A 108,100-nucleotide genomic window follows, 5' to 3' on the forward strand; every position below is an offset into this window, starting at 1 on the left:
CCAGAGAAACCGGTGGTCATCTCTAGAGGGTGCCGTTACCCTCGCATGAAAGGGGTTCTTGCTAGAAGATATATAACACCAGATAATAAATATTAATTGTCTTTAATGCAATTTAGAACCACTTGTTATTTTTTTTTTATATTCTTTGTATTTAATGTTTTCACGTAAAATCATAATATGTATTGCAATGTTATCTATGTACTGTAAGCAAGAATTAAAAGGCTTTTTTATTTTATTTTATTTTAAATGAATTTTACATCGTGAACCTTAGTTGGAACATATAGTAGGTTACTGTAACGCTGAGGGCAAACTTAGTGCAATATCATGGATGTTTAACTACTATCATCATTTATGTCAAATCAGTGATACGTAAAATTTGTATTTATTATTGTAGAGTATCAATATCCCTTGAAATGCCCACTAAGGTATCAAACGAACCGTTTAATGCGTGCTACATTTCACGCATCAAAGTTACTGCGATTTGTTTATTTATACCTAGGTGTTTCTCTGATTTTCTCTTTAACAATAACAACAAACCTACGCACTGTGTATGGATACTTATAACTAAGTATAGCTGATACGCCTCCGTTTTGATCGATAACGATTTTAGGTAAACTAAAATCTGCTAGACTTTTCATGTTATAAAGAGTGCACCTTAATAGTGGCGGCCAAAGAATAAAATATAGGTCTCTCGTACCTACACCGATTTGAAAATACCCCATATATGTTCCACTTTACTTATAATTCAGGAGTTATAATTAAAAATACCTTTTTCCCGCGGTCTTTGTCTGTCGATTGGTTGCTTAGTTAGGTTAGAACAAAGGACAAACAAACAATAAAATAAAAAACGGACAAACACACTTTCACATTTATAATATTAGTAAAGATTAAAAGTGCCGGTTTCGCAGTGGATAAATAATAAATAAATATACTATGACAATACACACATCGCTATCTAGTCCCCAAAGTAAGTGTAGCTTGTGTTATGGGTACTAAGATAACTGATGAATATTTTTTTTTATGAATAATATACATAAATACTTATAATACACATATAAATAGCCAGACACTGAAAAACATTCATGTTCATCACAAAAACATTTTCCAGTTGTGGGAATCGAACCCACGGCCTTGACTCAGAAAGCAGGGTCACTGCCGACTGCGCTGATCGGCCGTCAGTTAGGATGCTTGGTAACATGTTGGAATTTTGCTACACTTTCTTAGATCAAAATTTAAAGATATAAAATAAACAAGAACCATTCCTCTCACCTGTAGCTAATAAGTTGAGTGTTTAGAGAGTGCTTAAGTTCTATATTTTTTTCTATAATCCGTTCGAATAAGATTTTACATCCACTTTCATAACGTTATAGTGACCACACATGTCCATAGCGTGACCACAAAAAGGTAGGTACCTATCTAACCATCTTTTCACATATTAGTCACAGTCATGTACAACGCAAGTGAACAATCACTTCGGTTACGTATTCGTTCAGAATCTTGAGGAAACCACAAAGAATTTTAGAGATTTGAATTTCACTCGTTTGAAGCGGTGATAGCCTAGCGGCATTGGCGTGCACTGGGTTTCTTACCAGGGTATGCATACACCAGGAAAATTGCATAAAACGGCAAAAATTCTCATCCTATACGAGTTATATACCAAAGTTAGGGTGTGCATGTATGGAGTGCACGCCACTGCCTAGCGATTAGGTCTCACATCCGGGGGCCGAGTTTGAATTCCAGTAGGTACGCGCTACTAACTATTCCAAGTTCACTTGCTTCAACGGTGAAGGAAAATATCGTGAGGAAACCAGCCTGCTTTCATAGGCGTGAGAAGTCCACCAATCCGCACTGGGCCAGCGTGTTGGACTAAGGCCTTAACACTTGCCTTGTTGGGTTGGGTCGGCAAATGGTGGATGTGATTATTATGGAAGTTATTATAATGATGAATTTTACTCGAATGAAACAAAAATTTTGTCATGTTTGGTTGATTGTCGTGGATGATTGTTAATCAATCGCATGCTTCCATGAACGGCTGAATGAATTTAACTTAAAGTAAATGGTTTTAACAGACAACCCGTCACCTACCATGATCGAATTACAAAATGCTAAAACTCAACAGTTACCTTTTTTTGTTTTAACGACCTCCCGGGCGCAAAGGTGACTGCTGTGGTGGAAATTTCAAATCTCTGAATTTTCTCTGGTTTGGTCTGGTGGGAGGCTTCATCCGTGGCTAGTTACCACCCTCAGACTAAGACGTGCCGCTAAGCGATTAAGCGTTCCGGTCCGATGACGTGTAGAAACCGATTCCCCTGTATGGGTTTAATATAACTACCATACCCCTAACAGTTTAGATCATTACCATCTTAGACTGCATCATCACTTACGTTGTAGTAAAATAAAAAAATAAAAAAAATATACTGATGGAATACAAAGCGAATACAAAGCGAATATGTTTCATTTTCTACAAAAACCTTCTTGTAGAAAATGAAGTAAATTAATAAGAAAGAATAAAGAGGTATACTATAAAGAAATTCATTATAAAATTAAAAGCCGGTTACCTCTTTGCAACGATAGAAAGCCGACAGCTATAGCTTTTTAATGGTATTTTGTTCATTCAATGAAAATTAAGCTTGCTTTGCTAAACTCCACGAAAAGCAGGTAAGTAATTTATAATTTCGTCAAACTTTATACTCCACACCAAACAGATCTTCGGCAATGTACTCTCTACATACGTCGCACTCCGCCACCGGAGCATATTGTTAACAATTATGCATTGTAAAGTTAAGTCTACAGATTCAACTGCTTTTTGCAGAGTATAATTGAATATAATTGTACATCATGTAATTCCGCTAAGCAACGCCTGCTTCTATCCAATAAATGTTTATTATTGAGACTATTTGAAACCTAATTGGAGGGAGAGCTGTAACTCGGCCGGGTGAGGTGACCTAGTGGTATGGCGGGTGCGTTGAAAGCGAGATCGTCGCATAATGACAGTGGCAGGGAAGGTGGTTCCGCCGGCGCAGGCAAACCGTACAGTGCGCGCGCACCTCGCCATGCGAACACGCTCACCACATGGCGCGTCGCCTGGCGCTGCTTGCGCTATTGGCTTGCGCGGCGGTCGCACTCCGCCCGCCTTCACGCCCTACCGATACCTCCGACTCGGACTCCTCGGACCCCTCGGACCCCTTCGCGTTCTGGGACGAGTACGTCGAGTCCTATGAGAAAACAACTCCGCCGCGATTAGCTACAGTTAAACCTAATACCAAAGTGTTACTCCGGAGTAAAGTTCCCAAATCGAATGTTACAAAGAAAAGTACTAAGAGTGACGAGAAGGTTATTAAAACCACAATCAACATTTCCAGTCATACGAACATTTATGTGACAAAAATACCGCCGATTATTGAATCGTTCACCAGCTCCTTTACAAGGATTCCACAAGGAATGTATGTAAATTATAATGAACAGCCGCCTTGGGTGAATGGTGTGAGTCAAATTTCGAGGTTCAGCACAAAAAAGCCGGCAAAGTCCCGACCGTCGACTACAAGACGTCCGCCCACAACTCCGAGACCTCGAACTACGACCAGGCGGCAACGTACGACCACGACACGGCGTCCTACGCGTACTGTTCGCCAAAAAACAAAAACAACCAAAGTGCCAAAACAAAAAGTGTCGTGCTCACAAAAAAAACCAGGATGGATCTCGAGCTTCTTTCAAGATAACAAAATAAAGAAATCATCTAAAAAGCAGGAGAAATCAGGTTGGTTTGTAGGTAGGTTATTTTAAGAGGAAAAGACGCGATTTTTTTTACAATAATTTATGCGTACAATGTAATAATCTAAAAAAATTTAAGTAATCTCAAAATCAAATAAGCCTTTTTGAAACCCAGACGAAAAGCCAGAAATGTGAATTAAAAAAATTTGATTGCTAGGATCAAATAATTTTAAAGTTATTTCTGGTTTTATTATAGGTACACTAATATTTTCGACGAACTCCCTGGCGCAACAGTGAGCGCTACAAAATTAATTAAGAGGTCCCGGGTTCGATTCCCGGCAGGGGCTTTGGCCGTGGCTAGTTACCACCCTACAGACGAAGACGTGCCGCTAAGCGATTTAGTGGTCCGGTGCAATGTCGCTTGGAAAACAATTAGGGGTATGACTACCATACTGTCTAACAGGATAGCCCGCTACGATCTTAGACTGCATCATCACTTACCAACAGGTGTGATTGCAGTCAAGGGAGTCAGTCTAACTTGTAGTGGAATTATAAAAAAAACTGTTAAAGGACACCTTTTTGACAACCTCGCGCAATGGTGAGCATTGTGGTATTATAATTGGAGGGACCGATCTCGATCATCGGCGGGGAACGCCTCTTCAAAGCTGGGGTATACTTACTGTAGCTCTGCAATATAAATATAATAATACAAGCGGACCCCAGCGCCATCTGTCGGGCTGATTTGTGAATCTAAACCATCCAGGGTGCCACCCAAAGGCATACCAAAAAATTCATTCAAATCCGTCCAGCCGTTTAGGAGGAGTTCAGTGACATACACACGCACACAATTATATATATAATAAAGATTATATCGTCATCATCATCATCATCAACAGTCCACTGCTGGACTAAAGGCTCCTAAGGGCCTCAAAGGTCTAAAGGATTTGCCCATAATCACTACGCTGTATTCTGATCTGCCGTTACCACACGGCACCTCTTTTATCACACTTATTTTAATTTCTAGTATTTGTAAACAAAATATTCGTCTCTATAAACAAATAGTGTATACAAACAATCGACCTACAAGTTATATGTCTTCTTTCTCGAGTTTAAGTTAGTTACATCTGCATATCGTCTGCGAAAGGTACAGAAGTCATTCCTGGGATTTTGTAGGTACCTATACGATTTTATAATATGCTTCCTTCGGTAATTTTCGACCAATGCATAAATTTAAAGAATTTGATAAAAAAAACATATTACAGCGAGGTTACTACAATTGATTAATTTCTCAACGACAAATTTGCGGGAATCGGTCATGAAATTGATTAACCGGAACATTTTATTTTTATAAGGTTCAAAATTGCTAAATATTAACTACTTCTTTTTTAATTTTGTTACTTCACTATTTAGGGAAATGCGTATATCCAGACTACCTATCATCATTCTGTAATGGCTTCCTAAATGTTTGTATCTCTATGATATGTATGTGTATGTATCTCTATGATAGTGTAATTTAAATAGAACTTCAGTCTACAATAAATTATTAAAAAAAAGAATGCAAGAAAAATCGCGACACAAACCTTTATCCTTATGAAAACCTTAACTCTCTACGAAAAAATGTTCAATTCGCATAATTCTAATTTGACTTTTGATAACGGAATTCTTTCGCGACTTTTTATTAGTATATTTGAACAATTGCTTAGTGTAATTGTCAGAATTATATTATGATTTGGATAAATAACTATTGTAAATGAGTATTTGCTGCTCATATAAAAGTTTCATCTCGGTAGAATCTACTTTCCGAACCGGTGGTAGAGTCACTACAAACAGACAGACTTGACGTTTCAAAAGTACTTATAAGCCTACGTGAAATAAATGATTTTGAAATAGAATTTCTGAATTTCATAGGTTATTTGGACACACAGTTTTCATTTTGTGCAAGCCCCATATAACCACTCCGGTTCTCTGTATAAAAAAAAAAATCTCTATTATCACACTTAATATAGTTTAATCTATTTTTTATTTCTTTTTCTATATAAGACTGCCAGCGATGCTCGATCGCACAGATACTAAGCATTTAAATACTCGTAGTTAGTAGGTACTAACTATATAATTACTTTCATAATAAGAGTTCTCTGTATATGTGGCTAGTTATCTTTCCAAGATTCCTTTCGTGTAGATAAATTTCTAATTACAAGGTAACCATCTTATTATTATTTACTTGCGATTTATAATAACTATCGTTAATTACGGTAACGTACTTACTTTCGTGACAGAAAACCATAGAAACCCATTAAGGTTTTCCTAAAAGTCCCGGCTGAAGTCCTAAACACTAAGCTTATTATTTAGTTATCGATATGGTATTTTTTGAGATGACTGCGTTCTAAAATAATCATTTAAATAAGTTTAGTAGGTACATTGCGGATTGCCTTCGAACGTACCTGCTTTTTTCATTTTAAATAGACAATAGACCAACTGGTGAATTGTTTCGTATTTGAACCAAAAGTTCTAACACTAAAAGCTGTTGAAGTTTCAAAAATATGCCTGTAAAATAGGCTTCTTGTAAAAAAAACTTCATTATTCCTAAAAGTCCTGATTTCAGAGCCCGAACAGTCATACTTTTAAAGGTAACAAACTTGAGTTTACAATTTCGTCGCAGAAAATCTCTAGATCTAGATTCGAGAGATTCGTCGAGATTTTCTAAATACCTACGTTTATTTATTCGATCGGGAGAAAGTAGATTTATATGGCATTGAAAGAGCGCCCTGTAGATAGAATATTTGGAAACAGTAATGTCATTAGATGGAGCTCTTTCTATACCATATAAATCTCAGTTATCTTTCACGCGATCGAATAAGTAAATGTAGATAGAAAATCTCACAGTCTTTATGGAGTTCATATATCTTTGCGTTTGGTCCTTCAATCAAAATGACAGATTGACGCTAACGTGACTTTGAAGTTAGTCTATATAAAACTTACACTAAAACTAGATTTCGTTGAAATCGGCATTTTATTCCAAAACTCACGCCATTATTTATTCATCAGTATTTACAATATAACTACGTACTCTTACACACTCAAAAGGTTTATGTTAATTAAATGCATAAAATTAGCATAAAAAAATAACGAAAAGTATTTTAAAGATAGTACTCAACATAATACTTAGCCACTTATTTTAATAAGCCTACAATCTTAGCTCATTAAAATAAATAGATGCAGCTTACCTAAGAAAAAAAACTGTGGTGCAGGTTCAATTTATAGTCGAGATATTAAGTTAAAAAAAACTGTTATCTAGTTATAACTTTGTTTTTTAACTTAATGTTTAATTTCAGATGGCTGAGTAATTTGTTTCTATAATTTTGGACTGTAGAGATTCATTATTGCTTTCCCTAATAATTAAAAAAGTAATCTTATGTTTGAGATCGCTACTTGCTTAGTATAGATAAGTAATTTTTTTTAGATAAGTAATTTTTTTTGTATTCTACTGCTTAATTCAAAGTTTTCGGTATTCCATTTGTAAACTGTATATTCATCATCATATCAACCCATTCCCGGCCACTACAGGGCACGGGACACCTACAATGAAAGGGTAAACTACAGTTGCGGCCATATAATTAAGAACGATTTGAAGTTCAAGATTTTTTTTATCTAGAAATCATGTCATGTGTAGTTATGTGTTCTTTCTAAGAAGTAACTAGTTATGTTAGGAAATGGCCACCTAAATTGAGCAAACGGAATTAGGAATCTAGAATAACTTCGCTATTTTTTTACAAAATTGTATTTAATCTGTATAAGTACCAAATTCAAATAGTAAAGAAAGTGGACAAATAATTAAGAACGATTTATTAAGATACTTGACAGTTGTTTTATAAGAAACAAAGAATAAAAAAAATCACATTAATGTAAAGTGCTTAAAAAAAAGAAGCATATCTTCAGCTATTTTTTGAGTATATTTTTGTAATGAAATTGATTCAAATTTTCTTCCATTAGCTTAACAGGTCCAACAACATTTCCAGCAAATAACCACATTATAACAACTACCCACCCTGCTTTAATGTCACTTTTTTGAACTTCGGGTCGATTGCTCTACTCGGAGAGTGTCGTACATCACGTTTTCCATCAGAACATAACCTGTTAATCTTTGTCTAGTCAGAAAAAAAAAATCCAGTGTCTAACTATCCAGTTTTCATACCTTCTCAAAAGTCAGGCAAAAGTCGGGGTTGCCTATGACATCATTTCAACATAGGTACCTTACCTACCTAGTAACTTTACTACCTTACCTACGTTTCTTTTTTTCTACCTAACTACCTAAGAATAGTGCGTGCTGAAATTGTTGAAAGGACGTTTTCACCAAAATATATTTTTCATTTTAATTAGACCCTTTAAAAGGATTTTGTTGATGTAAACGCACAATATTTCGATCATCTCGACGAGAACACTTTCTCTGTTTAGGTACACGCGCAAGAAGTTTGATACGTGGCAAAAGGCTTCACAGCGTGGAAAACCATCGTTTTGAGAGTTGCAGATGGATTGAGAAGTTTTATTATTACTTCTCGTGTAGATCTATCACAACTTTTATTTTTCCTCATGGTTTCCATATGAAGCAATCACCTATTATGACTTTTACAGCACTAAATTGCGCCAAAATTATACGAATCACAGAGTGTTCTCTATTTAAATTTTCTGTACTACAAAAACCACGAGCGCGTTCTTTATTATGTGACCTTTGCGACACTTAGAGAAATACATAAAGAATAAATGCAATTAGTTATACTCGTTACTTTAAAAAAGTCTTCCTTTTAAATAAGCGTTCTTAATTACCAGCAACCACCACATACATACATTATATTATTATGTATAACTACCGACTCAACGAAAATGATTAAAAACTACTTTATGAATTAATTGTTAGTGAGGGTAGGTATGAGATCCCTTATCGCTCGTGCTGAATATGCTAGTCTAGAATTTTTAAATGTGGCCAATGCCTAACCCGCATACGTACGATAAATAATTGTTACTTTCTTTATAAGACATTTCAATCTTGTTATTTAATTAGTTAGTTCCTGGAGAAGAACTGGTGGCAATGAACAGTCGTCGGTAAAAGTAATTAGTACTTACATACCAATACTTAGATTTTCCCAGAAGATATTTTCTAAAGTGCAATTTATAACAGATAGCTCCAGTCTGAGGTTATAATACCTTCAGCAATGACAGATTTGCCTTACTATCTTTATTTACACGTTATCCATGCTGGTATAAAAAACGCGAAAATGTGTCTTTATTGAGTCTTTGTTCGTGAATTCTATCGTTTGTATGTCTCCTACCATTGATTTAATATGTTACTATAAGCTCAATTTTTACTATATTTTATTAAACCGATGGACCGATCTTCAAATACAAAATTAATATTTATAAAAAATCGCTTGTTTGGTTCGTGCCAAAAAAGGTGGAGCGAATATAAAGCGTACCAAAATACTTAGCGTAAGAAAATACCTTGCATCTTGGGTACGGATACAATACAATATTTTATATATTACAAAAATCCTACAGACCCATTCTTTGCTAAATATTGACAATATTATTTTATTTCGATTTTGGTCATTTAAAACTTGTAATAAACAAGCTGTATTATAATATCACTCTCCTATCCTTATTATTAATAAATGTGTAGTGTAGTAATGGGGGTGTGTGTGTACCTATATATATTTAAAAAAGCAAACGAACATTTCCTGAGAGTGCCTAGGTATATATCTCTTATTTCAAATCGGTAAAGATGTACCTAAGTACTAACCTACTTCTACTTGAATGGATTAACGAATGAATACGCTTTTATTGTAGGTACCATACCACAGTTAATAGAAAATATAAGTAACAGAAAACAAGAATAAATAGAGCAAGTGAGACAAGGGTAGGTATAATCTGACCACTTCATCGCTACATACCGTTAATTTGACAGCCTTGTCAAATTAACCAAATCGGTAAACTGACCAACTTTGCCAACGAGTTCAGTATACCTAGATATCAACTTTGAACTTTTTACATTATTACATTTTAAACTTTGCATTTTCCTGTACTTCTGCACCAAAAGGAAAACCATAAGCTTGTAAGCAATTTGTCTGTTTTGGAGTTCCCCAACCGGCTCTCGTTCAAACGGGGCCAAGTTTATGTTCCACTGACTCATAAAATTTCACCATTTTTCTCACCTAAATCTAAAGAAAGAAGGGTGATTTTTTTTAGGTACGCTGCAGCCTTAAGGAGCTGATATATTTTACTATTATACTTGTGTTATTATATTTACATCCTTTGTAACAATGCATATATGCTCATACAATTTTTCTTAAAATTCCAAAAAAAAATAACCTATCCTACATTTACCCCTCCAACCTGCCTGCGTGTTAAGTCTGAGCGGTTAATCCTTCTCTTCCTGAGAGGATGAATGATAGGAAAGAGAATGATCTCTAAGAATGATCCTTAATTTATTTACTTATCCGTAAAGGAATTCTCTTTGATTTTGTACTTTTTCCTCTACCACACCCCAGCAGGAAAATTATCAACGTTTACGCAAGTTGTCAGTCTTCGTTCTGAAACCGGCTCTCGTTCAAACGAGTGCTGGTTTATATTCCATTGACTTATAAAGTTTCACCTTTTTATAGTATAACCATGTAATTATATTGGCATCATGAATAACGCATGTATATTCTCTTATAAAGAGCGTCTCATTTTCCTAAGATTCAATAGTAAATATGTCATTCCTTCGGCACTTCCCTGTTTGGCCTAGCCATTTGGAAAGTCTTTATCCAGGAGGATAAAAACCATGGAGATGGTCCCATTCAATTTTGGTAAAGATTTAGTTGACGGATCTTGGAGAATTCGAGGGAATTCTTAAAATATTATACAGACACCTTTAGCGATTTGAGTATTTTTAAAGTAACTTGAGCATTTGCTTTCAAAAAGCTTACGGTCAAGTAAAACTGATGATGAAGACACCGGAACTATACAATATTATTACACGGGTTGAACTTCGATTAGGGTATATGACTTCTAAGCAATTTATGCTCGTCACAATAAAAAAGCTGATGGTAAAGTGCTGGAAGAACTCCTAAACCATTAACAGGACGCTAATGACCTCGGGAAAAGCAATGTCTTGTAAAGGGTCATGAGCAGTTGACATTGGGCTATATATAACTTAGAAAATTGCAAAGCTACCCACAAGATTGCAAGATTTATGACAAAAGAAAACCGCTTGCGCGCTCGCGCTCACAAGCGTCCTGAAATAGTGCACTGTTTTATATTCATAGGTGTCGTATTCCTCTTGGGAAAGTTTTTCAAATTACCACGCAAGCAAAGCCGCGGGTAAAAGCTAGTATCTATACATAAAGAGGTATATATCTCGTCCAGTACGGCTAACATGCGCGCTCTATAAAAACACAAGTCTAGTCGCGCATGTTCGGGGTAGAACCTGGTCCTGGTAGAAGTCACTATATTTGCGGGGACTCCTGTGTCTATGTCACACCACCACCAGCACACTAAGCTCGGTCCCGGTTATTATCACCAGCCATGTGATAATAATCATTATAGCCCGCCAAACCACATTGGAGCAGCGTGTTGGGTGTTTACTCGAATGCCTACTCTCTTATGAAGGAGCGGGCTTCTCGTGTTATGATGATGATGATGATATTGACAATAAAAAAAACCATATTAAGGTAGTAGCAGAAGCCTGCAAATGAGTCCTCTTCAATTAATTTATTTTATAATAAATATCTTTACACCGGAATAAAAGTATCCGCTCCTTTGCGGTTGATAGCAACTAAACAGTAGGTAATTATCTCTTGTTTTTAGAATTTATATTATTAATATTAATAATTATTTATTTAACCTTAATATTATAGGTTTCCTCTCCAGAATATATAACTGGTTAGTTGGGTCGAAGAGCTCGTGGTTCAGTAGCGAGTGGTTTGAAGAAGAAAGAGAACAAATACGAACAAAGACTACCACCCCAATTCCTCCGACGACGTCTACGGAGAACTGGTTCCAATCGTTTATTGAATCCGAAGATATTGACGAAACAAACATGGCAAGCGAAACCAGTATGTTATCATCTAATGATTTTTTTTGTTAAATATTTTGTAAATGTTTTCTTAAAAGTTTTTATGCAAAAACTTCTTTAAAATAGTTAAACAGGTACATAGCACGATATTATTTTGGGATTAGTGGATATTTCGGCCTATTAACATGGATCGTGGTCATGACGGTGCTGCAGAGTTGCCAGACGTCAAGCTGGATGTAACGTGCATGATCTAACTAAGTACCCGCAATATACGAAAGCATTGTGAAATACTAAACTAAAAGAACACGAAAGCGGGTAGTTAGATTGTGCCCGTGACATCAAGCTTGACGTCACGCGTAGTCCCGTCGGGACAACGATGCATGTAACTGGTTCTAAATATTGACAAATCTTAAAATTAAATCGTGGTAGGTAACCGTTCAAAAAATGTTGATTAACCTCAAAAATCTTAGTTTAAAAATGTTTTGTAAAAAAAGCTTCTACATACATGGTATCTTCTTTTACAGTAAAAAAGTCTGCAAAGAAATCGCTTAAGAAAAACTACAAAGGATATCAACTCATACGAGCATATCCAGATGTGCTGTGGAAAGTGCATTCTTTATTAGATCTGCAGGAAGATGCAGAAGGCTCTGGTTTAATGTGGTGGACAGCACCATCTCTCAACAGTTCCACGGACCTTCTTGTGCCACCGGATTTATTGGTGGATGTAAAGGATCACTTAAAATCGTACAAAATCGATTTTGATGTTATTATTTGGGATTTGCAGGTATTTAATTTACTATTCATTTAAATATGTAAGTTTTTATATACCTAATCATATTTTGTCGTTTTGACTGACCAAGTTATTCCAAGACCAAACCCACCATCGCCTATAAACAAGGTAACACTTCGCAGGGCATGTAAGGAACACGCTTACTATACTTAAAATCGATGCCGCCCCGTGGCCATCAACAACCAAAGGCGTTGGGGCTAAGCCTCGTATAAGCAGAGCGATACTTCTTCCCCAGACAAAATTGTTTTATAGTGTTCTTTTTTCAGAAAGCAATTGCCTATGAAAATCCTAAATTATCTAAGAAGCAGAGATTAGAACTAGAACAACTGCATGGTCATCCATTGACGTGGAGACGCTATCATCGTTATGCAGACATATTGAGGTATCTAGAATACCTGCAGCATTCGTATGCTGATATTGTTGAACTTGTGCCTCTGGGTCGTACTTCTGAAGGACTTCCTTTAGTGGCAGTTAAGGTAGGTAATAAAGAAGATATTATAACACAATCCAATTTTTGTATTTATAATTTCTGTGTTACCTCTAGTCTGGTCTGGTGGGAGTTACACGGTGGCTAGTTACACCCTACCGAAAAAACCTTGCAGTCTCGCTTTGTAGCGTTCCGGCAAAATACCGCATAGAAACCACTGGGTTATAGTTGTCCTTTTCTTTAAGGAGCTAAAAAACAGGTCTACATCAAAAAATTCATCGTTTTATAGTCTTATAGCACGAGAAACGTAACAGTTGCATGTGTATTTTTTATGGAAAACAAGTTTAGTTTACGATTGGGGCGAATAGGGAGTTTTAATCGGCCTGAAAAATTTAACTTCTATGTTCTATTTATTTATGATTGTTCAATAGTTGCCATTTTTGAATCGATTTTAATATATTTTTTTCTAAATAGGTATCAATTCCATCGAATGAAACTCAATCCAGCAGATCTGTTAGCAAAGGACAAAAGAAAAAATGGAAGCTCAGATCCAACTTAAAGCCAGCTGTTTGGTTGGATGGAGGAGCTCATGCTCAAGAGTGGATAGCTCCAGCAGTCACCACATGGATTTTACATAATTTAGTCGAAGGAGATAAGGGTTTAGGTATGTACTATTTTTACTTTAACATCATTCTTATGATGATATGCTAATTATTAAAGTGTACAAATAAATTATTCTTTGGCTGTCAGATGTAATATGCTCGCACGTCGCTTTGCGAAATGTTTTAGTTAAGGTGACATTGTTTAGAGCATACTGTTTATGTTTCTATACATGTCAACTTTGGATAAAGTCCACCAGACGCGCTGTCAACAATAATGCTTTTCGTATCTTGATGAAGTTGCCAAGCTACTGCAGCGCGTCGGACATGTTCGCTAGGGCCAGAGTACCGGATTTCTTTGCGATCATGAGATCGCGAATCGCATCATTTTGGAGTCGTTTGCGAGCCTCCGATAATGAAATCCTAAGCACGTTGGCAGAGGGTCTGGACTGCTCGATTTTCAAGCACTGGCTTTCGGTGCACCATGAGGCGAATAGAATATGAACTGCAATGATTTTGTAAAGGTTAGGTATAAGATAACCCATAAACTATGACGAACTATGTAATTATTATGACGGACGTGAGTTCGTAATATTTTTATATTGCAATACTGTTACTTATTATTATTATTTCGTTATTTAATTTATCTTTTTATATTCTAATAACTGAAAAAAAAGGTTTATACCTTTCAATAAAGATTATTATTATATATTCACTCAGATTCATATGAAATAGGTGTTACAAGAATATGACGATCTTAACTGCACCACGCAAATTTTACATGCATGCATGCATGTTAAATTAATTGGAAACGATAGTAACATATTGAATCCATGGTAGGAGCTAAAAGGTCTTGGTATATGTTGTAAATATTTATGGAAAATTACGAACGGTGGGCAGCAGCATCCTCCGCACTTCTACCATTTCCTGCGATCACCAACGCTCAGTGTGGTCATTATGGTCTTGCAGTGGCTACTGATTCTCTAGGAGGCTATTGATTCTTATGATGATGATGATGATAGAAATAATTGAGGTAGTGATCCTACCATTGTCTTAAATATAAACATTTATATTAAATCATTTTAATGAAACCAAACCACAAACTGGAGTTTAATGATTATCAAAAGTAATTTCTAAGCGCTTTTTCACTACATAGCTCATTGTCTCCTGTAACACAGTTTTAACTACCGCAGGAGACAGGGCTTCACACTCATGAAATATATACGTTTATTTTGATAAAATAAAGATATTATTATTATTATTATTACATACAACTATCTGTTCATATTTAAAGAACTAACAAATTGGTTCAGGTTGCTCTGATAAAGGGCATATTTTATCTCAGACGAAGGAGCTACTATTACATCTTAATACTTATTAAATTCTTGTTTCATGTAAGTGACGTGTGATTTATGGAAATAAATATCTTTAAGCCTACATTCAGAGAGGTTTTTTAGATTAACCGAAACTGTATTTGCCCTTTTGTTTGATTTGATCGCTTGCTGATCTAAGTACGTTTTTCTCAGTTATTTATTCTTATTCTTATAAATAAATGAGATAAACGTAATTGTTATATTGGGATAAAACAAAAAAATAAGATATAAAGATAAACTTAAACTATTTTTAGGTGCTGACCGCGAAGTTCTTAATGAGGCTGATTTCTACATAATGCCAGTGCTGAATCCAGATGGTTACGAGCATTCGCACACTCATGACAGGCTCTGGAGGAAGACCCGTTCACGTAGCCCCGACCACTCAGATGATTACTACGTCGGCTGGTTAGTATACAGTGGCACTGGTTTTATAACGAATTTAAATATGTCTAATACGTATAGACAATCAATTCTTGTATATATATAATCTAAATGCCGGAAAGGGCTCCAACGATTTTCATAAAATATAGTATGCAGGGGCGGTAAATCGATCTAGCTAGGGCTCATTTTTAAAAAACGATTCAACACATTTTATACCGGCTACAATATAATTAGATTATGAATGTAACTTTCTACAAGATTTTAATAGGTTAGGTGGGAAATCCGGCGGTCCCCAAAACAGAAGACCCCGGTTCGAGTCCGTATGATTATTTTTTCCTTTTTTTGTTCGGTGTTTTTGATGATTTACCAAATAAAGGACCGATCATCAAAGCAGGTATTTGTTATTAGTTGTTCTTGAACTACTATTTGCAACTTTATTTTTGTCTTGGAGAAAATATTAGTATAAATTTGTAATAAAAAAAAACCAAAATCTTAGTAATTTGAGATTTTTTTTTTATTTTTTTGTTCATCCTAATAAAAGACTTACGTTTATCTCATTTATTTACAAGAATATGAATAAATAACTGGGATTAACGTTCTTAAATTTTCGTAATAGGTTATGGAGAAAATTGTACCTACTAAATCGTGTGAAGCGGAAAACCATTTGGTCAGAAATATGGTCAAGAATAGCATTTGTTGTAGCCCAAATGTAAATAATTATAGGTCAAACATAAAAAAAGAATAAAGGCAAACAGTTTTAGCCGGAAGAAGCTTTTGCTTATCATCGTATTTAACTAAGATAGTGCAACAACGCTGGTTTCCTGTGAAAGCAATGATGGTGTTGTTTGAATAGTCCGATTTCACCGTATATTTATATTTTTGTACCTAATAAGATAAACCGAGGTCGCTCTAATTACAAGCCCGCAAACATTTAAGTTAATCGCCGGCTAACGGAGCCTCACTCGCCGTATTTTTCACATACAGAAAATGTGAGTGACGGCAGCAGCACGTCGATCGCGTCAGACCCGTGGTTGAAATATGAATGATCTGTCACTCATTAGGTAGTACAGCAAAACAAAAAACAATCAAACGCAAAAACGGCATTTTGTTTTTAGGTCTGTTACCTCAGAACTCCGTCATTTATAAATGATTTGAATATTAGATTGTTAAACGAAAAGGGAATTGGGATGACCCCATTCTCATCCGAAACAGCTAGCCTCACTAGGCACAAAATTAAAAAAAAAATTGTTTAGGATTTTGAGCGCAGCGAGAGCGTACTGACCTGAACATAGTTTCAGAGTGAGAATGGGTGAATTTTCCCAGTTGAACATACTTTTTTCATATTGATTATCAAAAAATAGAATAAGACAAAAAAGACGATAACGATTACAGAAACTAGTCTGAGTTCGTTGACTATCTCTCAATAATCGGGTAGATTGGTTTCTATGCTCAAAGAGACTTCGAACACTTTGTTTGAAGAGTTTGTTGTGGGCTCTTCTTAGACCACTCGCACTCAGGACACAGGGCGCGTTTGGAGCCCTCCTAGCTTTAGTTTTTATCTAACGAATGCAGTTATCACCAGCACTAACATTAGTGTAACATGTTAAATGTATGAGCGCTTCATAAGTGCCTGTAATAAGGTCTACATGAATAAAACATTTTAAAATTTGAATTTTGAATTTAAGAAAAGTTGGTACCTAATGTTTTATGCTCGGTCCACACTCTCCCGAAGTCATGGCAAACCTTATAAACATCACAATGTTACTAGACCACTCGCTGGTATAAATATGGTCGATAATCGGATTGCCTGAGTGAAGAAGCGTGTGGATGTAGCATAAGAATATATCTGCAAATTCACAATAGCCATTAGCAATACCTGAACGCTAAATAAAATAATAATTCCAATACTCCCAAGGTTTCCCTGGAACTGGGGTCGCACGGAATGTGTGGGAGTGGATACGGACCGCAACTGGGATTACCATTGGAGCGAGAAGGGTTCGTCGTCCGACCCCTGTGCCGACAACTATGCAGGCCCGCATCCCTTCAGCGAGCCAGAGACACGGGCTGTCTCCGAATTCTTGTCAGAACATCGGGGACTAATAAAGGTACTACTCAATACGTGATAGTTTTAAAGCGCAATTCAGGTTTTTTCAGGGATAAAATCTTGGCACTCTCTAGCCTGTAAGCAATTGCTTTTCTTCGCAAAAAAGAGGTTTTTTTTGAAGCAGTAATTAAATCAATCAAATGGTGGAATATTTTTACTTAATATTTTTTCATTTTCAAGACCTTAATTCAGTTATTTTCGGATCACTAAGCACTTTATACTCATAGAAAAATAATGAAACATACATCTACTCGAAACAGTGTTTATAGTATTAAAAATTATGATTCACTAAATTACCTTTTAGAAAATTATAATTAGCGCTTCATTTTAAATAAATCAGGATTTAAGTTGATGAACTAATTAATACTAAACTAAGTATGCTTTACGTGATTAAGCTAGGTCTTATTTATTTATGTTTGAATATTTTAATATAAGAAGGTACACTAAGAAATCGCTGCGAGACCGTCATACAAACCAAAAAAGAGACATACAGGTATGCGGTATAATACTTCCTTTTTGGAATATCCGCTAATTTAAAGCCATGATGACCAGAAAAAAAGACTCGTCTGCTTTTACTTTCTTAAAACTTTCTTTTATTGAAAATTAAAGTTAAAACTCATGTCATTATTCTTTCACACTATCTAGATAGAAATCTCAGTTCAATATAATAAAAAAGGAGCACCTATTAAATAAATAAATAAATATAATACGACAATACACACATTGCCATCTAGCACCAAAGTAAGCGTAGCTAGTGTTATGGGTACTAAGATCACTGATGAATATTTTTTAATGAATAATATATTCATAAATACTTATAATATACATATAAACACCCAGACACTGAAAAACAGTCATGTTCATCAGACAAACATTTTGCTGTTGTGGGAATTGAAACCACGGCCTTGGACTCAGAACGCAGGGTCGCTGCCCACTGCGCCAATCAGCCGTCAGGCCTATTGGAACCTGGAAGAGGTAACTACTGAGCATTTGAGCAATATACTGAAGGATTTCTATTCGATGTTAAACTTTTCTGTGAAACAAAATTTACAATAATAACACTATCTTCTATTCTTTTCATCTTCTACATTTACGTCATTAGACTCCTACGTCTAACTGTTGCCCGCGACTTCGTCCGCGTTTGTTTTTGTTTTAAATGCATTCAGTGGGAACAGTTTGTGAGTTGTGTGGCAGTAGCAGCAGCTCAAAAGTTGATTGCGCTGGGTAAGCAATGTGTAGTTTGTAGGTTTGAAGAAGAATTAAGAGTACCTAGCTACATCGGCTTCAGTTCCTATCACTAACAACGACTACTCTTAGTTGACTGAAATAAAGATATTAAACTACGTATTCACAATTATTGTCAAAATTTTGCTACTTTGGGTTACATTAAAGCAATTTATTCTAAACTTAACTTAACTTCCCTAATTCCTGATAATTTAGCTTTAATTAGGTGAAGAAATGGTTAAAATCGGACCAGTACTTTCGGAGCCTATTCGGTAAGAAAAAACATAAATTTTAGTACATAGAAATTTTAACAATCTTTTAATGTTTCGCGTCATAATAAAACGGTCCATACTTTAGTGCGGTTATCTTTCACATCAGATTTAAAGATGAGTTTTTAATGCGTACCTATATTTTATCGTTTAACTTTCTTGGAACGCTACAGTTATTTAATAACAGTAGGTTTGTGATTAAAGTAAAGATCAAACCAAATTAGTATATCAGTCTTCATTCGAATTTATAATTTCTCTGCTAGGCGATTAAGCAGGTATCTGAGTCTAACTGAACATTGCGTAAGTAATACATACGCAGTTAGCGAAGTATGGATCTTACCCTGATCAAGCCAAGATCCACCAGGCGTAGAAATCTAAAATGTTTTGATATTAGTTGACGCCTTGCGCTTTGACTGCTACGTAAGTTCCTACTCACTTTCCCTCTCACAGAGTAGCATCAGTGCTGTAGAAAGAAATTTTTCCTTAGTGCCTATTTTATGATCTAACAACAAAAGACAAACTTTGTAAAAATCTAATCCATACTAAGTAGTACCTACCTACCGAGTTATCTCATAGCAAGTCTTAAAAGACAATTCATTATTTATGTCTTCTGGTCGTGTTGACGTTGTACACGCGATTACTTGCAGTTGACGTAATTGCCCACTTAATGTGTGCAACGTTTGGTGCAAAAGAGTTCTTACTACTTTGTTCCACTCCGATTTAAGAATGTGAAATATGACTGCTTCTTTCAATATTAAGGCAGCCATTTTTGGCAGCCCGTTTAACTTACAATTTATAAGTACATAAGAACAAATATCTGTGTGAATCGTAGTCTGTGATTTCAATCAAGTGATCTTTGGTCTTTTACATTCACATAAAGAATTATAGTAGATGTAGTGATATCATGTCATGAGAATGATTTTATATATTGATGAGGATTTATTTGTACTTATTTCATTTTATAAATATAATTAATATCATATAATAATAATTATTTCGTTGTTATACTTATATATTTTGTGTAGGACTCATTACACAACTCCTACCTTGTATCTATAGCTATTAGCTAGGTATGTTCTTTTAAGCCTTTAGTTGCCTGGAAGAGAGTGCCTATGTAACGAACGATAAGGCCGTCAAATTGTACCCTCTATCTTACTTGTTCTAAGTATTATTTTCTGTGGTTTAAAATACTAAATTAAAGCGTTAATTAATTAATTATAAGAATATTGTACAACGTAGACAAATTCGCGGGCATCTATTGTAGGTAATTGCAATAAGTTTGATTGCCTTTATGATCGAAAGTTATAGTGCGTAGAGAAAATTACAAGGGTATCTATGAAGAGCACTGGCAAGACAATTTATCACTCGCTCGAAACCGAGGTAGACCGCACATTGCTCGGGAAATTGTGACAGAATACGGTATATGCCCACATCGTTACTCGCAAAGATTTTCTACTAAACTTTCGACAACTACTTTAAAGTAGCTTTAGAATTCATTGATATCGTAAATATTTATTGTTATTGCGAGGGTCTCCTTTTCTTACATGTTTTATGATATAATGGTAGAGATGGTAAGAATGCAGAAAGTACTCATGTCATTTCACCTCAACGAAAACGACAGTTCCACATGTTTAAGGATGTATTTTAGTATAAGCCTAAAAATGCAAGCAAATTAAAAATAACAGTCGGCTAATAGGTAGTAATTTATGCAACTGTTGTATGATAAAACAAGAGTAAAAATATCCAACAAAAATGGAATCTAATCGCAGAATGTTTGAAACCATCTTTTTGTTACGGCGCTTGGCATTCAGACGGACACGCGCGTGAATGACTATGTCTTTTTTTTTAAATTGTTTTATGTGTGAAACCATTTGCGCAAAAAAAAAAAACAAAGGAGTGTTATAATGAAATTCAGTACAAAATTATCATCATATAATAATAATAATAATAATAATCATTTATTCAGGCTTTCAATGATGGATATAATAATTACATGAATGCCCTAACCTCTGCGGAAGGAAAACCTGTGTTACAGAGGCTAGGTCCTTCCTGATGTTACAAAGGGCGCTTGATTATTTGAAACCTATGTTTAACCTATGTATAAAAATTAAACTATAAGTAAAGAATAAATTTTGTAGGTCTGTGTGGGGTATTCTGGGTGAGTGTGTGTGAAAGTGTGTGTGTGAAAGTGTGTGTGTGTAAGTGTGCGTGTGTGTGTGTGTGTGTGTGAGTGTGTGTGTGTTTGTGTGTGTGTGTGTGTGTGTGTTTGTGCGTGACCGTATGTGCGTGAGTGCGTACGTGAATGTGCAAGTGGATGCTTGTGTGCGTGCGTGAACAACATTTAAGACATTCAAAAACAGTGCACTAACATGAAGGAATGTTGTACAAATGTGTGAAATGTAAATTGTGTAAATGTTTACCTCATAATCTTAAGTATATCTTCAGTGTCGTTATAGCTAAGACCTGATAGCCAGCCTTTTACTGATTTTGCAAGGTCATATTTACTGGCATTGATTAGGTTTTTGTTTACCTTTATTAATGTATTGTATACATGTGCCGATCTAAATTCAAATTGTGCTTGTGCAAAGCGAGTGCTACTCCTCGGTACTGGAAATTTGGTAACCCTAGTAATACTAACTTTAGCAACATTACCAGCCGTATGAGGGTGGTGGCGTAGGATTACTCCCAAAAGGTAATGCTGCCGAACATTAAAAAGGTTACTGAGTTCATTATATAATTTTACCGTAGGGTATCTGTACGGTTTGCTAAAGATCGTTTTAAGCAGTATTCTGTGCGCGCGCTCTAGTTGCAGCATGAATGTTTTACCGGCACATCCCCATGCACTGATGCAGTAGGTCATGATAGGAAGACATAGGGATTTGTACACCAACAACGTGGTCTCATTTGGAGCAACATCTGTCAGGATTCTGAATAGGGGAATAAGCCTTTTTATTTTGTTCGTGGTATTTTGAATATGGGTCGACCAGTTAATGTGCTCATCAATTGTAAAACCGAGGTATTTTATAGTTTTTTATATCAGCCGTTTGGATGTTATAATAGTCTCAGTCACATACTATAAATTATATTTTACTTATTAGTGAGCCTAAAGTAAGATTTAAAAATAACTAATTGTAACATAAACAATTTTTTCATCAAATTTAATGAAAATTTTTATATACTTATTATATTTGTTTTTTACTTATTTTAACTTTATACTTTAATTTATTTCAATGACATTTAAGGGTTATGAAAAGATTGTTAACATAGGCATGCTACATAAAATGGAGTACCTATACAAGTTCGTCCGCTCAAATAGTTTACAATACACTCACACAATACTTATGAAGATAAATAAATTTGTGCATTATTATCTATCATCTCATTTATTTTAAGTCGACGTAATTAAATAAAACGACGGAAAATCAAAGGTACTAAGCATTAGGCGTCTGAATTATCTGAATAAACGCACTAAAGTAGATGCACTGCGTAAATACAGTATGTGCCGAGGCCCGAGTCTTCGAAGTAGCCGACGCCCCCCTTTCGCCATGAGCCGGCGGCCACTTTCTAATCTATTTTAGGTAGGCATTTAGGTATATAATGTAATCATGCAATAGTATACAATAATTGACAACATATTGTATGTATTAGATTAAAATCATGTAGTTATAAATAAAACATGTCTATATCTATGATCAAGCTGCGTAATGGGCGAGTGATAGTTGTAAAAAACCATCTAAGGTTTATGACTGTATGAAACTTTCCACTTACTTTTACTTACTTTTTTTTGTCGTTAAGTCATGAGGCAAAGAATTACCTGTGACATTTATTTTATACAAGACAATAATGGTAGGTATGTAATTTGGTGGGAACTTTGTCTAGTAGCTGTAAATTATTTTTTGCCCTAGATTTATATATAAAGAACCTTAACTGAATATATTTTGTTCCTTAAAAGAGAGAGAAACCTTTGACTAACTTTGTCAACTTGGAGACATCGCTTGGCAAGGTAAATAAAACAAATGTCCTTTCCTTCTTACCATAATTAAATTATAGCCAACAGATTAGGCCGCTACCATATTAGACTGCATCATCGCTTATCACTAATAGTGTTAGCATACGAGCCGTGAGATAATTATATGATATATCTACCCGTTACTCGTATTTTTTCTATAGCGATAGGTGAGATAATAGGTAGACAATTTTCTCGCTGTACGCATTCTAGCCCTATAAAGTAAAGGTCTGTCTTATATTGGGATAAAAGGTTCTTCGCCTCGTGTGTATGTTTATTTATTTGTTACCTGTTTGGCTTAGCCGATAAACCTGGAGATGGACAGAGAATAATATTTATCCCGAAATTAAAATGGGAAGTGGAAATGGAAATCGTTTACCAGCGGCTTGCTGGTAAAAGATTCCCACAGGGTTTAGAAAAATAGTATTCGTTACTCTTTTTTTTTTATAGAATAGTTGAGCCCTCCTTAGGATGGCCATAGAATACATTGCTTCATCATCATATAAACCCATTAGCGGCCCGCTATAGGGCAGGGCACCTAAATCCTTCTCACAATGCCACCACGCCGCACTGGCCCAGATTGGTGGACACCAAACGCTTTTGAGAACATTCAGGCATGCAGGTTTCCTCAGGATGTTTGTGTTTTTCTTCGTCTTGTGTGCTTCTTGTATTGTTTCAATGTATGTGCAATAAAGTTTTCCAAATGAATCAATAAAATGTTGTCCTTTACTGATGAAGCAAGTAATATTTTAATAACAAACGATACAATAATTTCGTTTCGGTTCGTTTTTTATTCTTCTTATGTTAAGTACATACTTGAAACAGGCGGTGATAGTCTAGTGGTTACAGTTTCGACCTCCTTTTCAGGGGGACCGATTTGGTTTCCCGGCTCGAACTTTAACGAGTTATGGGCGTTTTTAATTTAAGCAATTAAAAATTGTTTCTGCAAATCGAGTTAGTGCAATACTTTTCTTTACTTACCTTTCCAAATGACCTTGTATATTTATATGGATAGTGGATACTTTTATTTTGTTACAGGTTTATATATCCATGCATGCGTACTCACAAGCGTGGCTCTTGCCGAGTACTCATTCGCACGCGTCCTTTGCGGATGACGGTGTGTTGATGGAGATGGGCAAACTAGCCACGGCCGCTCTCGCAGACATGTACGGAACAAAGTACCAGGTAATGATCAAAATACAAATTGTACAAACTATAAGTATGACGTTAGTATTTGAAGGAAAAGTTATTTTTAATAACTAAACGCCAAGATTATTCAATTCAATTATTATAATAATTATCTCGACCAAAGCGTCGCGGGAACTAGGCGTACAGAACACGAGATAGTCTATTTTAATAGCATTTACGAGAACATAAAAAGGTAGTAGGTAACGGTAACACAAATCTGATAGCCAAGAATAGAAAAGAGTGAATACGTTTTACACGTAGGTATAGTACTTACATCGTGAGAATAGAACGTTTTGGTTCTATCAGAGTTTTACGTTGACCCCTATTAATACCTTTGTCTATGGATCCTTTGCCTTGCAATTATGGAGGGTAGAGGTAAGGAGAGTCATCTGTGTATATGAAAAAGTGTCGTCAAAATGTATTAAATTAGGATGGCGCCACATTTGCATCAGGGTAACTCTTAAAAGAAGCGCCAAATATAAATATTGTTAGAGTAGGCTTGAAAAATAAACAAGGAAGTATGGAAATACAAGGATAAGGTTATATTTACCACAATATTTTGTACAACGTAAGTTGTTGAAATTCTCAATAATTAACTACTTTAGTCGATAATGACATTAAATTTTTTAACTCGGCATACTTCAATTCATCTACGATTGCTACATTCATACCATACCCTGTGCATCCACCAGCGCCATTGTGGAGGATTTTTGAACTGTTATTTAGCGCAACAACTGGACACTTTATCAACTTTTCTCCCATATAAGATGACTCTCCTTACCTCTACTCTCCATACTTGCAATACAAAGGTGGTCCGACTGTGGTGGACAAAAATTATATCCCCCGATTATATCCCCTGACAAGGGATATAATTAACGTGTCCACCTGCAAAAGCACGGGAATATGGAAAATTCTCCTAGAATTTTACTCCCGTGTATTATTACACATATATTATTAGGATATTATTTTCACTTGTGTGTCAGTGCTCTGAGACTTGATAAAGCTGTGGGAGAAGATAATTTTTTATCCTTTCTCCGGGGATATTATTGTCTCCTGCCCATGCTAGCTGTGCTGAGGTTTTATTTATTTACACAGCACGTATTTTGTTTTTATAGGTAGGAACGGCTGCAGAAATAAGACAACCAGCTTCAGGAATGTCTCATGATTGGGCGAAAGCGCGCGCTGGAATCAAGTTCTCCTATCACGTTGATCTGCGGGACTCGTTTGGCCCCTATGGCTACCTACTGCCAGGATCGCAAATAGTATCCACGGCTCGTGAAACCTGGCAAGCAGTTAGAGCTATTGTAGATAATTTATCACCTGGATTTAAATAAAGTTTTGTTTTAAATTATAAGTAAAACACCTTGGTTGTATTTTAGTGAGTTAGCACCTAGAAATTGAATAGGTTTAATATATCAATTAATAGTTGTTTAAAAGTAGGCATATGAATGTAAATATTTTAGTTTAGATGTTCCTAATAGAATTTAGTAGAAATTCTGTAATTTTTTTTTCATAAGAACGCGCCTGCTTCGCTGCGGTTCTTTCTGATAATAAATCCCATTCCAATGGGAACGTAGGGATAAAAAGTAGGTATATCATAACAATACTCTTGTAATGTAAACATGTAACATCGCTGTTTAAAAAATTCAAATCAATCCAATGTCAACTTCTCGAGTTTTGCGATACCTACCTACCTACTGTTCGCAAAAGTTGTTAAGCTAAATTTTTATTTGCTCAGATAATTGCATTTATTTGATTATTGTTAATTGAGTAGTAAGTCTAATGATAAGTTGATGTTTAATTAAATACTGTAAAACTGAATCGTGTTTTGAATTGAAAGTAAAACCAATATTAACTATAAAATGGGTCTAATACCCGTTTTTACAAAAAACCTAGACATCGCCTGATTTGAGTGCCTAATGATTCAGGCGATGTCTATGGAAAAAAAACGTTCCACCAACTCGTAGGTGAAACTGTTGGTGAAAGGTAGATGTATGCCTAGGAGTCTGCTTAGATAAGGCGTTACTTATTTAGGCATTACCTTGTTCGTCGTTAGTGACAACGGTATAAGACATGCTACTTGATATATCAATAAAGTTGGTTTTAAACTTTTGGAATTCATGAAAGTATTTTTGATGTGAAACATTTAATGCGGCAGTTCAGATTAGCAATGGCGTGGCATAATGTGCGTTATTTCGAGCATTTCTTTAAAGCATTTAAAACGATTTAACTTTATAATAGTTAGTAAAGCTGCAACCTATTTAAACCCATTTAACAGGGTGTGCGTAATTGATGCAACTGTTTAAGCTTTAATCGCTTATTATTTAAAATCTTCAATCAAGGAGTAAACATTGACAATCACAAATTAACGTTCCGGAGACATGCTACATTGTTACTATTAATAATATAAAGATACACTAGCATTAATACCATAAATTCCACACATTACTTAGTTGGGTAAGCAACGTTGAATCAAGCCAATAAATAGAAGAAGAAGAAAAAAACTTTATTGCACGTAAGTATAACATACAGGAAAAGAAACAGTAAGGAGTATACAGTACACAATCTAGACATGCAAAGGCGGCCTTATTGCTGCAAGCAATCTCTTACAGGCAACCTTTGTAGATAGGACTTACAGCAAGAGAACGGGATAGTGCCAAGAGTGTTGATAGATATACATAAATACTAAAATGTAAAGATACAAATACATATATAATTTAAATAAATATACGTAATATACAAAATATATCTAATATATATAAATATATAACAAACATAATATAAATACGAGATTTTAACATACAATTTAAAAGAAAGAACTATAAAGAATCTGCTTCAAATTTCATCACTCAAAGAGAGTTAGTAGTCCTTCAGACGACTCTTAAATATCGGAAGGAAACTACTTCCACGGATTTCAGCAGGCAGATTGTTCCAGAGTATAATTGCCTTAAAGGTGAAAGAATTACTGAAGAACTTCATTTTACAAAATGGGTGTACCAGACGGTTACCAAGGCGGGATCGAAGGTTGGAATGAGAAGAAGAAATAAAGCGAAAACGATCCCTTAAATAAGAGGAAGATAAATGCTATTAAGAATAGAATAAAAGAAGGAAAGTAGATGAAGTTCACGGCGTAAACGGATAGGCAACCACATTAGTATAAATTGATATTTATTTGCTTTAAGTAAGTACCTACTTACCAAAGCAAGTTGCATTTCATTTCAAGTCGCATTGTAGTCCGTTCAGTCTTTTTTGCATTATGAAGAGACAATTACACGGACAGACAACGACAAGACTACCTTTTTGGATCGATACTGTAACTTTTGTTGAGTAATAAAAATTTATACAGATTATATTATGCCTTACCTATGTAAATTTCCAGCCACACCAGCATTTCATGACAGAGTAAATTAATTTGCAACTCATTTTGAGCAGTCATTAAAAGGTAAACTTACCACATATTATGACAAATACTCGTATTTAATTTAAAAATTTAGATTTTGAAAGAAGTATTTCAAGTAAAGCGGTATTTACGCTGTTAAGATATAATTAAATTATGTCCAAGATCTTAAAAAAATTATGTTGTTATAATGTACTTTTTTAAAGTGGTACGTCTTTTATGTTTGAAACATAAGTTAAGTCACTACACCTTAGAACCCCAACTTACAACATTCATATTTCGCAGCCATGATGGTTTTAATGAAGAATCAGATGGAAACCTGTAACAAACGTTGCTTTAATATTTTGTAATTTGATAAGTCTTAACAGAAATATTGTCGATGAGTACTATCGACAATGTACTCATTGCCTTTTCCCTATGGAGATTTTTTTTTACATGTAAACAGACAATCGCAGAGCGACATGGCTGTACGTTGATATACCTCTGCCTTCTGGAAAGTATAAAGAAAAGAAAAAGACAGTGACAAGACAGACAGTAATTTCTTGTAAACAAACAGAAAAGTAAACAAACCAGAGCAACAAGCAAACGGATCAAAGAACCAATAAAACCTACACCATGAATGGCATGGACTATGAACAAGATTTAATTAACAAATTACCAACGAAAAACCTTATTGACCCCAACGGCTTCGATGTGTCTATGAGCGCAGTTCTAATTGGTCTAGGCGCAGAAAAGTACACCAATATATTTAGGTTAGAAATATTTATTTCATTTTCATTTTAGTAATATATGAATATTACTGTGTAATAACAGCAGTACATTTGTTCCTTCAGAGATCACAATATTGGTCAATGCACACTCATTGAATTAACGGACGAAGACTTGGTAAAATTGGGTGTTGATGATCCAAAAATCCGAGTTAAGCTCATAGAAGAAGTGAAGAATCTACCTATTTATGAGGAAACAGACCATACGTAAGTAATCAATTATAAGTAATTAAAAAAAAGGTTTAGACCACCAGTCCCATTATTGACCATGCATGTGGGGCCTTCATCATCATGGGTCATAAGGCACAAAACAGTATCAAATACAATAATGCAGTCTGTTATCAAAATTGCTTGAGCTGTCCCAAAAAATCTATAGATGTACGTCTTAAAATAGTTAATGCAACAAAACAGAAGACAGTAATGGAAGAAAATAAACATCCTAAATTTTTTTAATTCCTCAAATTCTCAAGTGTATTTTTTATGTTGTATACTCTAAAGTATACCTAATATAATTAATGCTACTTCAGTGTTTTGGTAGGAATACAGACAAACTGAAGAAACAGTGATAGTGCAGTGGTTAGGACTTTGGGGCGAGTTTGAATCCCAGCATACACCCCTTACTTTTCTATGTTATGTGTGTTTTTTAAGCAATTAAAATATTACTTGCTTCAACGGTGAAGGAAAACATTTGAGTAAACCTGCATGCCTGTCAGTTCTACATAATGTTCTCAAAGATGGCCAGCATGGTGGACTACAGCTTTAACCCCTTCACATAGTCAGAGGAGTCCCGTACCCTGTAGTGGGCCAGTAATGAGTTGATATGATGGTGATGACCGACAAACTGGTAGCTTCAAATCCATGCATGCAACATTATTTGATGCATGCATTCAAACATCATTATTTTTACGTTTTAAAACCTATTTATTTGGTTATAAATACAAATTTTTTCAACTTCTACAGAGCAATAAGCCCTAATTTAGACGTTATGGATATAGTAGATATTTTGGAAGAGAGTTCACAGCATATGTACAGGATAAACATAAGTATGATGACTAATACATTAGTGTTAAAAAAGAAAAAAGTTCCTGATTGTTTGATTTACAAGGACAAGTATGCATCACACATTGCTATTAACACTTTGAGTCATATGACAAATGTATTAAACTCAATGGAAACCTCCCTCCACAGTCAAATTCGGGTAAGTTGATACAGCAACAACTCCATTAGATTCTTTACAGATTAAAAGCAAAATTAATTAAATCTTGAAGGTCTAAATTACCTCTATTTCAATGTGGGGAATTTCTCATGTACATTTTCAGAAAAGAACGCCAGACGTTCTGTTTTTTCTACAGGCCACAGCAAATCACTACCAAACGGTACAAAAGTCTTTGATGGTAATCATAGAATATAAAAAGATAAAGAAAAATAAAAAAAATTTAGAGATGTACCCAATAAGATGATTTTTTTCGCATTTGGCTCAAGCTATGTGCTATCATTAAATAGGTCTCTGTAGTAAAAGTGTTTATTAACTTCATAATTGATTTGTTTAATTTTGTAATTTGTTCGTTTGTTTATTAATATAAATATTATACAAAAATTGCTAAGTTTTTTTTGTATTTTAGATACTATCAAAGGATTCAAGGAACAGGAGAACAAAAAAACTATTAGTTGGGACACTTGGCAGTGCAGTTGTTGCTGTGATAGCAATTTTCTTTGTTCGCTCATTAAAGCATTTGTGAATATCCTAAATTCCTTTATCCATAAAAGTTTGTGCTTGTGAAAAGGTCTGCATTTTATTTGTTTAAAAAAATAACCTGCGGTAGCCATTAATTTTCCCAGCAAAAGTCTGTCTCCAGAATCAACGTTTGATAACATAGAGATATGCAATATTTTACCGACAAAACGGTTTTAACTGTGAAGCCGTACTTTCGTAACGTCTGGGTGCTTTTGCTGGAGAAAAGTATCGTTTGTACATCACTACATGTCTACATGCTGCATGTCTTGATTATCTTGTTACCTATAGTGAGAACAAATAAACAAACAAACAAAAACAAAACGACCATCCTAGTGCTCAGAACAGATATACTGTTTTCAATACGGTTAATTGCATTATTTACTTATAACTTGAGTTTGTAGGTATTTCACTACTTATGCACGCAACTCCACTTCCGTATTTTTTTTCGACTGACTAAAAATTAAAGTTTAAAAAAAAAAAATTTGAAAAAGACAAAATGCTATCTTCTCCAACAGTTTTATTAACTCTCCGAGCTTAGGCGCAGGTGAAAATAAATAATATACGAGGGTATCCTTCTCCTCACAGAATTAGGAACATACAGAAGCCGTGAATGCTGAACACGACTATTATTAAAGCATCCAAAACCACTCTACTATATTAGTGGTTCTCGAACGGGCGGATGGTCACTTCATTCCATTTCGCAGTTGACAGTATTATTATTTTACCACTAATATTCTAAACGTTAACCGTAAAATCGGGAAAATGGGAATAGTTTGGAAGCTACATTCCGTGGGTGTGTAGTGAGATGTGCGCGGTGTGTTTTCACCGTTTTTGGAAACAATGCACTGCGTGTAATAATGGCTGAATGAGGTTTCTGTATTTTCTTAATTCTGTGCTCCTCCTATTCTCTCCTACCGTTCTCTGGCAGATGGATACGTAATTTTTCTTCCCTCGTAAGGCGCTAAAATCGGGAGATATAATTATAAAATAAGTATATATTAAAAAATAAGTGGACTGTAACAATTTTAATATTTGAACTAGGCTGCTAATTCATTTAAGAGTAACTGTATATCATTTTATAACAAATTACCAGATGAAATCCTTATGATGTCTTTCAATACGTTTAATGTTTATATGAAACGAAAGCTTATAGAAAAATCCTATTATAATATTAAGGATTACATGTATGATTCAAAAACTTGGTTACGAATTGGTCTTACTTCATAGCTAAACATTAACTCGACTGTGAGATGGTGATAACAAAAAATAACCTGGCTATGTTTTTTATGGGCTCTTCTTAGACCAGGGCGCAGAGCGGGCGCGGGCGACCTCCTAGCTCCTCTTTTAAACTGCAGCTTAAATATATTGGTAGTTGACTATTGTATTTTTAATAACAAGTACCTACCTACTTCTTAAACAGACGCTCAATAATTATCGCTGTATGTCACTCTGAACATAGATATTGTCATTATTATTTGAAGTACCTATATTATAATAGTTAAGTTTGGGTTGCAAGGAATAATAGTTGGTTGAGTAGAGAAAATCCTTAACTTAAATAGACGTGATTCCGGGTAATATCCTGGATATACACGAGATACGATACTATTTGACGAGTATTAGTAGGACTTACGTACTTACGTAAGTAATCATTTTTAAAAAGGATATCATCATTCATCATCACCATCAACCCATGACGGCAACAACATGCAAAAATGAGGCCGTAGTCCACCACGATGGTCAAGAGCGGATTGGTAGACTTCACACGCCCTTGTGAAAAATAATGTAGAACTCATAGTTATGCAGGTTTCCTCACAATGTCTTACAAGAAAGTCATTTTTAATTGCTTAAATTAAAAATGCTAAGAACGTTAGAGAAAAGTTAGTTGCTTGCCTAGGATCGAACTCGGCAGCGCCGTGCACTTCATACATGCACAAAAGCACTACCTACCTATATTTTACCATTTTATACCATCTTTCTGCTTTATGCCTACCCCAGTCAAAAGTTCTATTCACGCCACTGACATTCGGTGTCCTCGAAAGCCTAAGCCATACCCAAAAGGCTTTCACCGATTCAGGATATGCCACTGCATCTCTGGATAGTAGATTCGGAGATTAGATAAGTAGATATAGATGACTTAAATAAGCAAAAGCCATAAGTAAATCCAACTGAAAACTGTAGTGACCCAATTTTTTCGACCTCACCAATTAAAAACTAAAGGTAAACGATGAGGCAGGCGGGCAGTGTTTGAGCGGCGGCGGAGCGGCGGGCGGGTGTGACGTCACGAGGCCGGGCGCTCCGGAAGCGGAGTCCTGCGCTCCCTGGACCGACGACATCGTTTATTGCTACCAAACGCTCCAATTGAACCGCGTGTCCGCCGCTCGCCTACACGACTCACGAGCAATGCTCGCACCGAATCGCGACAATTTCGACTTCCAATAATAATATTATGTGCAATTTTGCGCGCCGCAATCTAAGTCATATAGGATACAATTGTTTTAGTTTTAGCACCGTGTGAAAATGTATAGTGTACTTTTGTTTACGGTCGCGGTTGTGTTACTTAAAGGTTTCAATGCACAGGATATTTTAACAGGTAATTTGTGTTTATATTATTTATTTATTTTGAGTATGTACCTAAATAACCTGTTTATTTATTAAGAAACCTATGTACTTGGTAGAATATCTGCCTAAAAACTAATTAAATACCTATGACAGGAGTCTGTTTATCAGGCCTCGGAATAGGTGTGTAACAGTGTAAGTAGATATTATTTTAACTGATTAAAATATCGATAAACTCATATTATATTTACTAAATTAAAAAAAATACACAAATTCTGTATATCGAGAATATTGTTATCCTGTTTTGGATAATTAGGATAACATCAGTAGAGAGCGGATATTCGGATGTGGATGTAATTTAAACTCTAAATAAATTCTTAGCTATTAGGTACTTTATGAATGCGGATTCTTATATTATGTTCTTGGAATCAACTTCAAATTCAAAATTCATGTCACGCCATGCCATTTCAAGTAGGCCTAGTTTAAAAGCAATTGAAAAGTCAAGTCAGTCTGTTTGTAGTGATTCTACCACTGGTTCGGAGAGCAGATTCTACTGGGAAAAGCTTACAGTTTCACAATCTTTAGAGTTTTCTATCTTGTGAGAGATAGAGGTGGGGTGGCCTCCTTCACAGCAGCCTTGTCGTTAATAAATTCATCAATCGTGTAGAGATCACTAAATTGTGTCCGTTTCTAGTTAGTCGATTGTTTATATCCACTTTTTGTTTATGATGACTAATGCTTTGTCTTAAAAATATATTGCAAAGTTTCTGTAAGTATACCTATTTCTTATATTTGGCACGAAGGGATTCGCGCAAAACCACGGGATGCCATGGATCAATAACTAATGGCGTGCCATACGATGATGCCATAGTATGATAGCAACTTAAAATACTTCTATCATTAAATAACTAAGGGCCAATTTCACCGTACAAAATAAACGGCAAGCTAAAGTCTACAGTCTACTCGTTCTAATGGATTCAGTGCTGCAGTTTGAATATTTGAACATTTGTCAAAACGTGGTTTTAGTAAACTTTGTTTCCAAAAAGAACGGTTGAACAGCCTTAGTACCTAACTAATGGATCAGCAGAGAACTTCATTCCAGAAACACAGGTTTTTTATAGTTAAATTATTTTAAGAAGACGCCATGCATCTAATTAGCCGCTACGTTTACGGTTTTCCTAACAGGCCGGGATTTAAAAAAAGAATAGGTATCTTAAGAGGCTGCTTCAATAATTACCGAGCATAGTTACTTTAAATGTTATAAAGGATCCGAATATTCGATCTAAAATATCAAGATTATGATATAATTGATAATGATAAAAAACAACCGTTAACTTAAAAATACCTGCATTTTAGAAAAATAATAAAACATACAAGAAAATTAATAATGGTTCAATGTTTTTGTCTAGATAATAGAAAAAATGAGTCAAGTGGAACAGAAGTCTTGGATAACAATATTCTGTATTCTAGCTATAGTAATATGACCAACACAGTATTTATTCAACCGCAAGATTCAATGCCTTTCGACGCAATATTGACAGCTATAAACTCGTTTTTGCTTGCGGGTTCGTATGCATAGTTTTATTTGAGATTGTCTATTGTTGCAATACCAATAATGTAACAAACCACTTTTACGTGTTTGTGGTCGCAATCCCACAGCTACGAAACGACTTGATCGATTATTTTCAGATTTGGTATCAGAATATTTTATCAGATATAATTTGGTCGTCAAGTATATTTCATACCGCTAGGTGTAATTGATCAGGGTGTCCCTATCCAGAGAAACGTTTCGATTTTTCTTTTTTGGTGTTGGCATCAAAAAATATAACTAATACTTAGATCTAAATTTAGAGTAAAAACTGTTCAGTTTTAAGGGGTGCAATTATATAATAATCTGTAGAAAAGTCGTTTTTCTGGGCGTGGTTGCCGGTGTAATTACAGGCGACTAAGGCTTAATCACATAGTGCGGAAACCTGTTCTCAACGGTGTTTAAAGTCTACCAATCCGCACGTAGCCAGGGTAGCGTAGGGTAGACTATGGCCTAAACCCTTCTCATGCTGAGTGGAGACCCGAGCCCTATAATGGAGCGAATGTTGATGATGATGACGAAGGCTTAATAACACCTGTAGCTCAGCTTGATGGAGACAGTGCGGCACTTTGTTAGACGTCTAAGGTACACGCGTGGTCTGGGAAGTGTTGCTCTGTTTATAGGTGTTGAGCTCGCAGTGGCGTGCACTTCATACATGCACAAAAGCAGGCAGTTATAGGGTTTCTAAAGTAGGACAACGCAAATCGGCCATCATATTATGCATGTTAATGTTGTTAAAATTGATAGGAACTTTATATTGTTTTTCCCATGTTATCGTATTTAATTAAACATCTGACTGAGAAATAGTTAGAGTAATCTGCGTCCACAGCTGACGCAAAGTGTTTTTTTTATAAATGTTATGTACCAGTTCGCGTCCACCTTATATAAAGCTGTCAGTAGAAAAATATAAGCACAAACATCGTTATTCCTATAGTGTGGTTCACAATTAAGGTCTAGGGATAACAAAGTATTCTAAATTTCACATAAACACCTTTAATACTTACCGTGAAAAGTACAGTTGCTCACTATTTTTTTTACAACACATTCGCGCGTCAGCACTTGTTGGTTGCACATGCAAGATTAGTTTATTTTTCATTAAATTTGGCTTGCACGCACAGATCTTTTGTTTGTGTGTGAGTACCTGTCATAGGTCCGAACATCAATAGAAGCGCTCTTGTTTAGATTGGTGTGTCGGTATTGTTATTTTTCACTGTTGTAAAACAGTGTACCGTCGTTTGGACGCCAATTGGGCGTCGGACGCGAAAAGGCGAAAAGACCCTACGTCTTGCCTGCCTATCCTTAATTTTTTGTATAACTCATAAATGGGAAGGATTTTTCCATTTTATGCCTTCTCTATGGACAACCTGGTCAAAAACCCTGTGCATTCCACTGTGGGCTTGCTTAGGTGGGCCATCATCATCATCACACCAACCCATTACCGGCCCATTACAGAGCACGGGTCTCCCCCTAGAATGAGAAGGGGTAAGGCCGTAGTTCACCACGCTGGCCAAGTGCGGAATTGTGGACTCCACACACCTATGAGAACATTATGAAGAATGTAGGCGTGCAGGTTTCCTCACGATGTTTACCTTCACCGTTGAAGCAATTAATATTTTAATTACTTATAACGCACATAACTTAGAAATGTAACATAACTTAGAGGTGCGCGCTGGGATTCGAACTCAGCTCCCCGAAAGTGAAGTCGTCTCCTACCCAATGCGCTATCACCGCTTCGCAGGTGGGCCCATAAGTTTAGTCAATATCAATGACTATGGAAAAAAGACCTATGTCCAACAATGGATAATAAAAATCCATCAGTACATCGAAATAATGATGCATGTTAAAGATTCACACTTTTTACTCAAAATTTCATGTTTCTCTGTTGCGGACTTTCAGTCGAAGCAGTTTTAGGAAATAGTGTCGAGTTACCATGCAACGTGACGGCGGAGAACCCAGGTGACAGACTCAACATCCTGGCCTGGTACAGAAACGGATCCACGACCGCCTTTTATAGGTGATTATTTATAAATTTAAAAATTATCATCCTAATATAGCATAAATCATAAGTCGTTCCCGCTGTTTATAGGTAATTACACGTGGATCTTTGAAACCAAGCAACGGATTATAATTAAGTTTTCAGCAATTTTACGACCTCTCTGTCGCAACGGTGAGCGCTGTGAATTTAAGTAGGAGGTCCCGGGTTCGATACCCGGCATGGGAATTTGGGAATTAATAATATCCTAATTTTCTCTGGTCCGGTCTGGTGGGAAGTTTTGGCCGTGGCTAGTTAACACCCTACCGACAAAGGCGTGCCGCTAAGCAATTTAGTGTTCCGCTGCGATATCGCGTAGAAACCAATTAAGGGTATAACTACCATACTCCCTAACGGGTTAGCCCGCTATCTTAGACTGCATCATCACTTACCACCAGGTGAGATTGCAGTCTAGGGCTAACTTGTAGTGGAGTAAAAAATACATAGATTGATTCAAGAAGAAGGTGTACTTATATATAAAACATGGATACACAAAGATGTTTAGTAAACATATAAGTATATTATTTAATATAGTAAACATGTACATAATATGTAGTAAACATGTATATTATATAAGAGAAAGGCAAGTCAATTCAAGGATTTGTAATGTGACAAACATTTCTTTGTGCGATTGCATTGCAAACGCTGGCACAACCTTAATTAATGTCAGAAGGTAGGCATTCTATTTGTACCTACTCTAAACTGCCCCAAATTATAATCTACGTTACACCCGTGTGAAGCCGGGGCGTGATCGTTAGTCTTTTCATAAAATTAGAATAAATCATGCATTAAAGGCTGAACCACACTGGAAAGAAAAGCACTGCAGCGTAACTGCGAGACTAATACCGTTCTCCGAAGGGCACTGTCTCACGTAACGCCTCAGGCACGGCTTGCATAAGGAGGAAATAAAAATTATATCCCCTGCAGCACGCCTAGCATGGGCTCCTGCCCAACAATTATATCCCCTAGAAAAGATATAAATTTATCTTCTGCCACAGCTTTATCAACTCTCATAGCACTAGCACACAAGTGGAAATAATATCCCAATAATATATGTGTATTATACATATATATATAAACGGGGGTAAACTTCTCCTATTCCATGTTCCAGTGATTTAGCAGGTGGGCACGTTAGTTATATCCATTGTCAGAGGATATAATCGGGGGATATAATTTTTATCTCCCGCCCGTGCTAGCCCTGCAGAGCTACCCCCGTGTATTAATACACATATTTTTTATGGATATTATTTCCACTTGTGCGCCAGTGCTCTGAGAGTTGATAAATCTGTGGGGAAGATAAATTTATCTTATCCAGGGGATATAAATGTCTCCTGCCCATGCTAGCCGTGCTGACGGGGAATAAAATTTACTGTTCCACCTGCCGAAGCATGGTAACTAAAATAACCCCCTTCTACTATTAGGTACCTACACGTATATTAATTGATTATACTTTCTACGTGGGGGCAGATAAAATTTTGTCTTTCCTCGGGGAGAAAAATGTCCCCTATGCTAGATGCTAGCCGTGCAGATACGGAGAATTGGAATTACGTTCGGTAGGTCGTTAGTAAACATGCTTTGTATTCATAAGTATAATCATATCAACCCATTACACGGGCACAAGTCTCGTCCCACCAAGGGAACGGTTTAGACCGTAGTCTACCACGCTGGCCTTGTGCGGATTGGTGGACTACACACGCCTTTTAAAACATTACGAAAAATTCTAAGGCATGCAGGTTTCCCACGATGTCTCCTTCACCGTTTAAGCAAGTGATATAAATGCTTCAAACGCACATAACTTAAAAAACTTAGTGGTGCGTGCTGGGATGCTGGAACTCGGCCCCCCACAGTGATGCCGATTTACTAAAGTATACCTAATACTTGGTTATTGAGTGAAGGGGTAGTAATTGGATAATGATCACAAATCCATCATAAACATGAGTAATGCAAGTGTTGATAAGTGATTCAACTGACTTCCTTAATAAATTTAATTCTGTAATAAACAAATACTTTGTTCATTATTCAGAAACTACCAGTTTGGTAGTTGAACTCACTCCTAATACCTTTTAAATACAAGGTGATTTGAAAAGGGGGTAGGTACTTAACCTGTCCTTGTACTATAATATAGTGTCCTAGTAGGTTGCCTATATAGTATAATAAGATAAAGTTTCATGAAGTTATAATAATTTCTCTTAACGGCTCACAATATTATATATCACCACCATACCATATTATATTTAATTCTGTTAGGTGAACGATAAAGTGTATTTTCATTTTTCATTTCATTTTCTTTTTAATTTCATAACATTTCACAATACCTAGATGAAAACAGAAATAATACTTCACAGGCTTTAGAATTATAGGCACATTATGTCTTTGATACTAATCTGTGAAACCGAAAACCTAATAGCTTTTGAGTAAACCACTGCCGTAGTTTTTACGGAAAGAATCAGATACAGCCCTAACATCACATGCAAACTTAATATCATGAGTCTCCTGTCAGTTTATTAAGCACGCGTCGGGTAGTTTAGGTACTATGCGCGTGTCGGTCTTTTATCTTCAATAGGGTTGTCACGTAAACACTTAAAATGTTTTAGGTGGTCGTGGTGGTGGCGGAGTGGTCGTTTGTATAGAAAAATATGCTTCTTTTAATTATTATTTTATAGGGTGATTCCTTTTGCAACCTACAATAAAATATCTTAATTCTGTTACACGTTGTAGAAGCTTACATAAGTGTCTATTTTTTTCCAAAGGCGAATAGCTTAGATCTATAATTAATAACAAACTGTTTTTAATTTCAAAAATACCTCCCTAACCACCATGTCTGTTTAATATTTGAAGCGCAGTAGGGACCTACGTAGCATCGTTTATTTAGTTATGAATCGTAACTGTTTAATTGATAAATGATTTGTGACCTTAAACGTATGGCGGACCCTACCTACAAACCTACTTATTCTATTTGTCTATAGACATAATTTGTATATGCATCAGGTCAAAGAGTAAGCGAGGTCCAATAAGTGCTGAGGATGGCCAAAACTTTATCTCTCCCTCAGAAGGTTGTTCGGGTATCTTTTGAGATGTTCTCTTCGCTGCCAAAAAAGATCATTGTGTTCACACTTGATTGATTTCAAGCGAAAGCAACTGAATCACTCACAAGCAAATAAATGATAAATCTAAAAGCCCTAAAGTCATTGTTATTTTTTAATATTTTATATTAAATAGATAGGTTAGGTCATATAAACACTCGTCGCGACGAAGCAATGATATTATTTGTATGAAAATGTAGGTATAATGCGGAAGCAAATGCGTGATCAATGGTTCCGAACACACTTCCGTGTCTTGAAAACGTGACTAATCTCAACAAAAAGACTACAGAAATACGGGTCACAGTCACATGGGACTTAACACGGCTTGTATCCCATAGTGTAACTGTTATGCTGAAATTTGCATTTGTAGCTCTGCCTAATTTGAACACTTTATTTTTATATTGATAATTATGATATTATGCCGTAGATTTTTTAATTCAGTCTGTAGTCTATGAAAAATAGTAGGAATAAATGGAAGCATTTTTAAAACAAAATATTTTTACAATAAATTGCTGCCATTTGAACAGAAAATAATTTTATAACTATAGAACTCTGTGGATCTATAAGATTCGACAAACTGTGAAATAATAAAAATAAATAATAAAATATCACTTGCTTTAACGACTAAGGAAAACATCTTAAGGAACCCTGCATGCCTGAGACTTTCCATAGCAACTCCGCACTGGGCGGAGACTAAGACCTAAGACCTTCTCATTCTTTGAGGAGATCCGTTCCCTGTAATTGCCGGTAATGATGATGATAACTGTGTAGCCCGTAAATATTTATGTTTGCACCAGCAGTCGAGACCTTCGCGGTGCGGGCGGAGTGATGTCTTCGGGCGAACGATACCGCCTTGTGGCCTCGGAGGGCGAAGGTGTGGACAAACTACAGATCCTGAAAGTTCGACCTGCGGACGCTGGCTTCTATCGATGCCATGCAGATTTCGCGTCGAGTCCCACACGCAAGACCTACTTACAGCTGAACGTTATCGGCAAGTATCTATTCAAAGTCAAATTCTAAAATTCTTTATTCATGTAGGCCATAGAAACCTTGTCGTCGCGAACGAGACTCAGAGCACTCGAATTTTATCAAGATATTTATGACAGTTAGGGACTTTATTATAATTTTTAAACTATCACGCCGTTGTGTTTTCTATAGATACTTAAAGTAGTTAAGAGCATTTCTAGTGTCTTGTTATTAAGTTTTATGGATATATATGGGCACTTATGAGGACTTCATATAGGTATATTGTGAATATGTTTCCATTATTGTGGTGATGATGATAACTTAGTATTTTCGGTAACTTAAACCTAAGAGCCCACAATAAACTTAGCCAATTATTTTTCTGTTATCACAATCAATCAATATTTTGCTATGAAGTTAAAGCATTTTATCTCCAAGTTTTTTTACCGTTTGTTTCTGTAATATAATTTTTCTATAAGCTTACGTTTTATACAAAGTTTGAACTTATTGAAAGACATCTCAAAGGTTTCATTCGGTAATTTGTTATAAAATAAAATATATTATTACCCTTGAATGAATTACTAATTTTATTTAGGCTAGTAAACTGCACGACATCTTTATTTTTACTTCTAATATAATAAATAATAAAATATTGAGTTTATAATAGGGATATCAGACTAATCGACTCAGACGGCATTATCACTTAGAAACAGTAACCAGTTTATAAGAAGGGTTAATTGTAGAGGAATCACAAAAAATTACACTCATATTTAAATACGTTTAGTTTTTTTTTATATTTTTGACGGTTAATGTGAAGTTAAATTGCATTTATTTGATATTTTGTTAAAAAACACATTTTTTCGTAAGAATATTTTACTTAGTAAACTTTCTCCTGTAAAATTAGTTTTTTATTTTTTATGTACGCTAAGTCAGCCGGCGGTAATGATATCGAACCATCGCTTAAAAACTTTCTTACTTCGTGGAACTAAAATAATATTGTCTCACAGCACGGTAAACTGATAACAAAGGAGGGCTCAAAAATAATTATTTGGCGACCTCCCTGGTGGAGTGTTGAGCGCTGTGGTGTTGTGGGAAGTCCCGGGTTTAATCCCCGGTACAGGCAATTTGGGAATTATAAAAAAATCTTATTTCTTATTTATTTCTCTGGTCTATTCTGAAGGGTTCGGCTGTGGCTAGTTCATCATCATCGTCATCATCATCACATAAACCGATGGACATCCACTGCTGGGCATAGGTCTTACTGAAAAGTTGCATACAAAAAAAAACCTTTGATAAATTAAAATTTAAGAAAAAGCAAAGTGGTTTAATTGCCTCTTCATTACCAGCCTACCCCTCTACATAGCCTCTACCTTAGTGCAAATATTTACACTTTGTTATCTTTATTTAAAAGCAATGGCCGGTGGAAAGTTGGATTGTAAATGTTTACCTTTCTAGAGAAATAGCGCGCTCGGAATAATTGGTCCGCGGCTTAATGAGGAAGCTGACAGCGCCGGAACAATTCACTCAATTTACAAACAAGTGATGTAAATATTACGTCATTATCATATACTTTAAATAGCCCATTCGGGTTACTCGAAATAAACTTTAAGTTGCATTTATTCATTGTCGCCAGTCAAATTTTTGCTTTAACAATTGGGGGATCATACATATACCTACTATGTTTATTCAAAATGTTGTCCAAATTTCACGATTGCTTTGATCAAGATCGGTTTCTACCTGACGGTAATAAATCGCTTAGCGGCACGTATGTGTTGGTAGGGAGGTAACTAACCGAAACCTCCCATTAGACCAGAACAGAGTGTTGAGTTGAGTTTGTGGCTCTCTGCTACAGCTCTGATATTCAGGTGACCTCCCTTGACATCCCGGATCGGCCCGGATTTCTCAGCTCGATTGTTTCTCGATACATCGGTAGTATATTATAACCAAACATGTGGCAATTAAATATGTCGCTGACGTCATACAAAATATGTTAAGATATCTCCATTGTGAATTTTAGAATAGATAATATTATGATCCCATTGAAATGTTTTACAGAGCCTCCGCAAAAGCTTTGGGTGATATATGAAAACGGAACGTGCGTTACTACGGCGAGCATGGGATCCAACGCGAGTGGCAACATTGGCCCTTTTTACGTCGGTGATACAATTTACCTATTCTGCGTCGCTTTCGAAGGTAAATCTATTATACTTCACCAAATTTACCTGATACGTCTGATTGCGCGAGGTACCCAAGGGTGGATCCAGCTTTGGCGCCAGGGGGGGGGGGGGGGCAGATAGTCGTGGTCAAGTCGAGAACTTATAATTTAATTTTGATGACAATAGATAGAAGTAAAAAGTAGGTATTTTATTAATGTACCTAAGTTACTGTACTTACATTTTTTTATTCTTTATTGTACACGTACATAATGCCATCTTCTCTTGAAGACATCCAGAGAAATATTATTACTCACGGAATGAGGCAGCCATGTATAAACGAGTATAAACTAAGAATTTATAACTTAGTATAAACGGTATATACTCGTAGCATAAAATATTAACAAAACAACAACATAATTTTTAAGTAGGTTTAGTATACTCGTATAAGTTCAATTGCCAAACAATAAGAAATAAAATAATTCAGAGAACTAACAAAAACATTTAAGTTAGAACACACGCAATGAAATAATAAATAAGTGACTACTTACCATTTCTTGTAATAAGTGAATTTGCAGCAATAAGTTTTAAAAATACTTATAAAGGTACACTTATAAACACATTAAAGGTAGAAAGAGATTTAAGTTTTTTAACTTAGAACTATGTTATGATATGTTGAAGTTTAGTCGTTCCGATTTCGATTGAGGTTAGGTGTAGCTAGACGTTACGTAGTCGAGATAATTCGTTGCGTTCATTCCCAAACTTTGCCACCATACAAAGTTATTATATTAAGTATATGGAATTAATAAAGTATTGTAGGTTTGTAGTTACATAAAATCTGTGTGGTGACGAAATATATAAATAAAATCATTATGTTCAATTAGAGGTCCACCTGAGTCCTGGAACCAGCTACTACATGCAGAACAAAGTCGGTTTTTTTTGTAAAAATATTGTCACTTTCTATTGTAAAGTATATTTTTAAATTGTGAAGAAAATAATATATTGTATACTATCTTCTGTCCGCGTGGACTTCAGAATAGGGTGTAGGTATAGCTTCGCTCATTAATAAATTTTAATCTTAATGTGTGGATCGGTATAGAAAATACATGTCCTTTCCTATACCGATCAGTCAGGCCGCGGCTTACCTCGTAAACAATATTTAATTTTACCTCGGGAACTAAAGGAATCGGAATATAAGATAGTCTATGTTCTTTTCCAAGTAAAGGGCTACATGCATGCCAAATTTCATCCAAATCCGTTCAGCCGTTTTTGCGTGATTGAGTAAGAAATCTCCACACTTTCAGGATAGGAGGATATGTAAACACACTTACCCAAAGTAAATCCATTTTTATTTATTTTTTATTATTTTTAAAAAATACGTTACATTTAAAAGTAATGAAAAGATTGTACTTATACATGATAAGACAAGTTCCACCAATCCGCACTAGGCCAGCGTGGTGAACTGCGCCCTAAACTCTACACCATTCTCATTGCGGGAGATCCATGTGGTGGGCCGGTAAAGGGTTTTTATGATGATGATGACAAGACAATTTAGAAAAAATTAAGTGTAGTTACTAACTGTAAGTGTTTTCTTTTGCTAAGGCAATCCCACACCTTCGTTGTCCTGGTGGACGGGTCAGCGGCTTCTGAAGGACACAGCGACACCGCTCTCTAAGCAACGCGTTCGCAGCGACCTCAGGTACGGTCCGCTGCTACGAGAGGACCACGGCCGAGTGTTCACCTGCTTCGCGAAAAACAACGAAAATACACCGCCACTTTCAATCGACGTTGCCATTGATATGTACTGTAAGTGGATGAGTATATTGTAACTAGTAAAGTTTTTTCCAACTTAAGATTTTTGCCTGACTTACTCTATCTACTAATTAAAAATGCAAAAGTGTGTTTTTTGTTTGTCCTTACTTTAGGCCCCAAAAAAGCAACCAATCGACTTGTTTTTTATTTTTGATTTTATTTCTTTTCCTTCACATAATTTTTTTTCAGTACCTAAACAATTTACAAAAAATATTTATTAAGTACATAAAATCGATACAGTAGATAATCTTCACTTATAATAATGTTATGTTACATAAAAAGTAATAAAACAGGACGAATGAGTTAGGACTATTATGTGTAACATATTACATGAATAAATTTATCAAATTTAAATCAATAAATTGAATTACAATTTAACTATAATTTATTCAAACACATCATATAACCTGTAATCGATTCTCTTTACAACCTTAAGAGTTGAATCAATAATAAATATAGAAAACTAGATAGTAATTATTAGTTTTTTTGGGAGAGACTAAGTATTATATTTGTATCTTCAATACTCAAAAATAAATAGTACAAAGTAGGTACTTATATAAATAATTCTGCTATGTATTCTCTTTGCAACCTGGCAAATTAAATGAAAAACTACATTGATAACAAGACTCCAACAGAAGTAAAAAAAATACTAACGTACATCACGACGGGAATTCTCTTTAGATTGTAAATTGAGTAAGTTATATTATGAACTACAAACATGTACAATTCTTTTTTGGATAACACTTAAAGGGGAAGGATTTTTCAAGTTCAGGCCAACTTCCTTCTTTAGGAAAACCAGGCACACACAGCACAGGGTTTTTGACCAGTCAAAAACCCTGTGCACGCAACTGTTCCCCGAGGGTGAAAATGTCTCCTGCCCATGCTAGCCGTGCTGGTGCGATTGCAGTCTAGGGCTAACTAACATGACATGTAACGAAAAGTTTCCAATTTTTTTTACACAGTACCACCCCAGCTAGTCTCAGTGCGGGTGGCGGGCAGTAAAGCCGACTCGGTCTCTGTGGGTCGAGTGCGAGCCGATGAGCCGCTTGCGCTTCAATGCAGAGTCCTCGGCGCAAGGCCGCTGCCTTCTGTCGTCTGGAGGCTGGATGACGCTCAGCTGGTCAATTTGGAGCAAAATACGACGGTGAGCAAGAATTTTAAATTTTGACGTATACGTCACCCTTCCCATGATAGAGACAGCTATGATTTATATACCCTAATGCCCTTCTCATTTTGTGAGGTGCCTGCCGTGCCTGTAGTTGGCCCGGAAATGGGTTGATTTAACGATGACGATGATGACCATTACGTAACGTAATTAGAAATGAGGAGATCCGTAGAATGACTTTTTTATACCTACCTAATAATTAAGCCAGCGGTGCCCCGGTGGTTGACTTGGGCTTCGTTTTCAGGGGCCGAGTTCGAATCCTAGCACGCACCTCAACTTTTCTAAGTTATGTGCATTTTAAGCAATTGAATATCACCTTCAACGGTGAAGGAAACCATCGTAAAACCTGCATGCCTGAGAGTTCTCCATAATGTTCTCAAAGGCGTGTGGAGTCCACCAATCCGCACTAGGCCAGCGTGGTGGATTACGGCCTGAACCCTTCTCATTGCCCAATCCGCACAAGACCGTGGCATTTGGAACTCCCTACAAAATACCTATGTCGAGCAGTGGACTACATTGGTTGACGTTTTGGTGATGATGATAACCACAAATGTTGACACCGCGTATTTTGTATTAAAACTCTGTAGGAACTTACAGTATCCATTTTTCTAGTAATATTGATGAATAAACTAGACTTTTATAATAAACCAACAGATAGAATCGTCCCAACGCCTGGTCGTAAGCGAAGTCCAGCTCAGCATCACACATGAGTACGACGAGTCGCAGGTGACTTGCTGTGCCCCAGCGTACAAACGCGACACCGAGGAGTTCATCTGCGCCTCCGCTCTGCCGCTCACTGTGCTGTGTAAGTTTTTTCCGCTAACTGTGCTGTTGTTTGTAAGTGGAGAGACCACAAAAATAATCACGTCAACACGAAGATTTACTACAGTAAAAATGCTAGTTCAAAAGCCGTGGGCAAGGCAAGCTGTTTCAAAGAACTGGTTCTCAAATTATACCAAATTATACTTCCTTTTGGTCGAATTTGAGAACCAGTTTATTAACACGGGCTTAATTCTGCAGAGGGCGTACACCTATAATTTTCTGGCGTATAGCCGTGGTTGCAAGTCCCGTAACACTTTAAACAGAGGAAAGAGAAGGAAGATAGAAGGAGATAAAGTCGATAAAAATAGCGGTGATTGTTATTATCTTACAATCAGTTCTGGATAAGCCCAGTTAATTAGTGATTTCATAGGGAAAAAATAAGTTGCATGAATTTTGAATAGTGTTGCCAAGATGTAAATATTATAATGTAGATACTGTATTATAAAATACTCAAATAACAGATACACACGGACGATGACATAATTAAAAAAAAATCTCATCGAGGTATCAATTTCAGATCCACCAGTTTTACAAATCGTCGTGGAGGAAGCCTTGGAGAACTACACATTGGCAGTCGTTAAAGGTTCTAACGTATCATTGAATTGCAGTTATCAGGCAAATCCGTCCGTTCATCAACTAATTTGGTTTCATAAGGTGAGTTGAACGTAGCCTGCATATCAAATCCATTCACCGTTTATCACATTGGGAAATATTTCTTAGCGCCCATTGCGCCCTAACACATAGATATGCCATATAACAAATAGCAACTAATAAAGCAACCTTTTTTTTTTAAAGCGCATCTCACTAATATCCAATATCCCATATAATGGGGGTGCACACAAAATTGAAAATTGTTAACGCCATTGGATTCGAATGTCACTAAGAATTTTCAATGTCATTGGCATCCAATATTTATATAAAAATTCCAAACCAAATTTTCATGCAAAATATCAGCTTAATCAATTGGGGATGACTGGTTTCAGTCACATTTGACCCACACATACTAAATAATATGGCAATTTATTAAAAAAAACTTGCATAGTTTAATCAATCTGCATACACAGTACCAGACAGATTTCTAAAAATACGCTATCTACTTACGCACATTTCACTGCGACGTGTGATTCCCTCTGTGGTTGACTTCAAACGCAATAAAACCAAATTTGTGGCTTCTTCTATTCTATTTAAAAAGTTTATATAACCGTCTCTTACAGGAAGATATAATTACCCAAAACTTACAAAATACTGAGACGGCAATCGCGCCCGCACTGACCTTGACTTCCGTAAGTGAAAAAGACTCTGGCGATTATGTGTGTGCTGCTACAAATGACGTCGGGTCCAGCTACAGTGAGCCTATTATCATCGATGTCACGTGTAAGATTTCTATAAATAATTGAAAACGCTTCTCTGAGTTTGCCCCCTATCGGTAGTCTATATTCATTATTTTTTTTTCTATATTCAAAATTAAAAGAAAACTAAACCGACCATCATTGTATACAAGGTACTTAATATTTGATCATAATCATATCAACCGATAGAAGTCCACAGCTGAACATGGTCTTCTGTAGATAGATCCAAATTCCTGGGTTTTGTGCCGCTTGTGTGGACACACGACGAGGGGGACAGACGACATCGTCTGTCTCGTCGTTGTCGATGTCGTCTGTCACCCTCTTTGGGGGTCGACCAACGTTGTGCTTTCCAGTCGAGGAGGCGAGGTCGCCATTCCAGAACCTTGGGTCCCCAATACAGCCATCCGTTCTCCGAGCGGTGTAATGCCAATTTTCACTACAGCGGCAGTGTGACTCATTGAGCTACATCGATTTTTATATACCATTTTCCATAGACAGCTGCGTAGAGATTCTAAGAGCTATCTCTCCATAGACAGCTGAGTGACTTCTTCAGTTCCGCATACAATTTAATAGAATACATTTTTTTAGACCCACCATTTTGTGAGGACGAAACCGTAGTTGAATATGGTGTCGGAGACAACGAATGCCTGAACTTAACTTGTAAAGTGAAAGGCAATCCGGAACCCTCATCGTACCAATGGCTGCTGATAAGCGAAGTCAATGGCAGCAAACTACGAAGCAACCACTCAATTGCACTAGAAACAAAAGACTCATTCTTGTCATACGAAAGGCCTAATGGAACAAACGGTAAGTTTTCTTATTTCTAAAATAGGAATCTAGTTGGAATATCTTTTGCTTCCAAATTAAGAATCTAAAAGGTCTACAGCTTTACTATTTGATTTAACTATTTGAAAAAAAAATTAAGGGTTAATTTTATACTTAGCTCTAATATATTGCTGGGGGTTGAACGGGATCATAAACAACGAGCTTCAGCCGAAGAGGTGTACGTTTATGATCACGGATGAAACGGCTCCGCGATCGCCGACGAACTGCGAGGCGGTCAAAAATGAACTGAAGGAAATCACTGTCATGTGTGAAGAGGGCCACGATGGAGGAATACAACAGGTTAGTTAGTGAAGAAGATTGTGCTGGTGAATATCCTTTAAAGTACACCCAGTTTTCGGTTGGTCCATTCAAAAGATCTGTTTTACCCAGATATCATTGATATGTGTAATATTAAATTTTTCCATTAAATGTTTAAAAGAAATACTTTTAGAGTAGGTATAAGAAGTGAAATTCTTTACGCATGCTAGAGAATGCTTATGGTAATAATGAAAAGGAAAATCCTAACCTTGAAATAATTTCAATATCATAAACCAATACTATAAATTGATGATTTACTTTATTTGGATGATTAATTTTAGTACTACTTTCGCGTTTGCAACACATGCGAGTAACTATTTTCTCTTTTCAGAAGTTTAAATTTATAGTGTATTCTTTGGACTCAGATGAACAACTCGTTTCTATTATAAATCAGGAGCCGAAGTTTATGATTCAAGAACCTAAACAAGCTAACTACAAGTTCGTTATCATTGCATTTAACGAGAAAGGTGACAGCGAAAGTGTTGAAATTGAAAAGGCCAATATCATTGATGAAAATAATGGTAAATATAATTTGAACCTAGCTGGTTGTAGGTTTTAACTGTTGAAATATCTCGATAAGATGGCTCTAGCCGATTCTTTACATGTAGGTATCTTAATCCTACTAACAAATAAAACAAAACTCTCAAGTTCTGGAGAAGTTTGAATTTGCATACAAGTAGCAAGCATCTAAGCTTCTAAGTTTTGAAATGAAACATTTTTTATCCTTGTCCTAGCTGGTTGTAGGTTTTAACTGTTGAAATATCTCGATAAGATGGCTCTAGCCGATTCTTTACATGTAGGTATCTTAATCCTACTAACAAATAAAACAAAACTCTCAAGTTCTGGAGAAGTTTGAATTTGCATACAAGTAGCAAGCATCTAAGCTTCTAAGCTTTGAAATGAAACATTTTTTATCCTTGTCTTGGCCCGAAGGTTGAAAGGAAAGAACTTCATCTCCTTTTTGTAAATCTTTCCCTCAGACAAGAGTTGCCTGCATAATATAATATGTTTTTCACAAGATTTCGGAGTGTGTTCCAGAACTATTCGATTCAGTTCTATCTTTCCCCCATCGAACCCCAAAGCATCGAAAGGTACGAAGAGATTTGGCTCAAGCACTGCCCGCACGCAGATCTACCCACTGTGCTATCACCGCTTCCAAATAGTACTACTATTATTACTACAGATAATATACTAGCATCTTTCGTACTTTAGGCGGAGCGGAGACTATAAGCGCAGTGACCAATATAACCACGCTTGCGCTATCCCTCTGCGGTGGAGTTGCCTTGTTGGCGTTGGCGGCTTGCGGTCTTGTGTTGTGCGCACACGAACGCGGATCCCGCCCAGACATCCCGCGTGCGTTACAAGATCCACCTCTCTGCGCTTTTAATACTGATGGTGAGTGTGAGCATCAAATTATATTTAGTTAATGACATATTATTATATTGATAACCGCAAAAATAATTTCAACGGTACGACCACACACTACGTTGTGGCGCATCCGAAACCACAGCTAGTAATCAATAATTTAACTTAAGTAATTTCTCTATTTCATAGAGACATGTGAAACCTATAACGACAGCGATGATGGCAGCGAATTTAATGTTAGACGAACAGAATCCTTCAGACGGGCCATGGCGAAGTACCCCCCTAAGAATTACGACGTAAGGAGAACCAGTTCGTTCCACTCGGCACGTTACATGCACGACAAGCAAGAACACGACGCACCGAAAATTAACGACTTGTCGAGACACAACGCAAGCTGCCGGGTGCATTCGTTACAGAATATCAGTAGGAAAAGAGAGATGGATATGCTTTGTGACCATTTAGTGATGCATCTGCCGCCTGAAACCAGCTACAATGTACCCAAACCGGTAAGAAAATAACTATTTCAATAATCTTTTTTTCGTTAGATCGACGAATAGACGCTGGTGGTTTACTATGGACCTACCTAGACCTCTACACGATCTATCAGAAATGTAAAAGAACAAGACTTAGCGACAAAGCTCAACGAGTTGCGAAGCTGAAGTGGCAATGGGCGGGGCAGACAGCTCGAAGAACCGTGGATTTTGGAACTCCCTACAAAATAGCTATCCAGCAGTGGTCGACATTCGGTTGAAATTAATGCGATGATATTGAGATGATGATAAATAATGAATGAGACTTTTATTATAAATTCCACTAGTAGTAGTCGAAAAGAGATAAGCTTATTCACGCTTGTTTCGTTTGAACCACAATAAAGAATTTATTAATGTGTTTTTAAGATATTATATTTATGTGTACAAAATTGGGTGTCCTCCCACAGTTAGAAGGGTTTAGGCCGTAGTCCACCACACTGGCCCAGTGACTTTGTGGATTGGTGGACCCAGTGCGGATTGGAGGACTTATACTACCTTAAACAATTTTAATTTTCAGATGAACACGTTTTACACAATGCCAAGGAAAATGCGTCACAAAGCCGCTAAAGAAATAAGCGACGAAACATCTGAACTCACCCAAAACTCCGACGGTTTTTCACTGCCGCCACCGCCAGACGAATTCGGCACCTATCGAGCGGCGACAAGAATTAGGGATATGCCTTCAAAATCAACACCCACTTACACCGCAATAGCAAGGCATAATTCCACAAACAAAGAACCAACAAAGTATAATAATGTCATAATTTCCCCAATGAACACTGTGGGCCTGCCAAGTATTAGTGGAACGCAGAACAGTGTGTATACTTATCCGGACGATCATCATCAGGTAACCACAAATCCTTTCGATGATTCCCCATAGTGCAATTTCTAGATAGTGTTAATAACTCCTTTATTTTTCCAAGGACTTGCAAACTTGTGGATTGTTCCAAAGTAAATATACGTATATTTAATATTTTTATATTGTAAAAGTTTCTAGTTGTATACTCACTTGGTAAAAACGCATTGATTTAAATAAAAATCAACGTAGGCACAATGTTATTTTATTTACAAAAATAGAATCACAACAGATTCCGACTAGCGGAATCGCTTCATATTTATTTATCACATGCACATAATTAAATTTAAGTTACTAATACAGCATTGTTTCGAATGTATATAGCACTTAAAATAGGAAGAAGAAATTAATGAAGAATGATTAATTTATCAGTCACTGCCACATATTACATAGTAATTTTACAAATTGTTTTAAGTTTAAGTAAAAAAAAATAACTTTTGTAATTGTACTGGAATAGATATAATAAATAATATGTCAACGTTGCCTTTATTAAAATGAACCTGACTTCGTCTTAACAAATTTGTTTTATTACGAACTGAATACATTATATGGAATTAACACATGATCTTATGAGCATTTCTGGCTTCCGTAAAAACATAATGACTTGAAATGAAAGTTATAGAAACTTCAATTTATATTTTTTAATACAATTACTCTTATAATGCTACTTCATTTAGCTGTATATCGTGCGGAAAGTTGATTTTAACACACTAGTGCTTTTTACTTTAGGGTAAAAGTTTTTTTAAAGTAGGCTGAGTATTTGGAATACCCTTGGTTAAATGTGTAGGTATTGCGTGACCGCCAGCTAAAAGAGCACTATAGTCGGAAAAAAGTAATAGGCCCGTTTTGACATTTGTCATCGCGACGTAACTAGTTATGGAACCATAAGACTCGGGACTCGATACTCACGATAAATCAATTCATGTTTGTATCAGTACTTGATTGATATTATTATGTATTGTAAAGTGTTCGTTCGTTCAAAGTATTCCTTTAACTTCACAACCAATTCGCGTGACTGGCTGTTGATTATACTTCCATTTTTCAACATGTTGAAACAGAGTTAGTACTATATAAAAACAAACACAAAAATCGAGTCAAATCACTATGTTTAAATTAATGTCCTAAATAGAAGAGCCATAGTTAACGTAATAGTAAACAAGATATATCAAACTTAAACGAGCGCACAGTCAACTTTACAAGATGAGGAACGAAAAACTGCGCAGTGCGCGCGGGGACGCTTCAGTCATGTGCCGCTTGGTCAGATACATCAACTCAGACTCATTATTTAGGACCCATTTTGAGAACCAAGCTCATTCTTTGCAGTAAAGATTACAACACAATATTTAATTTCGATATTCAGTAAAAAAATGGTTACAGCTCTAGTATAAAAAAAAAAAAGACTGAGAACGTAACTGTTTTCGGAACGTTTCGCAACAATTATAAATTGCTTGCTACTATAAAGTAAGCGCAAAAAGAATACTCGCGATATATTCTTTCATATTATTTAACGTCCCAAAAAAATTTACGTATTTTTTAAAACACCGTATGTAATTGATTTTTATTTTATTGTTTCTTTCAGTTTCGTTCCAAGTTACATTCTATGGTCTTGCACAAATGTCAACGGGGCTATTACATTTTTACGACTATAGGAGACCGTATGATTGTAATAAATCAAGCGGTCTCCCTTGATATTCTTTCGCAAATGTATTAAAAAACAAGTTTTAATACACGTGCGTGTCATACTTTCAGCACTTACATCAGTATCTAGTATACCTTAACTGTCTCAATTCAAAAAATCTTTTCATCATAAAAATACGAAAGTAGCAAAACTCAGTGGGTTCTCTTCAGAATACATAAATGATTTTACTTGGCGCTAGATTTCATTTGACCTGATATATTAACGTCCTGCGCAGTGATTTGATCAATCCAAACGGTCTAGATGTGCTTGCGCTACGGTCAACTTATCAATAAGTTGTTGGGTATTAGGTCGGCTCTGAAAAGATATTTTTTTAAATGTTATTATTATGTGAATGTATCTTAGTACTATGGTCCAGACGAATACAATTTTTTCATAAGTTCATAATATAAAGTACTACTGACGACGTGTTGAGATGTAAATATTCATATTGTCTACTTACCTAAATAATTTAAATTAATTTACTAATTCTAATTAATTTTAATTTACTAAGCAAATAAAACATATTTTTAAATAAAAACCCCACTAAAAACGTCGCCACGATTATAGGGGCTATGTAACACAATGACAACTATTATATTATTAAGTATAGATGCAAGCATGTTATGGTGTTTAATCATGACTAAAATTAAAACATTGGAATCTGAGCTTTGTATCACGTGAGATAAAGTTTTGTTCGCCCAACGTGTTGATGGACAAATTAGCATACCAAAACTCGCGCCACATTGGTAGTTTTAGCGAGGCAGATCGGCGGAGTTGATCGGTCACGACCGCGGCGTCGTAAGTGCGATCAGCACTTCCAAGCATCCCGACATTTACCTACTATTTCTGGTCTCCCCGGTGTCGCCAAGCCGATAAAACAAGATAGCAACCATTTGTGAATGTTGGTATACGAAACCATATCACCAGCGCACGTATATTGCATACTGCATAGTGCATAGCGGCTCATATTTCAATGCTTTAATTTGAGTCGATAGTGTGCGAAGTTCATAAAGGTGTTTATCGATCTCGATCTTTAGCTCACCTGTAGCGCGGACAGTGTGGCCTCGTGCAGGTCCTTGCAGCGAGTGAGCGCACGGCGTCGCGGTGTGGGCGGTAGGGGTGATAGCTCCGCACGCGCCGCGTCCAATAGCATCGTCGCTGCGGCGCACACGTGCGACTCGTCGCCGCACCCCAGCCAAACACGCTCGTTCACGCTCACCAATCTACCAATCATTCATAACTCACTCGTATATTAAGAAGTCAAATTTTCGTGAATAACTTCGTTCAAAGGCATGATTTCAATAACGAAGATCGCTAAAATATTGCATTTATCTAATGATATATGTATTGACTTTCGACGGTTTCGACACGATTTCAAAATAATGACGTCACGTCTTTCTAAACATAATTTGAACCCTTGAACTTCGAAAATCTCTGCGTATAACGAATATTTTGTTATTTGAAACTGTGTTGCTCAGTTCTTGTTGTTATCAATACCAAAATAAATATTTTTTAGCTATAGGACAAGGATTTACTATACTTTGTCTAATTTATCATTCTCTATCATCATTCTCATAAACTATTTCGGATATCGAAAATAAAATCAGACCTCCTTCGCTTTAAAGCAATAATTAATTATTTATTATCAGTAAATAACAATTTACTCACTTGATATAGATATCCAATACTTGCTCCAAAGAAACGCCTATATTTAATATTGTTTTAAACACCATGCTCTTCTCAGCTTGTAACTTACAACTCATTATTTCTAATTGGCGAACAATAAAATCTGAAATAAATAACATAATAACATTGTTTTATATGTTTATTAAGAAAATTTGAGCAACCGACATAAACAAATACGAGAAGACGAAGAAAGAAAATAAAAACATTATAATTTGTGTTTTGTCGGCTACAATAAGTCGACGGTAATGGCTCAAATAATTTGCATAAGTTTTAAAGTTGAAACGTAAAGCATTTAAATCGCTAATAATATAACTATATATATATATATATGTACAAAAATAATGTGAAAGAGTGTTTTTTCGTATGCACATCTTTAAGGCAGCAACAGAGCAAGGTCGTGAAGTGATATTTTGCCCAGAGTGCAATAGTCAACTTATCATACCGACCAAATGCAAGGTTTTCCAAGGATTGTATTGTGTATTTCATTATTAATTTCTAATTTTATTTTATTTTTTATTTTCTTATATATTTTAATAAAAAAATATTAATATATACAAAAAAATTAAGGGGGCAATGCTGCCAGCATCTTATGAACTGTGCCTCGCTGCGGTGGTTTCGAGGATATTTTAGATTTTATTTAGTTTTAAATAGTTTATTTTAGGTTATATTTATAAAATAATTATTTTATGAGAGTTAATTTAAAAAATTTAGTTTTTTTCCCCTAAATTACTAAAATACCTAACCTAATCTATGTCTTCCGCGGATAAATTTGGCGCACTTTAGAATTAAATATAAACTTACACAACGGAAAACAGTGTCCGGTATTAACGTATTCTCGGCCCATAGTGGTTAGTTTGCTGAGAACAGAGCCTAGCCTCTCATCGGGAGTGGGCAATACCCTTGCAGCCACCTCAGCCTCGGCTAGGATATTACTCCATATGTTCTCTACTAAAAGCGCGTCGTTGTGCCCGGAACACTGAACTATGGCGAGCTTGCATTCCCATAGGTTGTAGCGGTCCGCGTATTCCTCGTACAGCTGCAAGTGTTCAGTAAAATTCAAAATTAGGAATATGGATTTAATAAAACTGCCATACAACTAGCAGGTAACCCCATTTCATCTTAGATTGCAACACCACTTAATACTTACCAACAGATGATATTGCAGTAAACAGCGGAATACAGAACAGAATCTACGCAATACGATAACTTATATTTCGACGCCCGATTGGCGCAGTGGGCAGCGACCGTGCTTTCTGCGTGCAAGGCCGTGGGTTCGATTCCCACAACTGGAAAATGTTTGTGTGATGAACACATATTGTTCAGTCGCCGTTGTATAAAATATTGAACAGTCGCCTTATTACCAATAAAAGAAGCTACGCTTACATTTGGACTAGATGGTGATCATAGTAATTGAGTGAGTGAGGTGAGTTCATAGTAATTCTTGTATAACACATATACGTATAAATATGATATATCGAGGATCTCGGAAACGGATCTAAAAATTGGACCGAGATTTGTATACGATAAGTTTTAAAAGCGCTTATCTGTCGTCTAGAAATCTGTAGAGTTAAATCAGTATTAGTCCGGAGTTATTAAATTCGTATTGTGCACCCCATTTCCCGGCGATCATTTAACTTGCGTTCCTTGGTATTATCGTTAAGATATAATGTAATCGATAAAACCCACCTAAGCTCTTATGTGTGTCTAAGCTCTTATAACCCTTTTTATAGTAATAATTGGCAGACCGAGCAGATCGCCCACATGATAGTATTTAGAAAGCCATCTCATATAAAAAGTGCAACAGTTCACAGGGCATGCAACGAAAACCTCCTACTAAGGGCCGCTCTGTGCTCATCAATCTGAGGCGTAGGTTTTAAGCCTCAAGTGCCTGTAATTACTACGACAACCACGCCACGGCAAGAACAATGCTGCCTCGCGGCAGAAATAAGAAGGTTGTAGTACCCAAAAGCCCAATGACCGGCCCACTACAGGGCAAGGGTCCGTAGCCGTAGTCCACCATGCTGACCCAGTGCGGATATGTGGACCAATTGAACACTATAAAATATATTCAAACAATTCATACACTTCAAACACCGCGTCGCCTGCCAAATAACTTTCTAATTTGCTTTAAATTATTATTCTGCAAAAGAACAATATGAATGCCAACGTGCCAACCTGCGTGATTTCAAGTAGCTCGTCATCCAGTCGTTGTAGCAAGTGGTGCGGTGGTGGCACGGGTGCGGCACGTAGCGCGGCACGGACTGCGGCCTGTACGCGCGCAACTTCCACGGCCTCCTCAAGACGTCGGAGAAGTTCTGCGCCGCCCGCCGCCCGCGCCCCCGCCCCTCGCACGCACACCACCCCCGCCGACACCCACGACATACGCTGGGCTAATGTTGCGCCGGTGCTGCAACATTTAAAAAAAAAAACATAATATAACAGGCCTTCAACTTCAGAGTAGGTTGTATTTCATTTTATTTTTATCAACCCCCGACGCAAAAACTATGGGTTTTATTAGTTCGACATGTCTGTGTGTGCGTATGACTGATATTGATTTTCAAACAAAAACTTTTCACCTTTAAAAAAAAATGTATGAAAAACTTTACTAAAGGAACTCAAACAGTTGGATCACAATACACATTAAGGATATTTTACACTGTGTTTCTCATCGGAGTGACAAACCACATACAGGAGTATGGCAGAAAATTTGTGAAAAACCTTAAATAATTAAGTAAATGGCTGCACTATAAGTCTGAATGGTTTATAATGAAAAGTAATGGTTCATTTTTGATTCATTATATCCAGAGAACACTCGATTCCTGCGCGATGTAATCAAGTATCCTTTGGAAGAAAGCAAATACAGATATTGCATACAAATCAACTTGGGAAAAAAACCTTGCCACTGGATATATCAGGACTTAAAATTTTATCTCAGTTCCAACTGAGAAAAGCCAATAAGACACTTACAAGATCTTATCAAAACTGACAAAGGCCTTGACAGGTAAGAATAGAAAAAACCTCACCCAGGCTTGGTTGCGAGTCCTTCAAGCACATGTGCAGCGGCCAAGGAGTCTCCCGCTTTTTCCAGCACCTTCCACAGCAGGTCCAGCAAGTGCAATGATGCTGGAGCCGGCGCTTGTCGAGCCGCCGCTGACAGGTACGTACGCAGAGTCGCAGGGGGAGCACCACTCAATGACAATAACTCTACAGAATTAGATACAAAAGCTAAGTTTATTATCATGCAAAAGACTGAATGATGAATTTTCATTTCAATCTAATTTAACTAAATGGTGAAATCTTGTAAAAATATAACTTAACGTATAATAGGTATTAATACGATGCGATAGACTAAGAATGAAGGGTGTAGGCCATATTTCACCACACTGGCCAAATGCGAATTGTTAGACTTCACACGTATTTTAGATCATTACGGAAAATTCTCAGGCATAAAGGTTTCCTCACGATGTTTTCTTACGCCGTAAAAGCAGGTGATATTTAATTTCTTAAAAAGCGCATAGGTAGGTAGCTCCGAAACGTTAAAGGTGCCGGGGATCGTACACGGTTCCCCCGAAAGCGAGTCTGAAGTCTTAACCACTAGTGTCACTGTCTTTTAGTCATAGAATCAAACTAAGTTATTTACACTACGCCTTTGATAATAAGTATGAACAGCGAAAGTTTAAATTTTACTCGGAAAAAGCAACTAGTAAAATCAATTCAAAATGCCAATATTTCTTACCTGAGCCTAAATTTTTGGAAACGAGCCACTCATAAACTGCCACATGTAGGAGCTCATCATCCCGACACAAGCAGTCCCAAACCAACTGTCTACCCTGCAACAAGCACAGAGAAATAAGTTTAAACAAAGACAATGCACACGATGCTTTGTTTTTGATTGTCCGTTCGTTTGTTGAAGTCAATGTCATGACCATTTCCAAACTGATTTTGAATGTTCGGGTTTAACTTGTTTAGCAACAGCTTCCATTGGGATTTCCAGTGAAACGCATAGCTACGAAATTGACTTAAATTTTGACTTAGCTTATACGCTTTGGCTAGCTGTAAGTATACTGAGGATAAAAATAAGTGCAGTGAATGTAGGAAGCTTGTTCTGGAGCGCAATCTAGGTCGAGCCGATTTTCGGTTGAACAGTGGATGACGTCTTTACTGTATCTGCTTTGAATCTTCTACAGAGCTTGAAACCGACCCTCGTACCTCCGGTCAAAACACTGAATTTGTAAAGCCTAAAAGTGTAATAGTTATAAATTAATAATAAAAAATACCTGATAGTTAGAATCAGCCGACGTCAGTGTATGGTTCGCGTCAGACTGCGTCGTAGATGTGTTCGCGTCGCTACTACGTTCATATAGCCGTTCTAAGGCCACGCATACTTCTCGATAGATCTCCATTCTACAACAATGTGTTCAGCATAAATATATACATTAGGATAGCGAATTGTTATTACCGACGTCACCATGAGTATACTATTTTCATGTGTTTAATGTTATCTCATCATCATCACCAAGCCATTACTGGCCCACTACAGGGCACGGGTCTCCTCCCAGAAGGTTTAGGCTACAGTACACCACGCTTGCAAAGTGCGAATTGGTCTTCACACGTCTTGGATAACATAATGGAGAAATCTCAGGCATGCAGGTTTCTTTATGACTTTTTTTTCCATTTTGTTTTTGTTTTTCTTTTGTTTAGCGACTAAATATCACCAAATAGGGTTGTACACAAAGAGTGTCTTCTGTGTTATGCATGCTGAGTTAGCCTTTAAGTGGAGTTACAACATTAAAAAAACTTATGTTAAATGTGTCCATATATTTAGATATGTTGTATACACGTTGGTTTCCTAATAAATAAATAAATAAAATGAAATGTTGTTTTCCTTAACGGTTAAAGTAAGTGATATTTAGAAAAGTTACATGTACGTGCCGGAATTCAAACTAGTATCCTGAAATTGTAGCCTATGTTCCAACCACTAGGCTCTAATCGCTTGTCACTTTTGAAACATATAACCTAAATTCTTGAATAAAATAATATACAGGGCGGCACTTTAAATATTTGCTAAATCCAGCTTTTAGTACAAAACTTAGAATGTTAAATTGAAATTAAGTCGATTTAAAGACACAATCTGTGCAAACCGCCTATGGCGCAGCAAAATTATACTCATATTATATTATCTATTGATAACCATGTTCCTATTGTGAATATCCCGAAAATATACAGAAGAAATATTATCCGCTGTCGTTCGTTGTAAAGATTTTCGTAGTAGTATATACAAATCGGGTTTAAGTTTTCATGTTTTATATTATATTATGAAGAGGTAAAGTTTGTGAGGTTGTCAAGGATAATCTCTGGATCAACTGAACCAATTTTGAAAATTCTTTCAGCAATGTAAAGCTACATTAATTATCAGTTTTTAAAAACTGAAAAGACATTTACGTTATAGTCTGATTTCTCAAATTAAATCGGAGTCATGTTTATTGGTCATATTTTCAAAAATTATGAATTCTTATCAAAATATATAAGTCCATTTACTGCATATAATTTGGATGAATGGCAAGAAATAACAAGACAAAGGTATGGAACCGCGACCCATGTCCAAATTTATTAAATGATATTAATTCTGTGAGACTGTTTTTTTATATGTTTAACATGTCAATATATTTAGAAATAATTTATGTTGGCTTATATCGAGTTCACTCCTGAAGGACAGTATAATATTTTGGTACTAAATAATAACATTACATCTAATCTTAATATATAAAAACGAAAACCACTGACTCAGTCAATCCCGCACAGCCTTGAAATTTAAAATGTTGGTTCGATTTAGGACGTACGTGTCAGTTTGGAAGGGTTAAGCCATTTATAAAAGAAAATATTACCTTCTGTAGTACATCAAATGTCCCTCCCTATCTTGCGACGGTTGATCGCTCTTGTAATAGTAGACAGCTTTATCCTGAGGGTCCAATTTACTAGCACACGCTACGCATAGCTCCACAACTCCAGTGTAGAAGCCAGCTGACACGAGTTTTGAACAAACCAGCGGAAGGTTAACATTTGGAGCTACATCCTAAAATGATAACATGAAATTAGAAAAGAAAGAATTCTCGTTTTTAATATTCTATTAATAAAGATTTATATCACACATTACAATTTGCAACACCTTATCTGCTCATTAGGAGAGACATTCGGTGACACATTCGGTGACAAAACGCTTCTATTACATTAATAGCAGTAGCGGCAGGGTTACGTGACACAAACTAGTAAAAGGCTCCAGCTCAGTATTGTGCTACATGCCCTGCCAGGCGTAAAATAATGCAGCGCTGATTTTCTGAAACCCTAGTCCAGGTAAGGGGTAAAATAGATGAACTACCTAGGATTTTTTGACAGCCGATTGGCGCAGCGGGCAGCGACCCTGCTTTCTGAGTCCAAGGCCGTGGATTCGATTCCCACAACTAGAAAATGTTTGTGTGATGAACATGAATGTTTTCAGTGGCTGGGTGTTTATATGGAAATTATAAGTATTTATGTATATCTATATATATAAAAATGTTATGTTGGTTTGTGTACGCTTCAAAAACTCAAAAAGTTTTGCAACGATCGAGCTTAAATTTTAGCATGATAATAATACGCATCAAGGATTGTTTTTATCTATTTATTTTTACCATTCAATCACAATGTGCCAAAGCGACGCGTGGCAGGGTACAGCTGATTATTCATAAAAATAAACAGTCATCTTAGTACCCATAACACAAGCTACGCTTACTTTGGGGCTAGATGGCGATGTGTCTATTGTCGTAGTATATCTTTTTTTTTTATAGTAATAAATGACGGACCAAAGAAATGGCCGGCCTGATAGGAAGCTTAAAACCATCAGCTTTAAACAGAGGAATACTTCGCAAAGCATGCAAGGAACACGTTTTTCATAGGGCCGTTCTGTGTACATCAACATCAGGCGTAGATCTTAAGCCCCGGATGCCTGAAATGAGGCCACCAACCACGCCTTTCAGACTCGAACACAGCAATGCTGTTTGGCGGCAGAATTAAGCATGGCTGTAGCACTTTCCCGGGCAAAATCGGTCACACAAAACTCTACTACTATCTGGACTAAATATACACTCGAAGTATATTTCAATTTTGTATAAACAAGTAATTCTTATAAAACTGATTTATTATCTTGTATTTCAAAACTTTGTAATTCGACATACGAAATAAACGTGTAACAGCTACAAAATATTTGTGTATTTCGTATCGTGAGTAGGTAATTTTGACAACTTTGGTATTTTAGACCAGACTTCAAATATGGCGTGCGATACAAACTATGGAGTGGTGGGTTTTGACCAGGGTAGGCATGAAGCAGGAAGGTGCCATAAAATTAACATAATCTTCCACTTATACGAGCTATATAACATTTTTAGGGTAGGCAGTGCTTTTGTCAATATTTGATATACACGCCACTGGGTATAAGACGGTAAAGTAGGACAAAATTTATAAATAACTCAGTTCCAATTACCTTACAAAGCTTCAAAGCTTGTTGAAGCATCTCTTCACGTTCGGCTGTATTCTTCTGTTGCTTTGCAAATATCAATAGTTCATTTGCCTAGAAGAGAGAAATTGTATTATAATCGTTTATCGTAGTATCACTCTTAAATTATTCTGATTAGGTATTTTAAGCGGCTCACTACAGATTACGGGTATACTTCCAGTATTAGACGAGTTTTGGCTGCAGTCCACCACGCTGGCCCAGTGCCGATTGGTGGACTTCACACGCCTTTCAAAACATCATGGAAAACTCTCGCGTATGTAAGTAAACACAACTTACAAAAGTTAAGAGGTGCGTGCCGGTAATCAAAATCGGCTCCCCCGAAGTTGAGCACATCTCCTAACCTTTAACCTATCGGCTCTAAGGAATTTTCAGTGTGATAAGATAATTTAAATAAACACTTACTTTGGAACAAGTAGCATCTTCTTGTCTATATAACGTTGGACAGAGTTGTCTTAATTTTTGTGAGATCCCATCAACAGAAGCGTTATCTCTCAAATAACCAGCAACGAGTGACCCGAGTAGGAGGGACGCGACTTCTTGGCCGCCTACTAACAGTTCTCTAAAACTAGCCGCCTGCAATGCACTTTGTTGTTCCGGAGGGAGACTAGCAGCTATCACGTGAAATTGGTGCTCGCAAAGAACTTTCCATAGATTCAACATTTCTATAGCCATTGCTGTAAAAAAATGGTGTATCTTATTTCTTATAATGTAAAAACCCAGAATGTAGAAACTTAGAGTAAGTCTAAATGTATCTTCCGTTGGTTGTCCTCAATAATAAAAATTAATTAATTAATTAATATTATAACCCCCTTACTAATAAACATTGTATAACAGTTGTACAGATTTGCAATGTTGTGTCTTCTTCCTTCGAATGTCAAATTACTGATGGCAGAAGAGAGATTGTATCACTAACGTTTATTAGTAAGGTGCAAGTTTATTTTGTTATGTACCTTAACGCCACAACGACTGTTTTGTCAGAAATCAAAACAGTCGTTGTGTCGCAATTTTAAAATTAACAAAAGTGGGCTACATATTATCTAAAAAAAAAAAATTAAGCAACTAAAATACAAATGGTGCTTTATATTAAAAATAAAACTTACTAATAAAGAGTTTCAAGGCGTGTAACGAAGCTTGTTCTTCTGAATGCGGAGGGGCCATTAGCCGCTGTACGAACGCGGCCACCCTTTGCAGTTTCTTTACGATGTAGGCGCAATCTTCGCCCGTCACTTTACTTGACATCTAACGAAATAATAAAATTATAGTGACAATAAGTGTGTACTTCAATAGAACTATATTCATTATCAATAGCCAGCGCCGTATTAACCACATAGCATGAGTAGCAATTGCTACGGGCCCCGCGCGAAAGAGGCCCCGCATATTTAATACCACTCATCTCTGCCTGACTGAGTGTCAGACACGCACACGCACACGTACACGCACTCGCACAGGTACACGCACACCGACATCGTCTATAGTAATTTACTACACTATTAATTACCCACAAAATTGTAACCTATATATAGATAGAAAATACGTATTGTAATTAAGATACGTTTATACGTATTTAAGATACGTATTGAGTATTGAATTGTATTTTTACCACTTTATACTTAAGAACCCATAGCAGATCAAGGCCTATTTTTAAGAATTTGCTACGGGCCCCGCGCTATTATTTTAATTATCGCAATCACGCCTTTCGGGTTGGCTTATGTAGTATGTGTCACCGGGGTGCGTGGGGAAGTTTACGTCTATAAGTAAGATATGCTATATAATGTTACATTTCGTTACAGATAGGTGAAACGGCGTCATTTATATTTGATTGAATGATGATTATATTCAATGGAAAAATATAGCTTGACTCATACCTTGACGCTGGCCAGTAGGAAGCATGCCATTTAGGTTTATAAATATGTTAAATTAGGAAATACTTTTATCCAAAGTAAAATATTGTAGTTAATTAAAATAATACTTACAAATTCTTTATTATCTGGCGTCATTGATTTTGTGACGCACTTTAAGTTCCATATTGGGCATAAAATTCTTCCAACGTAAATGTACAAGCCGTTGTGTTTAGCGCTGTACTCCGCTTGGATCGGAAAATTGTCTCTTGTCTGTTGAGTGGCATTGCCCATAAATGAAGACTGACTGAAAGGTGTAGGACTCATGTTCTGTTGGAAGGTTTGTGGCATGAACGACTGGCTCTGCATACCCATGGACTGGTTCATATGAGCTTGGTAAGATTGATTCATTTGACCGTGTCTCAGTTGATCCTGTGGCCGGACAGACATGGGCGTTGATACTTGACGCGGTAGAAATTTTGGGGAACCTGAAATTATATCTAAACTATATAAAAGTTGATATACACATTTTCCCCCATACTCATATAAATTGAGTTTGCAATGTAATTGTTACGACATGACATTACAAATATTTGTATTTCGTGGCTTTTATCTCATCTTAATATATATAAATCTCCTGTCACGATGTTTGTCCGCGATGGACTCCTAAACAACTTAACCGATTTTAAATTAAATTGACACACCGTGAGCAGTCTGGTCCAACTTAAGAGATAGGATAGCTTAGATCTTTAATTATAGTCGCAATTTTATTTTATTGCAAATTATTTGTCTATAATTAATTGACAGTCACATGTTATATATATACTACTATACTCATTTAAGGCTTAGCGATACTGAATACTTTAAAAACAATATCAAACGCAGACGAAGTGGCGGGCAACAGCTAGTATAATATATATGTATATTACATATAAACATCACTCGATCTTTTGCTGAAAACTGTATTAAATTCCGTTGCGTAGTTTATTCAACTACGACAATACACACATCGCCATCAAGGCCTAAAGTAAGCGTAGCTTGTGTTATGGGTTCTAAGATGACTGTTGAACATATTAATGAATAAGATACATAAATACTTATAATATGCATATAAACACCCAGACACTGAATAACATTCATGTTCATCACACAAACCATTTCCAGTTTATGGAATCCAACCAACGGCCTTGGTCTCAGAAAGCATGGTCGCTGCCCACTGCGCCAATCGGCCATCTAAACACTGGGAGAGACTACAGTATTTTTTTGTATTTGTATTTGTTAAGTTCCTGTAGAATGGATCGGACAAAGAGGCTGTCAATAATTGTTCCACGGTCAAATCACAGTGTTTAACAGATGTATTTACCCACAGACGAAGGCATTTGAGAATGAGAATTCTGTTGGAAGAGTGGTGCGGGTGCTGGCTGATTGCCGTACAGCAGGAAAGCTCGCGCCGCCCACTCGCTGATGGACATGTCCCCGCTTGTGTCCTCACACGCCAAGTACAGGGCGCATGCGCACGCCTGATCAACTCCGTGAAGCTATGGCAAATAACACATGATTTTAACATTGCGTGTGTGACATGATAGCAGTAACGTAGAATCACTAAAACATTGTATTTATCTAATGAAATATGATTCATGTAGTATGGAAAACGTATTTTTATTTTTATTCTCAGTGAGATTGGTATTTATTTTAAATAAATAAAACAGCATAATCTAAGATCCGCCATGACAGATGAAACGCTGAATGACGTCACGTCTATAAAAACAATTTTGTTTCGTTTAAACTTCGAAAATCTCTGTACTGCACAGCACGGCTAGCATGGGCAGGAGACAATTATCTCACCGGGAAAAGGATAAAAATGTATCTTCTCCCACAGCTTTATCAACTAAACTAAACGGCGGTAAACTTCTTCTATTCCATGTTCCCGTGCTTTAGCAGGTGGACACGTTAATTATATAGATATAATCGGGGCATATAATTGTCTCCTTTGCTAGCCCTGGTGCAAATAAATGATTATAAAATTCATCATATACTGGATGTCAACTGGTGGAGGTGGAGGTGGATGTTTTCCGGTGAAGGGTCGCTACTCCAGCTTAGTACCCTTGTACCCAATCTTCCTTGGGAGTCAGTCAAACAAAATGCTTGGTTGTCTTTCCCCCATTACGCCCAAACTGAAAAACCAATCACCTCAATTTTTCAAACACGGTTCCCACGGGATTTATAAAAACCGTCATAAACGCGAAGAACGCGGGCAACAGCTAGTGGGTTGACAATGACGAATTCCACTTGTATCATAGCTAGAATAGACAAATGTTGTTCCTGTAAATGTGCTAATTGAAGGCAAAGTAGTCCTGTGAAAAAGTTACCTGGAACATGTCCTTGACAGGTTGCGCTTCAGGGCCGCGACAGTCCCGCAACAACGCACGCAGAAGGTCCGGCGCCGCGCCCGCTGACATTAGCGCCGCGCCCCAAGCACTTACTACTGCCCAACGGGATGACGCCCACACCTCTGTTGAAAAGAAACCTCATTTTTACCCATCCCAAATATCTTTTGTTTCATTTATTATAAAAAGTTAAATAAAATACAGTCATTTGTATTAAGTAATAAAAATGTTGTCAAGAATAAAAATTAACAAATACTATGCATATAGAAAATACGTACGCAGAGCTTGGAAGACTTAAAAAAAATATATATTAAATTAATACAAATTTAATTGAAAATATAAAAATTACAATTAATTACTTATACTCTAACTAATCTTGTGTTCTTTCCGAAGTTAGGAAAAGAATTGACAATATGCTAATTTAACTTAAAAGGAAATATTGTCATGACCTTAATTCCTGCTCGGCTGCATTGGTGAGGCCGTGCTACATCTGCAATCTTCCTAGGGCTACAATATGTACATCCTTGTCCCATTTACATCCTTATCAATAAAAAGCGTTCTCTACCAAGCAACCTAGCAAATTATAATCTAACCTGTTTTTGTTGCCCTGAAATACTTAAAATTAGTTGCTGGTTTCCGTTTGCCTTTCTATCTTCTTTTGATATCATAACTCAAAGGTTTTTATTTTTTTTTATTTGATACTTACTTCATAACATCTACTTAGTGTTTTACAGAAATTTGCTAATTGCGACTGCGATTTAATACCATAAATGAAGTTTTGCACAAGTACTACTAGAAACTAGTGTATGTACGTAAGCACTAAGAAAGTTATTTGATTAGGTACATTACTGCTGTTTTATTGAACGAACTGTTATTTGTAGAAATAGATAAATGTAATTTAAAAACTAATTACATATAGTGTTTGCAACTTTGTGGACAATATAATATAATTCCTGCTACACCCTCTTTCTCATTGGTAGTATACATAAAGGTCACTACGCACTTATATCATAAGCTATGTTAATTAAAATTTTTTGGGTTTCTCCCTAAAAAATAATAAAATATGTGTGCATTAATAGCCTAATGGTAAGAACTTCGGTTTCACTGACGGTGTTCTGAGTTCGAATTCGGACCCCAGCACGCACCTATAAGTCATGTACGTTTGCTTTAACAGTGTAGGAAAACATGGTGAGGAACCTGCATGCCTGAGAGTTCTCCAATGCTCCAGGGTGTTTGAAATCCATTATTAAGCACTTGGCCAGCGTGGACCACGGCCTAAACCGTTCTCATTATGGGAGGGGACCCGTGTGCTGTAGTGGCCGCTAATGGATTGTTAATGATGATACAGGTGTTAGCTTATCTAACGCATTAGTCAATTAATATAAATTCATGTTAATATTGTTACCTCTTTTGGCCAGCAAAGCCGGGGATAGATGTGCGGCGTGCGTGGGCGGCAACGCAGTAAGCGCCCACGCTGGCCCGTCCAGTGCCAGCACAGTGTGTGCCTCGCTGAAGCCGGCACCTGGCAGCACTCGCGACAAACACCACAGAGATTCGGCTTCACTGCCACCGCCGGATGAACACACCATCACAAGTGTACCTATTTAAATGAATTGGTAAAGATTTTGCATAGTTTATCACCCTTATATTACTAACATATAAAAATGTAAGTCGTATGTAGTATAAAACAGTTGCTCACTTAGATCTCTATTTATATACCGACCTTGATAACTTAAATTGTCAGACAAAATCTTTGTTCAAAGATAGAGCGATCCTAATGAATGATGAGCGATTGAAGATGATGATGATAGTGAAAAAACAGCCGTAAATATTCTATATATTCTATATAAAGATATCCTGTAGTACCTATATAATGGAGACTTGTCATAATATTATTGATCAATCCAAACTGCCCCACATAAATAACTGCATTACCCCTGTGCGAAGCCAGGGCGTGTTGCTAGTATTATAATGAATAGATTTTAAGGAAACATCTATGAACCACAGTATTAATAACATGCAGAACCCTCATTATTGCATGCAGTGCGTTGCGCCCAAAAAAGTGAAAACTCCCCGCTTACGTATCAGTCCACACCCACGGAATGTTGCTAGCTCGCTTTTCCCATTTTCACCGTTTTAGTAAGGTAAAATAATTACTGCCAACTGCTAAATGGAATCAAGTGACTAACTGCCTGTACGAAATCTTGTCAATCAATCGTACGAAGTCTCGAATGTGGAGTGGCATTTGATACTTCAATATTAGGCGTATACAAGGTTTCTATATATTCTTAATTCTGTGGTATGAACCTTGTAACTGCATATTCCCGAGTAAGATATGAACGGATGATAGATGAAAATAATAAAATTTAAAACCTCTACTATACATACAATATTAGAGATAATTTATATATATATTTGTTAATAATTTCTATTAATTGTTCTAACTATTAAACAATTGTTGTGAATTACGACTTCGCAACAATATAATTTTTAAGAATTCAATTTAGTAGTTACTGTGACATTTAACTATGGCGAAAAAAAATCAGTGCAATCCGGAATATGAACACTGTTGAATAAAAAAATTAGCTTACCATTGTCATATACAGCACTATGAACTTGTTTTGGTTTTAGCACAGAAGAATTAGGCGTGAAGCCAGGCGGCAGCCTCACGTGTAGCAATGATAAGTACTGAGGCCTTTGTCCACCTTGATTCACACTAAAAAACGAAAAATAATTCTCACACAATAAACTCATATCTGTAATTTATAACGAGATGTTCTGCTCACGTCAACCGGTTACAATCTATTGTGACGATTAATGAGATACAGGGAAACGTTTTATTTTAATTTACTCTTTCTTTTTTAATGTTTTTTTAATTTTCTTTAAGACAAATCATTTATTATTATTAATAAGTGATAAACAAAGTATGAACTCTCCATTGAATGAAACTTTTACTGATGCATAGCTTAGAAAGACAGTAGGCCTATAGATGGCAAATAATATGATGCATTTACATAAAATGCATTACATGAAACATGGGTACATGGTAGTAAGACAACTGCATTAACATATTTGTAAAATTAAAACTAAGGCTACAAGGGTTCCAAACATGCCCTGGTCTAAGAAGACTAGGAAGCCCACAACAACTACTAAGCTGGGTGTTCTTTTTTTGTTATCTCACATTGATATTTAAAATAAAATATATCTACTGATAGTACAGAAAATCGATTTCCCATACAATTTATATAAATTTTAACCATATACAGTATTTCATATACTTTTACATTTAACATTAATGATCTTACTCTCCACTTCCAACACTAAAATAGAGTCTGGCACCAGTCTGTGTAACTGCTACCAAGTTAAGTTGATCTGATTCAGTTTCCTCAACAGCTGATATTGCAATGACTGGCTTAAAATGACTTGATTCTAATGTTCTGAAACAAATAATATTATATGAATCGACTTGGCAAAAAAATCCTCTTTGCATTTTTAGTACATGTAATGTTTTGCCAGTTGCATTAAGCTAAAACCAAACTGAGACAGATGTCAAAATATGTCTCCCAATTTCAAACACAAAGTTTTACAGTTGGTTTCAGTAGCAAAATAACAATTTTAGAAGTAGATAGTATGCATAAATTTTAAAAACCCACGAGTTGAAACCGAAATCAAGACGGCGCGGAGCCGGGCGCTCTATTATGCTGAGCTTGTCAATTTATTGACTACTCGCATCAATTTGAATACATCGATAATTGACGCAAGCAACTTTCGTCTCGCAAACGGTGCGACAACCACCCCAGTTTAATTAAAGCTTTAGCAGTAAATAAATAAGAAAACATATATCTTACTTTACTATATCAACTGCTGAAGATACAATTTTTCCTTGGCTTAATCTCACCACTTTAGTTAAACTTTCTCCATCACTACCTAAGTCAAATACCTCAATACATCCCTTTTCACTTAAAGTGTACAAAACATGGCGAGTGTTATCTACTTCGATTTTAACTATGGAATCTTCATCATATAATGCAGCATTAAGAAAAGATGGCACTAGGAACGATAATGCACTTGTTGAGTGATTGACTTTTTTACAATGTTTGCCAAACCATCCTAATTGGGCCTGGAATCAAAAATAATTAAAAAGCTGTAGCTGTATGGTTAATAATAAAAACATCAAGACACATGACAGTGATTGGACATTTTTTTACCTGATATGTTATTTCATATAGACAACCATCTTTACCACCCATAAATATTCTGCCTTTAGAAGTTGATTTAACACATAACATTGAGACACCATCTGTAGGTAAAACAAAAACTGGCTCTGGCACTAAATGGATTTCTTCAAACTCTGTACTACCATCTTGCTTATTGCTTGAAAATGTCACACCTAAAAAAATATTACTTTTATGAGCATATAACCATTTTTTTGAATAAATTGTAAGAGAAGGATCCAATTAAGGCCTTTCAAATTAATATGGCACAAAGTTGCAATGGTTAAGCAGCAGTGTTTTTCTTACTTTGCCATTTTGAAGTTGTTGTCAGTTATAGTAAGTTCATCTTAACATACTGCACTTTCACTGCTTAGACTAACTTACACTGCATAGCTATCTAAAATTTATGTATAAACCCTAGAATAATGCTTTTAAATATGGAGAAATAGACTGAGAGATAGCATACCTATTTTTGGAATGCAATATAGGATGATCAAATTTATTACAACTTTCTGTAATGTAAAATATGTAAATTTTATATAATCAGAAAAAAAATTACCTCTCCATTAAGCAAGCAATATTTAATTGCTTGAAACGCATTTAACATAGAAAATTTAGAGGTGCATACTGGGGTTTGAACTTGCTCCCCCGAAGAGTGAAGCCAAAGTCCACCTCTAGGCTATCATTGGTTAGTATTATGAATTATGTCATACAAAAATGTTTAAATAACTTACCTAGAACTACAATTTCAGCAGTTGTTGTTAATACAAGTAAATATTTGACAAAACTTTGAAAAACACCAGACTTTGGCTTGACCAATCCCACACTGACTATTGTTTCACTTAAGCCATCAAAGTAGGCCACATCACTGCCATGCTCAAAAGCCCATACGTAGATGTTGCTATCTATTGCAAGCCATACACGACTTATTTCTGGAAATGCTCCCATCAAACAATGACATTGCATATCTGTGTAAATGCGTTATAGAAATATACTGAGTAGATGACTTACTAAAGCACATTTTCACTTGCAATGAACAAGTTGATTTATATAAAAATAAAAGTATTTTTTTAAAGTTAAGTTTCCAACGGAGTTAATTTAAACTTGGTTCACAGATATAATTATTTAATGTATAATAATGGTTTAGGCATAATTTGGTATCTTCTTTCAACAGTGGCTAGCAAAATTAGGTGTGAACTGAGAACAGAATAGCCCTGCAGATAAGATTGCAGTCAAGGCTAACTTGCATTGGATTAAAAAAAAAATGCCACACGTCTAAATAAGTCCAATCCATAACAATTTTAAAAATTCTGTAATGTATGTTTGGGTACCTTTTTTAGAAACCAACCATTACGAAGGTTCACCTTAGTGTCCTAAATATAAATGTTATCATGCAATTAATACAGTAGAAAAGGATACGTGCAAAGTGCTCCATTATTTCTGGTGGCAATGGAACTTTGTTTATTATCTTTAGTTGAGATAAATTTGGGTGGTTGAGCAGAGCAGCCAAATTTCTGTAATCCCCGGCGTTTATGCCACTGCATGTTGGACTCCCTTGAGCAGATATACCAGTTATCTATAAGCAAGTTACAACCAAATGTTTACAATCATAGTTCATATATTCTTTCTTCTAATATCTTTGTAATCGTATCAGAAACATGTATTGTTTTTGAATAAACAACAAACCTCAAGAAAGGAAGGGCGGGAATTATCGGCGTTTATATAGCGGTCAAGGGTGCACCCAGCAAGTTCTAAGCACTCGAGTTGCATTTCGAAAGATGTTGGTTATCTAAGTCTTTCTGAGTCACTTAAAATGCTTATCATCTATAAATTGATTTTCATAAACACATATTTTTTTTTAAATTATAAAATAAACGGTACGAATTGAGGTTACTTTTTCAAGTTTTCAATCAAATTTAAATGTCAAAGTGGCAGTCTCAGTTACTTTTTTTTCTGGTCTTGTTTTTTAATTTTTCCTCTTCAGAACAGGCAAAGATCATTGACCATACAGCCTATTTACGATATAAGTTAGGTACTTAGTAAAATAGTTTATATGTATGTAATACTAACAATAGAGTCTTGGTTACTTCAAATAAAAGTTTATTATTATTACGAAACCATAGGGAAACCCATGTCTGCAGTGTTTAATATTCATATCTGTCTTTAGTGTTAAATCACAGTTACTACAGGCAGTGCCAGTACTACTGTGACTAGCACAGACCAGTACCCATACTTACATAGTTTTCTCTTCTTTTTTATGATTAAAGTTTATACTTAAGTTTTTTTTTTATTTAATGTTTAAAAAAATGTATCTGAAACTATTGTAAAGGAAGGCACAACGGTGCGGCTGAATAAACAAACAGGCGGAGAAAACTGAAAATAAATCAATCCATTGTTAGATATCTTTTTAATGTATAACTAGTTAGATTTTATTATTATTATTAAATTTGGTTTGGCCGTGGTCTAACCATAGACTATCAAATCTACAAACTATGGTACCAGTCTGACCATAGATTAATTATTTAATAAGATACTACTTTAATGCGTAGGTACTGCGTACTCGTAGTATCATACTCAGGAGTCAGGCCACTAGATGTCTTCTCACGCGTCCGCAAGGACACGGGGGGAAATCCGAAGAGGGCCCTTTCTGTTCGGGCGGGCGGGAGTGCCACGGAGTAATGTTTTGAAATTGAGGGTGCTCGGAGACGTCGGCACGCGAGAACATAGCCTGTGCTAGGCGCGCGATGAAGTCGTCTAAGTCGATACGCAAGTCTCTTTTTATGGTTGAGTTTCTCACGTATCGAGGAGCGTTCGCCAGTCTTCGCAGGGGGATGGCTTGTTGGGCTCTGAGGGTCTTCTTGTTTGGCTCACTTGCCAATGCGTACCACGCAGGCACGGCATAAGTAAGCATGAGGCGTCAGGAAGGAAGGCGTCACATATCAAGAGTCAGGATACTGGACAGCTCTCTTTTATAATACGCGCGTTCGCTCTTCATAGTATAATTATTAGATGTCAGTGCACTAGTGCATGACAAGGACAATAATTGTTCAAATTAAATCTGGTTAAAATTATTCAACCAGATTTAATTTAATATTTCTTATTAAAAGACTATCTAAAACATACACCATTTATTAATTAACACCAATATGCAGGTAAGTATAATAATGTTCTTTTAGCAGGAATTATGCTAATACATATTTATATAATGCAATTGATATATCTGAACATTACAATAAATAGGACGGTACAGGAATAACCGTTTGTAGGACTACAAAATCCAAACTGCTGCAGGCTCAATACGAACGGTAATCTTTTATTAAATAATCCTTAATACAATACCGAGGTTACTTATATTTTTCCAATACGCTTACAACTTTTTTGCATGCGGCCAACTGAATGGAAAAATCTACCGCCTTCCCGCCATTTTTCCAGCCGTCGTACCACCCGTTTTTCGTTCAAGCCCGCGCCGAGCGCGCCGCTAGTCCAATGCTGCCACCCACGTGACCACAGATAACGCACAATATCCATGGACGACAACATTCTTGTTTCTGTTTTTGAATAATAACCATTATTTTTAAAGAACAAGAAGAAGATATTTATTATGACCGACTGCCTAATTGATATCAACCAACCCGGCCTGGAAACGTATTAGTTTATGAATAACCGCCACCTTTCGGTTTAATTATCGGGTTGTAATCCATATTAATCCACATTTAAATCTCATATTTAATCCCTGAATATAATATAAAGTCAGTATCCCTGAGTTACGATAGTTACATACCTATTAAATGATCAGATTGAGAATGCATCAGATTTATCTTTTAGGTTATGATATTTTGGGAACAATCATCTTTAATTCTTGATGCTATTCAAGTTGAAAGTTCCACTTAAATTGCGTAAAGCACATGTACAGTGCGACGCGCTGTCAAGTGGACACAATCGGGGCATCTACTGTTCCTTTTACTGGGCTCCATTGTTATAACTAATAAAATACCTATATTCATACGAATTACTTTTAATATTGTTAGCATTCACCACACAACACAATCGTCATATATTTAATTAAACTTTAATTTAAACAATGAGTATAGGTACAAGCACTAAAACTAAATTATCCCCAACCTTAGACCTAATCCATCTCTTATATAGAGGTACTATCATGGATTGAAAATCCTTTAAAAGTTGAAAGGTTTAATTTGTTTTACAAATAATTAATAAAACTTTAGTGTCTGCCAGTGATATGTTTATGAACCGAACCTTAAGCTAACAATATATTTCAAAATATTTGTCCCTGGTCAGAAGTTTAGCTTTTCCCTTTTGTCCATCCCATAAAAACGACATTAAGGTGCCGCAGCCCAGCTCAGTGGTGCTTGTGCATAAAATTAATGTGGTATGTCACAGACGATTGATTAAGAAAACAAATATTTTTTGTTACAATAATTTATTAATTGCAGCAACGGGTCGTGCTGCGTGAACATGCTAGAAGGCATTGACTAGAAGTTGTCCCTTTGGGGTCTCTAATACTTCTCCATCTGAGTATATAAGTTGACCTCTTAAAAATGTTTGCATCACCTTACCGTTTAACACACGGTACATGTATGGACTTATCTGAAAGAGAAAATGTACATTATAGGTTATTTTTAAATTAGTACCTTGGTACTTTACTTGCTCGTACAATGACCTAGTGTTTAGGGGGCTTGCTTACTGAAGCATCAAAATCCACACCACTCTAGTAATGTTTCTCGAACAGGCGCTTAGTCATTTAAATAATTTAGCATTTGGCAGTTATTATTTTACCTCTAATGTTTTAAACGTTTACCATAAAATGAAGAAAATGGGAATTGTTAGTGAGCTACCAACATTCCGCGGGTGTGAAGAGAGACCTGCGTAGGGCGTTTTCACTGCATTTGGATTCAGTATTTTTTTAATTGTATGACTTCCTTAACGAATATCGTGAGAAACCCTGCATGCATGCGTGTAAAGTATATCAGTCCGCAATGGACCAACGTGGTGTACTAAGGCCTAAACCCTTCTCTTTCTGAGAGGAGACCCGTGCCCTGTCGTGGGCCATTTTAGTTAAAGACGTTTATTTTTCTCAAAAGAAATTACAATTTCACTCAATGAGAATATTTACAACTGATTTTATGTAGTTAATATTAAAACTACAAACAACGGCACGTACGAAACAATCAGAAATAATAGACTTAAAATGATAAAATGTGTCTATAAAGCAAATTCTTTAATTTAATTTGATTAAATACGATATAGCTCCTTCTTCTTCGACGTCCTTGAGTTTTTTTTATTCCACTATTAGTCCGTCTTTGACTACAATCTCATCTGGTGATAAGTGATGATGCTGTCTAATATGATAGCGGGTTAGCCTATTATATTTAACCCATGTCCCTAATCGGTTCGTACCGGTACCTATAAATCGCTTCGTGGCACGTCTTTGTCGGTAGGGTAGTAACCTAGTAGCTACGGCCGAATCCTGCCACCAATCACGATAGTCTGGTGGCCGGATTCGGCCGTATCTACTGGAGAAAAATCAGAAATTATAAATTCCCTTCATTTTTATCATTAATAGACTAGACTGTACTTGCTTGCTTTCTGGAGACGAGTATTTTTTATCTCAATCGAGATATCAGAAATTCTATAGTGATGAAGTAAGTCTACGAGTCTGACGAATATACCTACTTACTTATAACATGAAAATAAGGTTAAGTTACCTACTTACCTTATTTTTGTACACAATTATGTCAGGTGTAACCACAAACGAAGCGTCAGGGTCAAAGAACACAAGGTCAGCATCGTAACCCGCTTTCAATGCTCCTTTTTGGTTTCCTAAGCCAACAAGATGAGCCGGTCCCGAGGAGAGGTAGTGGCTAAGCGCGCTCAAGCTAAATCCACGAGCTTTAGCTTCTGTCCAAAATAATGATAGACCTGGAAACAGTAATTCACCTCAATATTTTGCATAGATCGTCGTCGTCGTCAACGTCTACCTCAGTCGGTTTCTGGATTGGTGTACGATTATGGTGGTCCGAATTTGACCATTTGCATCCTAATCCTTATTTAATTTATTTAATCCACGCCTCGAAAAGAGCTCACTATACTGTTCGCCCCATTTTATAACAAACATGTAAAAAAATTTAAGTCCAAAACTGATTTTTATTGAATTTTTGTCTGTCTGTCTGTCTGCCTGTCCGGGCATCACGTGAAAACTACTGCACGGATTTAAATACAATTTGGTATGGTGGTAGCTGATATCATATGCTATCGGGTCAACATATAGGCTTCTTTTTATCCCGATAAACAATAAGTTTCCTTCGGGAAATGGGTTGAAATTTTTTATCAATTTTACTTCATATCTCCGAAAAAGAATTAATAATATCGATTTTAATAATTCTTTTTTTATTTGACAGTGTGTCCAAGCATGCATTGTCTAATTTTAATGAAGATTTGATGAAAATTGTCGGAGATCAAGGACATAATTCTTCACAGATAACTGCAAGTTGGAGGGCATATGGGACAACGATCGAATAGATGCGTACCATCCTACTAATATTATAAATGTTATAAATGTTTGTGAGAATATATGTATGGATGAATGTTTGTACGGATAGATGGATGGATGGATGTTTGTTACGCATTAACGCCACAACGAATGAACCGATTTGGCTAAAATTTGCCAGAGATACCTACAATAAAGTCTGGAATAGCTCATACGCTTCTTTTTATCCCGCAAAAGCAAAAAGCTTCTACAGGATAGCATCGCTATTTTTTCCGCATTTGTCTTTCAAAATCCGTGCAACGGAGTTATAGATTGACGTGGTTTTTCGGATAGGCATAATTGAAATATTATTAAGCTTTTAAACTTTGTTTGGTTGAACTGATTCGATTTTAATTTTTTTTTTGGGTTGGTAGTAACAATAATGGCTATATAACATCACGCTACGACCAATGGCTACTATCATTAATGAGAAATGTTGCAAAAACTGCAAAAAATATCCTTTTTGAGAGACTCTGATGCGTTCGATGCGTGATCGTTACGCCAAACGGCGGACGTATGTAGTAAGTATATCGGAGTTATCGAAATGGTTGTTTGTTTAAAGTTCTATAAAACAGTCCGCGACAACATACGACTATTTTTTTAAAGTCGACTCATTCGCGGACGAAGTCGCGCGGGTCCGCTAGTAAATAAATAAAATGTACGTCAGTCTATTCGACTTTGAAATATTTACCAAACTAAGCTGATGATATACCATCCCAAGCAGATAGAGAGTTGATCGTCTTTCTCTCAGAAGGAATTACTTCATCTTCATCAACCCATTACCTGCCCACTACAAAGCAAGGGCCGCTGGTCAGAATGATAAGGGTTTAGACCGTGATCCACCAGGTTGGCCAAGTGCGGATAAGTAGACTTCACACGCCGATGAGAACGTAATGGAGAACGCTCAGGCATTCCTCACGATGTTTTCCTTTACCGTTAAAGTGAGTTACATTTTAATCGCTTTTAAATTCAAAACGCACATAGCTCCGAAAATAAGAGATGCGTTCCGGGGATCGAACTCGGTCCTCCGAAAAGGAGCTCGAAACCACTTGACTATTACCGCTTCTTACATAAATGATGAACTAATAGCCTATTCTATCTTGAAATATCGAGCCTACTGCCGAATGAGCGCATACGACAAATCAAAATTATTACAAAAGAAGCTTTATTTGTAACCTTCTTTTGCAATCATCTTTTGGAATAAATATTATCGATATTTACCAAACTGAACAGAAGATATTCCACCCCAGGCAGACATAAAGTTGGACGTTTTCTTGTCAGCAACGGTAGGTGAATGGTCCGACGCTACTAAATCAAGCCTTCGATCTCTGATGTACTCCCATAGCTTTAACTGGATAGAAAGATTCGAATATTTAAGTCATAATCCAATATGTCTATAGAACAAGTAGGTGTTTACAGATGGCTAGCTTTATTATTTGGTTGATATTAAAAAAAAAACAGCATTATAATATTGTGCTTCTTTGGCGTCCTTCGTTTGTCCTTTATTTTATTAGGTTTAAAGCATATTTTTAGGTTTAAAGCATTTATTTTTATTTTTATTATTGCTTTACCTTGTTAGTGATACTTCTAATTGGTGGTGAGCATTTAAACTCCGAGTGACCGGGCGGAATCTGTTCCGAGCTCAAAGTAAGATAGTGGCCGCAAGTCTCTGCAGTGACTCCACCACGCCAGCGAGTGGACCCAGACTGAATCCTTTGCTCTCTGGCTTGTTCTAGTAACGGTATGACATCTGCCGCCGACACGTGGACTACGTGCACGTGAACGCTGTAAATTATTAAGTCTTAAGAATCATACTTGTAACAATTTAATGATTTGCAAATATATTTGCATAGTTACCTACTTATTTTCAGTAGCCAATGATAACAAACCGTACGTATTTCTGATATCGTCCTGACCTTAGAATAAATAGGTAATTTCTAGGTTCTAGAGGAATAACTCAATATGTTCATCCAAAATTCATACATTTTTGAAACAATTAATATAAAACATAAGCTGGACTAATTCAGTAAATACTACATTTTTTTTTTGATAGGACTTAGCGAGGGGTAATTTCTCGTTTCTCTCTTCTTAAACTAGAAGTAAAAATAGCTAAGGAGTGAATTAAACTATTGTAAAAATAGAAAAAAAACAGAAATTCTTCGCGATTAAGGTCTCGAATACTGATTAAGTTCCTACTTACTCATATTTTGCTATGTATTTCGCTAATAATGACACAGCTTCAAGCTCCATTTCCGGAGGCCGCGATGCCAGGTAGGTGTTGTACAGAAAGGGATCTGTAAAAGATACTCAAATTCAGACGTCTAATACTTAAATAGGTAGCTCGCGAGGAAATCTCTTTATCTCTGCGCCACAGTATTTTTTGACACCGGAGGGCAAGTTACTACGACCACGACCATACGAATTCACACATCGCCATCTAGTGCCCAAAGTAAGCGCAGCTTGTGTTATGGGTAGGTACTAAGATAACTGATAAGATAATTTTATGAATAATATACATAAATACTTATAATAAACATATAAACACCCAGACACTGAAAAACATCTATGTTCATCACAAAAACATTTTCCAGTTGTGGGAATCGCACCCACGGCCTTAGACCCAGAAAGCAGGGCCGCTGCCCACTGCGCCAATCGGCCGTCAAGTTGTAATTAGCCTCCGGCCTCATGTGCCTGTAGTAACAACCAGACCGGAACATATCATTGCAAAATGCTGCTTGGAAACAGAAAAAAGCCTGGCGGTAGTAGTTCCCCCAACGAGTTTTGCCTTAAAAGCTCAATACTTAGCGTAGATTATAAAAATATCTTCATCAAAAACAAAAAAAATCTACAATCCAAAACATTAATAACTCGTTCTGCCCGTGGGGTGGCTAAAGCGGGTAAGGCTTTTGGGAAAATGGGTGGATGTAAAACAATGAGAATAATCTTCTTAAATAATAACAGTAAACAATTATTTCAGCTTTTTGTCATTGGATACTTAGTTTACTTTAGTTTACTTTTTACGGTACCTACTGCACCGCGGCGCCCTGGGGCTTCTTAAAAAGTACAAAGGTGCACCGCGAGGCGCTCCTACAAAAATGAAGACAATTTTGTGCAGCGGAATCACGGCTTGTCCCAGACTTTAAAAATTGTGATCACCAAGCTCTTTCATGCCATTGTTGGAGATTACTTTTCTTAATTCTTTGTTAAAATTTTATTGTTTTTTATGGTTTTATTAGTTTCATAATGAAGTCGTTTTATTTTTTGCGCCTAAATAACAAGTACCTGTTTTTTTATTTAGCAAGGTAAAGGCACGGGCGCGCGGCGCGCCCTGACAATTTTTTTTACATGTAAGAGCGGCGCTGCACTGGCTTATATTAAGTAGACTGAATGTGGTAACAGTGAAGCGTCAGTTTTCCTCATGTTTTCCAGATACGTATTATTACTTATTAGTACCTACAGCTAGGATTCATTAAAAGTGCAACCTTCACTACATGAAACAAAGTAATTTTATTTAAATAGCCATGAAAAAAATCACTGTGGACGTTGGTAGGATGAACATTTGCATAACAATTCCGATAAGATTTGCTGCGAAAAATACAAAAATAAAACTAGACTGTTAAGTAAGTAAGTAATTAGTTTAACAAAGAGTTGTACTGACCAGTAGAGTCGCATCCTTCGCATTGGCTTCCATTACTAATTGGATATTCGGCATGGAACTGGATAATTTAAACAACAACATAATTAACACGGGTCTATAGAACTGAATAAAAAAAAGTAAGGTCAAACTTCTTACAGCCAATACAGTGTTTGTTCCGTTTAATGTAGTGAAGATCTTATCTAAGTCGTTAGTGTCGACGTTGGGAAATTCGGACACACCGCTGTCTATTAAAAATCCTTTGAAACCAACAACTCCGGCATTAATCAAGTTTTTTAACTCCACCTAAAAAACAAAAAAATAAGTTTTTGGAACAATTGCTGCTGTGTTCTGTATTAAATGTTGTAGGAACTGCGTGGTTCTATGTAGGGCTAGCATGCGCGACACGAGACTATATGTTTTAGAAGAGATAATGAGTAGATATACTACTCATTATCTCTTCTATCACTATACTAAAATACGAGTAACGGGTAGATCGCGAACGCTTTGTCTTGTGGATAAGTGGACAGCTACAAGCTAATTGCAATTTTTTCCTATATGCTTTTAGTTTAAACTTTAGAGAGTAAACATATAGATAGACAGTATTTATTATCAACCCAGGTCCACTATAATGCACCCAGTATGAGTGGGGTTTAGGTCAGACAGTTCAACATGCTGGCCAATTGCAGATTGGTAGACTTCACACACCTTTGAGAACGTTGTGGGGAACTCAGGCATGCACGTTTCCTCACGATGTTTTCCTTCACCGTTAAAGCAAGTGATATTTTTTATATAAATACAAAAACGCACATAGCTCCGAAAAGTTTAAGGTACGTCGTGCGTGCTTTGATCGGAATCAGTCACCCCGAAAGGGGTTAGGTAGGCTAAAGATAGGATAGATTCTTGCAACATAGCAAGTAATCAAGCCTACAGCAGCCCACTGCTGGACTAAGCAACTCCCAACGGGTTAAGATGTTGAAGATTAAGATGATGATGAAGATAAAAAGAACTTAATGTAACCGCGCGATTCTGCGAATGAGTCGACTTAAAAGAATAGTCGTATGTTAATGAATCCTAGCTAGATCGATTTATCGTATGCTAATTTAATGTATATTAAATTTCATGAAAATCGTTGGAGCCCAGATTCCAATTATATATATATATATATATATACAAGAATTGCTCGTTTAAAGATATAAGATATTCCATAAATCAGTAATTCCATATTCCATAATTTTGCTTTATTCTTATAAAAACAATGATTCTATAAAGTATATTAGGCTATAACTAGACTAAGCAATTCCCTTGGCTCCCTATGGTTACCAAACTTTATATTGAATTGAATACATACCTCATTACCCGGAACGATGCCTCCCCAGAATGCAACATCTACATAAGCTTCTTCTCTTGCAGCAGAAGTTTTAATCTTGAAATTTTCCATAGTTGTTGTCGGGGGAACAGAATTCCTAAAAATAATATTTTTACACCAGCTTTCTTTATACTAACACTAATGATTTGTACTAATACTCTGTTTCCTGGACAAACCCTAGAGTACCGTTTTCACCCGAGGATTTAAAAGTTTGACATAGAGTTGACTATTTAACTCAGGATAACCAAATGTGTTATTTTCAACAAATTTTTGGTTGGCAAACGAGTAAATAAATAAACGCACTTTCGCATTTATAATATTAACTATGGGTTAATAAAACTGCTAGGTAGGCTAGGTATCTGCTTTATTGGATAGCCTGTCTCATTAAAATATTGTCTTGAAAACTATTATTTCAAATTTACAAAAATGTAAAGGGTAACAAAGTATTAGATACACAAAGTCTCAAACCTAAGATTTTCTCACCCTTAACACTTGTGTTATTGAATTTACTTTTTTTAATTTGACTAAGCTGTACTTAACTAAATGGCAATAGAAATGGCTAATAATTTCAATTTAACTATTAGCTAATGTATTTATTTAATTTCATAAAGCTACTAAACTACACTAAAATTTATGTACCGTACCTATTAGTAATTACTTTCTACAAATTATATAAGTGTTAAATTATTGAAATATATTTCATTGAAATCCATTAAGGTGTTGAGTGCTGAATCATGTTGAAAGATGTAAACTAAAGATAATTAATCTCTGTAGTTAAACACAGCAAAAAAATACCATATTGTTGACCATATTTCTGACTAAATGAAAATAAGGAAAAATATCTTTACTAATAATTTACGCCACACATTACAATTTGCATCACCTTAAGTGCCACCCGGGCGCTTCCACATAAATAACAGAAGCGCCAGGATAACGATTGTCATGTATAGCACAACCCAGTAAAAGATTCCAGCTCAGCATTGTGCTACCAGTTGCGTGCACTTCATACATGCACTGCATACCCAAATTATTTTATATAACTCGTAGTGGAATCTTTCCATTTTATGCCATCTACCTGCTTTATGCATACCCTGGTCGAAAACCCTGTTCACGCCACTGTGTGCTACCCTATGTATGTAAGGCAAAAGCCAGCAGCTGGAACCCTGTTCCAAGTTAAGCCACGGAAATATCGATTACAGCTGCCTATCAGGTAAATAAAAATATAAAAGATAAAAACTAGGTTCAACATTACTGGGTATTTTGGTTTTTAAATTTTTTTAATTACAAATATTATATCAATAATTCCTTAAAGTTCCCTTTAAAATATTTAAATTTATACTGAACTGTAACTAAACTAACTAAACTCCTAAAAATCATCAATAATTTCCAAAAAAAAACTGCTAATTGCAACGTAGCTAAATAGAATCCGGTTATGCCACGCTCTTATCATAACAATAACGTAAATGATTCATTGCATCTTTTTGTCCAAACAACATAAAAACAAATGAGACACTAGCGTCACTATAGTACTGAAATTGACCTTCTAACGAGCCTGTCACGATCCGCTTTACGAGAATACTTATTATGCAATTCATGATTTTATCACCCAAAAAGTACCTATCAATGCTTAGACTTCGGAAAAAAGAGACAAAGTAAATCACTAGGTTGAGATAAACCGATTTATCTAATCTTTGGGTATCAGAGATTTTCTACTATTTATCACTCAAGGAACGGTACATTATTAGTACCTACCTATATGGTTAGCAACATAATCATCATTGAAAACGGTGAAGTACTTAGAATCTTAGAGTTAAGTTTTTTATATGCCGCTTAATTTATCAAAATCTAACTTTGAATCATAGCGTACCTACTCTACCTATATAATGAGCGAACACTTTGGTAGCTTAGTATTACGGTCCATCTAACTTGTATTGTATCTTAAGTCCTACCGATATATGCCTGAATCCATAGTTCGATAAAGTTATTCAGGTATTCAATCCGCAGTGTTTGTAAATCTTTGAAACAGCTGCTAAAACCCTAATACAATGGAGCCCATAAATTGCTTTATTTTCCCATTATATCTGACCCAAAAGCCGTCGATCTGGAAATGGTAAAACGGCTTGTACTTACAAAGGCATGTCAACGATTGTGGTGAAACCTCCCGCAGCAGCAGCCCTGGTGGCGGTTACATAGCCTTCCCACGTAGTTCTACCTGGTTCGTTAACATGCACGTGCGAGTCAACCCCTCCTGCCATCAATGCCCAGTTACCGCCATCTATGACCTAAAAGAAAATCAAAAAAGCTACTTTAGACTATAACAATCTTACAAAAACATATAAGTGTAAAATGTTTCCAAGACGTGACAATAACTTAACTACCACTGTCAAATGCAAAAAAGATTTCTAAATCTTAAATCCGATATGGGTTCGCGATATCAAATAGTTATCAGATCTCGTGTAGTGCCAAGCTTCTAACTCTGCATGTTTGTAGTTAGGTCAAACTACATATTTTGACGAAGGTGTAGAGTAGGTATATTAATAGGTAGTAGTGTAGGTAGGTATATGCCTTGAGGAGATTGAGCGTGTAACATAAACAGCTCGACTCTACATTACATCTGATAAATATTTGACATTGTGAACCCTGATCGGATTTCGGATTCGGAAATCTTTTTTCCATTTGATAGCACCATTCTTATGTAAGGTTATAGATTATTGACATGACTGAAACCGCAACCGAAGTTTTGGGGAGCAAATATGATTTTAACGGGTTTTCGATTTAACATCATTGTTTTTAAAGTTTCTACTGATTTTTATCATAAGTCCTTTGGTTTGACTTCGGCCTCACTTTCGTTGAGCTAGATCATGGCACGTACTTCTAAGTTATCTGAGTTTTAAGCAGCTACATATCTCTCGCTTTAACGGTGAAGGAAAACATTGTAAGGAAACCTGCACGCTTGAGAGTTCTCCACAATGTTCCAAAGGTGGGTGAAGGCAATCAATCCGCATTTGGCCAGCGTGGTGGACTACGGCTTAAACCCTTCTCATTCTGGGACGAGACCAACAACTTGTTCACGGCCAACTACAATGATACTAATTGATTGATAAAATAGTCTTCTACTCATTTAAAGTATTAACGGTAGTTAAGTTATATAATTTGATGATGTAGGAGCAAATATAAATATTATACAGCTCAGTCATGAAACCAGTTTTTAAAATGTAAAGATGCAAATTTGCCTTATAGCGGCCTCTGGCCACCAAATTTAAGGATAAATAAAGAAATTGGCCTTTATTACTTGTGACGACATATTCGCAACAGCCTTCTGCAAATGTGAATGTGTGGTCATCACAGGTGAGGTTGCGGTCAAGCGCAAACCTGTATTGAAAGTGTGGGTTCATAATAAAAGTAGCCATCTAGGCGACCTAACACGTTTACTGTAGAAAAAACATTTCTTCTCGTGCGGCGCACGGAGCGCGAGCAGTAAAAAAAGTTTCTATCAGACTTCAGTAGATATATCATTCCATCGGACACCTAGATGGTACATAAAGCTATCTTTGGGAAAGCATACTGAACATTTTTTTAAATAATCGATATGTTAATGAATCATTTTATTCAAACTCGGCCTCGCCTGACAGATAGCGAGAAATTAGCAAGTGAAAATATCGTGTCGATTAGGAACGGTAACGTAATAAAGAGTATAATTGTATATAAAGCGATGTAACAAACAATAAATAATTCATTCTCATTTATCAATGGTTAAATAAATAAAAATATGTTTGCCTACTCAGTCTATGTGGCCCAAAAAAATTGATTACATTCGTGGCAAAAAAAAAAAAAAATGTTTCATTATTTTTAGCTTCTATTTACACTAATAGCCTCGTCTTTTACAGCTTTCAGTACACAAACAATATAAACAACGACCATGCACCCTTACGATTGTTTATCGACAAAGCACTATTGCTTCATACTATGACTTGTAAACCACAGTAAATATATGCGCTAAAGATATTTAATATGCTAAAAAAGCAAATTGCGGCAACAGTTTGATGGCGATTATCCACCAAAGCTAACCGCCGCACTGCACGCATTATTTTTAGCATGTGTATGATCAAAAAAGCCTGATATTTTATTATTCCCTCCCGGCATTTTCTAGGCAAGCGTGCTCCAACCATTTAGACAAATTTTATCATTGCTTTCTAACAGGCATGATTGTCGACAAGCGGTGGCCTATCGTTAATAAAATTAAAAAAAAAAAAAATGGTTATCTGTAAAGTCGGCTTACTGACGATAGTTGAACGTGACAACGTCGTAAGAAAATACTGATGGAATGGTTGACATTTTTAATGGAACGCCTCAGAGCGAGGTAACGCCGCATACGTCACGTTTTTTCGTGCGTGCAGCCGGCTCCATCGAATTATAAGACCTTGTCACGTCAAAAACGACACATTAAACAAAAAGCAAAAATCAAAGTATCCTAATCCAATTTTTTTCTTTTTAGTATTTCAAGAATTGAAAACCTGCGGAAAGAGATGCTGCTCTAAAAGTGCGCACACAATGTACCTCATAAAGCCGATTGTGAGCCGCAGTGAACGGGTCAGATATTACTATAAGATTTAATATATTCATACGAAGCTTAAATTTCGGCAACATTTATTTCATATGAAAATACATAATATAGTTAAAATAGTTTCAGGTATCTACATACTCAATTATGTCTATCTAAATAATAATAAAAAAAAAGCAATTATTGTCTATAATTACCTCAAGAGATGCTTCGTCGTTTGATAGAAGTTCAATAATAGATTCTCGTGTTAAAACTCCCTCAATTTTTCCGTTTATGTCCACTAATACACCACCGTCGAACTCTCCTGATTCTGTCACCACATTCCGACTAAGGAATAACTGTCTTTCTCTGTTTTCTATTTGAAACCCTCTGCACGAAATTTCTGACACTGTATAAATAGCATTAATAATATAGTTAATACCGTCTTATGTTTAAATTTTATAAAATTGCAAAATAATATTCCTTTACCTAAAAGTATAAATATAAATAAATAATACAACGACATGTTTGTCGTTGATTTTTACGTCGACGTTTATACCTAACCGCGTTCTTTGCCCCACTGAAGGCTCTTAACAGAATGATGTTTCCGCCTATTTAAAATGCATTTAAATAAGAACATAGGTAGTTACTGATAGTTGCGAGAGTTAACTATTAAGAGATAAATTTGGAAGTTGTGTTATATTTAAATTTTCTGTAAATCATGTACTCGTAGGTAAGAAAAATCACACCTTATTTACACAAAAATATAACATATCAATACATACCTACACTTTTATTTGATACCACTGCACATGGAATAAGTTGGATAAAGGGTACAATTTGTTATATAATATATAACAAATTGTATTTGTTATATAATATATAACAAATTGTATAAATCATACATGATACATAGCCATCTCTTCCGAAGGTGTAAATGACATACATATAGTTAGGTGCAATGCAGGTGGTGTGATTAAAATACATCTTATTTATCACCACGCTTATTAAAGTTGAATAAGTATACCTAAGCTACGTGCTTTGTTCAAGCTCTCAGAGTATATATTTGCAAGTAATACCTACCTCCACGAAATAATTATAGGAATAGCTACTCTACTAGTTCCAACAATTAAGTTTCTTGAGGAAGTTAAATCTTTTTCTTCTTGTCCTTATTCCACGCTAAGTGGGTTCGGCACAACGTGGCTACTTCCAAAACACTCATTTCGTCACATCATCACTCCTATCAGACGTAAACTCATTATCCACTTTTACACGCATAGCCACTTTTACACGGATATCACACAATCCATTCATCTCTTCTTTCGTATTTATCCATCTATCTCTTACATTTAGTCTCTCCAAGAACATCCTTTCCTACACTCCTGATGCACCAAGATTTCATTCCATCACTCGTTTCTTTGACCACCTTCGCGTCGACGAGAACGCTCTAACGATGTCGTGAATTCCAGTTGTACTTGAAGCCATGTTGTAAGAGTTTTGGCTAGATATTTCACAAACGGCCGCCTGCCTGACGTCGACTCTCTTTGGCAATGTGCACGTTGGTGAAATGACCGCCACCTTTCGGTTGAGTAGGGTAGTGTAACTTAAATCCCCTTGTAGTCGAAAAAGTAAGGAACAGTAATCACGTACTCAATCATACATACTCAGTAATACTTATACCCACCGTACGACTTGTATCTCATAGCAGACTTATTTTGTTAATCAGGTTTGTCATATAATTTAAGAAGAAGAAGAAGAAACACTTTATTGCACGTATAACATACAGGAAAAGAAACAGTAAGGAGTATACAGTACACAATGTAGACATGCAAAGGCGGCCTTATTGCTGCAAGCAATCTCTTACAGGCAACCTTTGTAGATAGGACTTACAGCAAGAGAACGGGATAGTGCCAAGAGTGTTGATAGATATACATAAATACCAAAATGTAAAGATACAAATACATATATAATTTAAATAAATATACGTAATATATAAAATATACCTACATAATATATAAATAGAAAATATACATAATATATATAAATATATAACAAACATAATATATATAAGTAGATTTTAACACACAGTAAAAAAAAAAAAAAAAAAGAATCTACTTCAAATTTCATCACTCAAAGAGAGGTAGTAGTCCTTCAGACGACTCTTAAATATCGGAAGGGAACTACTTCCACGGATTTCAGCAGGCAGATTGTTCCAGAGCATAACTGCTTTAAAGGTGAAAGAATTACAGAAGAACTTCGTTTTAATAAAAGGGAGTACCAGACGGTTACCAAGGCGGGATCGAAGGTTGGAATGAGAAGATGAGTCAGAAATAAAGCGAAAACGATCCCTTAAATAAGAGGGAGATAAATGGCTATTAAGAATAGAATAAAAGAAGGAAAGTAGATGAACTTCACGGCGTAAACGGATAGGCAACCATTTTAGTCTAGCTCGGTACTCCGATATGTGATCAAATTTACGCAGTCCAAACACAAACCGGATGCATAAATTTTGAATTTAATTAATTTAGTAAAATCTATAAAAAATAAACTGGATATTGGATAGAAACAGGCGTTACTTTGCGGAATTCCAGGATATATGTGAACGATGATGAAGTTGATGAAGAGGATGCTTCGGCGTCGGAGCAAAACGTGTGTAGAGAGTAGGTATACTTTGGAAGATCTGTTTGGTGTGGACTGTGGAGTAGTTACGTATAAAGATTGAAGAAATTATAAATTACATCGTCTAGTTTTTGTTTTGCTTTTCGCGGGTAATAGGAAATTATGCTTAATGTTTATTGTAGAAACTATTCGGGACATTCCCAAAAATTCAAAGATAGGTATCTAAATAATTTATCAAAATTATTGTAAATACTTTTTGACTAATTTTTTTTGATAAAATCATGACGATCACGACTATTATTCTCCTATAACAGATAAAAGGATGTAGGATGCGTCCCAAAATCGTACGGGAAAAATGAAGTTCATTTTCAAATCCGGAAGTGGAAGTTGTAGGCAGGACTTGCAACAAAGAAATTAAAGCAAGATCGCAACAAGTAAATGCCGTGACGATAAAAGTCTTGTAACATTTTTATAAAATGTAAAAGGATGTAGGATGCGTCCCAAAATCGTGCGGGAAAAATGATTTTCATTTTCAGATCCGGAAGTTGAACTTTTAGTTAGGTCTTGTAACAAAAAATTTAAAGCATGATCGCAACAAGTAAATGCCGTGACGATAATAGTCTTGTAACATTAATTTAAAATGTAACAAGAATGCCCTTATCTTTAACTTGATAGGTCGTTGAAGTATTGTTCTTCAATGTTACTTGACTTGGGTTTTGTTGCTTTCTTGGCCTTGCGCGCTTGATTACTCGTCATAAATTATCTGTATTCTTTTTTGTTACCTTTATTAAAGGCACGGATGAGTGGGTGTGGCTTATAACTTTTTTTCAGAGTCGTTTCATTCTCAGCCTTTTCAAACTCAAAATTAGACAAAATATGTCTCATCTCGTTTTGTAGAGAGGGATTTAGGGATTTGGCTTATAATAAAAATGTTTATGGAAGAGTCCTGTGACCATTTAATATTATAAAAAAGTTTCAATCAGGGAATTTCAAATATCGACCAAGCCCAAAAAAGATTTTTATTTAATTTTCGTCGTTCTGTCAGTCTGCCTGTTCGCGCATCACGCAGAAACTACTGAAAGGATTTTAGTGCAATTTGGTGTACATATAGTTGATGCTGCAGATTAGGAGGTTCGGCTATTTTTTATTCCGAACAATGGAGTCCATTCGGAATTGGTAATTAAATATTTTATTAATTTTACGCTGTCATGCCTAAACCGATTTTAACTACCTAATCTTTTTTATCACTATCGAAGATCTGGTGAATATTATTAGAGATATAGAACTCCTCAGAAGACAGAAGCAACCTATCCGAAGAATATCCGTTGTTACTGATAGAAGCTAAAACCGAAGGACTTACACCAAATTTTTCTTCTGCTTAAATTGACTTGGCTTATGAAATTGCCTCACGCTCCCTAGCCATTGGGAACCGCTGCAATGAATTGAAATACAAAAAAGCAGTTTTATTCATTGTAATATATTTAGTTAGTAGTGATATAAAAAACAACAAAATAGGTATTTCAAACATTGTTTCCACTTATATGAACGTGAACACCACAATGGAAAAAAAAAAATCTTTATAGGATCCCTGTTTTTTTTTCAATAACTAATCCAACCCCCCAATCAATAATTTTCCTTTCGGTTCGCCGACAATGTCTCCTTTAGCAAATACCAACTGGCCCCGCACATAAGTTTTCTTCACGACTCCCTTCAATTCCTTTCCGATATAAGGCGTCAGCTGTAATTACGAATAATATACATAAATACTTATAATATACAGATAAACACCCAGACACTGAAAAACATTCATGTACACAAACATTTGTAATTGTGAGAATCGAACCCATGGCCTTGGACTCAGAAAGCAGGGTCGCTGCCCACTGCGCCAATCGGCCGTTAAATTAATAACAATTACTTCAAATAACAATACTCTGTCCTTTCCTTATCCATCCAATCCAAAATCTTCAGATGGCGGATCAAATTTAGTAGTCCTATCCTTTTTTCAACTCTTCCCTATCTACAGCAGGGCTACAACTGGCTAGCATAGGCAGTTCCCCGGGCATCTAGCAAAGCCATAAGAGAGATGTCGACATGGTTTTTAGTTTGGGTAACCCGTGCGCGCGATAATTTCAGCGAATAAAATGTATCCTACTCATGCTAGTGAAGAATTGCACTTCTAAAGGTTGGTTGAATCTTATAATATAGAAAGGAAACTTACTTCAATATGAGTTATCACTGGACATGGGTAGATAATTTAAACTAGGTAACTACTTATTATATTATAGTATCCAGTACAGAACTTCTGATAAAGTTGGCTACGACTATTATTTTTGAATTGTATCTGGTCTGGTCAGCCTGGAGGCTACGGCCGTGGCTAATTACTACCCACCAACAAAGATATGCAGCTAAGCGATTTAACTTTAAGTGATGATCTTAAAAACCTATAGAAGTATGAATTCAATATAAATTTCATTTACCTAACATGTGAGCCCGCTACTATGTTAAACTGTATTCTTCTGCTTTTAATACCCTAACCACTAGGTCAGCTGGCAGTTAAGGGCAGAGGAATATAGATATGAATCGAGGATTTTTCGATTCAATATTTACGTACTGCTTTATTAGTGCCCACTTTAACAAATAACACTGTGCAAGCCAGTAGGAACCTTACGAACCAAACGTGCAAACGCTAGGTGGCACCAGCAAGCGTTATGTGAGCACTGCGAACCTACTCTTACCTTGTTCTTATGTCGAATAATGTCTGACTTTACGACAAAAGTTTCATCGGGGGCAAAGTACACCAGATCCGCATCGAGACCTTTCTTTAACGCCCCTTTGCGATTTTGCAATCCGCACAAGTTAGCGGGCCCATTGCTTAAGTACTTGCTTATTGCCCTCAAGTCCAAACCCCTGGTTGATGCTTGTGTCCAAAATAATGAAAGACCTGAAACGTAAATATAAAACGATTATACAATTTCAAGAACGACCTGTAAAGAGCTGGCGAAAGACGTGTGGGCGAATTTCAGCTTGAACAGAAGCCTTATAAGGTTCATTTTTCTTTGTTATTAAGTGTATTGCGGGTGTTAAATTTAATATATTACAAAATTTATCAGTTCACACAAACCACATTTTTGTCTTCTGTAAGAATTAAGGTAATGTTGTTTATTATTAAAGCCTTGTTGTTTATCTCTTCTCTAGGTCATTTGTTTGTTTACATATTGTCATTGGCCGCACTTTAGTACATTCCAAAGAGTAAATGTATATATAGGGGTACATTCTAATTACAATGGTTTACCTACCAAATTGAACAGAAGAAATTCCACCCCAAGCTTCTAAGTTATTACTGCATTTAAGATCGGGCGTACAGGGCGAATGATCCGAGACGACCAGGTCCAATTTGTCATCCAGCAAGCATTTCCATAGCATCTCCTGTAACAAGGCGTAGATCAGAATAACGATATCTTCATCGCAGCCTGTGGCTATTAACGTACTACTTCTGAACCCAGGCCTCGTCTCTCAGGAGAAGAGGGCTTAAAACTTTTGAATTATAATAGCCTGCGCCACGCAAGATAGACAGAATGTATGAAATAGTATTTGCTAATCCGATCCGATAGGTACCACCCAATATAATCCATCGTGTATTCACTGTAATCTGTTCACCACACACAAAATGTAATTTATTAATCAAACAATTGTTTTTAAAAAACCTTTTTGCTTAAAAAATACGAGACCTACTTTCACGTGTGTATAATTTTCCCATTCCTGTTTCCGAAAAGCTTCATCAAATAAAAGTGGGATAATGTAGTTGATAAACTAAACTTGTACAACGAGGATATTCTATTTACGTTACATTCATAAACTACTCCTCCGCGCAGTTAAAATACGAGTTAGTGCCAATTTTATAATAAGACAGTAGATAGATATTGCGTAGCGAATGCCTAAAAGATAAAACTCTAATCATCGTTAATAATTGCTTGCTGTTAATGGTTTTTATAAGTTTTATAATTATGGGGCTGGTGATAGAGCTTTTTGTAACAGAGCTCGTCCGGGGAAGTACTACGGACGTGTTTCTTTCATACCCAGCTCTGTTTATAGGCGATGGTTCTCTACTTTATCATCAGGTGGGCCATCGGATGAGTCCCTCAATTATTATGACAACAAAATTAAGAATCTTCACTCCCTTTTTATCAAAAATCAAGGACTAAGTCGTAAAGAGAAAAAAAAATATTTTGAGTATACCATACCTTGTTATCGGCATCTCTTATAGGAGGTGCACATTTGTACTCACTGTGCCCTCGAGGGACATCTTTGGCACTTAACGTGAGGTAATGGTGGCAGGTCTCTGCGGTGACTCCACCGCGCCAGGCTTTGTGACCCTTAGTGAGTCGTGACGCACGAGCTTTTTCCAAAAGAGGAACAACAGTTGCCGAAGAAACGTGAACTACGTGGACGCGGACACTGGAAAAGTGTTTTTTTCAATAGTTATAATTTACGGACCAATCAGATGGGCTGCCTCATGGTATATAGAAAACCGAAGTCACTACGAGCTCTTTCTACAAAATGCCGACCTTTGTCCATCAAGCTAAGGTGTTAAGCCTCATGTGATTGTAATAACATCGGCAACCACGCCCTTCACATTGAAACACGGCAATGCTGGTTGGCGGCAGAAATAAACTTGACGGTAGCATTTCGCCGGACGGCTTCTGTCACTCTTATAAAATACTAGCGTACCCAGCCCGTATTACCGGGCTAGTTTTTGCTTTATTTTATTTAAACAATAAACTAACATCATTAAATTTTTAATTTAAGTCTCATAATATATTAAATCATTTATTTCTCTCCGTATTCATTCTCTTCTATTCTCTTCTCGAGCGGGTGAAGATCATTATCTACACCCATGTACACCCAACAATAGAATATCTAATAACTATGTAAAAGCTGTATTTGACAGTTTGACAGTTCAAAAATAGGAGTGCTCCGATCGTCACCAAACTTTACAGGATTATTCGCCAGGTCAATCCGGAGATTCCCTGAAAGTTTCATTGAAATCGGTCCAGCCGTTTCGGAGCCTATACGGAACATGCCCACACACTTTCTCTTGTATATATATAGATTTACAAAACTTATTCTTCATATTTGAGACCATATAAAGACTGATTAACACATATCAACTAACAAGTATGGCAGTCGAGTATGCCGGTGTAATTACAGGCTCAGGCTGAGTCTTAACACCTTTATCTCAGGTTGATGGACACAGGCATGTTTCAGAATATGTTTCTTGCATGCCCTGCTTAGTATTGCCCTGTATACAGGCGATGGTTTTCCACGTACCATAAGGTGAGACATCTGTTTGGTCAAATTTAAATTCAAATTTAAAAGTTCTTTATTCTTGAAGTAGATCTGTCAATTGTTAGTATTAAAAAATTTAATAACTTGTTTCCGAATGTACCCGGCAATTTGGGCATATTTTGAAAAATGTCGCTCGCACATCGGCTTATATTTTTGCCATAAAAAGAAGTGACGAGTTACAAACCAGTATATAATAATACAGTTTTTATACTAAAGTTGACAATGCTAACTTATTGTAACAACATTAAATCGCATAATTAAACTTGCATGTTTTTGCCTATCAACATGTGTGTGAATAATTGTTGTTTTAATCTAGGAACACAAACTTTATGCTGTTTCCATTATTTTGTCCTTATAGTTACCTATGAGGTCAAAATAATGGGTCTATAACGCAGCTCATGATATGGTTGTCACCGTTTATTCTTACGACAACGGTGTACAGTTCTTACTCCAAAAGTATTGATCTCAGGATTAGTTGTGGAACAAAAGTTTTTTTTTTAAATTTTGAATACGTAATACCCCATATTTTATGCAGGGGGGGGGGGGGGGGGGTACGGAGCTCAGTACCTCATGCCAATTAAGTAAGTTACGTACTCTGTTCTTTCCAGAAAGCTTGTAATTAGTGATATTGCGTTTAGTTCCATTTTAGGTGGACGAGACTCCAAATATGTGTTATATTCCTCCGGATCTGTAAACAAATTAGGTATTTAATCAAACTTGATTTATCACGAAAGAGTTACCTGACGTACAGAATATTTTAATGGCTCAGCGAACAAAGTCTTTGAACCCATTTATAACAATAATTCTAAAACTTGAACCAGTCTAAAAGTCGAATACATTTATTATAGAAATGTAGCAAGAATGAAAAATATTAAGTATGGCAATTTATCTTATTTAACATTGTAAGCTAGGTAGCTACTTTAAAATATTATTTATTAACGTGCCTGTGGGTATGTGCGTGTGCGTCTGTCTGCGGCATTGTAGCTTCTGAACGGATGAACCGATTTTGATAATTTAGTTTTTTTGCTTGAAAGGTGAATTAGTCGGGAGTGTTTTTAGCTATGTTTAAAAAAATCGGTCCAATATATCCTCAATATGTGTATCAAATGGTAGATCTTCTAGTAGAATACTAGTAGCCCTTTCATTTGTAGTCATTGTCAAATCCAGCATGGCCACCGCCATTTTTTTCTATAACTTCCTCAATAAGGGTATCAAATTAATTAGTATAATAATGTTTATTATATTAGAAGGGAACGATATTGTGTCGGGGGTTCTAATTTTACAATTTAATATTATTTTTTAGTCTGTAGTTAAATAGTATACCTACTAACCTTGTTTGTTAGTAGTTTTATCATCAGGACAATCGTCTTCAAGTTCAGCATGAAACTGAAAGAAAAAATACTTTGAATTAAAAAAAAAAAACAATGTTATGTTTATTAATCTGTTAAAGCACGATTCGCTTTTAGATTATGACGGCTAATATGCCACTATAGTAGTTTAAGTTTTTTTTTATAATATTTACCAGTCATTTCGATAAATAACCGCTATTTGTCGTTAATAGACAAAATACACGGTTTCAGTTACGACTACTACGACGAAATCAGGACAGGCTTTAACGAAGAAATTATGTTACGTATTACTTTGCGCTATAAACGACAACTTATATCTTACCTTCATAGCGTAAATAGTACAGCTAACAAAAAATATGTAATATTAGGTACTCAATTCCTATTCAAAGTCAAAGTCAAAGTCAAAAATATCTTTATTCAAGTAGGCCCATAGGTGGCACTTTTGATGCGTAGGTACATTACATGAGAATTACACGGTAGTGAGATGATGGCGATAACCATATTCGTAAACTTAAAACTAAATCTACGAGGGTTCCAAACGCGTCCTGGTCTAAGAAGAAGCCCACAAAAAACTTAGCCGGGTGTTTTTTTTTGTTATCACTATCTCACATTGTCAATTAAAATTACTAGAAGAGCAATCATTCATCCCTAAGCTTTTTTATTGATTACGTGGTCCTTTATACTATAAACTTTTTTATAAGCTTACGTTTAATACAAACTTGAACTTTGAAAAAGAGACATCTCCAAGATGCAAATGGGTAGTTTTTTGTTGAATTGTATGCAATTTCCTTTAAACGAATTATGAATTTTATGTAAGGTATTTACATTTTATTAGTATTTGTAGGCAGGTAGTTCATGCAGATAGATGGACGGTTGTTATCCATGTCATAAACCATCTTAAGGAAACCTGGATCCATGCTAAAAGGAAACCTTTTGAATAATTTGTTACAAAATAAGGCAACAAATTGATCCTAAAGAGTTCCGTTTTTCTATAATAAGTAGAAACACTATAAAGTCAAAGGCGCAGTTTTCTTAATGTAAAGTCATCATTAGGAAAAAATAAACTATAAAACAAATTAAGATAGCCTAAACGATAACAACGTATTTAAATAGATGTCTGAATTAATAAAGCTATTTAGGTGCATAAATAACACTATAATAATTCAACATGAGAAATTGACACATTATGTTATCCGTTTTTGGCATCGACGACTGCTCCATGGCACTAAAAAAGCAACGTTTGAACTTAATTACAAACGTGGCCTCTACGTTTTAAAGTTTTGATGAAATGCATAAAAATTAAATACCCCACCGTCTGTTTGTCAAACGCGATAAACTCAAAAACTTACTAGCTGTTGCCTGCGACTTCGTGTGCGTCTTATTTTGTTTTTGATGTGGCATTAAATTTAGTTGTGGTTCTAAAAAAATTTTAAGTATTCGGTATCGGTAAGCCTTAAATGTGGGGTTTGCTGCTGTCGGCTGAGGAGTTCTGTCCTCTATCTCTAACCACAGTTTGGGCAAAATTAAACACATAGTATAACCTCTATAGTACAAAAATTAATTATTTAAATCGGTTAAAATTAGTCGGAGTTATGGTGTAAAGTGGTTTAACACTTTCATCCCCTCTCCCAAAGGAACCGAGCTTAATGTTGGGATAAAAAGTATCCTATATTACTTCTAACTCTTCCAAGAATATGTGTACAAAGTTTCATGAGGATCGGTTAAGTAGTTTTTGCGTAAAAGCGTAACAAACAAACTTACATTGTCATTTATAATATTAGTAGGGTAGGGATAGGGATAGGGAAGTAGGGATAGGGATAGAGATAGGGATAGGGATTATTAGTAGATGGAGTTTATGAGGAAGGTTGAAGTTTAAGTGCAAATTAATTACGGTTTTTGGTAAATTGGCTGAAATATAACGATCAACATGAAAAATCAAGCCTTGTCAAAGTTTTACTGGCATATACTTATACACAATTGGTCACGGGTCTACGGTCTAAGAGAAAGGAGACCTGTGCCCAGCTCTGGGACGTTAAAAGGCTGATGATGATGGTGCCAATGATGACGATGATGATGACGTTACAGTTACATTTATAGTTTGTTTATTCATTGAATAAAATCCCAATTGTTCCGTCAACAGAACTATTGGGATTTTTTCCCACTAGTTTGCGATCAATTAGCTAGCATGCAATACACAACCTTGTATAGAAATAAGTAGCTGTCTGAAGAATAATTTCGTATGTAGTGTCGAAAAAAAGTAACGGAATTTGAATCCCAACGAGGAGCATGCTAATCAAATAATGGAAGATTTTTTTTTTTAATTTTTATAAACATTCCAATACCATTATTGATTTGTTACGTTGATTTTTTAAGAGTATTTGACTTCATAATCATGAAGATCTATTTTTTTGTGTTGCGAGTAACATAACGGATAAACGGAATACAACGGAACGTGCGTCAAGAGTAGGTACATTTTGTGGATCTTTTTCGTGTTGTGTACCAACATAAAGATGAAAGAAGTTATAAATTAGACGTAACAGATTTCCCAAAAATTCGAGGATTATAGCTAGTTAAGCTAAATGTGCAATTTTAAAAAGAAACCTTTTATGGTAACTTCATTTAGGCTGTACCTTCCGACGTACGACGAAACGTATATCGAAACACTTTTTCTCAGTAACGATTTAAAGTCTTATGTTGTAACTTATAATGAATAGAACAATCATACCTAATGCTGTGCAATGCAAGTTTTTAACTAAACGAAATTTATGGGTAAAGATACAAGTCCCACAAACGTTCCTTTAGGTATAAATTAATTCAATGCAACACAAGTAGTTTTGCAAAAGTAAAGATAAAATTCTAAAGTTCATCGACCGTCTTGCCAATGATTTTTTTGTTTATTCTAAAAATACACTTGTATAGTAACCCAGCTTTTGCCCGTGTGTTTACCCACTTTTTATTCGGCTTTTGAAAAATCCCTTGAAAATTGCTTTCCCTGGACAAAAACTATCCTACATTAATAAGCTTAGGCTTTTTTTTTAATCCCCCGAGAATATTATCAGGCAGCTTTACTGGTTAAAAATTATACTCAGCGTGTCTATTCTCAAAGGTGCCAGTTACTTTATAAAGATCAGGTTGAGCTAAATAGTGAATACCTATATGAAGGTAAGAAACAAATGTAGACTCTTTTGCATTTAGGATGACCTTTATAATGTTAGTATGGATTACGTCATTGGTGTAATATGTCACTAACTCACTATCTTCAAAACTTACTGCCAAAACGGATCCAGTACCCTCAAGAGCGTTAAAAGCTAGCTCTAAATCTTCAGCTCCAACATTAGGGAATTCATCGACGCCACTCGGACAAAGGAAGCATTTAAACCCAACTACTCCAGCCTTAACCAGGTCTCGCAAAGAATCCTGAAATTTAAAAATGTATTGTTTCTTTCAGGTCTTCGTCCTCGTCAGCGTAGAATGTAAGATATTATAAGGTTTTAGTGTAATCTTTAGAATCGTAGTCTACTTCCTTAATTACCAAAATTTTTTTTTCCGAATTTTACTGTGCGTTTTAAACTTACGGCTCTGAAACCTTTTCTCTATCGGCCTGATAACAATGCTCCGAGCTTCTCAGCGGGCGTTGGAAGGGGCTTTGCCCGGACTATTTATTTCGAGAGCCCGAGTTTTAATCCCAGCACGCACCTCTTACTTTTCTATGTTATGTGTATTTTCTGTTACACAATTTTCAGTACCTACTAGCCCCTGGCCGTCGTTTCCAGTTAATATCACTTTGCTGGGATTATAGTCCACCAACCCGCCTTGGAGCAGCGTTGTAGGTCTATGCTCTAAAACAGTTATTCCTAGAGGAGGTCTTTCCCCAACAGTGGGTCGTTACTAGGTTGCAGATAATGTTGATGGTGTAAAGTATGTTTTTAACGGAACTAACAAATGAATATATTAGTAACTCAAAACAAAATAAAAAGAGATTTACAATCTGTTGGTATGGTTTTATTTATTTTATTGTTGAAAATCATACTTTACACTAAAAAATAAAGAAAAGATACTTGTCAGAAATGGCTGAAGTCTATTTGTATTAACTTGCAACCGAAAAAAAGCTAGTTTTGATCATTTATATACACTATAATAATATTATACTTATAAAATAGTACCTGGTTTCCAACTATTACTCCACCCCAGAATCCAACATCAACGTAAACATGTCCTGTAGCAGATTTAACTTTAGTTTTAAGATTTTCCAATGTCGTTGTCGGTGGAATTGAATTCCTAGAACGGACAAAAACACTTACATAAATAAAAAACAAAGTAGAGATCTCTAATTGTTTAGGATGGTCTTTGCACATCCTAAGAGCAAAGTATTTAATGGGGCATTATTTATAATGCTCGGACAATAAGAAAAGGTAAGATACCTAGATATATATATATCTGTGTAGTTTTCCATGCTTAAACAATCAAGCATGGAAAACTTATGTTTGAATTTACTAATCTCAGGAAGTTTTTGATCAATAAAATTATTTTTGCATTAGACAGCTTGTACATAGAGATAACCTATATACACATTATACATACCATTATTGCTAAATTGACTTATATTTGTGCCTAATAATAATCAAAAATTAAAAGAAAAGATCTCCTATTATTTCTAATAGACTTTGCGCGTGTGATTAATGAAGGCAATATTATAATGCCCGGATAATAAGAATCTGTAGGTAATATAGGAAACTGTGTAGCTTCTGTGCAGTTTTCGATAATTGATTATTTGTTTGTTTGAACGCACTAAGTCAGGAATAATAAATCCGATTTTTATTTTTTTTTATTGTATTATAGATATTTATTTGTTAGGTATATATTGATAACTGTATCATGTGTATTTACAATGGCATATCGACGATGGTGGTGATGCCTCCAGCTGCAGCTGCATTGGTTGCGGTGCGAAACCCTTCCCACGCAGTGCGGCCGGGTTCATTCACGTGGACGTGCGAATCGACCACCCCCGCTATGAGCGCCCAGTCTCCTCCATCTGTCACCTATGGTTAAACATATTTTAGGTAAAGCACCGCAAAGAAAACTAATGCCCGTTTTCACTAATGACGGGACTTTACTTTATTATTTAGGCTTACCTAATCTAAAGAGATTTCTAAGCATACATTAACCGTTCGACCATAGTTATCACATAAGAGTTAGTGAAACGTTTTTTTTTCTATAGACATCGCCTGAATCATTGGACATTCGATTAAGGCGATGGTTTGGATGGGAATGGTTTGGATGGTTCTCTATGTGACAGAGCTTACCCGGTAAATTAGGTAGTTACTACCGCCAGCTTAGTACCCAACAAAATTACGTAATATTTGGTTACCTACTAGGCCCTATATCTTTTTATTCAGTTATTTGTGGTCTCATCTGAAGGAATGAAAAGCATGAGTGAGGAAAAACTGTAGTATCTAAGTCCCAGGGACAGTACCTAATTTGCGATTGTCGATGTTCCAGGTTTCAAATGATGGGCTGATGAAACTTTAATAGGTACGCGTACGTCAGTCGACGGTTAGACCTATTTTTTAAAAATCGGTCTAATCTTAGAAGTTCTCCTAGCGTTCGATAGACCTTTTATTGAATACAGTAAAAGGTTATTATTTAGCGATACTAGTTGATGTTAGGGAAACCGCTAGCGCTTAAAGTTGAATATATTAAAATTATTGTTATATTTAACAAAATGTCTCAGCAAATAAATTGATAACGAAGCAATAAAATGTTTTTCAATAAATAATTATAACAATACGACAAAAGATACCTACGAGTTACGACAACGTGTTTTTATGACACTACAACTTGATAAATTATTCAAATAGAAGTTTTTCATGTTGATCGACGATGCTACATTTAAAAAAGTGCATAGGTAATGCGAATGGGCGACATTTAAGATGCAATAAGTATACCTAACTTTAGTTTGGGTCTTCGGTAGGAAGCAATAAAAAATTTTATTACTGAAGGATAAGTTCAAGGTCAAAGGATATCTAGGCATGGCCTGAGTACGACTAATAGGTAATATTAATACCTACTTTCCTACTATTCCTTGAATTTCAAGAACAACAAAGAAAATACAGGTAAATTAGATATCTAATGAAGCAAATTTATCTCGAAAATTAAGTTCGAATTCAGTCTTATAACTAAGTGTGCCAAGTTTTCGAAGTACATCAATCTACCTAATAAAAAATCTTCAGATGACAGGTTGAATTCAGTATTGCTATCCTTATCTAAGTACGAAATTAAATTGCAATCTGAGGTTTTTGGATTAAATACTAATTTCGGGTGTTAGTAGTTGTGTTGTACCGCGTATCAATGGCTTAGTTTAGCAGAAATAATGCATTAAATTGAAATTTTCTACTATACGAGTTATATAAAATTTTAGGGTAGGCAGTGCTTTTATGCATGTATGTATTTCGCGCAACTACCAGCTTTTTCAAAAGCTATTATAAGAAATACCTGTTAAAAATCCAAGTTAGTATTTCTGCCTATTTTTGCACGACTAGTGACTACCCCAAAACGGAGTTTGTAATGGATGAAGGTTTGTAAGTTTCATTATTCATTATTTTCTAAATGTCTGAACAGATGTATGAAATATCCTCAGAATCCATAAATTCCTGAGGCTAGATAGTATCAATAAATAATAATAGTGACTAGTAATCACTTTTTTTTAAAACAATATGGTTGCTGAATTGCCCCATTTATACGTACCTATTCAAATAATCGTAATTTTCGACAGTCTTATTTTTTTATTTACGAAAATATAAAAAAATAACTGAACGATATTTTAGTCATGTAGACGTTCTTACTTTTAACTAACGTGTATAAATATAACTTGAAGTTCATTTATTGTTAATTAATCTTAATTAACATAATATAAGTTCAGTTAGACAACGAATTTAAAAAGCGTCCGAGTCGAGAATTTTTGCCTTCTGCTAAAGATATAGCAGTCAACACGATCCTCAAAACCAGTTTTAAATTTGGCATTAGTTAAAGATGAGGACAAATTGCCTACAAGAATGTACCTACCGTATGCCAAATAGTTAGTAAGGCTTGAACAATCCACGATCGTTATTTCATGGATGGTGGATTGGCGGTCATTTCACCTATTCTCTTTTCACTTGCAAATATCAGAATGGAATATATTGTATAATATAAATACTAGCTGACCCGTGCAAATTCGTTGCACCAAATCGGTTATTACCGGAAAACACGAATTAAATGACATTTCTAAAAATGAATCCTTGCTAGATCGATTTATCGCCCCCGAAACCCCGTGTATAATAAATTTCATGAAAATCGTTGAAGCAGATTCCGAGATTCCAATTATAGATATATATAACTAATTGATGAGGTGAAATTTGTCAAGGAAAACTAACCATCCATAAAAAGTTATATCATAAACCTACCTACCTATTAGGTATCATAATATATAATTGAGAGAAGACTAGGTACTAAAATATTAAAAAAGATTTGGAATATTATCAAGGTACTTATTAATTATTAATCCTTACAGGTAGGCATCTTTGTTTGGTAAAGTAAATTTATTAGTAAATTATAAAGTGAATTTAATTTTATTCCTTGCATGTGTTTGGCAAAATAATGAAGAAACAAACGGTGATCTCGTATTTTATAAGTCTTCAAAATAAAATCCTACCTTTTAATATTCAACCAAACGGAACACTACAAACTAGTTTCATTATTAGTAGAAGTCAGCGATCTATTAATGGACAATAATATAACGCCTGTGGTACCTTAACATTTATTTTATCTATATAAACACACTTGTAAGTAAATAAGATTGGGTTACATGAGTAGTACCCACTAGCATTTGTATATACACAAATAAACATCTATTAGTGGATACATTTTATGCTACATTTTATCATATATTTTTTTTTATAAGGTTTTGTAAGTATCCATTATTTCTTGGCGAGTAGTTTTATTTTACGAAAGTTTAATAAATGCGAGCAAATAACACACCTGCAAAAAAAACTCCAGGCAGACGCCCTGTCCGACCTCTCAAGGTTGTTACAACTGCATTGCCGGAAAGAGACGACCAACATGTGCTAACGCGTTTATAAACAAAACAACATAGTAAAGCTTACTTTAAGTTTACCCTTGCTTTGTGTTATCAGCTTTTCGGCTTCATTTCGTTCCAGAACATCCACAATAATACCACGTTCGTCGACAAGAACTCCACCATCGAAGATTTTAGTTTCAGTAACCAGGCGTTTGCTCAAAAACAATTGGCACTCGTCCGTCATCGTTGACTGAGTCACGCACAAACACAACTACACGAAATGAAACACGCTGCCCAACTACCAGAATCAAAAGATAACGTTAAAATCTACTGAAATATTCATCTCGTTTTAACTGCTTTCGTTCGTTCTTATTGTATGTAAACAAATAGATAACGGGATGATAGCGATGTTCATACTTAACTATCGAATAAATAAATTAACATAAATATATATAATGTGTACTTTAGTTAAGCAAAAAGTTCATTATATTCCACTGCAAGTTAGCTCTTGACTAACCTGTTAGAGGTATGGTAGGAGGTGGAGGTTGTTTCTTCGCGGTATCGTACCAGAACGCTAAATCGCTTGTAGGCGCGTGTTCGTTTGAAAAGTGGTAATTATCAAAGATTATAAATACCCAGGGATCAATCCTGGGAACTCCGACTTATAAACGCACAGTCTGTGTCATGCAAGGTCATCATAATAACAGTGTGTATTTACGTACCTACTTAAGGCAAAAACAACCTCGTCTTCCTCTAGCCAGGGATCAATGGTAACGGTGGCTACTTTATTAATATAAATAAACGTAGGTATTAAGCAGGTTCTGTAATAAACCATCTCTGCGATACTTATTTCTTCCACATATCGATGTGGGTGACAGCCGGCAAGGATAATAATAGCTTGAAGATTTATTTAAAAAACTAGCAACTGTCTGTCTTATAGATAGAGGTAGTTCGGTGTAAAACTTAAATATTATTAAATAACGATTCCTCGCGTCTTTGTCTGTGTACAACTTGATTAGTACATTTATATATACTTTATATACTACGACAACGCACGCATCGCCATCTAGCCCCAAAGTAAGCTTGTGTTATGGGTACTGAGATGACTGATGAATATTTTTATGAATATACATAAATACTAATAATATACATATAAACACCCAGATACTGTAAAACATTCATGCTCGTCACACAAACATTTTCCTATTCTACTCTATATACCCCGACTCAACGCATCGCGTTCCCGTGATTTTACTTAGCTTTACACTTAGCGTTCTTTCTACCTTTTTTTTATTTTAGCTCGCCTCCTAAAAGTCTATATTTAATAGCCTCTACCCTTCCTCGAGAATTGTGCTATCAAATCCCAAAAGATATTTTCAAACGCAACTGGCAGTTCCAACTGAAACAAACAAACTCCTCAACTTTATTTAGTAGGTATACCTATCTATATTTAAAAAAAGAAACAAACGTTGTTATCGATGAAATTGGAAACGTTAATTCTTATAATCAAAGCACGTTGACCCGTTCATTGTTTTATTTATGAATATAATTAGTGAGCCCACTTGTGAGTTGTGCGCACTGTTTTTTTAACACTATGGCACTGTTGACGAATCGCCTAATAAATGCCAATGTTTCACCTTGAACTTGACTTAAACACGCGGGAAGCTCCCGTTTCGTTCATACAGCCTGTAAACAAGCACAATACTCGCTCGATCTTTGAATACACCTACCTAGAACTAGTAAATACAAACTAGACCGGTTCCCGCTAACATTTTGAAAAGGGCAGATAATCTAGCAATGTCACCCACTTAAAAAACTGTTCCGATATACTACCTAGTGGGCGCGGCAAATCGCTCAAGTTAGTATATACCTAATGTTGTATGTTTACATGCACATATTTTTGTTAATTATACTATTTATTATTAGTTATTGTTAATTATACTAGCGGACCCCCGCGACTTCGTCCGCGTATGAGTCAATCGAGAAGCTAAAATATAGCTGATGCTAACATCATAATCATCGTGGCTAGCTGCAACTATTTAACGTGGTATACTGAGTTAGTAAATTGACATTATTTTAGTTGATACATACATCCATCCATATATCCCTCCTCATAAACTTACGCATTTATAATATTAGTAGGATGGTACGCATGCATTCGATCGCTGTCCCATATGCCTTGCGACTTACTGTTATTTATGAAGAGTTATGTTCTAAATCTCCGACAATATGTATCAGATCCTTATTAAAATAAGACCATACATGCTTGCTAGAATACACTTTCAAATAAAAAAAAGAATTATTAGAATCGGTTCAAATTTAACGAAGCTATGAAGTAAAATTGATAACAATTTTCATCCCATTTCCCGAAGAAAACTTATTTTTTATCGGGATAAAAAGTATTCTATATGTTGACCCGGAATATCAAGTACCCCTATACCAAATTTTATTTAAATCCGAATTAAAAACACGAAGCTGCACGACCTTTTCGGGCACCCGTTAGAGCCACGAGCAAGTTGACTACTTCTAGACGTTTATGTTGCACAATTACTTCCAAAACTTTACACCAATTTCAATATTAGAATCTGATTCATCCGGATCAAACTTTAGAAGAAGTGTTTGATTAGTATGCGCTGTTGGAACTTGTTGCACTTCTAAAACTCGGGTAAGCAACGCTTCCATGTTACAAAAAAGCACGGCATTTATTGTATTCGGCTGTGTTGCTTCATTTTGTTGTTTGTTACATCCCACTTCTGATAAAAGCGCAGAAGGGCCTTCTTCTAAACTCATTTCTGAACTCATTGTAAGTCGGTACAAACACAAAATTATTATATTCCTCTAGTATCTATTATATCACAATAATAATTATTCCAATCTATATTACTAATTATCAGTATTTCAATAAAGTAATTTGTTTAAGTTAACAAACAGCGATTCGTCGCAAAAGCAGTTTTTCAAGTTAAGTAGTTTTCACGTGATGCCCGGACAGACAGACAAACAGACAGACAGGCACACACAGACAAAAATTAAATAAAAATCTGTTTTGTACTCAGTATCGATTATAAAGCATCCCCCGGTCAAAATTTTCAAAATGTACAGAAATTTTCCAGTAACAATTTTATTATTAGTATAGATATATCAATAAGTGTATATGTGAAGTAACGGCAGATCGGAATACAGTTGTCACCACCTAGTCTACCCGCGGGTCTATAACAGATAACTGGCAGCAGTTTCCTATGTGCTACTACTACCTTGTATAGTATACATCTGCCCAACGTGCTGATTATGGGTAAAACCTGCCATTGTCCAGCAGTGGACTGTTATAGGCTATCTAAGATGATTGATGATTACATTTTAAATAAATAAATATCAGTACATTCCAACTTAAAAAAAATGTTTTAAGACAGAAAGGTATACTGATGATTTAGAATGATTTAGAAACCTACATTCTTCAATTTAGATCTGAATGCTTGAATAAGTAAATACCTTTTGCCCTTCATAACAAAATTGACCTGTAGTTTCTGATTTATTTTTAGGTGACATTTATTTTAGAAACGAATGGCAACAAATGCGAACGTTCAAACGTATGCTACGTATGCTGCTTTTCAACTCACATTGGAGCAGCATGAAGGGTCTGAGCTCATTGTACTATGAGAGAGGAGGCGGGAGCAACCAGTGGAATATCAATATAATGAATGATGATACCAAAGAATATTAACAGAGAAATAGGCTCACAAAGAAGCCGTTGAACGCTAGCGACGGTGAAAGTAGTAGTGTAAAAAGTGTGACCTATGTCCACTGCCCAGCAGTGGACGTACATTGGTTGACATGATGATGATTACACACATAATGT

General features: G+C 35.9%; 6 protein-coding genes across 7 annotated transcripts; 3 read left to right on the forward strand and 3 right to left on the reverse strand.

The window, feature by feature from the left end:
- Positions 1-3,072: 3,072 nt before the first annotated feature.
- On the forward strand, positions 3,073-25,940 carry LOC120624788 (zinc carboxypeptidase A 1-like). The gene is made up of 9 exons (XM_039891522.1): positions 3,073-3,757; positions 11,601-11,798; positions 12,283-12,542; positions 12,815-13,024; positions 13,450-13,639; positions 15,202-15,352; positions 17,244-17,433; positions 23,970-24,116; positions 25,235-25,940. The coding sequence occupies exons 1-9, from the start codon at positions 3,073-3,075 to the stop codon at positions 25,451-25,453; spliced, it is 2,250 nt and encodes a 749-aa protein (XP_039747456.1). The 3' UTR covers positions 25,454-25,940.
- Positions 25,941-27,982: 2,042 nt separating this feature from the next.
- On the forward strand, positions 27,983-30,066 carry LOC120624530. Its single transcript, XM_039891130.1, has 4 exons — positions 27,983-28,268; positions 28,350-28,490; positions 29,244-29,481; positions 29,906-30,066. Exons 1-4 carry the CDS (start codon positions 28,132-28,134, stop codon positions 30,020-30,022), a joined length of 633 nt encoding a protein of 210 aa, XP_039747064.1. The 5' UTR covers positions 27,983-28,131; the 3' UTR covers positions 30,023-30,066.
- Positions 30,067-32,386: 2,320 nt separating this feature from the next.
- LOC120624726 (titin-like) lies at positions 32,387-51,957 on the forward strand. 2 transcript variants are annotated; one of them, XM_039891411.1, is made up of 15 exons: positions 32,387-32,608; positions 36,059-36,176; positions 40,075-40,268; positions 42,296-42,433; positions 43,996-44,199; positions 45,168-45,349; positions 46,025-46,175; positions 46,710-46,846; positions 47,407-47,566; positions 48,130-48,348; positions 48,485-48,666; positions 49,016-49,205; positions 49,897-50,079; positions 50,239-50,555; positions 51,097-51,957. In XM_039891411.1, exons 1-15 carry the CDS (start codon positions 32,536-32,538, stop codon positions 51,457-51,459), a joined length of 2,811 nt encoding a protein of 936 aa, XP_039747345.1. In that variant the 5' UTR covers positions 32,387-32,535; the 3' UTR covers positions 51,460-51,957. The 2 variants fall into 2 exon arrangements, with proteins under 2 accessions (XP_039747345.1, XP_039747346.1); XM_039891412.1 differs by having other exon boundaries at positions 40,078-40,268.
- Positions 51,958-53,009: 1,052 nt separating this feature from the next.
- On the reverse strand, positions 53,010-72,689 carry LOC120624407 (nuclear pore complex protein Nup154). Its single transcript, XM_039890935.1, has 23 exons — positions 72,474-72,689; positions 72,207-72,363; positions 71,522-71,755; positions 70,782-70,963; positions 70,422-70,693; positions 69,879-70,010; positions 69,165-69,289; positions 67,979-68,173; positions 66,556-66,698; positions 65,550-65,724; positions 64,322-64,674; positions 63,449-63,587; positions 62,751-63,022; positions 62,316-62,402; positions 60,685-60,872; positions 59,077-59,203; positions 58,536-58,629; positions 57,823-58,003; positions 56,975-57,206; positions 55,601-55,835; positions 54,782-54,902; positions 54,156-54,336; positions 53,010-53,428 (listed from the first exon to the last, which is right to left on the reverse strand). Exons 1-23 carry the CDS (start codon positions 72,555-72,557, stop codon positions 53,357-53,359), a joined length of 3,981 nt encoding a protein of 1,326 aa, XP_039746869.1. The 5' UTR covers positions 72,558-72,689; the 3' UTR covers positions 53,010-53,356.
- Positions 72,690-74,932: 2,243 nt separating this feature from the next.
- LOC120624409 (allantoinase-like) lies at positions 74,933-87,464 on the reverse strand. Its single transcript, XM_039890936.1, has 11 exons — positions 87,367-87,464; positions 87,096-87,286; positions 84,468-84,619; positions 82,320-82,434; positions 81,128-81,274; positions 80,993-81,050; positions 79,535-79,628; positions 78,906-79,119; positions 78,556-78,685; positions 76,522-76,727; positions 74,933-75,395 (listed from the first exon to the last, which is right to left on the reverse strand). Exons 1-11 carry the CDS (start codon positions 87,401-87,403, stop codon positions 75,267-75,269), a joined length of 1,473 nt encoding a protein of 490 aa, XP_039746870.1. The 5' UTR covers positions 87,404-87,464; the 3' UTR covers positions 74,933-75,266.
- A 3,489-nt stretch (positions 87,465-90,953) lies between these two features.
- On the reverse strand, positions 90,954-104,662 carry LOC120624678 (allantoinase-like). The gene is made up of 10 exons (XM_039891351.1): positions 104,333-104,662; positions 101,079-101,230; positions 100,355-100,469; positions 99,462-99,608; positions 96,174-96,228; positions 95,437-95,530; positions 93,738-93,951; positions 92,793-92,922; positions 92,232-92,437; positions 90,954-91,234 (listed from the first exon to the last, which is right to left on the reverse strand). Exons 1-10 carry the CDS (start codon positions 104,489-104,491, stop codon positions 91,103-91,105), a joined length of 1,404 nt encoding a protein of 467 aa, XP_039747285.1. The 5' UTR covers positions 104,492-104,662; the 3' UTR covers positions 90,954-91,102.
- Between the last annotated feature and the right edge of the window lie 3,438 nt (positions 104,663-108,100).

This window comes from Pararge aegeria, chromosome 6 (genome assembly GCF_905163445.1).
Source record: "Pararge aegeria chromosome 6, ilParAegt1.1, whole genome shotgun sequence".
NCBI classification, from domain to species: domain Eukaryota; kingdom Metazoa; phylum Arthropoda; class Insecta; order Lepidoptera; family Nymphalidae; genus Pararge; species Pararge aegeria.

Coding starts and splice junctions, on each gene's coding strand:
- LOC120624788 (XM_039891522.1), top strand. CDS start 3,073: ATGGCGCGTCGCCTGGCGCTGCTTGCGCTATTGGCTTGCGCGGCGGTC. Junction 11,799..12,282: donor AAACATGGCAAGCGAAACCA/GTATGTTATCAT, acceptor CTTCTTTTACAG/TAAAAAAGTCTGCAAAGAAA. Junction 15,353..17,243: donor GATGATTACTACGTCGGCTG/GTTAGTATACAG, acceptor AATACTCCCAAG/GTTTCCCTGGAACTGGGGTC.
- LOC120624530 (XM_039891130.1), top strand. CDS start 28,132: ATGAATGGCATGGACTATGAACAAGATTTAATTAACAAATTACCAACG. Junction 28,269..28,349: donor AAGTACACCAATATATTTAG/GTTAGAAATATT, acceptor TTGTTCCTTCAG/AGATCACAATATTGGTCAAT. Junction 28,491..29,243: donor TATGAGGAAACAGACCATAC/GTAAGTAATCAA, acceptor CAACTTCTACAG/AGCAATAAGCCCTAATTTAG.
- LOC120624726 (XM_039891411.1), top strand. CDS start 32,536: ATGTATAGTGTACTTTTGTTTACGGTCGCGGTTGTGTTACTTAAAGGT. Junction 36,177..40,074: donor TCCACGACCGCCTTTTATAG/GTGATTATTTAT, acceptor TGTTTGCACCAG/CAGTCGAGACCTTCGCGGTG. Junction 40,269..42,295: donor CTTACAGCTGAACGTTATCG/GCAAGTATCTAT, acceptor AATGTTTTACAG/AGCCTCCGCAAAAGCTTTGG.
- LOC120624407 (XM_039890935.1), bottom strand. CDS start 72,557: ATGCAACTCGAGTGCTTAGAACTTGCTGGGTGCACCCTTGACCGCTAT. Junction 63,588..64,321: donor CGCCAGATAATAAAGAATTT/GTAAGTATTATT, acceptor TTATTTCGTTAG/ATGTCAAGTAAAGTGACGGG. Junction 55,836..56,974: donor AGCTACTTGAAATCACGCAG/GTTGGCACGTTG, acceptor GAACACTTGCAG/CTGTACGAGGAATACGCGGA.
- LOC120624409 (XM_039890936.1), bottom strand. CDS start 87,403: ATGTCGTTGTATTATTTATTTATATTTATACTTTTAG. Junction 84,620..87,095: donor ACGACGAAGCATCTCTTGAG/GTAATTATAGAC, acceptor ATTTTCTTTTAG/GTCATAGATGGCGGTAACTG. Junction 78,686..78,905: donor TTAGAAGTATCACTAACAAG/GTAAAGCAATAA, acceptor CTTTCTATCCAG/TTAAAGCTATGGGAGTACAT.
- LOC120624678 (XM_039891351.1), bottom strand. CDS start 104,491: ATGACGGACGAGTGCCAATTGTTTTTGAGCAAACGCCTGGTTACTGAA. Junction 96,229..99,461: donor GTACTGGATCCGTTTTGGCA/GTAAGTTTTGAA, acceptor TTTTTCTTTCAG/TTTCATGCTGAACTTGAAGA. Junction 92,923..93,737: donor TAAGAGATGCCGATAACAAG/GTATGGTATACT, acceptor GCCTTGTTACAG/GAGATGCTATGGAAATGCTT.